This window comes from Perca flavescens, chromosome 22 (assembly GCF_004354835.1).
Source record: "Perca flavescens isolate YP-PL-M2 chromosome 22, PFLA_1.0, whole genome shotgun sequence".
NCBI classification, from domain to species: domain Eukaryota; kingdom Metazoa; phylum Chordata; class Actinopteri; order Perciformes; family Percidae; genus Perca; species Perca flavescens.
Window position 1 is genome coordinate 17,931,243 of NC_041352.1, and position 143,121 is coordinate 18,074,363.

The following is a 143,121-nucleotide window of genomic DNA, read 5'->3' on the forward strand; positions in this document are numbered from 1 at the left end:
TTTGAAGCTGCTTTTAACTTGTAACCAAACTAGCTGTGTTTCCATTTGTTTGCTTTTTTTTATCCTGCCTCTATGCTGCTTTGCCTCACCTTTTTTAATATTTATCTCTAGTTGTTACTATTTCTGTTTTACTGGTCTTGTTATTGTTTTTCTTTGTCTTTACTTTGTAAAGTGCCTTTGAGTACCTTTTAAAGCGCTATATAAAATAAATGTATTATTATTATTATTATTATTATTGTTGGCAGAAGAAGGCATAATTCAAGCATCCCCGTCTCACTCTTACTCCTGTAATCACTTAAATAAAAGGTGACACAGTATATCTTTAATAAATCAAAGAAGAATAGGGCTGATATATTTTTAAGAGGATTTTTATTTTTATTTTTTGGGGGGGGGAGCTTTTCCGCCTTTAATCAATAGGACAGCTAGGTGAGAAAGGGGAGAGAGGGGGAAGACATGCAGGAAATCGTCACAGCTCAGACTCGAACCCTGGACCTCTGCGTCGAGACATAAGTCTCTCAGTATATGTGCGCCTGCTCTACCCACTGAGTCGACCCGGCCACTTAAGAGGCTTTTTTAAGGTTTAAAATATTGCTTTTATTAGAGATTTAGAGCCATGCTAATGCCATCACTCCAGGGATGCTAATGGATAATTGGTCTATCACTTATGGTTTGTCGGTTCATCACTTTAATTCAGACTGAAAACCTCAAAAACTGTTGAATGGATTGTCATGAAATTTTGTATAGATTTGTGGTCCCCAGAGGATGAATCCTACTGACTTTTGTGATCACCTGACTTTTTACTGCTATGTGTTAGCATGCTAACACAGTAAACTAAGATAATGATCATTGTAAACATTAGAACTGCTCACCATCAGCATGTTAGCTTAATGTCATTGTGAGCATGTTAGCATTAGCATTTAGCATAGTGCTAGTACTCATGTCCATTAACATTTTGTGATTGTCACCTTGGTTTCTTTCTTTTCTTATAAAAAGTGTTTCTGTCACTTACAGGTATGTCTTAATGCATATTATCACAGTTGTTGCTCTGTTTTTGGTCTATCAGAAGAAAAAAGTGCAAAAAAGAACAATTCAGTTTAGTTTGTTTCATTTTTTTTTATTGAGCATCTATTTACAATGTCGTAAGTCAGAAATAGGCTGATGAGCAGCCCATGGAGAATAATAACAAGAAACCCAGTTGAGAAAAATCTGATAATTGTGTGAATAATCTTCACCCTCTCTCTTGATTTTTAACTGGAGCTTGCGCTACAAATGTTCAAAATCTTGATCTGATTGGTGGATAAGTAAAACATAAAATCTACACATTTCACAAATCACATAATCATGTAAAATGTGTTATAACATTTTCACTTATATTATCTTCTCCTTAATTCACTTAGTGCAGTGCCAGTGCTATGAATTATTATATAATAATTATGAATCATTATCCTGTCCTCTTTAAATGGTAAAACACTACAGGGTTTGATGGAGATTCAGTCCCAGTTAAGTGATCCAAAATAAAGTATGAAACCATAATCATATCATGTTCACAGTGCTGATTACCACTGATATCGAGTCTTTCTATGCTTGTTCATTCTGCTCTATGTTGGCCACCAGACCCTTGGTGTCTACATGGGCTCGGATTGGATTGTTGAAGTATAACTTGTTGTCAAAGGTGCTTTCTCCCAAGACAGGGGTGGTTATCCGTTTACGGAAAAGGAGGAAGGCACCGAGTCCAACTACGGCGATTACAACTAGCACTACAGCCACAGTGATGCCAGCAGACCCATGAGAAGCTTCTTTAACGACGTGGGCTGAGGAGGCAAACGTATAGAAGTATTAACAGGGACATAACTGGAGTTTGAAACATCATATTTAATATCTTAGTTAAAATAACTTACCAACAGATGGGGGCTTTTCTGTAGGTGTAATAACTGAGAAAAGAGAAATATTCAAATAAGGTGACTGATGGATCAAATTAAAACCACTGTAGGCTACATAACAGCAGATTAAATTTACCTTTGGCTGTTTTGCAGATGTAAGACCTGTATCTGCTGCAGCTGTTTGTACTCCACTGTCCACTGTCAGAATCGATGTCCACACATGATTCAGACTTTGGCATCCCCGTTTTCCAGTTGGCGTAGTCCACAACACTGTTATCAATCCACATCCACTCACCTGAAACAAGGATGCTCATTACCTTTATCCACTTATGCCCAAAGAATATATTTAAGGAAAAATGCCACATTTGTTCTGATTGGTCTTAAGTCTTGAGCAAGAATCTAACAGTTCAACTTTGACATTTTTAGATCACATGAAAACAAATCACAATTTGATCAATAGTCAAAAGTCAGAATTTTTGAAAAATGAGGAAAAACACTAACAATGTGTTTATTAAATGTCTTTCAAATGGTATATTTTTGTACTCTCCATATGTGTGCATGTCTTTGCTATTCAACTTGTTAGGTACCAAATACTTGATTTTGCTCCTTGTAGGTTCTGAGATACAGAAAATGTTTGATCATACTATATTTAGTCTTTCTTTTTTTCCCCCTAAAATATAATTAAACGTAGACAAAAAAAGTAGTCCCAAGTGCCCAAAGAGTCAAAGACTAAATATAGTAAGATAAGAAAAACTCACTGTTTACCGATTTAGAAAATGTATTCAGATTGTGCCCAGAGAACACTTACACCAAAAGGAAACTCACAATTTCAGTTTTTCATACGATGGAAAAAGGAATTGAAAGACATGCTCACCTTCATGAGTCTTGTAAAGGCCGATCCAGAAGGACTTAGCACCGTCCTGCAGAAGCTCCAGGTTCTGATGTATGAACAGGCTCTCCTGAGGGTCCTCAATACTCACCAGAGAAGCACCTGATGAACGACAGCATACTGTTAAGATTTGCATAACATAATTTTATTTAATAATTTATTAGTGAAAAGTCTTCATAACGTACCCATTTTCAGACATTCAACTGAGGCATGGGCCCAGTTGTCGACCACTGAGCTGACGAAGTAATAACAATGGCCTCTGAAAGGTATCCAGGTTCTCCGTTTCTTTGGTTCTGGACAGTTTCCGGGGAGTTGTGGGGGCTCCGTGGGTGCTATGTCTGAAAAAGAGACAGCAGGTTGCATTATTATCCATACTTAGTGTGTGGTTATGTGCAGTATATAGTGCAGGAATAGAGGAATTGTCTGACCTGGTGACCTCTTGCAAAGGGAATAGAAAGTATCGGTGCATGGTGCAGTCTTCCATGTTCTGTCCACGTCCATATACACACAGCCAAAGTTGTTTTTAGGCTCATTTGCGCCCCATTTGGTATAATATAGCAGCCAGTTATCGACCCACTGGAACCGCCCACCAGTCTGTGAAAAAAAACAGTTGCATTAGTGGAAGTTGAAACAGTGCTAAAAGGTCTCAATTTGAAATCCTGGTACAGGTAGATCTCTTTACCACATTGCTGTTGAGGCCAATCCACACAGGCTCATTGTGCTTGGAAATCTGCAAGGTGATGTATGCCTGGGTGACGGGGTTCAGTATACTGGCCAGATCTGCATCGTCTGCTTGGCACTGCCTCCTCGCCTCATCCCATCTCATCTTCTGGGCCACCAGTTTGTAGGAGTCATTGCCAAGTTTGTAGAAAGACTTTGGTAACACAGTTGTGGCTGGGACTACAATCTGAGAATCTGTGTAAACAAGAAGCATCATGAAACAAATCCTTCAGCTGAAAAAACAACATTTTAAAACTGATGTTGTCCCTAGTTATTTTTTACACAACGCTTGACAATTAATTATGTCAGTAGAACTCGTGATAGTGTGGCTTTGCTAAAAATGTTACTCACCAATGTTTCTTTTACAGATGAAGCCATGTTTGGAGTCACAGTCTTCCACCTTCCAGAATCCTTTTATTTTTGTGATGCTGCCCACCATCACCACACAGTCAAATGACTATCAGGCAGAAAGTACAGTACAAGTACATTAGTTAGACATTTTAAATGTCTGAGGTTAGAATACACATGGTAGAGGTGACAGGTTATCTAATGATAGAAGTAGATTTTTCAGGTGTCTTTCATGCTTTTTTACAGTTCTTTGTAAATAGTCTGCAAGAATATGACCATCACATTGTTGAATTAAACTATTGGAGAGAAAAAGTTGGACAGAAATAGCTTTGGATATAGAAGTTGACATTGGAATAACCTCAGACACAAATGAATAACGTCCATTAGGCAATGTTGTTGGATGCCCTTTTGCCCAGTTGGTGTATGAAATGCCTTTGCCATCCGTCCACACAAAGTGCATCTCCCAGTTGACATCATTCATACCGATCCAGAAGTCCTCTTCGTATCTCAGCATCTGCATTGTAAGGAATGCTAGAAAAGAAAACAAAATTATTCTTTAACTCCCTAAAATCCTGGTTTATTTACATCACTGCACAATGACATGTAACCTTTACAGACAACGAAAAAGAAAACGCTCACCTTGCACTCTCTCATTGATGATAGAAACCAGATTTCCTCCCTGGTTTAAGCAGTACGTCCTGGCTTCCTGCCAGTTCTTCTTGTCATCCCCCACAACTATTTTGTAGCACTGTGTAAACAAGATGAATTTGCACTGTGTGTTAGAATAATAAGCAAAGGGACAGGAGGTAACCAGTGTGAAAAAAATGGGAACACATTTTCCCAGAACAGATTTAAGGACAGAGTTTAAATCACATCCTGAAAGTAAGAGGAAGTCTTTGTCTTCATCAACGCATATTATGCAGAGTTTCAGAATTGTAATCTGTGCAGTTATACATCATTACCTTTCCTTGGAAAGCGAGCCACTCTGGTGCGCATCCTCCCTTAGGAATAGTGGTTGGGGCCATTGTTGTATTAATAAAATTACTGCTTCTTTTGCAAATAGAAGGAAGCTCCATACCACAGTTAATATCATTCCAGTACCCTATGTTTGCAAAGTTTACAGATAACAATCATTAAATAATCAAAAGAAATAAATTATTAGGTTGGACAAGCTAATATTTATGAAACAAACGCAGTATGGAATGTTAGACTCACCCATGCTCTTGTATAAAGTCACACAGTTTTCATCATTATTAGCAAAGTTGGGCTCATTCTGTTCCCATGCAGTGTATGATACAGGGGTGCCATCCAGCCAGCTGAAAATGGGAAGAAGATCATGAACATGACGTCACTAATAAAAAGGGAGAAAAAAACATCTGTATTTGTGGTTTGTTTAAAATGTCAGAATTGACTTTGATGGATGGCTAATGGGAAGTACCCAGTATACCTCTTACAGTAGTAATGTGCCTAAGTTTTGTCTGATTTACCTAAATGACTTATCCAAATTTACTGTCAGGCCAATGTAGTACTGTCCTTCTGTGCCTTTCGCTATCTGTTGGAACATAATGGAAAGAGAGACATTACATTGAATCAAAAACAATTGTTACACACAAGGTTTTCAATACTTTTGGCACCGGATGTTTTTTGTTGTTGTTGAGAAAATACATGCTCAATGTTAAACATTTTTATGCTTTGGTAAAAGAAATATATATATATTCTGAATTTCTTGCCTGTTTCCATAGGAACTTTCTCTCACTCTCCCCTGTGATGACCACAAGTTCACCAAAGTTCTTTTTGCAGAAGGCTCTAGCAGCTTCCATGTCTAACTTGTCATTGTTGATGAAATACTGTGTGTCATTGTATATTATCCAGCCATCTTCTGTGGTGTTGTATACTGTAAAGATACAAAATTGTTATCAGATGTCCCACAGACACACTATTAGGAATTAATGGTAAAAAGGCTAAAAGTCTACAGCCATGCTACCAGCTCTGTGAGGCAGTACTTACACACAGCAGTGCTAATGTCAGCATGCTAACAATGTTTAGCAACTATTTATTCATAAAGCAATGTGAAGCATTTTTTATTTTTTTTTATGTCAGGGGATCACCAAAGTCATTAGGCTTTATCTTTCAGGAACCATAAAGGTTTGTACAAAATGAATGGCAATTCGTAATAATCGAGATATTTTAGTCGGTACAAAGTGGTGGACCGACAGACCGGACTGTCATCCCTAGAGCATGATTAAAGAGGGAAATGGTGAAACAGAAAGATTTTTGCTCAGTAAAGGAAGGAAAGGAAGCTGGGGCTGTTTCGGGGAGAGGCCACTGCTGAAACTTACCTGGTGCAAATATGACAGGCTCAGGTTTGGGAGTCACACCTGAATGTACAAGAACAATGAAGAAAGAGTTTGAACATGAGGGCAAAGCTGTACTTTAACATCCCATAACTCTAACTAACGCAACAAAACTTTCTTTTCTTTTTTAAAGATTATTTTTCGGGCGTTTTTTATTTTATTAGATAGTGCAGTTAGACAGGAAAGGGGGGAGAGAGAGAGGGGATGGCACACACCAAAGACATTTTAACCCGGGCCGGTGCCAAGGAGTCTACATGGGGCGCACATTCTACCAGGTGAGCTAGAGGTCGCCCCATCACATAACTTTCTAAACAAATGGCTCTATGTAGACTGCTGCTCTATGATGAGACCGGTTCGTGTTACCTTTGCGTATCTGGCAGATCCAGTCACTGTAGTATTCACAGTGCCTATCATTCCAGTGCCGCCCGTAGTAAAAGTGGACTTCTGCACAGTGTTCGTTGTCATTGTGGTTGTTTGGTTCCCCAAAGCCCCAGTTCTCAAAGCCGAACTTGAAAACAGTTTGGGGAAACACACGTAATTAGGCCAGGGTTGAGAATAACAGTGAGTAAAGCTTTTTGTAACAACAATGCAGTGCTACATACAGGCGACCCATCGGACCATTCGAAACCTGCGTTGGTACCAAGGCTGAGGCCAATCCAGGCTGGTTCAGAGGAATGAAACCTTTATGACAGCAGAAAACACCAATATTGATTACTTGAATGGTTGATTAGCATAATATGAATTCTGACATATACAAGCTGTCAAGCTAACATACGGAGCGTTGTTCAGGTCCTGCATACTGTGTATGCTCATCAGGTCTCCACCAATGGCCTTGCAGAAGTCCTTCGCTTCATGCCAAGTCTTCCTAAGACTCGCTGACTTTTTGTAAATCTTTTTAATGAGTGAAAAAGAACATGTGTTGAGTTTTATGTACTTAAAATTTCACCAACTTCAGAGATTAGTTCAGTTTGTTCTCCTACTTTGTAGCAGACGTTCCTCTTGGCAGCGGGGGTCCACCCAGACTCACAGCTCAGGGCTGGGGTGGTGGGTGGGACTGTTGTCACATGAACACCCTCTGCTCGTTTCTTGCAGATATACTTCTCCTTGTTGCTGCAGCTGACAACGTCCCATAATCCAGCAAAAATCCCAGTTGTCATGGCAACACATCCTTGTTGTCTGTCTTTTATTAAACGCACCAAATGAAATGGGAAAAATTTTGATAAACTGAGCTCAAAGATGTAAAGGTTACGATCAATTATTACGATCAAGAAAGGTGGTATGGAGTAAAAAAAGTAATGGGGAGGAAGAAAAAATAATAACAGAAAAGATATACAACCACAAATGAGAAATAATCTACAGACAATGCTCTGTGATGCTAAACATATAGGCTAAGAGGTTCACTGAGCTAAATGTTAACATTAGCATGCCAACATGAGACATAAACAGTACATAGGCTACTGTATAACCTGCTGCATAATACACTATGAAAATGATAAGGAAGCACACATGCAATGCTGAAGAGAAGTGTGCTGTACCTGGCATGCCCACATTGAAATGAGTGAATGTGACTTTTCTTCTGGTGGTCCACTTAAAAGTGTTTATGTCGTCTGTGTTGGAAAAACCTGTCCAGAAATACTTCTCTGGTCTCATACCCACCAAACTGACCAAGAAGGCATTCTCATATCTGCATGAAAACATATAAAAGCAGAAAGGTGAGCAATAAAATCATTTCAAAATAAAGCCTGAGATTCATTGATTAGATGGTTATTGGAAATTAATCTTCACTTTTAGATGTCACAATGCAAAAAAAAGCATCCAACTTTTGGATGTTTTAAGACTTTTAAAGGTCCAATATGTAATATTTGTACTGTAATAAATCCAAAAATGACACCAATGCCTCATCAGATATTAAGGAAACATGTTAAACTGAAATACTATCTTTTCTGACAACAATGCTAATTTCAGTATTTTTTCTTTTTGAAATTTACATTCCGTGACGGAATTTATGTTTATGTTTTGATCTGTGTGTTGTTATCAACGGCCCAGTTTGACAGCCAGGCCGGGTTGCCAGATATACCTGTAAAAACGTAAACCCAGCGTGCTACAGCTGTAACGGTAGTACAGCCATGAAAGCAGCAAACAAACGAACAGGATCAACGGAGATAGATTCTACATGACATAAAAAAATGAAAACAGCATGTTTCTAACAGTTGCGTGACCAGAGACGTAACAACCCCCTGGTAAATATTGGAGATGTATTTGAAAGATGGAGACAGCTTAGAGCCCAAAAGGACGCAGAGTTGGCTTATTTTCTCCTGAACCGGTAAGCATTAGCTTCAGGCTAATTTATCACAGCTACTAGGGATGGGCATTTTTTGTCATTTCAACATTTGTGTACTCACATTGAATTATATAGCTAGAGTAACCGAGTTGGTTACTCGCAAAAACAATTGAGACATAGCCAGTAAAGTGATCCCGACTGGTCCTGGCTAACGCCGCAATGCAAACCCTGCTAACCCTGCTAACTGTTAACGATACCGGGCAGCCCATGGCTGTTTACAGCGTGTAGCCTCTTCAGCGGCTGGAGCCGACAATGGTGAGTTATTTTAAACCACGAGAGGGGGGCTGTAAATCAGAAAGAGGGGACTATGAGTTTGCAGTGTGTTTAGCGATTGTTGCCGTAATTCTAAGCCAATGAAGTGTGTTCCGTCGGCAAGGTAGTGGTATTTTTAGCGTTTCGTATTGTAATTCTAAGCCGAGGAAGTGTGCCTGACTGGCGTGTGGAGAGGACAGTGAGGTTGTTGTGTTTTTAGCGGTTCATACTGTAATTTTAAGCCGAAAAAGTGTGTCTGTTACAGAGCTTCACGTGAGCACGGGCTTTTATGACTGTCAATATAGCCAGCATCTAACGTTAGCTACTCGGCTGTGCTGTGGAGTAATGTCTGGCTATGTGAGACTAGCGTCTAACGTTAGCTACTCGGCTGTGCTGTGGAGTAATGTCTGGCTATGTGAGACTAGCGTCTAATGTTAGCTACTCCGCTGTGCTGTGGAGTAATGTCTGGCTATGTGAGAAAAGCGTCCAGCTACATTGTTGTGAATGCTGCGGTCTCAGCCTGGCAACCTCCGTGAACTTCGAGTCTGGGCAGGAGGGGGCGGGGGAGACGACTCTCCAGTATTTTGAATTGGTAGTGCAGTAACTATTTTAACCGCTAGCTGCCAGTATTACACACAATATTACATATTGCACCTTTAAGGGACCATAAATACATATATCTTTACTGTTTTAATGGTATATGTATTTATGGTGTGTCAGGAGTAAATTTGACATAAACACGACATAAATAAGAAAATATACCTATCAGCCACATCCACCACGTTAGCGCCAGCCTCTGAGCATGCCAGCTTTGCCTCATCAAAGGTTTTTGTCTCAGATCCAATGTTGTAACAATAAGAACCAAACCTGATTGAGCCCTTGAGATGATAAAGAAATAAACACAGTGAGACAAAATCTGATAAATGCTTTGTTGTATTATTACACTCACTATTTAAACATCACTCACAAGTTTGCATCCTGGGTTGGCTTCCTCTTGGGCGCCTTCAGCTGGTTTAGTGGAGGCCTTCTTCTTACAGATGTATCCATACGTCTTCTCGCACATTTGGTCAGCCCACCTCCCGTCCTGTATGGGCCACATTCAGCAGATGAGAACAGCGCCACTGGTATTATCATTGCATTCGTCACCTTTTGCATTTGTTACCTTTCCTCTGATGAGGACACAGTCTTCCTGGAGATTGGTGGCATGAGATGGCTCACCAGTCTGCCACTGGGTGAAGGTAACGTGGGAGTGATCGGACCATTCAAACAGCATCTGGTTCCTCTGATCATTCAAGCCAATCCAGAGCACATCTGTCGACACTGAGGGTTTCAAATGCACATGTAGATGTTAATGTGGTCAAAGAGTACAGTAACATTTGTTCTCTTCTGTATTTAGTTTTGTTATTCTTTAGATTAATAGTTTAACATTTTGGGAAATATAATTGTTTGCGTTCTTGCAGAGAGATAGATAAGAAAATCGATACCACTCTCCTAAATTCGAAGCTACAGCCAGCCACTGATTAGCTTAGACTGGAAAAAGAGGGAAACAGGCTCTGTCCAAAGGTAAAAAAAATCCACCTACCAGCAGTTCTAAAGCTCACAAATAAACATAGCACTGGTACATTTCATTAGTTTAAACACTACTAAAATTGTAAAAGGGTAAAAACTTCACGCTGGGGTTTTATGGCTAGTGATGTGCCGCATTATTTCCTGTTCCGGAGCAGTTGCTTAAGCTCTCTGAGTCTTGTTGACACTGTGACTTTGCCAAACAACCAACGGAGACTTAAGGAAGTTACTTCACATAACATGTAATTTTTACCCTTCAGTTTGTGTACTGGTTAAACAAACAAGATTTAATGTGTTCATTAGGGAGCTTTAGAGGTATTGGTAGGCGGATTGTGTTACTTTTTGACGGAGCCAGGCTAGCCATTTCCCCCTGTTTCCAGTCTTCATGCTAAACTTCCCTAATTTGCTGCTGGCTGTAGCCCCACATGTACCGTGCAGAAATGATGGTGGTATTGATCTTCTTATCTGACTCTTGGCAAGAAAGCAAATAACCATATTCCCCAAAAATTTCAAACTATTCCTTTAAAATTAAAAAGTTCTCTAATATTTTTTAGCATAGATTAATTTAAAAACCAACAAATCGCTGGAAAAAAATTGCACACTTACAGTATCCAGACTGAGATATTATGAAGCTCTGCTCTTCTATACTGCTTACGCTGGCCAAGTCCGCACCCTCTTTGTGACACGCAGCCAAAGCGTCCTTCCACATCTTTTTACTCCTCTGCAGGTAGTAACAGTTACCTGCATATGGAACCCAGTGACTGGGACAGAAGCTGGGCTGGTCTTTGACTGTGGATAGAGACCAAAAAGATGTGAACATATTTGGTTTGTACTACTAAGACTCACTCTAATAAGCCAGATCATTTGGAATTAGATTACTTGGTGGTGGAGGCAGACTGGTAGAGTTTCCTTTGCGACAAATGTAACCAAGTTTCTTGGTGCATGCGTTGCTCTCCCATTTTGAGGCTTTTGCAGCATTTAGGGTTGCACAGGTGAGCCCGGGCTCTGACGAGGGATGGCCTATTGGAAACATCAATCCATGTATCATTTGTTTTTAATGTAATAATTCATTGATAATTTGAGAAAATGATAGCATTTGTAACACCAACTGTAAATACAGTATGTAATCATTCAAGAAGCTTACTGTTGTTACAGCCGGTCACATTACATACAATAACGTTCTGCTCCTGTCACAGTTTATCATGTCTTCACTAACCTGGGGCCCAGTTTAAATATCTGAACGGGTTTCCGTTGCTCCACTGCCATCCACTCTCAAAATCCAAGCTGTTCAGTCCAATCCACAGAGATGTTCCCAACACATTTGTCAACCCTACGTCAACCCAAACATAATAATGCAGTTAAAGTTCAATGATATAACATTGTTTTGTATAGGTAACTTATACATGGTTGACGTTGTACCTGAAATGTATGACAGCTCATGTAGCTCTACAATGCTGAGAAGGTCGGCTCCCTGCTGCTGGCAGCTCTTCCTGGCCTGATGCCAGGTCAACGCTGACTGTGCGTTCCTCTGATACTGAACCCCTGTGACCGGGTCAGTGTCCCAACCTGAGGATACTGCATTATGGTGGAAACACAAATGATCAAACTGAGACAAATTATTTACAAGTAAAAGTAATCTAAAACCTGTTGACCTGAATGGATTTTAAAGATAATAAGCAGAGATGTGGACTTGAGGCTTTGACTCGAGTCGACTCGAGTCACTTTTTTGATGAACTGTGACTTGACAAAACATTATTGACTTGAGACTCGGCCTGTAAGTTAATGACTCGAGACTTGACTTGAGACATGATGACTTGTGTGTATTCATAAGTTTGAATGTCTATCAATTATGCTATGCAGCCGCAGCAGCGCAAAATGAATTATGATTGGACGACTCAAAAAGCTTCCTGGTATGTCATTGTCATGATTGGATGACAGGCTGTCAGTCAAACTCCTTGCTATGGCAACACCTAACATCAAAGACCCCTGGGAAGCCTTCAGTCGGACCAGACCAGCGTCTGTGCCACGAGTAATCGCTTTTGGATTTAAAAATGTCACGCAAGATGAAAAAGGTGACTTGATTTGGGACTTGACTTACCTTAACTAAGGACTCAACCTTACTTGACTTGACATAACCTGTGACTTGACTTGAATTGCCGAAAAAAAAAAAAAACTCGAGACTTGCTTGAGAGTTATACCAAATGACTTAGGACTTACTTGAGATTTGAGAAAAGATGACTTGGTCACAACACTGACAATAAGTGTCTCAAAACTAAAAAACATAGATGAATGAGGAACATCTTCTACATCCCTGTCTAGGACTGTGTTGTGTTTCTTTAAAAAAACAATGGTAAAAGTGAGCTCCCTTTCTTTTTCTGTGCCTTTCCTGCCCAAGTTTTAGAGCAACGTCAGGGGAAAGACGGGCCTGTGAGAAGAGGAAAACAAGGACAGTGCTGTGTTGACAACTCATGAGAGGAAGTGGTAGTGTTTTGCTGCTGGGTGGAGAAGAGGGGGTCAGAAAGCAGACCTGTCACCACTGACCTCTTTAATGATAGCACTTAGAGAAATAACATAGTTCTGGTTTGATAAACACAATTCTTCATAAAAATGTGCAACACAGTATCTTTGTTGATATATATGGATGTTTCTTACCTCCGGTGGGACAAAAGCCCCACTTTTTCACTTTATTGTAATCTCTCTCTGTTGCACACCACAGTTGTCCATCTGAGCGACCTTCCTTTGTGCATTCAGCGAACCACTTCTCCCCAAATATAAATGGGAACTGACAGGGGCCTCCAAAGGCATTCCCCCCTATCGTGAAAACCTCTGAGGAGACACAGACCATAACGTTAAACATCATAAAAAAAATATATTTTTAGCAAAATAAAACATGCAAAGTCAGCAAATCAACAACCTACTAGATATACATGACAAAAGTATGCGGACATTTGATGAATACATCCAGCTGTGATATATATATATATATATATATATATATATATATATATATATATATATATATATATATATATATATATATGCTATAACAGCCACTGTTTGGGAAGGATTTTTACAAGATTTGGGAACCTGGGCAGGGATTTGCTCTCCTATTCAGGAGTGTCCTTAGACACACACTTAGAAAACTATTTCGTTATGGACCTTACTTTGTGCACAAGGCTGGTGATATGGTGAAAAACAGCCACAAATTTGGGCACACTATTGTCGACTATTAGATACACTACCATTATGTACAGAGTAGATGAGGTGTAGCATGTACAGACAGGGTAGTGCACAGACTTTTGGCTTTTTGCTAATATGCTAATGACTAGTGTACCATTTGTGATGTATTTCTAATCAGTAGCATGCATTTGTTTTACTAATTGGCTCTGTTGGATAGCTCTCATTTACAGACAGGACGGCAGTAGTTTAAGTTGAGTCACAGATGGGTTGAAGTCTGTCAGTCAGACTACAGATTTTGCAGGACATCGTTGCTGCACCTGTCCTGATGAGTCCCCTTGTATCAATCATGCTTGATATTGGCACTCACTCCTCAGTTTAAACACCACCATGTTTTGTGGTTTAAGGATGTTTCAATTAAACTTTGTACTTTTTATGATGCCTGCATTTCATTTTTACATACTGCCTCTTCGGGTAAATAACTATGTCCAGACTCTGAAGAATAGAGTGTAGAGTTTTCCACAACTAAGTGAAATAAGCATCAGCATCATCACTTGAACAGACCTTTTGAAATGACTTTTAATCTACAGCCATAGATTACTTGGTCTACATGGTAGAAATCCCAATTTGCTAAATATAGTATTGCTTGTCAAAAATGTATTTTGTTTTAATCTCCAGCATGGGAAGATTCTACACAACAAACTTTGGCAGGACTTTCTGAAAAACCCTTCCAACCTTTCCAAAGATAAGATTCTACAGTATATACTATTGGGGCTTTGTCTTTTGTTAAAATGGATTGTGTCCCCACAATTCCTACCTTGAAACCCCTTTGAACAAAGGTCACCCCGGGTGCCAAATATCCTCCAGCGACTCCAGAGCCCTACGCCTTTGTAGATCATTATGTTCCTCTCATTGCGGTTGCCCCAGTTTAAGTGCAGGTCCTGGTCTTTTAGGCCAAAGAGGGTCTCATTCTTGCACTGCCAGTGTTGGAGCTCACTATTCTCATCACATTCAAAGAGGAGCACCTTCACCCAGTCTTTAATCTCTGTGGCCCCCAGACAGAGCTTGAGGGACAGACTGAGGATGCGCGATTCGGAGGCCCAACGAAACTGCTGCGCTTTGGCATGAGGATCACAGGGGGCCACCGTGATGGAGGTGGCACTCTCCACCTTAATGCACTTGTTGTGGTTCTCGTTGAAGATCAGGAAGGAGCCACTGTCTGAAGTAGAACAGAACAGCTTCAAACTAATTAATTCACAATCCGATTACTCTCATAATTTTACTCACAGCCAAGTTGAATTGACAGAAAATGTGTCAGGGGTACGTACCTATGTCTGCAGTAATGCAGAGCACTTGCAGGAGACAGAGGACCACAGCGACATTTGAACAGGGTAGCATTATCCTTAGTGTGTAGTTTGCACTCGGTGCTGGATGAGGTTTTAGGAGAGTTTTCCAGTCATGAGAGAAGGAGTCTGCTGTGTGCAAAGGTGTGGGACATGGAGCAACAATGACAGAGACATGGTGCTTTCCCCTCTTAATCACACTGATGGGTATCCTGTCACATGGGTAGCTAAGGTTGGTCAAACAACAGCAATTTCCATGAGCTTCCACAGAATTTTTTTTGACAGAGGAAAGGAAGGCAGGAAGTGGGACGCAAGCAATCTCATCTCACTATTTAACAAGAAAAAAAAGTCACCGGTGATAGCTTCAAGACAACTCAAGATGTCAGCAGGATAGGACACTAATTCTATTTTTAATAAATCAAAGGCAAGCGGGTGATAGATTTTGGGAATTCATTTATCCAAGCAGGCTTTCAGTATATTGCCTTTATCTACGATTTTTGATCTTTTATAAATAGCCCTTCAGTCTGTGCTAAATCTGTGCGAGAGAGCAGATGTCATTCAGCAAGACTGGCTTTGAAAAGGTTTCAGGAGATTCACATCTAATCAGAAATGTGACAGTTTCACAATTACCCGGCCAGAGTAGATGAGGATTAAATGAGGTTTGCAGCACTTTGCTAATGTGAGGGTTTTCGTGGGATAGTAGCCCCCACGAGGTCCACGGGGGCTTCGGGTAAGGACTGCAGTGGTGATACAAGTCAATAGAAAGAGAGGACAGGAGGAAATCCTGCTTCCTATTGGGGGAAATGAGTGGAGATCTGACCAATTTGGCCTCATACTGCAGGGATGCCCAGCAATGGTGCAGACAATTGGGATGCAGATACGTACCTGTGCAATACCTGTGCTTTGTAAGGACAATGCAGAAATAAACAAAAAAATGTAGTAAAATCTAACACTACAAGTTGTATGTTCTAATGAACATCTATTGACTGCAACCTAAATTTGACATGATGTAAATGTTCGCCAAAAATTGAACGTACAAATTATGCAGTCTTAGCAAAAGGTTTGAGCTCTCTAAATGCTTTCTATCTCACTCGTCATGTAAAATTAATCATATTTTCAAAGAGAAATTCTAAGTAATGCATCCATTATGCCTTTCATTTTTTGTAGGGTTGGATTGTATTTTTACTAATCAAAATAGTCCACTTGGAGGCAGAAGAACAAGTTAAAAACACAATATTGACATAATAGGACCTTATAAAGTTGTTGAATGTGTAAGCAAACAAATTTGTCTTTATACATCCAGCAGATACGGAGCATTTGGAGTCGTGTATATCCAATATTCTCTCTCTTTTTAACTCTGTTTCACCCAACTCCTAAAAGGAAATATCTGTCTCTTTAGCTGCTAAATGCTCAACTATTTTCACAAGCTAATTGCAAACGACTTTCTTTTGTGGTTTGGTGCTGAGCAGTAGTTGTTCAGTAGAAGGTTTATCAAATTATTTTCACTGCGCGCTACTGGCTGGAAACTGGGTTGATGAAAGTGGGCCAGAAAACCAAAACAATGATCTAAACCTGACTGAAAAGGGTTAGTAAAACTGAAGGGAACTACAGAATTAGGTAATAATTATCTGCCGGTTCGTCCCTACGAGCGACACCTTTCACATTACAGTCAATTGATCAATTGTTAATATAAAAAAATACTGATTAGAGCAAATAAACAATGATGAGGTGTAGCATGACATGTGCAAAAGAAAAACATGCTTTGCCAAGTTGTTTTCTGAGAGGGTTGAATGTTAAGATGTGAGACAGAAGTACACATTAGCAGAAATTATATCAGTTGGAATACAAATTACACACAATTAAATATAAGTGGGTTCTGGTGGGTTAAGGAACCACAGATTACATTTGAAGTGAATAAATTAAATTGGCAAACTGATCTTCTTACAAGAGGCATAGAACAAGCGTCAGTACAAGAGAACTATCATAATACTGGAAAGTGGACGTAACATTATGAATACACGTACAATTTTATGCAAACAGCCCAGCAATAAATATCTTGTTTAACCTCATCATTGTAATTAATTGCATTCTTTTGTTCATGCCATTTTGACCCACCCTGTAAATGATTACCTTCACAAAAGGTAGTATGTTTCTTGCAGGGCTGTTGTTTTGAATTGCGTCAGATTTAACAGGTGTAATGAATGACAATGTGTCTTCTAGCTGTCAGCGCTATTGTTCTCTTGTGCTCTGGACAATGTAGGATTGCGAGAAGGCATGTGATGAGAATGTTTTGCAGAATAATGACAGGAAACCTGTTCTTATGAGGAGTGATTGGGAAAAAAAAATGGGATGAATTCCTGTGTAAAACATTTGATTTGAGTTCTAAAACTCTGCATACATGATAAATCACACTACTGAAACTTAAAACATATGTTTAAATGGTTGTCTTTATTAATCTTACCAAAATATATGTATCAACGATACAAACTCACACTTTGTTTCTCTTTTGTAAATATAACTTAGCAAAGAAAAACCTAATCTAAACAACATGTATTTATGCTTTTACATATTCACTGCACTTTATGATGGTAGAAAAAGAAATCTGCTATAAACTCTCAAATTACATTACAGGTACATTCCCAAAGTGCCATGCTTGGTGAGGGTAAAAAAAAAAAAAAAAAAAAAAGTATGCTTGAACATTAAAGTAAATAATACATAACACAACAGTCATTTGACACCTTAAATGGGAAAACATTGCCTAAGAGCTCCCTTTTGGCCTGTAAAAAGTACCATCATGCATTTTAACAAAATATCTCTTCTGTGTCGACTAACGTTATTTTTATTAGTTGGTTCAGTTAGCTGTAACGGTTACACCTGGCAGTTACTGGGTGTGAATATTTAGGAACAAATCTCAATATATTAGAGAATCTGCCCTTAGTAAACACTTAAGTTATAACTAAGTTTGAACTTATGAAGTCAGCTCGTGCGACCTCCTCCTGAATCTTTGCATCCTTTGTGCCAACCTTCTGCTTGTAATATATGTTTTAATGTGCTCTGTCTTTGCCTGAAGTGCTGGTCTCAAAAGAACATCCTCTCTGTGTTGAAGATCCTCAGCCTGGTCATGAAGTTGAAATAGACAAAGGCCAGGCAGACCAGCAGGTTCTTCATCAGATAGAGGAGGGGTGTGACAAAGCCAAAGAAGGCAATGAGGCCAACACGCACAAAGAAGAAGGGAAAGTCCTGCACGGCCACTCCTAGTGAGGGAAGCAGGGGGCTGTGGGGCATGACCACCACCCGCAGGCAAGACAGGTAGCTGAAGATGTAGATGGGGAACACCCAGCCTGAGTAGTAGACAAGGGGATGTCCTGCCACCCTCACCATCTCTACTGTGTCCATCCAGAACATAAAGCTGTCCACAAACACATCCGCTCGGGCATCGCTGGCACACAGGAATCTCAGTGGACCCGTGTAGGAGTACGGAGATATGCGGTACGCTGTGGTGCTCGCTGATTGTGAGCTCAATCCAGAGATGCTAAATGGTCTCCCAGGATTACCTGGTATCCCCGGGACTGTGCCGTTGGTCTCTGGTCGAGCCCCTGCTCCATTCTGGTTCCTGTCATTGTGCTGGTTTGCTCCGGGTGGCATAGGATTTGGCCTAGCTTGCCCGGGCACAGCTGGCCCCGATGCAGCTGGAGTGATAGGTGTGACTGGTGTTACCTGTTCCACATGTGTGAGGACAGTGGAGGGGATGTCAGCATCTCTCTCCATGTCATTACCTGGGGAGAGAAAGTCAGAGCAAAGCAAATCTGAAAAGACCTTTTATATGTTGCTTATCTTCATATAGTTTGGTGTCCGTGGGGGTTGTTTTTGAAAATTAGCCAAACAACAATCATAATTTTATTCTGAATATTGTTTGGCCAAAGACCCACCATCAAATCTTGTGATAATAAAAATGCAAACACTATTCTGCTGTGTTGTTGAAGCCCAAACGTCCTGAGACAGATGACGCTGAAAATTCTCAAAAGGATTGGGTTTTCCAAGAAATGTACTCAGACCACGTCAATGCTTCCCTTTAGAAACACACTGCTGAAGTTCTGTCAGTTCAGCACTGTGTTACAAGAAATGGCTAACAAATGTCCTGCTCATTTCCTCAGGTGCATCAATATTTTTCAACTGCGGGCACAGAGCCAAAGAATAAGAAGTTCACATGGTTCTGGATCAATTATTTAAAGAACTGTTAGCTGTATTTGTTGCCTCCAAGCTCCTGTAATGTAAAGCTGGGCTGGTATCACTACAGAAGTTGGCAGGGGAAAGTTCAGGATCTAAAGCACTCAGTTAGTGATTTGTGTAATGGGTTCAGAGAGCGGCGCTCACCCTGGCCGGTCAGTCTGCAGTGGCGTATCCTTTCCACAACGTCAATACAGATGAGAGAGAAGAGCACTAGTGATACAGGGAGCTCCGTGAACGTATCATGTGTCATGTGGTTATTTATCTGAACCTGGGCAAACAGCCAGAAAATCATAAATTGAACATACTAGAACATTTCATCTGATTACTTACTCACTTCCAATCAATATAGAACCCTACAATTGACATCAACAATAAAAGGACCTCTGCACCAGGCCAGGGCTCGACAGTAACGGTTGCCCGGTTGCCCTTGGCAACCACATTGAGTAAAATTGGCAACCGCGTGGCCTCTGGTTGCCCCCTTTGGCAACCACCTATTCAATATTTGTGTTTTTTTTTTATATACAAAAACAAATCAAAATTTACAAACCTGGAAAATCATATTTCAAAAGAAGGCAAGATTTTATTTGGTTGTCTCCGTAAAGTGTAAACGCTACTTTCGTGCAGCAACACAACATTTCAGCTGCTGTGAGACCGTTTTCCACACACGTGCGCATGTTAAAATGTGGTGCTAATATGGCACCGGTGCCTGGTATCTACCAGACGGAATGGCAACGTGGATTTCGGTGCCTCATTGTGGTGGCACTTAAATGTCTGCCCTGTTCTCTGATGCTCCGAAACAGACGTTACAGGCAACAGAAACATCGCTGCATGTCACGCTAGTAAACACTATTAACACGTCACACTTGGCAGCAGGTAACGTTAGCCTACTGTTAGCTACAGTAGTAACTGGATTAAACACGGTTAAAATGCTGACAGCTAAACTAAAAGCGTGACTGTATTTTTTCAACAGCGGGACGTACAACCATCTGCCGCTAAAGCTATGAGCTAAAAGACAAACTAGCACTTGGTCACTGCTGTTGCCGGAGAGAAACAACACAGACAGGACAAAATGTTGTATTTAGTTAAAAACTAGTGAACCTTGTGGTGCATTCAAAGTTATTGAAAAATACCCTTTTCTCATCTGTTTTTGTATTTTAACAGCAATTTTCTGGTGAAATAAGTAATTATTGTTAAACGTTATTGTTATTACATCATTTAAATTCCCCCCTTTTTTGTGCTGATTCGAAAATTGATCCGATCCGTGACTCAAAACCTTGATCCGATCCATGAGTTTTCTATTTGAGAGGGATGGGAAATGATATTGCAACATTATTAAAATGTGTGGTATAGTTACATGACAAATGAATTGCTCCAAATATAGGCAGTTTAAAACATGGCAACCGTATTGTCAATTTCGGCAACCAAAAGCTGATGCCTGGTTGCCAAGCTGGCAACCACTTTAAAAAGTTAGCCTTGAGCCCTGCAAGCATTCACATATACATGTCTGACCTCCTCTAGTACTGGGTCTGTGGTCTAAATCACTTGCAGCGCTGGTATTTGCCTGAGTCAGGACTTCATACCAACAGGACACAGATCAAAGCAGACAAGCTGGTCATCTTAGCAGAATTTATGACTCTTATGTAAAATACACCAGATAAGCAAGGGTCAAAAGGTCAGCTTGGGCTCTAGAAAGGGCCACATAAAACAGCAAATAGGACCTGGGCTGCAGCCAGTGAGGAAGTGAAAATGTGCCTCATGGACAGATGATTTGACAAGGGCAGTTTGGACAGGAAGAGGAACCAAGCTGCTTATCAGTGGCTCCTTATCCATATTCATCCCCTGAGAACCAAAAGGTTCCTCACAAATCATCACCTTTATTCCACTCACATATGTCTTGCACCGTGATTCCACTCACCAACAACATTTAAATAACTTAGGTCCCAAATGTAAAGTTGTGGCGGGTATTTTTTAAGTTCCAAGAAGCTTTGTTTGGATGATAAACGCAATCATCAAAAAGAACTACAAAAGGATCCATTACAAATGTATCAACATAAGGATCAAAGTTCATAATCAGAGACTGATAAAACAAATGAAACAAATGTCAAACACTCCACAACATGTTGTACCTCAGAGCTGGCGATGAGAAAGGCAAAGCAGGGCAATGTGGACAGGATCACATATACGAGAGCCACAGGCCTCCTGATACAAAGACAAAGGAAGGGAAAGAAGTAAGGAAGGAAGACAAAAGGCAGTTGCAGGACTTGCTAACTCATGGTATTCATCAGCCTAGTGCTGTCCAAACCAGCCACAGACAAACCAGCTGGTCAGATCTCAGTCAGTGCTGCACTGCCGTCCTGGCTGCTGACCATACACAGCTAAGAACCTCTGAGGCCCCTGACCTCAGGAGAAACTCACCACTTCTTCCTCCCAATGAGAAACTTCTTCTTTGCAAAGACCATATACTTCATGGGTACCCAGACCAGCAGGGCGGTGGAGGTGACATAGGCAATGGAGGAGGCCACGATCAACCAGTAGGCCGTGCTGCCGTCTCCGGGGGGCCGCGCCGACGTTTTGACCTTTGCTACGATGATGGCAAACCTCTGCATGACGATGAAGAGTGGCACGCACAGGCCTGCAAACTGCAGCACCTCGCACAGGGCGAACTTCAGCGTCCTCCCCGAGCCCATGCTGTGGAGCTCAAAAAAAGAAAAAGAAGGGAGGGAGACGGGGCTGTTGTCGCAGTGAGGCAACCCCTGTCCCTCTGAGGGATGGTCAGGCCTCGGACCAGTGCATTGTCTGCCTCCACTAGCATTTTCCACACACCACAGCCCTGGCTCTCTGCTCACCCAACTGCTTACACTGCACTAGGCATTGTATACCTCGGTGTAACGGTGATGTGACTGGCTCTTTACTCTCTTTATATACAGGATAAAAAACAAAGGCTGTCTCACTCCACACCCTGAAGGATATGTTTGTACTACAGACATCTCAGTGGGATGATTTAGTCAAAAAAAAAAAACTTTAATCAGTGCTTTTAAAGCTAAAATCCCACCTTATCAATCAGCTACACATAATAGATTACCTACATTATTCGGAGCATCTAAAATACATAGCTTTGCATTAGTTATACCGTATATTCTACCTGAACATTCTCCAAAACCAGCAAACATAAATGGACTCACAGTAAAAGCAACATCCAAGGCAATTGTGGCTCTTCTCATATTTAAACATTACCATCTAGTGGCAAAATGTGATAACTGTTAAATATCAGATACTACACAATGAGGTTACAAATACTTGAAACATATCAAAGGCTCAAAAACACTGCTTCAACATGTATTTTCTTTTCAACAAATTAAGATAAATTGATTAATACTTCATGACAAAAAGCCAGCAACATGCCCTCAGGCTAGCCGAACAAAAGCATGAACTGAAAAGATGAATTAAGTTGTTTTATCGTTGGTCTCTTTTAGTCCAAAATCCATGCATCCATGCACACTATCTTTCACGCTGTGACCCTGTTCATACAATTTCAAGGTAATAATTAAGAGAAAGTTTGGTGTTGACTTGTAACATGAATTATTTCTATTCAGAAACTCAACTGTCTTTCTGTTTGAAAATACAAATAAAAAATCATTAAAATCATGAACTCAAGTGATGACGGGAGCCGGCTGCAGCACGACTCAATTAAAAACCACCATGAACAGTTTTTAATGTTCGGACTGAGAGTCTGCTCATGAGACTTTGCTCTAATTTTCAGGACAATTAGGGCACGATTCGGGACAATTGCTTGGATTTCTTTGGGACCCTAGCTATGGTTAACTGCTCCTCAGATCTCTGCAGGGTGAATCCCGACAGCTAGTTAGACTATCTGTCCAATCTGAGTTTTCTGTTGCACAACTAAAACAACAAGTTCCTTCCCGAGGCTATTTTGCAGCAGGCGCTTAGCACCGCCCAAGACAATTGTGATTGGTTTAAAGACATGGCAATAAACCAGAGCACGTTTTTCTCCCATCCCAGAAGTGATTTTTTTTCCCACTATGGCCACGCCAAGACCCTCGCTTCAATAGCATTCACACACTACTAGCCAGGCGTCCATGCTTACATGTACAGGTCCTATCCCCTGACCAAATCCCCAACACTAACCCTAACCACTGGAGGTGAAATGCCTAACCCCAACCAATCGAGCTGCTTCGTAGGGCGGGTCTTGGCGTGGCCCTAGTGGGATTCGTAATTTTGCATCCCGGAATGCTGTGTGGCCTAGCCAGACCCTCCTCCACAGTGCTGTAGAGGAAGGTACAGTACAGGCCTTATTTGATAGAAATCTATGTATTTTCCACTACAAAATGTATGCCTTCTCTATGATGCACTCTAATGTCTCTTTGACATAATGTGCTACTTCAAATTTCCCACAAAGTTTAACACAGGTGAAAATCAGACTGAGCACATACCTGTTCTCCTCAAAGTGCTGTTATACTGTTTGCTCTGCAATGTCCAACTTTACCGCGTTGTCCTGCTACTTTCATGTTTGGTAATCCTCTCAGAAAGATGCCATCTTCTGAATAATTAACACGGGAAGCAAAAAGAGCCTCTTCCCTGACAAGCTAGCAGTTATAGCCATTTTTTGGCTGGAGAACAACTGCACGTGAAATCTGATTTTACCAGAGGTTTGGTTTATAACAAAATCCGACGGCTGGATGGCACCGAGGCGTCTCATCTCAAGTTTTTCTTAAAAAAAAAAAACACATTTTAATAATAATAATAATAATAATAATAATAATAATAATACATAAGTTTTATATAGCGCTTTACATGGACCTCAAAGACGCTTTACAAACAAAAGAAAGAAAGAAAGAAACAAACAAACAAGATAAGTAAATTAAAAAAAAACATCACTAAACACAATTGTAAACAATTAGTAAAAAATACAATATTTGACTCTGAATTATAATGCAGTAAAATAAATTTTAAAGACTGCACAGAAGTGAATAGATAGGATAAGGGTGTGGTGCCTGAAAATAGGTTTTTTTTGCTGTAGAAAATAATCCACGTCGATGGTGATCGCGGAAACTCCAACAACTACCTGAAAATGACGTCCACAGCACTTGGCAATAAGCCTGTTCAAATTGCAGCTGGGTTACAGGTAATTAGCTGTGGGCATGCGCATTGTTGTATTCCACTCTCAGCATGCAGCTATCACCCAAATATCGTCCTCAAGCCACCATAATTAAAACACCATTTTTAAAACTATTCAGTAACACTTTTTTAATAAGGGTACAAATCATATAGGCCTTGAAAGTAATACAGAATAGCTATGATGAATTACTGTTGCTCACCATTAGGCTAACTATGACTTTATACATTAGTTCACACTTAGGACTAATAGATCAATTAAGGAGTGATACTTAGGCCTACTTTTAATACTTTGAGTATTTCCTGATAATACTTAGGCCTACATACTTTTACTTAAATTACATTGTCAATGCACGGCCTTTAATTGTAACATAGTTTTCTTCACTGATGTATTGCTACTTTTAAGTAGGCTATACGATCTGAGTAGCCTATGCAACTTCTTCCACCACTGAACAACACTAATATACAGTTATTTTATTTTTATTTTTTTTTATTTTTATCACTATACTAATAGCTCCTGGCCCACCGGCAGGCCACGCACTTGTTGCACTAGTCCCGCGAGATAGGGGAGCAGGATGGATGACCATACTGCTCCCCTCCCTACCAGCCCCAGCTGTCAGCTCCCTTCCTGACTTCCCCACCCTGCCCCCGGTACCATGGCATACAGCGAGGAGGACGGCACGGTTGAGGAGAAGGAAAACAACAACAAGAAGAAAACGAAAAGCGCCCTCGCTACCGCATGGCTCACTTTCTACAACATCGCCATGACCGCCGGGTACGTGCGTTTATCCGCCCCGCCCGGCTATTAATAAGAAAAGTCTATAAATTAGCCGCTCCCTAAAAAACTGTAAGCGCGTGTTGCTGTTTATAGGACTACAGTGTCTCTGTGGCAAGCCGAAAGTGCCTGTTCAGCTCGCTCAGTTTAGCAGCTCACACGAGTTGGGGAACACTTGAGTAAACCATTTGATATTTTAAAATATATAGAAATATAAGGGGTATCTGTGCGATTGTCAGAAAATGAATGAATGGCGTTTGGTTAAAGTGACAGGCTTGCGCTGCAGCCGTGTCCAAATAGGGCTGACTGGATGGTGTCAGCGTCAAGGCCCACAGTGCGGCAGACAGTTGCAGTGATAAGTATAGCCGGAGTGCGCTGACACTGGAGCTCAGGTCTGGGACACTGAAATGCTCAATGGGCAGATTTGTTAATAACAGCATAACATTTGTGAGTTTCAAACAGAGCATTTCGTATCGTGTTTAGGCTATATGATAAACTGACAGGACAAACATGGGAATCCATACTTGTTTGCTCATGTCACTTCAGCTATGAATAGGCTATAACAGAGCTGTCCAATCAGTGGCACTCACCGGATCAATAATGATTAGACGATAGGGCTGGGCAATATATCAATATTATATCAATATCGTGATATGAGACTAGATATCGTCTTAGATTTTGGATATCGTAATATCGTGATATGACATAGGCGTTGTCTTTTACTGGTTTTAAAGGCTGCATTACAGTAAAGTTATGTACTTTTCTGAACTTACCAGACTGTTCTAGCTGTTCTATTATTTGCCTTTTCACCACTTAGACATTATGTCCACATTACTGATGATTATTTATCTAAAATCTGAGTGTAAAGATATTTTGTTAAAGCACCAATTGTCAACCCTAAAATATTGCCCCAATATCAATCAAGGTATTTGGTCTAGAATATTGTGATATCTGATTTTCTCCCTATCGCCCGGCCCTATTAGACGACGTGCTTAAAGTTTGCAGTGGTGGGAAAAGTACTTTTACTTCAGTAATTGTAACAATACCACAGTCTAGAGATACTCTGTTATAACTAAAAGTCCTGCAATTAAAACGTTACTCATCTAAAAGTATAAGCAGGAAAATGCTAGAAAGTATAGTAAAGTATTAAAAGTTAATGTAGACCTACTCAATGCATTGAAACATGGCCCAGTGTCTGTTATACTACTCTTTATTACATTATTAATAAATAATGCATTACTACAGTAAATGTTCTTAGTTACATTCCAACACTGCAATTAAGGCATTAGGCTAATGTTAAGGTACATCAACACAACATGCAGGGATCAATACTTTCATAGTCATACAAACATGTCATCATTAACTTCTACAATATGCAGTATCATATTGTGAGATTTATTTTAAAATGATTGTTATTTTTATATATATATATATATATATATATATATATATATATATATATATATATATATACATAACGTTTTGTTTGAATATATGCAAAAACAATGCCTGTCTGATTCTGAAGAGATGATTTCAATATGCCAGCTAAAGATGACATTTTTAGTTTGACCTCATGTGTAATGATCACACTGACATCAACTGAACTGGTTTTCACATACTCAAACAAATAACATGATACAGAACACAATTTATCAGAGCAGCCCACATTTTAAGTATCCAATCAGAGCTGATAGGTCATTGTGTTAAGCAAAATAGGAACTTGAAAATGTCGCTCTAAGACAGTATAATAGGCCTTTTTCGTATTGCTTTTTTTTTTGGTAATATTTAGTCAAAACGATTACTTGAGAAAATAATAAGCAGATTAATCAATGAGTTGCAGCCCTGTATCCATTCCTGCCATTAACTCTAGGTTGTTAATTGATCCCGTTAACAGTTAAGTGAGATAATAATTTTGTAGTTTGTTATAAAGAGTCTCCTCCTGTTTAGCTTCACTTTGATTGTGTTTTGTATAAGGGGAGACGACGCAACAATTTTGTTCAAAGGATTTTTGAATGTTACACCTGGATTACATTTTGGTAGTATTTCACGTTCAATTTACATACATCCACATGAGTTCAGGAGCTCCCCTCAGCTGTTTAGCTGCCTTTACTCAGACATTTTCAAGTCTAAGTGAAGGAATATCATTTTTGCATCGTCTCATATGAAGGGTTGGTTACTGTTGACATGTTTGTCATAAAGGAGAATTGTAGAGAAAGTGAAAATAATTACAAATAAGTACAACTCTTTTAAACTTGAAACTGCTGAAATTGGGATGAGGGTTAAGTTTTTGGTAATGTGTTAATATTCTAATATGTTTTACAAAAGTCACAAATGTTGCAAGGACTAATGGGTAGTTAGGTTAACTTTTTATGTATAATACCATGGGCTCATTGTTATGCTTCTACTGTAGTAGATGTGTAATGCCACATCTCTTCTTTTGGTGAAAGTACTAAAATTGAAACACAAAACACTTTTGTCGTCTCAAACTTTAGCCATGATTTTACCAGTGTAATTATGCCATTACGCCTTGTTTTATCAAGTCAATAGTTACCACTAAATATCAATTGTCGCTGTAGGCTAGTAACAAGTTTGCTGCTGCTCGGACTGTGCATAACGTGCACATTTTCTATCTTTCATTGTTGATTTACACTACAAGAAAGTGCAGGAGGAGCCAGATAAAATGTCCTCAGCGGTTGTCAGACGCAGAAAAGTGCATGTAACTGGTATGTGAGAAGTAAATGTAGCTGTGAGAAGATGCAGTAGGTTTAGAATTTGAGTTTAAAAAATAAATAGCATTTGCCATGTCAAAATGTACACTGTGCACAATATATGCAGAGCTCAATAACACGGTTTTCAGTTTCTACCAGGGACATGGGAAACTCTTTCACCATCCATCTTGCACTAAGTGGTGCCATTATGTAATATATTGTTTTGTTTCTGCAGGTGGCTGGTTTTGGCCATGGCAATGATACGCTTCTACATCCAGAAAGGCACACGAAAGGGTTTGTACAGAAGTATAGCAAGGACACTCAAGTTTTTCCAGACCTTTGCATTAGTTGAGGTAAGAATTTGAGTGGAATAGTGTTTGCTGTCGTAGCATGACCTGATAAAATAGTTTGTTGCAGTGAGAAATGACAGTGATTTTAATTAGGTACTGCAGATGAGGGTAATTAATCGATTTTTATGTTTCTTGTCTTACAGGTGGGACATTGTGCCATCGGTATGTGATGATTTTTGTTTATGACTTATCATTTCTGTTAAAATATAAACACATGTATATTATTGTGCCACCATCTCTGCATTTGTTAACGGTTGTTGTTTTCTTTCTCCTGCTCTGCTGCAGGGATTGTGAGGACTTCTGTGATTGTAACCGGGGTGCAAGTGTGTTCACGGATTTTCATGGTTTGGTTCATCACCAACAGCATCAGACAGGTGACAATCACAGCACAGCACAGCACAGCACAGACTCTTCTGCTACTGTGGTTTTATTTAGTTGTACAAGCAAAATAGAATGAAGAATTGCATAATATTTGGTTATTTTCTTTGCTGTCTGTGAAAAAAAACTATTACTATTTTAATCACAAACTTCACTTCAATATTATTAACTTTACACACACAGCATACATATTAATAGCATTCCATAACAAAAGGTCTCATAGGGTTTACTGGACATTTTTTTCTGTGTATATTTTAAGCATCTGTTACATGAAAATGGCAAGAACCCATGTGCTTTATTATAGTTTTATTTGTTTTGTTTTTACAATCATTGCTGTCCCACATTTGCACTTATCTGGTTTGACTCATCTAAACAAGTTACTTTCTCCTTCCTCTGTATATTTGCCATTTTTTTCACGATTTAAATGAAGATCCAGAATGAAGAAAGCGTAATCCTATTCCTGGTTGTGTGGACGATCACAGAGATTACCAGATATTCCTACTACACATTCAACCTGCTCCACCACCTGCCTTACTTCATCAAATGGGCCAGGTGGAGATGCCGTTACCCCGTGGCTGGGATGAGCTTTAACTCTCATTACTGTGTCGGACATTGTTATCTGAGCATGTCGGCACTGATCTGGCGATTTCACCTCTGGCATGCAGCCCTCCCCGGGCCTAGACCGGCTTTACATCAGGAAGTAGTGCAGCCGTGTGTGTGTGTGTGTGTGTGTGTGTGTGTGTGTGTGTGTGTGTGTGTGTGTGTGTGTGTGTGTGTGTGTGTGTGTGTGTGTGTGTGTGTGTGTGCGTGTGTTTTAAGTATCGCCTAACTCACACAGAGGGGAGAAGCATGTGTGTGTTTATTGATTAGCACCTCATTAGCCATTCTCTTGTCAATGGTGGATGAACCAAAGGCTAACATGACTGATGCTGGAGAAAAAGAAAGTTGACATTTAATAATTTTAGCGCTTATTTAGATGTTTTAATTATTATATAAAAAAATAGACTGAAGTATGATTGATAATGGCGTAGATTTTTTAAACTATTTCTGACAAGGACAGCAATCCAAAAATTGTTGTTTTAATGTCAAAGACTTGATTATCAGCACAAAAAAACATAAAACATGAAACCACTGTCATGATTATCAGTGAAATGTGATGACGATCAACACGTTTCTCAGCTCTAGAGTGACATAATGTCTGCCTACTACTGTATGAAGAGCTCTTGTGACGTGGCAGTCTCTCTGCTACAGTAGCTCCGCTGAAACTGGAGCCGTCGGGAGGAACATCAGCTGTACACATTGATAGCTGTCCAACACAGGCTTGGCCTCTCACAGCCAAGAGAGAGACTATCTCACTTCAGAATAGTGACGTGTACAACTCATTCACTAGGTGAGACACTGTTCTGTCTCTGCAGACTTCAGAATGTGAATTTTTCTGCTACTTCAGTGCGTCGTAGGATTATAAGTTCTGTGCCAGTTACTCTTTTGTTTGGGGTTTTGATTCTCATATATCGAATGCCACTCTCCTCCCTGCCCCCACCCTTAACTGCTGTCTTTAAGCATGAAGGAGACCCCCCCTCCGAGAGGGGCTCATGTTCAGCTGCTCATGTTTTTAAGACCATCTGTTTTGGTCATGGAATGTTCACCCAACTTTTCTCTCACATCCGCCGAGACGCTCCCCCGAGCCTTTGCTGTGGTCTCAACTAAATACAGGATTTCTATAGCCCCGAGTCATGCCATATATCGTAATAGAGTCTGTGTGTTGTCACAAAGAGAGCCAGGCACGTCACAATTATGTGTGACAGGCAGTTGTAACAGAAAGCCAAGAAGATTGTGAATGATTTTATGAAGAGCAGCTCTATTCTGAACTTTAGTGATTTTATAACACATTCGGAAACATATTTTTGTATGTTTACCAAGTTATAAAGTAAAGCTAACTTTCTTCAACTGTCTGTGCATGCATTTAAGCGTCTACGTTTAATCAAAAATGTATCCATTGTCACTGTAGTAATCAACCATTTAGCCTAGTGCACTGACAGTTGTTAAAGGCTCAAACTGCAGCCACAACCTGATCCTGCAGCTTTGCCCACTACAACATCTGCCAAATCACATCCCTTTTCACAAGGCATAACCAGCCAGTCCATGTTTTAGTCAGCGCCCATCGTCAGTAGTGGCTTTTTTTAAATACGTAGTATAGAGGCACTCTATATAGATTAGATTTTAGGGAGTTAGTTCCCCTTTTTGGATGACCTGGATATCATTCTACTTTACGTCAACTTATTTGTCTTGGCTCCCCATTGATAGAATGGCTTTCCTTTTCCATTTTTGTGGTGGTGAATCCTCAATATCCATGATTGAAGGCTGGCTCAGCATTGAATACCTGATCAATGTTGGGAATTCAAACCCAAGTAAAATTAACTATAGGCAAACATGGACGTCGATGTGATTTTTGTAGCTTCTTGACTTGTCAGTTGCTGTTTGGCTGCAAACATTTAAGTCTCAAATGTTAAAAGTTGTCAAAAGTGCAGTGCACCAACTCCAGGAAAACAGCACAGTTTAACAAAATATGAAAGGGACTGAATGGATTTTGTCTGATTACCGGTCTAAAGCAGGTTTAAAACATGAAATTAGACTAGGGAGAAAACCAGAAAACTCCTATGAATGGTTGCTTATGCTAACTTTGCGTGAGTGTACTTACAATTTAAAAGAAGATTTTAAGGAGCATGCCTTGATTGTTAAACTCATCCTCTAAAGTTTGCACTGTTACAGTTTGAGTGTAGATTGTGTGTGTAGACATCTAACCATGTGAGTGTTTTAACATTCGCAAACTTATACTGCAGGAGTGTTAGTTGCCCGTGTGTGACCGCAGACATCTTTTCCTTCCCAGATACAACCTCTTCATCGTCTTGTATCCCCTGGGAGTCGCCGGAGAACTGCTGACCATTTATGCTGCTCTGCCGTTCGTACGCAGATCTGGAATGTACTCCATGAGGCTCCCCAACAAGTATAACGTGTCGTTCGACTACTACTACTGCCTAATCATCGCCATGTTGTCCTACATCCCACGTAAGGAGCGTTTTTACTCCCCACACTTTTCCCCTTTTTGATAAAACATATAGAGGAAGATGACCCAGGATAGATGACCCCTCTATTGATGATTCATCTGTGCATCTTCCACTACATGAGACTTTAGAGATGGCTTCTTTTGTGGTATTGTGACAGCAGGGTCTAAAAAGCATGCCAACATTTAGGAGCCAAGTGTGTAGTATCCCACATGTCCTTTTAACCCCAATTTTGTTCTGTGGCAATGAGAGACTGAGGTTGGTTGAAAGGATCAATATCACTCTCATATCTACACGTTAAATATGACGATGGAGCCAGGAGACGGTTTGCTTAGCTTAGCATAAAGACTGGAAACAGGAAAACAGCTAGCCTGGCTCTGTCCAAAGGTAACAAAATACATCTACCAGCACCTCAAAGCTCACTAATTAACACATTATATCTAGTTTGTTTAGAGCAAAAACGAAGAGTTGCTGTGATTTTCTGGAGTCTCATTTTGTTGGGGTGACGACAAGACTCCAGGAAGTCACTGCTAGGCTAACCATCTTCTGGCTCTAGCTTTACATTTAGCCTACAGCCATGAGAGTGGTATTTTATCTATATCTTCTCAATCAACTTGGCAAGAAAAACAAATGAGCGTATTTACCAAAACGTCAAACTATTCCTTTAAATGTTTGCGAGACCAGGGGCCATCTTTGTTTTTCATGCTACAGTATAAAGCAGCAAAACACAATTCCACATCTGCAAATGTAAATGGTATTAACTGATGTTAAAATGCTACATATAGCATCTTTGTGCAGAGTGAAATTGTTATATACAAGGGGATGGAGATCATAACATAACAGTAGGCAATAATCCAATACAGCACAACATCAATGCAGTAAATGGTACTTTTAAGGTGTTGATAACAAACAAATGTTGAGAAAGTTGCTGTAGTTTCAGATGTTGTATTAAATCGCATACATAATACATAAATATTGCACATAACACATTTAATATTAAGTGTTGCGAAACAATACGACCAGGATTGTTTTGTGGTTCGAATCCTATCATCTAGACCTCGGAGAACAAAGCTACACGAAGCAGGCTTCAGTTCACAATGTTCTAAAGGCTTAATGAGACACACAATGATATACATATTTTCTAACAATCGCTACATTCATTTAGATGACGTGTAGTAAGATACACAAGAGTCAGGATGGGCAGAAGGATTGTCCCAAGGTTTGTCCACACAGATAGGAAAACAGTGTTGCAATTTAGGATACAAGTTAAACTGATAAGAACGACTTTCTTCAATGGAATGTAACATTATTCACAACATTAAGTTTTGCATGTCTTGAAAATGCTTCTTGGTGTCCTGCTTTTCATTGGCAATTCAGTCTGGGTTCATTGATCCTGTTTTATTTTCCCCAGTGTTTCCTCAGCTCTTCTTCCACATGCTGCGGCAGAGGAGAAGGGTGCTTCATGGGGAGGTCATAGTGGAGAAGGACGACTAGACCAGCCACCACCTTATGCCTTCGTTTGAGCCAGCCAGCCTGCCTCCACCATCACCCTCACCCCCCCCAACTTCATCTCCACCTCCTCTTCAGCACCATCGGCCTGTTACGTTCTTCATTGTACGGGACGGGAAGAGCCGCACAGATGACGACCTGTCCAACAAGAGCAATAACAATCAGGAAGAAAGGAGTTCACCAGTACTGAGCAATAATAACTGATACTAAGTCTTTACAGGATTAATTCCTATCTGAATGGTAATATTGGAAACATGTTTACAGTCCCAGCGTTGCTGGAGCTTGAGACAGAAGCCTTGAAGTTATGTCTCAGCACACAGTCCTTTATTCGCTCACCAGCCTTACTGCACCTTGTTGCACTGAAAAACATGAGCCACAGCAGAGTCATAACACCTGTGTGAAGGATAAGAGAGGAAGGCTTCCAGGAAAATGTGAAATGAAACATGGGAGGAAGATTGTTAATTGTGTCTCCTGAGTTGTCCAAACTTCATCCCCCAAGCAACCCAATTAGCATTCTAATTTTTTAAGTGTATTCCACAGAAATTATTTTATACAGAAGAAGCGTGGCTGTACAAAACAAGGTTTAAAATGAGAAATTATTCATAGTTCTATCATACCTCAACAATAAATCTACATTTAGACAATATGCTGCTTCTTTTGTGTATGTTTGTAAATGATGCAATGTGAAATGAGCGGTTAATAGCATATTTCTTAATTTATTCACATAATGTATCACTTAGAGCGCAGCTCGAACTTAACATTTTCTCTGCTTGGCTCCTGCTTTATTCTATGTTGCTTTGATGTTTACTATGTCAAATGTTAATTTACAAGAGAACATCTTAAACCGATTTGAGTCTTCGAAAAGTAGCAGCTTTTTCTAGACTGCTGTAGGTGAGACTAAAATTTAGATTTTTGTGAGCACTCGCAGTCTTCAGTCGCTGTTGTTTGTTTTTTAACATAAAGAATCTCATGTCCATGTTAATAGAAAGGTAGTTAGATTCCCTCCTGCTAAAGGTGCTATTGTAAGATCATTTCAGTCTTCTGTGCAGCTGAAGGATTGACTGTGATTGAGTAGGAAAACAGGATGTGAAATGATTGAGAGGAAATGTTGCATAGCCCATGGTTATCTAAGAAAAGCAAAATGTTTGCTTATAATCTGGGTTAGAGAGGAGAGAAACAATAAAAGTAAATATCACAAAAATTGCTGGAAAAAAAGTTATTTTTCAAGAAAAGAACAATAGAAATGTGAAAATACTTTTTTTGTGCAAAATCAATAAACTAAATTCTACAATGGAGAGTTTTGTGATGAACTTCACACTTATGCAGACAGATAAGCCATCTGCTACCAGATCTGTTTATCTGGACCTGCATAAAAATGTAGAAATAAGCCAACAAATACAAACACCTCGTTTAGTTTTTACATATTTATTTGTGAGTGTTTCCTTCATCTTTTGTAGTGTTGTTTAAGTGTTTTTCTTAACAGGAAACAGTACCTGAGTGCAGAAAATGGCACATTTTATATTTGTAGGTAGCATCCACAGATTCATATTCATAAACATATGTACGTCTGTAATAGTGAAAAATAAATCTCATAATCACAAAATACTGTATCATACACTGAGTATTAAACTGTAAACGTTCAGTCTTGAACTAAAACTCAAGCTGATTGTGACATTTTTCTGTATTTATGTGTAAATACTTCCTTTGGTTTCTACTCGTATAAATGAAAATGCTATATAGACATTCATGAGGTTAGATAACAGGTTCCCCAAAGATAGCATATCAGCGACATTTCATGTTTTTTTGCGCATCATTTTGCACCTTTTCATTTTAAGGCAATTACATGTTATAAAAAGCACAACAGTAAGTCCACTTGGCTTCATAGAATTTATAATTTCCTACAAAACTTAATATCTGAATGAAATATACATTCAGATATTCAGTTGCACGTGGAATACAGATTTATAAAATGTATTTCAAATAATCATAAAAAATATATATATCAAATGATTGGTGATTTGGTACTTTAAAAAATAAAAGTCCTCCTTCTGTGATTGCCCTTCTGTATTGCACTTGCTGGTGATGTTGGACTGGGTTTACTTTGGAGGAGAAAGGCGTCTCTTCAGCATTGGAGAGATGTTTGCTGTTGCAGCCCTGGGCTCGTTTCAAAATTGTCCCTTTGCTCTCTCCGTACGGACTCTCCATGCGCCGTGTCGGTGGACCAGTGCCACGTGTCTAGCTGCTCACTGCAAGCTCCCTTTCAAGACATCGCTACGATTCAGGCAATCTTGCTGCAGAAAAATACACAGAATGACATTAGGACACCTCTGAGGAAATCCCCCCCTTGATACAGTGACATTTGGACAGGAAAAAAAAGAAGACAAAAACAGACGTACAGGTCTCCATTTCCTTCTCACAGATGTAGCTTATGAGATCTTCACAGAAGAAATCATTCCACAACCCTTCATGGATGAGTCCCGCACAGTCTTCTCCCATTTCATGTCCATGGCCCCAGTCGTCAGGCTGACCAGGCTTCCACTTCCTGCAGGCAAACAACAGGGGGCGATCACACTTTAGATTTACAGTATTTATTCTAAGAGTCTGGTGGAAAACTACAGCGCTGGAAAAGAGCAGGAATTGAAGTTGGATCATCTGATATGATGTGATATGAAGTATGACCATCTGAAAAGATAGCCTACTCCCTTTGAATAGGGGATTCCATTATCTCCCCTCTGGACGGAGGCTAATGGTCCCTGGTTGTAGAACTACAAGATTTAAAAACAGTTTTGTCCCAGCGGAAATCACTCTGTTACACAAACTGTAGAATTACTTGCACACAACGCACAATCACCTTGGTCATGTACTAGCTGTAGAATTTCTGCATATAACTGCACAAGTCAGTGTGGTCATGTACTGTTTTTTATCCATGTTCCATTGTCTGTTTATATGTTTTGATGTTTTGTGTGTTGCATGTTATGTGGTGGTCTACAAAGTTTTAAGGATGTCTGGCCTCTTAGACTGTAAACCTAGTTTACCTACGGGTACCAATACAGTAACCTGAACCTGATCTGATTTCTTTTGATTTGTCTGTCTGTTTGGAGTGGAGATCTTTGAGGTTAACTAGGCTTTTATGACATATTGCTGTGTTCAGATTCTATTCAATGTTGGTTTGATGAATTTCATTATTGTATCTTTATCCTTTATGTGCAGTTCTGTAAGCTTTAATGTTTGTCTAAATGTTGGATTTTTGCTCTTGTTGCGAGAGAGTGCACTGCTCTGATTGGCTGCTCTGAATGTGAAAGTATTTGTTTTGTTTGAATGGGCAGCTGGAATAGGATAGTTGAGCTTTGCATGCTTTGCATTTCAAAGCAATCAGAAAATATCACAGGACTTTGCATGTTTATTTGGTGTAAGTGAAAACCTACCGCTTCTAATTATTATGATTGGAAGGCAGTGTTTTGCACAGCTCTGAAACAGAATATCCATCAGAGAAACAGCACCTACGTCCATACAGGATAAGATGTTCCCTATGATGGAGGTATTTTCTGATGTAATACTGACGTGAAAGCAGGTTCAGTCCCATCCAGCCAGCGCCAAACGTTTTCCTCCTCTCTGTCGGTCAGACCCATCCAGAAGTAGCCCTTTCCAAAGGTCTGCTTCTTCAGCCATTTCTGAGATCACAAGAGGAAAGAAAAAGTCCCAACTGAGAAGTTACCTCACACATTACAGAGCAAGGGCGACCTTCCCTTCCAGTATATATTGATTTTAATGGATTTCATTCTTTACATGCTAAAGATGGGTTCCGCCATCCATTCCGACATTCCCCCACTCCGACACTGACGTCTAATTGTCGGAGTGGCGGCACTTCCATTGTTTTCAAACATCCCACCACTCTGACAATTTTTGTTTCCATTAGGGTTAGGGGTTAGGGTTAGGGAATAGCAGCATGGCGGAATAGCGGCATGTCTGAATAGAAGCATGTCGGACTGGCAACATGTAACCGCTAATGATACAATCATAAATAGTCACCTGTTCCTCCATATCGTTGATGATCAACAATGAAGCTGACGTTGTTTTGCAGGTTGCCTTTGCGTCATCGAAACTGTGAAGGTCCTTAGAGAAAAAGTAGCACTTGTCTCTGTAGTTCACCCACTCAGTAGGGCATCCTGTAAAACAGTGTCAAAAACTGTACTAAATAGTATTCATTATAAAAAAAATTTGGGAAATTATTTGCTTTCTTGCCAAGAAAATTATACCACTGTCATATTTATACGGATTTTGTTAGCCAGGCTAGCTTTTTCCCCATTTTCAGTCTTTATGCTAAGCTAAGCTAACCAGCTGCTGGCTCTAACCTAACGTTTACCGTACAGACATTAGAGTGGTATCAATCATCTCATCTAACTCTCAGCAAGAAAGTGAATACGCTATTTCACAAAATGTTAAACTATTCTTTTATCGCGCCATTCATTCTGAGTAATATTGTATTCTTTTTTTTTATAAAAAACAAATGCCATCGTGGGAATATTCTAGTTGAGTAATGTGCACTGATGCTAGCTGATTAAGTTCAATACTTCCGGATCTCGTAAATTGATTCTAGCAAAGTGTTGAAATGTAAAACTGCAACAGAAACGTTAAAACTGGTGATAAGACTTAAAGTCGTACCTGGGGCCCAGAGTGTAGGAGCTACTGCCTCATCCTGCAGAGACACAGGGCCCAAAGGAATTAACGGAGCCCGGATTGGAATCCCTGGTTGTCCCGGTGGTCCTGGTGGCCCCGGGGGCCCCACTGGTCCCAGCAGTCCCCTTGGCCCTTGCTCACCAACTGGTCCCATTGCACCTCTGATACCCGGTGGGCCCTGTGCCCCCTGAGGACCAGGCTGTCCGTCTCTTCCAGGCAGACCGGCAGTACCTGGCTCTCCCTTAGCTCCAGGAGGTCCGGCCCTTCCTCCTGACCCTCGGGAGCCCTTGGATCCGGGGCTGCCAGATACGCCTGGCAGGCCTTTTAACCCTGGCAGACCTGATGGTCCGGGGAAACCCTGCTCTCCTCTGGGTCCTCGTATCCCTGGAACACCATTTTCCCCTTTCTCTCCCTTCTGGCCAGGCTGACCAGATGGTCCCTGAGGTCCTTTGTCCCCCCTTGGTCCTCTGGGACCAGGTGGACCTGAAAAATGAGACAAACTGTAAGTTAGTGGACATATTTTAAAAAGAATAGTGCCACATTGACAAAAATGCTTATTTGCTGAGAGTTAGATGAGAAGATTGACACCAAAGCTATATTATAGTATTGATCTTCTCATCTAACTGAAGTCTTTAACTTTAAAACAAACATTTCATGAGTACAACACTGCATCCCTCACCCTGTAAAATAGTGAAATTGGTTATTAGTTGGGAGTGCTTGTTGTCCACCAGCTTCATCTCCTCCATGACAATAGAGAGGCTGGTGACCTCCTTGTCCACCCGTGCTGCCAGCTCTTCCTGCTGGGACCTCAGACCGGCTGCGTCTGTCCTCATGTCGGTCATGCTGCTGTTGAGGTTCAGCAAGAAGTCCGAGTGACGGCCGACGGTCTCGGAGCACGTGCGCAAGTCGTTCAGGTTGAGGTTGATGGCGCCCAGGAGCTGCGTGGTGAAGCTGATGTTGCCGGTCACGCGGTCCATGCTCTGCTCCGACTCATCCAGGCGCACCTCCAGCCGGTCAAACTTGGTGGACGTGAGGTTACCGAAGTCCCTCTGCCGGTCCATGATCTCCCTCAGGGTCTGGTCGTGAGCATCAGCCAGGCTGCTGGTGTTCTGGAGCTGGTTGGCCATGAAAGCCAGCTGCGATCCCACCTCCTCCAGGCTGTCGTTGTTGGATTTTGCTAGAGCCGAGGTGTTACCGGCCATGACCTGCAGGTTTTCCACCTTATTACGAAGCCACTCGGTATCAGAGTGCGCCTGGCGGGCCTTCTGCTCGAGGCTCTGAAAGTCATTGCGCATTTTCTGGATGGCCTGGCTGGTGTCATCCACTGAGCGCTGCAGAACGGCGATGAGGCCTCTCTGCTGGGCCTGTGTGAAGTTGAGGCTGCTGATGCTGAGCAGCGCCTGGTCCTGAAGTTTCACCTGCTGCTGGAGTTCTCTCTGCAGCCGGGCTGTGTCGTCCTGCAGACCCCCAATGGTGCCGCCATAAGACTGCAGGGTGCCATTTACAGAGTGCAAGGTGGCTGTGTTGCTGTCCAGCAGTCCCTGAATGGAGCCCTGGCTTTTCTGAATGTCTGTGCCAATGCTCTGCAGCTGACCCAGCTTAACTTGATCGCTGTGGATGTGTTCCTCCACCGCAGACAGCTGCCTCTGGAGTGTCCAGATATTGTTCTTAAATGCCTGGATCTCTATGGTGGTATTCTCCGACTTCTCCCCTGCTTGATCATCTGATGACGGAGATTTGTACAATAAATTACAAAAATGTTTCAGGCCCTCACTGTAGCTTTCACTTCAATTTAAACCCAGATACTTACCGAGCTTTTTCAAATCAGTCTCAACAGCTTTTATCTTTCCTCCATAGTTTGCAATACCTTCAGACACACTGTCAACTCTTTGCACCACTGGAAGAAAAACAGGACAGGTAGGACAAAGGTCAGTGTCATAGTCTCATCACAGGCTCTGTCCTTTATTAACAGACCAGAATTGCCTGCAACCACAGACATCATATATAAAAGGGATCAGAAAGGAAACCCCTGACAGATACTATAAGAGATGTGTCTACATGTCTTGTAGGCATGTAATAATGCTGGACTCAATTAATGTAATCTCTTGGGATAGGACAGATTTAGAGTGTGACAGAAGGAAGCGAGACATAGAAAAAGCAGAATTTGGAGTTGGACTGGAACTAAATTTCGAGTTAGAGACAAAGAGAAAAAGGTAGGCACTGCGAAAGAGACAGGAGGAGGGAGGAAGAAACATTGATTCAGCAAAGATGGAGTGGGTAGTCAATGACAGACACAGAGGTTGGAGGTACATGGGGAGACACTGGTAAGGGCCCTAGGGGACAGGAAGTGACCTGGAAGGGGGGTCTTCAGTAAACAGGCGGATCAAAGACAGCCCGGAGTAGACAGACGCTGTGGCAGGGAGGCTCTTCACGCCCCCACAGGCGACACCAGCGTTCATTTCCTCTGGAATGTGTCTGGGATTCCAGGGAATCAGCCCACTTCTACCACCAGCTTCGCCAGGGGGACACATCCTCTAACTGGGAACTGCATGGGCTCCTCTGCTGGGAAGCTGCACCCCAGCTGTTTATTCCCAACAGTTAAGACAACAGTCCAGTCACAAGGCTTTCAAATCACCAGAAAGGCAAGATGAGCTTTTTCAAATCCATCCATCCCTCCAAATGAAGACGCAGGCAGAGCCTTTTATTTATGGCCCAATTAGCACTAATATTGGCCTTCCTGGTATAACAGTTAGCCACTAGTTTAAATCCCATCTATATAGAACTTATAGCAAAACAAGACATTTTGGGGAATATGCTTATTTGCTGAGAGTTAGATGAGAAGATTGTTAACTCTCTCATGTCTATCTGTTAAGTTAAGTTAAGTATGAAGCTACCACCAGTCTCCGGCTAGCTTAACTTAGCAAGACTGGAAACCGGGAGAAAGAGCTCTGTCTCTGTCCAAAGGTAACAAAGTCAGCCTACCAGCACTTCTAAAGCTCATTAATTAACACTTTATATCACATCAATTCCTTTAGGTTGAATACTTCAAAAGTAATAGAAAAGTATTCTTTCGTTTGCAGACTGGAAGTAGAAAAGATCTTTTACTGTTTGACAGGAAATGTTCACACATCAAATGAAATGGGACACATTTCCAGACACGGAACGTACAGTTCAGCATTGCAGAGTACAAAGACACTTTGACTTCACGTTCACAGACCAAACCATAGGCTACACCTAGGGCACATTGCTTCTTTCACTGACACTCACACGTGCACTAGCCTGGAAACTGAAACTAACAACAAGCGGACTCCCAAACAGAAATTTCTGGGCCTTTTCCACATGTTCTGTTCATGAACTGGCCTTCTGGAAGATTCATTGCATCATACTGTGGCAAAATGAACCGTAAAACACACATGCAAAGAAGTTGGAATTGCAACAGGGCTGCAGAGGAAAAGCATTATTTTGGCAGAACCCCCATAGGTCCAAGTGTTATAAAACTGAGCTGGTGTGTACCCAGTTTGAACTCTTTCCAGCTCTTGTGTGAGTGGTTCTTAAAACCGCCCGGGTTGTCTTGTAAAATCCAGCTTCCTTATACATATCAAGTCAGAAATAGTAAAAATAGTTATGAAGTTACTGAAATGTAAACTCCATGCTTTGGTTATTTTATACTTTAGCCACAGGGCAATCTCAAAACTCCTGAAAGGTAGCCTGCAGGCAGTACTCAGGACTGGATAGCATCTGCAAACTCCTATTTTTACTAATGCTTAAGCAAAATGTTAGCTCATTAACTGTTATTTAACTTAAAGTCCTTCTAATAGCCAGTGCTGCAGTACATGTGTCTAAGAATATGGATAGTACACCCTAGGGACTCATTTAATGTGTTCAGAAAGACTGCTAAAAGAAATGTTCAGTGAGAGATTACACTGAGTCACAGAAGCTAGTAGAACAGCAGCTGGCCAGAAGGTGAAGTCAGGGCTTCTTTAGGCGTGAGTGTAATGGGACCACAAGCAGGAACAAAAAAAAAAAAGTCTCCCAGTGAGGTACGGTGTGTTTACGTCTTGTTTTTACTTTTGTGATAAAAACCATTTGACTGTTTGACTGTCAAATGCTAAAGCATAGCATAACAGTAGCACAAGTAGAGAAGAGTCACAAAGTCAGAAACTGACTCAGTAACTTACACAGCAACTAAAGTTTGCTAACATTAGCTGCTATAAGCTACTGGTCATACCAGACCAAGAGAGGTTTGAGAATAAAAGGACATTCACACAGGAAGTGAAGTATAATGCACAGGTTATGTCCTCCTCCAGTCTCTTTTCTTACTGTCTTTAGGGAAAACTAACGGGATTAAATCCTCCAGAGTCCAAAGAATGACTTCATCATGCTTTTGGTCGTGTCAATCAAGACAACAGGCTGTAGGAGACAGAGGACACTAAATCCAGGCCAAACCTCTAAGGTTAAATTGCATCAAAACAAAAGAGTCACATAGAGGACGTTTCTGTGGGTCCGTGATGGAGGACAGAGAGAAGCACACATGTTAAGTGCATAGAGCACTCTGGGTCTCACTACATAACCATCTGGAGCTAGGAGTGTGTTTAGCCTGAGCTGTGGTTCCCTTGACAGAGCACTGCTTCAGTGCCAGTAAAAACCCAATTTTAGTGGGTTCTGCTGGAGTTGCTCTGAGTTCACTCACTGCTCATCTGGGATCAATTAGGCCTGCATGAAAACATGCACTATGGAACAAGTAGGGCTAACTGAGCTCAGAGAGTAAGGGGACATCATTGTTTTTGCACTCAAGACGCACAGATAACCCCTGAACATGTTAACTTTCACAAACCTTAACCGTAACATAAGGAGGGGACGTACGCAGTCGCATATTGGAGCGTTTAGCACAATTATGGCAGGAACATGTAGAGTTCAATTCTTCGAAAGACCGTTTCCCAACCTGGAAAAAATGTGAAAAAGCCAAACAGGACGTTCAGCTCCACAAAGCCTGAAGGCCCTTCCCGGAGGAGTGAGCTTTGGAGGTGTTCATAAAATAAACTGAGAGAAGGTTGTGGAGTGGAGACAGAAAGCACAGAGAGAGGGGGTCAGGGTTGAAACTTAAAGGGTCTGTGCACTGAAATTACAACGAAATATGCATTTTCTGTCTCCACCTCAATACAATGGAGTTGAATGAAAATCAGTGTCCCATTTACGGGATGTTGGGAACAGATTTTATTGGATCTACTTTCTACTGAATAAATAGTCCATATAACAATAGTTGACAGTGAGGTCTGTGCAAAGATGCTGTTGATGAATTCAATGAATGAAAATTGAAATCCATTGTATTGAGCTAGCAGCTTAAACCGATAGATAGACGGACATCTCAAAACCTGGACAAATAATACCCAAAAGTATTTGCATTGCTACATACCACTCCCATTCAAAGAATAGTCCAACATTTGGGGAAAAACACTTATTCGCTTTCTTGCCAAGAGTTAGATGAGAAGATTGATACCACTCTCATGTCTGTAAGCTAAATATAAAGCCACAGCCAGTAGCCAGTTGGCTTAGCTTAGCATAAAGACTGGAAACAGGGAGAAACAGGAAGAAACAGCTAGCCAAAGGTAACAAAATCTGCATACCACCACCTCTAAAGTTCACTAATTAACATTTTGAATCTTGTACAAAAAACCGAAGTGTTAATAACAAGTGCTGAACTATTTCCTCAGGGTTCAGGGGTTGTAACTTTCTGGAGCCTTGTCGTCACTATGATGCTGCCAGGCAACCACTGGAGATTAAACAATGTTCAACTTTAGAGGTGCTGGTAGGCGAATCTTGTTACCCTTAGACAGAGCCAGGCTAACTGATTCCCTCTGCTTCCAGTATTTGTGCTAAGCTAAGCTAAGCAGCTGCTGGCTGTTAGCTTCATATTTAAAGGTGCTCTAAGCGATGTTGGGTGACGGCACTTCTTGATGACGTTCAAAGTATTTTCAAACAAAACGAGGCTAGCTCGCCCCTCCCTCCTCCTCATCCCGTCCCCTCTCCCTCCCTTCCGTGCTTCCGCGCACTATCCCCCCAACCCCCACCCCCAAAATCCTTCTTGTCGGTTATTTGCTGGAACGCTGAAACACTGTTTGTTATATTTGGTGGTGCAGGTTGGCGCATGCTTGTTTTTGTTGGCGTTTGTGGAGCCTGGGCTATCTACAGAAACCGCGTTTTTTTTATAGTGTGTTCAGGGGACAGGCAGCTAGCAGATAGTGAGGAGTTGTTTGCTGTAAGTGACATAAAATGTTGCAGCCTTAAAAACGCGTGACATCGCTTAGAGCACCTTTAACATACAGATAAACCACATGAGAGTTGTGTACCCCAAAATGTAGAACTGTTTCTTTAAGTAAGACTGTTTTTGAAATAGTTTGTTGGGTGAACTGACCCCGTATCTGTATGTATGAGTGATTTCAGAGAGAAAGACTGCAGCTTTTTTCTTATAGGTGTGGTGGTCCTCTCCTCATATTTTCCATTACTGATCTATTGCCTTTCAATAATGAAAAGAAAACTTTGCCAAAGAAGATTCATGTCATGCTTGGGCATGCAGAAGACCACTCTGGTAATGATGATCTCTCCCCCCCCACACACACACACACACACACACACACACACAAGCTCTCAGTGTATTTGGACGCCCGCTCTCTCAGCACACTGTAAGCAAATCATTTCAACATTTTAGAAAACAAATTGCATCACCAAAGTGATGTTTTAAAATGTTTGTTATCCTATAATTGTACCCATCAGTTCACAGTGATGGAAGAGAGTGTAGAGTGCAGCTCACTGGGCCATCTTACCTTTATATCCAAGCACAGCAACAGCGATGGTGAGGAGAGTACACAGCACATAGAGCAGAGCTATGGAGGTCTTCAGCGCCCATTCATTCTTACACTTAGTGCACTGGGTGCCCTCCTGGATCCCTGTGTAAAAAGAAAGACCGCATGATCCAATAAATTTTTTTTCTGGAGCAGAGGGGTCTAAAAAAGGACATGTTGGGTAGAGTGTGGTGTTAGCTCGGGACTCTCCATTTCCAGGAGTCCCACATCTGGACAAACAGCCCTGGAGTCTACATTTAAGAGTCCATCAGTTCCCTAAGGGCCCGGGTGGTGAAGGGGCAGGGGACACAAAAACAGTCCCCCCCACTGATTTGTTTACACTCAGCAACATGCTTATTTTCCTTCACTCAGCCTTCACTCAGCAAACTTCCTCTTTTTCAGTTGATGTCTGTTTTGTATGCACAAAGATTCAGACTTCATGAGTTTTACACGAGAAGCACTGAAAGTAAACCACGCGTGTTGTACTTCTGTTTAACGTTAAATGCTGCCTCTGTGTGAATCTGCACTTTTCCAGTTCTCTTCTTGCAGCTTCAGTTGACTTTGGCGTCAAACTAAAAGGCCTTAACTGGTGGGGACACTTGTGAAATATTTCTTTCCGAGGATGTCTTTCATGACAGATGAGTGGCAAGATCCACAGCGCTGACGGGAACACAGCTGCTTTTTATTTTCAATTCAGGAAGTGTGTGGAAAGGTTTGGGGGGGGGTTGGTTTTCATGCACCTGGAATGAAACTCACTTGATATGAAGGTATAGCTCTTATTCAACATGGCAGCACAAAGAACACAAAAAGTGCAATATATGACTATCACCATGTGAAAGCCAGTCAATGACAAGGGCATTATTCATCAACCAGTAAAGGGCCAGGACCATTTAGCGCCAAACATTTCACCACACATCTAGTTTTATACATGAGGTAATACTTCAATAAATTCAAAATGCAGCGTTGATTGGCTCATCAGGGGTCTCGATAGGAGTTTAGATGCCAAAGTTAACAACTTGATTGTTCTTATGGGTATTAAGGGATTGTTAATGATCCCTGAGGGTTAGACCTCAGTTAAACACCAAGTCCAGCTGGAAGGGAGGCCTCCTCAGTGTCCGGCCAACCTGAGAGAACACGAGATTTACAGTAAAAAAGCGTGGGCAAGTTTTAACTGAGTTAAAAAGGGTTTTAAATTTAATCTTTCCATGGTTTTCCAACTCAAATGACACCACCACCAAAATAGAGACCTACTTTACTTCATCTGCCTAAAGCTGCGGTCATGTGCAAACTTAATGCAGGTACAAATGAAGAAATTACAGAAAAGAAAAAATAATCACCATTACATATAATGTTTCCACCAGAATTCTCAGGAATCAGTATTAAGATGGTTTTGTTATTTTTGTTGAAAAAAAACTATCGGCCAATATATGGTCATTTGATATTGAATATTAAAATATTGATTATAGCAGCTTCAGACTTAAAAAAGGGTTTTAATGTAATGCTTCCACAGATTAGACTCTTTGCAAGCACAGATGACACCAGTGCCTCTCAGGCAAAATACTTTCTCCAATTCTTTTTTTTTTTTTTTTGCCTGAAGCTGCACTAAAAAAATGTGTAAATAAATCTTAGGGCATGACATCTTTACATAAACTCTAGCCACTATTCGAGACGTTTGGCCATTTCTTGCCAAGATCTTCCCATTTGCAAAGCAAGAATTATGTGGGACCAACAAAATGTTAACAAAGGTGGAGAGAAATAGGAAATGAGAGTCAGGAGAAAAATATCTTTGTGGTGTGTTGTTGTCTGCTTATATATTGTACCACACACACCTGAGAGTGAACTTAGCTTTTAGAGCCCTAAAACATGGCTGATGCTCATGTCATAATCATGTTAAGAGCCTCAACGGGCTCCTTAAAATGTATTACCAAGTGTGTGTACCTAAAAGACATTTGTCTCAGCTCCAGCTCTGGGTGTGTGGAGCCAGTTACTAAGCACAAAGCGGCTAACACAGCTGTGTATGAGGAATCACCAAAGTCTTCCCTTGACCACTGGTTTAACTGTAAGCAGAGAAGTGCACTCTGGGAATACAGCCACGATAAATGATTGCATTTCTGAATCATTCATGACTGCTGACATGTTTGAAGTGTCAGTCCATGCATGCTTCCACAAAAAAGCAAGCATATCAGTTCATCAGTTCACAGTAATCAAAGCGCTGCTGCCCAAATTTGCTGTTCCAATCCAAACAGGCTGACAGTGTTTACAAATCTGCTGCACTGAAATGATACCAAAACACTTTCCATTTCAGTGCGCATTGACTGGTGATCTCCAGATGCTCAGCGGAGAAGGGGAGAATTTTGCGTTGGCTGTCAAATATGGAGGACACCTGGCATAACACAAAACACATGGCCAACAACACAACAACAAAGAGAGAGATTTCAGTTTCACAGCTCCTCTATGAGCACACAGACATCAGATGGAGCAGCTGTAAGCTCTTCAAACCCCCGAGTGTCGACACACCAGTGGGCTGTCCGAGGCTTTATCAGGGGTTGCGACCTGCTTGCTGTTCATTTCCCAGTGGGCCACTTCCTGGATGAGCAGGACAAATAAGGAGACGAGACAGATGCTGGACTGGAATGCTGAGTGAGGCTTTAGGATAATATTGTTGTGTTCTTGGTTTTACATTATGTGCCGATCATTTGTGTTTCCTATCTCTGTTGTTCCTTGTGATGTCTCTAAATACAGGTACAGCATCAGCATGAAGAAGATATCAAGGCTTATTTGTTCATTTATTTTTCGCAGTCAACTTCAATTTCAAAATAGATTTGAACTGGTGTTGAGTGGGTTAATATTAGAGATGGCCCGATACCATTTTTTGCTTCCCGATACCGATTCCGATACCTGAACTTGTGTATCAGCCGATAGCGAGTACCGATCCGATACCAGTGTGTCATATATTTTATTATGTTTTAACAACTGTATACTACTATCCCTGTATGGATGTGATATTATTTCTATCTTTGTTGTCGGTCTGGCTCAGGTTAAACTCTTGTTGACAATGAATGCCACAGAACTTTCTTTTATTATGCAGTTTGACAGTCAGTTATAACGGAAAAAGAACATAAATAAACTACTTTAACTTAGATTTTCTTTAGGGCTTTATTACGTGGTATCGGATCGGTGCATAAACTCCAGTACTTCCGGATACCAATACCAGTGTTTTAGGCAGTATCAGAGCCATCGGAACATCTCTAGTTAATATCAGTGGCTACATTATTTTGGCAGAGTTTACAAAATTCATTAAAGCTCAATTGATACTGGATTTTTGATATTGATATCTGGGAGTTTACAAAATCCAATAATACTATATCTGTCAACAGTAAACAAAAGAAAACAACATAAACATGGAACAAATCTAGGTAAGGATCCCTCAGATATCATTTTGAAAGAATTTTGACCGAGATACATAGTGAAAGTCAACAGTTACATGACCTCAAACTAAATGTCTTGTTACTTATCGGCCAACATATATACCACTACGACATATCTATAATAATAGTGCGATAGGCCGATCGGTATAGCTCTACTACTAATCAAACAATACAAGTTTCAGTACTGAAATTCTGGTATTTTCACCTCACTTTACTTTGAGTAGCGTAAATGTCTTTTCATTTAACGTTTACAACCATACATGCACTTTGAAACTGTTTGATCAAAGAAAGTTTGAATAAGAGAATGACTCATATCAACCATATGATGCCAGCTTTCTGTACTTGAAAAAGTCTGGAAACATTTTGGTCGGTACCAATAAAGTACTGAGGTTTAATAACTAGCATTAGTTAGTTAGTTATGCTAGATTCTGCCACATACTTACAGTGGGAGAGATAAAAGGCATCCAGTTGTCACGGTTATAATGGGCTAAATTGGGTTGAAAAGTAACTGTTTAGTTTACGTGTTTCAACAGCATTTAAATGACGACATTTCAATAAGAAGCAATAATAATAAAAAAAATAACGCATTAAAGGATAATCATTGAATTCCTGTTAAAACAATGTTTATATGTAAGTATAGACATCTATAAAGCTCACTTTTTCACCAAATTTAGCTCAGTTTGAACTTGGTCTATTTTTTACCTGCAAATAACCACAGCCATGCTTACATGGGATGTGGCTTTGTAAACTATATTGTCACATTCATGTCCTCTTACTCTGGCTGTTTTTGTTTAATATGATTTGATTCGACACAGTTTGCATAAAGAAATTAAAACCGAAATCCAAGATATTATGCATTACTAAAGTGTTATAGGGGACTATACCATAGACATAGTGTTAATTTTGTCACCTATTTTTAATTTAGTCTTAGTCTTGTGCTGTCAAGTTAGTCTAGTTTTAGTCAAAAGAGAACTCAAGGTATCTTAGTCAAGTTTTAGTCGACTAAAAGTATCGCCATTTTAGTCAAGTTTTAGTCAAAACATTTTAGTCTTTTTTGAAATAAATTATTTCTGATAACCATTTCAGACAAATAGTTATAAAAATAAATAAATGCTATAAAGTTATATAAATATTGAGCCTCTTCCTTATTTCACCAGTAAACGACAAAAACAACCACTGCATGAGGAAAGGATAATTTACAATAAAATAAATGCAGCACGAAACTGGCGAGGCGTATTTCAAGTGATCGCAACATCTGTGTTGTTTTTCAGACAACGGCAGCTGCAGACTGTCGTACGTCTCGTGTTGGAAATAGAGACAAACCTTTACACCGTTTAGCTGTCAGCATTTTAACTGTGTTAAATCCAACTGCTAGCTAAAGGTAGGCTAACGTTACCTGCTGCCAAGTGTAGTGTTAACTAGCGTCCCGTGCAGCGATGTTTCGGTTGACTCTAACGTCCATATAGGAGCATCAGAGAGAAGCGCAGGCTATTCGGTCCGGTAGATAACGGTCGTTAGGGCACCTGTCGGTGCCGTAGCACCAGGTCCCGGTAACAGCTGAATATTCTCATGATGAAAAAGTATAGACGATTGGAGACGAAAATGAAGAGAGATTTTATCTTAGTTTTTATTTTATGCAAAACATTTTAGTCTCGTCTTTTTATAATAATGCATTTTAATTTAGTCTTAGTCAGCGTTTTTGGACCTTGGCGCAGTCTCGTCATCGTCACGTCTTAGTCATGGAAAAAAAGGTTGTTGACGAACATATTTAGTCTCGTCTCGTCTGACGAAATTAACACTACATAGACAAAGCAAATCAAGTTTTGACTCCATATAAAACTAGGACTGCACAATATATCAATTCTTTATATTTTATTTTTTGTGTTGGTTGAAAGAAAATATCAGCAGAAAACTGCACATTAAAATGTAATTGTCACTTTTTTTTAGTGGTGCCTTTTATATTCAATTTCATGTTCAATGTGTTAAATTAAAGAACATTAGAAATGATTTCCTTTCATTTGTTTTAAATTCAACAAGCAATTTGTTATATTTTAGCAGAAAACTGAAAGCAGCAGAAATGCAACATTTCAATATATGTTTATCTATTGCAAGTAATATCGTTATCGCAATATTCAACGTTATATATCACATATTGGGCAGTCCTATATAATACACAATCCGAAAAACCAAACATAGAGACACCTAGGGTATGGCCTGTTTACATGACAAATGGCCAGATGGTTATGAGACAGTCAGGACAAACGTCTTTCACACATTCTCAAATATCTGTTACACTAACACGACCCAGAAGCACAAATCCTCACACATGGATAAAATATCTTGAGGTTTGTAGCACATGAAGTTTGGCTACGTGTGGAGTTACTATATGTAATCAAGTTAAAGAAGAAGCTTCTAGTGTGACACACTTTTTATTAAATATTCAAAATTAGGAAGAAGAGAACTTGCAACAGACTGTGGAAAAACACAAGTGAACACTGACCTCCTTGTTCACAGTTTAACATCAGAGACTCGTCCTTTAGTTTGGCTGCTCGTCATTAAATCAGACTCTGATTCGTCATCTTTCCCTTCGCCTGCGCAGTCAGACACAGTCGGATTTGACCGACCACAACCACAAAAATAACCATCGTCCAGGATGCTCAGACCACAAGCTGACAACAACACTTTTACTGCTCATAGCAAAACAAAACTGATGCTCCAAAGACAAAGAGCCTTTCCCAAAACAACAACAACACACCAGCGGCTTTTCAAATGTGAATGTCTTTGTGTGCTTTGGCTGGATGAAGTCACCCATTGTTCCTGCAAAACCTTTATGCTGAAATAATATCCAGACAGTGTCCACCTTAGTGGTAATTAAGTGTCTTCATTCATTTCCTGAAACAAAGGATTACCCAAACATCATCTTTTTCATCTCAACATGGCCGGTCATTTGCCCCAGAAATGCCAAAGTAATTTCCACAGCAAAGCATGGCCGGTGTGTGGGCCCTGCTCATTAAAAGACAATGTTTATTTACTGTAAATAGCAGAAGGGACGCTATAGTAACGGATGGGAACACAAAGCTGTGAGCTGAGGTCACAAAAACTGTGATTTGGATCCCTGCCTCGCCTAACAAACACTCAACCCCTTTCCAGGAACCAAAGTGCACATTACTCCAAGAGGGCAATCAGTGAATTATACCTGGCACCAAAGACAAAGAGAGGAGTTCAAGACAAACTACAGCAGTGGAAGAAGTCCTCTAAGCCTCGAACTAAGTCAAAGCATATCAGAACGGGATAATACTCTGTTACAAGTAAAAATCCTGTATTTAAAATTATACAATGCCATATGAAAAACAATCATTGTGAAGAAGGAGAGGTCACTTAATATCCTCACTTTTTACTATTTTGGGCATTGGAAGAAAGAAAGAAACAAAGAAAGGCAGAAAGGAAGGACAGAGGAACATTTGAGAGAAAGAAGGAAATGGATATAAGAGAAAAAGGGACAGAAAATAACTGAATGAAGAGGGACAGAAAGAACGAGTCATCCAAATTAAATAACAAAATATGTCCATGCTCTCCAGAATTACATGCAAGTGCTTTCTGATATTCACCACTATTGAAAGGACTCGGTACTGTTTCAAAAATAAATCCATTTAATGATATGACAACGCTATGGTTACATTTTGGTTTCTTTTAGGCACAAAAACCACTTAGGTTTAGGGAAACTGTAGGTTAGGGAAGCTTAGTCGTCGTGGATACAATACAAATCGTAAAGCTGCCTCGTGTGTTAAAGTTTTCTGCCAGATAAAACAGAGAGGCAAAAATTCAAAGCCACTATTTGTTGCTTTAAAGTAGTGCTGTCAAACGATTAAAATATTTAATCACGATTAATCGCATTAATGTCATAGTTAACTCGCAATTAATCACACATTTTTATCTATTCTAAATGTCCCTTGATTTTTTTTTGGCCCATTATTTTTTTTCTCATTTTAATGCTCTTAACATGGAAAAGTGGATCAGCTTGCTTTGTGCAAATGTCTTTTTTTTTACTGAAAACAACATTGGCATATACTGTAGTGTTCAATTTCACACTAACATTCTCATGTCATCAAGTGTATTTCAGACTGGACGTGCTGCGATGATAGCTCAGTTCACAACAACAAAACACACAGATCACTTTGGTCTTGTCAATGGAACCATTTGTCAACTTTTTAAAAGTAAACTTTCCATTCACAATCTTATTGGCATCCATTTTGGCGTCTCACGCTCGTCATCCACTCGTAACGTAACGTTAGCCTACTCTTTGGCCGGCTCGCAAGCCCAAACAAGTATGTGCGGCATGCCTGTTGTGATGTTTCCGGTCTAGCTAGATCCGGTGTGGTGTTGTAGTTTTTCTAACGTTACTAGTTGTTGAAACAGCATGTGAAAAAAACGACAAAGTTTGCTAGGCCGAAAAGAACGTTAATCTCGCCATAAAAAAATGGACGCCGTTAAAATGGGTTTGCGTTAATGCTGTTAATAACGCGTTTAACTGACAGCACTACTTTAAAGATTTGGGACGGTGGTGCCCCCTAGTGGTAGTATCTAAACATTCCCATCATCCCACAGGTTCAAGCGACACAAAGTGACACAAACTTCTCCAGTTTTCACCATAATTGTCTAATTTCTCTGCAGACAAAAATTATGCCCTCAGAATCATTTAAAATATACTTCAATCACATAAACATTTTACACATGGCTTAAAGTGCCTCAAAATTGCACTCAAGTCCACAACTTGATTAAATGAATCTTCATTACATTACAGAGTGGACAGCTGTTATCTACCAACAGTGTCTCTGCTGTTTGTGAAATGATTTTTTGTTTTACTGAATACCAAAACTGTAGTTGTTTGTTTCCAATTGTTTTCTTAAACAGTCATCCTTTATGCCATATGTCCTTCATTACTCAAGCAGAATTATTTTTCAGTTTTACAAGATCTCTGATACACTGTAATCTTAGCCAAGCTGTTTTACAGTCAGGAGGGAGATGATGGCTCAATGAATGAGTCATACACCGCTCAGCTTTCTCAATGACATGGTGAGGTGGCCTGCACTAAATCATGTGCTGCAATGGCGTGTGTGCACAAGTGTGTGTGTGTGTGTGTGTGTGTGTGTATGTGTGTGTGTGTGTGTGTGTTTGTACCGGTGCACGATTTTAAAGAAATAGTCCCCTTTTGGATCTTTTCAAACTTCCATTACTTGCAATGTGGCCCAATGTGTTTTGTGATGTTTCAATGCACCTCCTTGGTGTACCTACTTTAGCTAAGCCTGCCTTGGTGACATTTATCGCAATTGGAAAAACTTTAGAATGTTAGGAGCATCAGAAGTAAACTTGTTGTGTTCAACTTTGCAGCCATACAGAAGGTATATAGATAAAGGAGACTTTCTGGCAGAGAAAATGTGATTTGGATTTCTTTTATACATAACTCTGGAACCACAAAACAAAAACATGGACATAAAAATGAAAATAAAATCACTAGCTCTTTCAGTTATACTTTTGGAAGCATTTTCCTTTTAAAAGGAACATGTGAAGAGAGTACACGCTGAACACGATCCATGGCCAATGCAGAAAGCTCTCTCGCAGCGGAGGTCCTGGCTTCATGGTTACCTCGCCTAATAACTGACTGTTTAACAGCTTGGAGAATATTCCCTGTCCTGCAGCATGCCCACTGCACTCACTTCAAGGCCGTACCTGCCAATGACGCAATCAGAGGAAGTGCAGAATTAGGGCCAAAGGGTTCTGAGTTCATGGGATGGCTTTGGGGCCTTGCAGGAAACTGGCACCATCTCGGCTCCATGTGTGGCCTGATTCAGGCTCCATCTCGTTTATTTCATATGATTGAAACCATACGCCTCCATCACATGAGACAGGCGGGCATGATGTTCGTGGCTATATGTATAATGAATTCAGAGAGAAAAAACGAAATGTGAGAAAACAAGAGGGAGAGTGAAAAAAGCTAAATCATTTAAAGATTTGAGAGGTGGAGAGAAAGCAATGACGGATGAACTGTAAAAGCCAGTAACCCCTGTCACATCATCCACAGAGAGCCAGGAACCTCTCAGGGACTGTGACATGGGCCAGATCATCCACGTAAAAATGGGAAGGAAAGAAAAAAGGAATATTTCTGACATAGCTTTTTATCACATCCAACAAAAGGCATTGTCAAATTATGAGGCAACCAAGATTGCAGCATCCAGCAGCTCAGGCTCCAACTGTCTGCCGCCTCGCTGTGGGGGAGTGAGGCAGAACTTTTATTTTCTACACAAAGATCAAATTCATCTTTCAGATCCGCTTTGATCCAATGACAGGTTTATGAGTTTCCATTAGACACATTAAAAAAGCAAAGAAGTAGAAAATATGGGTTTCTGTTGTTGTATTTTAGCTTACTAAGTGCAAAAATATCAGCTGGTCTCCACTGAATGTGCAAGTTGGAAAGATGCAAAGAACCTTTGTAGTTGTTCACTTTCTTGAAACAGAAAGTGGTCTGTCAGCTTTGCAAATAATTTTGGAACAGACACAGAGAGCATGGCCAAACTGCCCACTCCTCATGCTTGCTACCATAATGACATCTCACCGACAGATAGTAAAGGTAGAGAAATAAACACTTCCAAAATGGTTTTCAGATGAGCTGAGGTCAGACAGGCACGCAGCCTGCAGCAGCATCGCCCCGCCCTGCAGCCCTGCCCCCTCCCGTGAGCCCGGAGGCCCCGCTCGGCTCTGCACAGACTCAGCGCTCGCTGCAGTTACACAAACAGGTCGTATTTCCAGAAAACTACATCAACAATGAGAGATGGGGAGCGGGAATGGACTTACTCAGTTTAGGGATTTGGGGCCCAACGGAGTGACTTGGGCTTTGGTTACAAAGCAAAACATCAGAGCTTAAGCACCCCAAAACGTTGCATCTTTCTAGTAAGTGTGTGTGTGTGTGTGTGTGTGTGTGTGTGTGTGTGTGTGTGTGTGTGTGTGTGTGGCCCACTGTTTAATAACCCTCACATTAGCATCCAGAATTTGATAGTCTGACTACGCTCAACTTTGAAGGAAAAACAACACCATCAGCAAAAAGAAGTAGTTCAAAGAGAGAATGAAGGAGAGCAGGACAAGAAAAACAAAAGAAATGCTTTATCCAATGAAAGACATGATTCAACGGCGGTTTGTCTTCAGTCAGCTGCCATTCAACTGGAAGACATGATTACAAAGTGCAGCACTTCACAATATAACCACACAGTATTTGAATCTTATTTTCTTTTTAACAATGTTGCACCACAAGAAGTCTCTTTCGTTCAGCATTTTTAATATTGAAGTCGACTCTCAGCTGCAAGTCTGGATCTGAGTTGCTGTTTTCCGAAACCACATCTGATCGATGTCTAGAGATCTTCCGCTGGTTGCTTCAGGTGGCAGTCAAAATGTGAAAACCACTACAAAGACCCCCCAGTGCCGAAGGAGCACTGGCAAGTACTTCAAAGAAAAACAAACAGCTGAGTGTCGCCAGTCAGGGAAAACCAGAAATAAAATAAATAAGGTGACATTTTCCCTTTGATAAGAAGCTGTGATAATAAACCAAGAAAAATAAGGTATTGGAGGCAATAAAATCTACCATTTTTGGTTTTGTTTGCATCCGGTTTACAAAACTTTTTATTTACTTGCTAGTACAGCATAAACAGCATCGTGGTTATAGTAAAGAAAGTGGTGTACTGTATACTCCTGCATGCAAAATGACACACATATTAGGGTTGAGGTCATTCCCCTTAAAAAGGGGATTTAGGCTTCAGAGCTGCAACCACCACGGCTGAGTGCTAATGCAAAATCACCTAAACATGCAGAACCGATAAAGGCCACTAGAAGCATGTTCCAAGATAACCCAAATTGTAGTTAAATGACCACAAAAACCCCCTCATTTTTCAGCTGTCGTAACAGTCTACTGTCACGCTTCATGTCCTGCTAAAACAGTGTCTGAAATGTAAATGTACTGAACTACAGTTCCTGTTCTGCTGCCAGACAATACCAGGTAGGCTTTAAAGAGCTGTGCAGATTTTTTGGATACTTGACAGAAAGCCGGTTGGGGAAAATCTCAATGGGACAGTTCTTTTACAGGCCATGCGCACATTAGCCAAACACATCACCATGTTGGCCACATCCACCACTCACTGCGCCATATGGACGGAGGACAGGTCTACACCGAAGCACCTCTTGTGTTCTCTGAATGTGTTTCTTCAACTGTGGACTGACATTTTCTTCCTGAGCCGGTGGTTTCTGCTCTGGTGTCGCTTGTGGGTAATGTCGGTATAACATTATGGTCATTGTGGAGAAAGCCGCTCTGTGATTTAGGGTTGCTTGTAATAAGAAGCTCTATCATTCCACGGTGGATTTGAGAGAACATGGAGGGCTGTAAAATATGAATATTGTGACTGTGTGTTGTGTGTTGTTAGAAGGTTAGACTGCCTAAAGCCCAGTTCGGACCAAAGATTCGTGACAAGACGATTTTAGAACGTCGCAAGGAAAAGTTTCAGCGTTCTGAGCTCGACTCAAACCAGCTCATGGTCTCGCTGCGACTCAGCTGTTTAAGTCGCAGAGGCTGGTTTTAGAACGTAAGGGACGTCACCTGTTTCAACAGCCAATACAGAGGTCTGCTGGTAAAGTCAGTTATGAACTATAAAAATAAAATGATCCATAATCCATTTTATTTTTATGTTACAAACAGCTGGTCGAAATGGCAGAGTCTTAGACGGAGCGTCAACGTCTGAAAAGCACAGTAACATGGGCTATATTGGGATATGACATATGCCTTTGGTGTGGGAGATCTGGGTTCGATTCCCACTGCGGTACATTAACCAATGTGTCCCTGAGCAAGACACTTAACCCTTAGTTGCTCCAGAGGCGTGCAACCTCTGATATACAGCAATTGTAAGTCGCTTTGGATAAAAGCGTCAGATAATTGACATGTAATGTAATGTAAGTACAAAGAGGCGTTGTTATGGAGATGATACACCGTCTCGTCGCATTGGTGTCAACTGGCAGGTTTTAGAATGCTGCAAACTGGCTCGTTGCGAGAAGTTGCAAATTTCAACTTGTCTTGTCGTGAATCTTTGGTCTAAACTGGGCTTTAAAGAGGCTTCGAATTAATTCAGTTACAGATGAAAATACAAGCAAATTTGAAAAATACGGTTATATAATCTAATCTTGTAGTTGAGCTTTTTTGTAACTTCACAGGTGATTTTTCAACCTGATTATTTCTTACAGTGTACAAGTAGTATTTAAAAAAAAATAATCTTTTGAACAAAATATGCACTGCTCAGAAAGTGGAAAATTCTGAATGGAAACCTAAAAAATATGATCACTTGTATGAACTGCTCAGAACAATAATTCATATCCAAGGGTGAGCGCAAACCGCAAGCAGAATGTTCAATTACAAAATGATACACTTTTGCTCCAAAGTCAGCAAGACCAAATACAAAAACAGGTCTAAAAACCGACGGGTTGCTCTCTGAGGTAGGTAACAATGGAAATGCCGTCTGTTATGAAGCATCGTGAGTGTTGGAGTTCCTTCTGGGTGGCCCGCCACATCTGCGGTCGGATGCGGGGGCGTGGTCTGTCAGTCAATGACAACACGCCAGCCTGGTCAGGAAGAAGAGGACGTTTTTCTGCCAAAATCTGTCCAGACACACACACTCCAGACATGAGGATGGCACGCTCTTCTACCTCAGAGCAGCCTGAAGTCAAGACGCAGCATCAAGAGGAGCTGTCTGACATCTGGCTCGTGAATCACACCACTTACCCAAAGCAGTAATCAACACCAGACAATGGCTTTAAATTACTACACAAACAGTTGTGTTTAGGGTAATCTAGAGGAAGTGCTGGAAAGGGAAACTGATTCTGGAAGAATCTGCGGTGCACACGAGTTATCGGGGACCAAAGAGATGGTTTTGTTACTCCAAACAGCAAAAAGGTTTTTGTTATCAAACTGCTGTGTGCTCTGAAGAGACGGGTAACAGAAAACTGTTGTGATGACGTATTCTTTCATCCTGTACTTTATTCTTAACAAAACTAAACAAAATACACATACTCAAAGTAAGTTGTAGGATTCACTTTTTTGACAATTTGACTGTGACATCTACACACAGGACCTCTACACCAAAAGATGCATCAAAAAAAGCTGGCTGCATCATAAAAGACCCCACGCATCCCTCCCACAGATTGACCCCCCCAGCATCCGGACCAACACCACCAGACTGCTAGACTCCGCAGATTATAAATTACCTACTTTATGCGTGAAGACACACGTGCTTTAAGGCTAAAAAGTGTCTTTTACTACTGCTTTTTAAGATATAAAATTGCTTCTATTCCTTTTAACATACTGAATGTCTATTGTAATACGGCCCTGTATTCGTACTTTTCTTTACATGCCTGTAAGAAAAGCATTGTCATCACTGCCATACATGGGAAGTATGGCATATGGAGAAAACATATGGAGTCACTGAATACAGACCATAGAAATAAAATGGATACAAAGGCTATTCCCATTCAAATCAACGTAGCAGAATGGACAGTGGCAGCTGTTTGTAGGTGTACCATTGCCACGGCAACATATAAACTTCCATATAAACCGACTTGCGGTAAGCACGGTGGTAAGTCGCAGAAGTGGAGTAGTCACATTACAAGGCAGAGAGCCAGCCGCTAAATCAGTCAGATTTCACAAGTGAATGCTTTATCCACACAAAGCACATTGCTATCACCAGATGATTGACAGGTTTGTGCGGCTAATTTTCTGCAACAGGTGGGGCACAGAGTCAGCAAGCTAACGTTAGCCAACCAACAAGACGTCCGCTGGATGGTTGGCCGGCTGCTTGCTGGCTGGCAGGCTTGTTCCGCCGTGCTTTCATGTTGCATTGGTTACAAAGAATGAGCCAAACAGCGGGCTGGATCTAACGGTCTGCTGACAGTCCCTGTCAGGGTCCCTCTTCCTCACTCGCCACACAATTTACGGCCCCACTGACATGTGTTGTCATCCTGACAACTACTGTTGTACATTTTATTTTTACGATACAGACTTTTGTGAATGTGGGCTACATTAACACAAACTCTGCATGTTCAGAGTAGCTTTGACTCAAAGTGGAGCACCAACATTTTCTGACGTATGTGAACAGAAATACACTTTATCTTATTCCTTTTTAATTTAATTAACCATATGCATGCACGGCAAACATTGTGAAGAGCTCTGCAAGGTGCCAGAAAATGAATTTAGTGAATTCCCTCTGTCTGCAGTTTTTGCTACACACGGAAAATGTGATAGTCATTATGAGTCTGACAGAGTTTTGGAGCAGCCCCTCACTGTTCCTCTCCGCTTCAACTCCCTTTTGAAAACCAGGAAGCTGTGAGTTGATCTTGGCAACATTCACAGTCATTTTCCCCCCCTTTCATTAACATTTTGGACTGTGAATAACAAGATTTAGGAGGTTTCTTACTGATACTAAAAGAGAGGGAATTAGAATCCCCAAATTTATTGTTAAATAGCCCCTCTGTGTTCTGCTGCCGGAGGTGTTCGTTGAAACAAGAGCCTCACATATAAAAGTCATCAGTTTGTATTATAAGAGTGTGATGTTGTGTTTGTAAGGCTGAACACACACACACACACACACACACACACACACACACACACACACACAGGAGAGAATGCAAATGTAAGATCTAATAGAGAAGCATGTTCCCTGCGGAACAGAGAACTGCAGCTCGCCAAATGGACGCGGGCCTTAAAGGATTAAAGGAACGCAGGTGTCTTGGAGCGCCTTCTCTGTGCTCTGCAATTCTTTTATTTAATTACCAAATCAATGACTCAGACCCTCTGTTTAAACACCCCCTCTAAGGCTCTTAAATAGAGGCCTTACTCCAGAAACTTTTTATTATGGTGTGTGAGAGCTGGAGGGGGACTTTGCTGCTTTTCCTCACTCTAAAACTCTAACACTCTAAACAAGACAAGTCACTGACACTCGGATGATCACAGGCCAGGTTGAAAATAGCAGCTAACTACCAGCACGTGTTGTCCTGGCAAAAACATCACCGATTGATGCATGCTCTTCATATCTTGTGCCCAAAATCATGTTTTAAAATGTTTACAGGATCCCTCTGAACTGACTGTGATGCTAAAATCATCTATTTTGCTATAATTTCTCTACAGTGTCCAGTGTTGTAACATGTATTCAGCTCATTCAAATAAAGTTGCAGTTCAGTGATTTTACATGTCAGTCAATTCATTATTAACTTTCTAAAGTCAATGAGAAACTTGCATCATCCGGGTATCACAGTTTCGGTTTTAACGCCGTTTTGCCACTCACTCTTTTTTTGTTTTACCATAACAAATGCTGTAGATACTAGTACCTGGTACTGTTTTTGGTACCACCTCGGTTGAGGTTCCATGCGAGCTCAGCCAGTACATAGTGGAAAACGAAAATAGAAAACTACAGGTAACAAAAAAGTGAGTCAAGTCATGGTAAAAGACTGCATTACAACCTGGGGGTGTCAAGTTGCATTATGGGTCCGAGGTCTTTGGATCTTGACTAATATTAGGAACTAAAAGTCAGAATATCTCAGCCGTTGCTGCTTCAACTGATTATCAATGACCACTCACTATTTCTCCCAAGTTCAGATTGCAACGTCACATTTGATTGTTGCAAGTTACAAATAAATGTGCTAGAAGAACAGGGCTTTTGAATCTCATGCATGGGTTGCAAGTACTGTATGGCATTTGTAGCGATTACTGAAATGTGTTGAAATTAATGCAAGGGCAACTAATCTTGTGTTGCAAATTTGATGAAATAGGCCCTTGCATTAAAATTTTACTTTTTTGACAAATAAATATATTAGTAGTCAAATGTATTATATCACGATAAACCTCCTGAGATGCATCATCTCATTTTCAAAGGGTCCCAAATACAAACAGAAAATATGTGAATATATGTTAAAATCACAATATGCAAGTATACCTGCAAACTCAAAAGGGCTGAAAAAGGTGACACATTTTATATATATATATATATATATATTAAAAAAGAGCAAAAAAACGGGCCACAAAAATGTAATAACTATAACTTATAACAATAACTTATTTCACCAGTCAATTCCTGTTAAACAACAAAAACAACCGCTGGATGGGAAAAGGGTATTTTAAAATAACTTTGAATGCAGGGGGGCTGCGTGGCAAGTTTCAAGTGAACACAACATCGGTGTTGTTTTTCAGACAACAGCTGCTGCAGTCTGTTTAACGTCCCGCTGTTGGAATCCTCTACAGTGAAATACAGTCACACTGTACACCGCATAGCTGTCAGCATTTTAACCGTGTTTACTCCAGCTGCAAGCTAACGGTAGGCTAACGTTACCTGCTGCCAAGTGTAGTGTTAACTAGCGTGACATGCAGCGATGTTGGATTCGGTCCAGTAGTTAACGGTTGTGAAGGCACCGATGGGTCCGGTGCCGTAGCCTATTAGCACCGGGTCTCGGTACCCAACCCTACTCATTAACATTAAACCAGACACCAATGGGTCTTGTTTCATTACGTGTTCGTTTTCATTTTGCTCATATCTTACGACAAGATGTACATTAAAAATCAGATACGGCATACAATACTAATGCAGTGGAGGAGATAGCCTTGCCTAAATCCTTCACATTGAACTAACAACACAATTTGCTGATCTTACGTTAGCTGACAAGCCGACTAGCCGACAAGCTTGCTTTCCATTATAACGTTAATGTTAAACATGTTAACAACAACGTTAGAGAAAACAATTATATTGTTGGTGGATAACAGCTCTTACCTCAAAACTAATGTCAGTGATTGTTTGTGATTGAGCCAAGTGACGTATCACCAAAGATGTTTTATTGTGAAGAAGACCGCAGTAGGTTTTTGAAAATCCCGTTTATGGGAACTTACCCCCCAAATAAAAACTCTAGCTCATGGAAGAACAGCATGTGTGTAAAAGTAATTTCCACCACTGGCTCTGTCATGCAAGGCTATACTATTGTAAACTGAGAGAAAAAAGAAAAAAGATGGGTTCATAAAATTCCTCTGTGATCGGCTGCCATTTCCCCTTTTGGCTGCAGTTTTTCGCCTTCAAGAGTTCTATGGGATCCCTGGTTGAAAGGATTGAGTTATAACAGAGATAAGAGTGTGTCAAAACGTCTGAGAGCGTGAGTAATGATGTCTGAAAAACAGCGCTGAACTAATGACTTTCTAATTGTATCTGTGAGTGCAAATGCTCTTATGTCATAAAGGTGTGTAGATAAACAGTTCCAGCTGGATCTTATACCGTTAAAACTTCCTCCTCTTTTCTTTATCCACTACCATCACACACACACACTCACATACCCTTATCTCCTCACAAAGAACTCCTCTCATGCACCTCTAAAGCCATCAATCCACTTCCTGCTCTCTCTCACAAACGGCTGCCTCTCCTCCACCTTTTCCCACTTCCTTTTCACTCCCTTCCCCATCTCTTGGGATAAAATATACCCTCTCACCCAGCAACCCCTGCTCTTTTAGCTCACTCAGCATCTTGGTGTTATCTCTCCTCCTGTCTGTCCGGCAGTGTGAGATTCTCCCAAAACCAGATACAAGGAAATCCCTCATCCCTGGTCTGTACATCTTCTTTTTGTTTACACCCAGAGGCTTAACAGCCTGCTCCACATTCTCTGGGTGAACTTTCCTTTCCCTACACAAAGAAAATAAGACTTCAGTCTGACATGTGAAACCGAGACATGGAGCTGGTTTCTGTAAGCCACTGGCTGACATCTGACTTTATTTCAATTATTTCAATCACATTATACTTCATTGTTTTTGGGTGTCTTCTTGGGAAATATAAATTCTGCCTACATTTTTCTCTCTCTCTCTCACACAAACAAACACTCACACTTACAGTATTTCACCTCGTTCTCCTTCTGTCACCACTTTAATTTCTCTATTTCTCTATTTATAATTGCTTTGAGGTGTTTGTGGGGCTCCCCACAGCTTTTAAAATACTTAAAAAGCATGGGGGTGTGAAGGTTATGAGACAATTCAAACATAAAAATCAAAGTGCCTGCTATTGCAATTGAATTAGTGCATATGAGCAAAAGCACATTTGGGAATCTCCTGCACATGACTGTATGAAATAAAAAAAAACTCTTTTTTTTATTATAGTTGCAGTGCGGCAGACATTTTGACTCTCCAGGATCATCATCAGAGCCAAACAGAGCAACAGCATTGCAGGTTAATTAATCAACAAGCAACAGGCGTGGGGCAGTGAATCACAAATAATCAGAAACAGCTATTAAAGATGCATGCTACCTTTTATTGGAGGAAAACACGTACAGTATAAAGAATAAAACGTGAATGGATGAAAGTGAATGAATTTAATAACCACTTTCTTTTTTTATAGAAATAGCACCCAATTGCATCACTATACCAAAAGCCGATTTTTAGTTTTTTGACAGTCACAGAGAAACGCTGTGTTTTATTGCTGGTCTGCCCCATTTTAGCAGGTGACTTCAGTAAGTGTTTTTCCATTTACGTTTGCTCTCTACAACAGTTGTTTAACCCGCTGCAGGTCAATATGTCCACGTCTAGACCTTCTGCAAAAGCTCCTCTCAACAACGAAGTTCACTATGAAACACGTAAATGTGGAGTCTGCGATTTAATCCAAAACACTTTTTTTTTGTCAAAATCAGCGAATATCTCTTCACGGTCCTTTCTGTGCGTGTGCTGAAATGAAAAACGGTGTTCATATACAGCCCTGGGGTCTCATTTATAAACGTGGCGTACACACAAAACGAGGCTGAAAATGTGCGTACGCCACTTCCCACGCAAAGGTTGTGCGATTTATAAAAAACAAACTTGACGGGAGAATGTGCGGTCCTCCACGCAAACACTAACCCATGCGTACGCACATTTTGGAGACAAAATAGGAATTGGCGACGCAGATGGTGAGGTGGTGAACTGAAGTCAGACTGCAGAGAGTAAATGGGAATAAGATTACTCGTAATATTTTCTAGTATTGATGCCTCACGCACATTGTTTCACTCCATATCATCCACGTTACCATGAAGATGAAATCCAGCAGTGTTATTTGCGCTTGTACTGAGATAATTGTTCCATAAACACCTCCAACTCAAATCTTAAATACATTTTTTTATCAATATTTAATCGGCGCTGTCTCGCCGTCACAGTGTCCACTACGGAGCGCAGGAGGAGGAGATGACCTGACTGCATGGAATACAGGATAGCATCAATACCCTACCATTAGATAACAGAACACAGTGTAAATAACTAAATATCTGTCTTTAAAACTGTGCATATATCATCAATTGTCAAAGTCTGAAAATACAGCAGTTAAGCTCTCGCGCAATCGTTACCCTTAATGTCCTCGTTATCAGTCCGAACTTTAATACTGTTTGTGACAAAACCTGCATGAAGAAAAGTGTGTTTGCCTATAACACTTTATTTCGTCTTCAAATTGTATCTCGGGGTGGGAGATACCACTGGTTGATGCTGTGATGGCAAGGTGTCTACAATCACAAATTGTTGTAAACATATAAATACTGCGATGAACCCGTGCGTAATGCTGCATGATGGCACTGCTGGCCCTGCAGGAGGACTACGCTAATGGAAGAATCAGGAGAAAAAGAGACTTCAGGGACCATCACGATGACTGGCTAATAAGCCGATTTAGATTTTACAAAGCTGAGCTCTTGGATCTATGTACTGAATTGGGTCCAGTAGAGAGGGCAACGTGCCGGAACCGTGCCATCCCGGTCCAAATACATGTCCTCGCCACTTCTGCGGGAAACCGGCTGTATCCAGAGGGAAATGTCAGACAGCAAACAAAGTGTTTTTAAAAAATAAATATTATATATAATCTTCAACTTTATCACCACTGCTTGTTTGGATATAATATATAGTTCTGTTAAATCTTATCATATACGTCTGATATATCGAAGCTGTCCCCGAGTTTCGTAATGCCTGCCATTTTGGACGTATTATTAATATATGTAGTCTATAAATCAGGGTTCCATACACTGTGCAAGAACAGGCAGAAATTATAATTCAATTTGCAGCAATTCCTGAACGTCTGAGAAGTGTTTTGCTTTTTCTCCGCCAGTCATCATGATTCGGTGTAACAACTGACAGTGTCATTCATGTACTGATCAGCATTCACGAGGTGCTTTGCATTAAGAGGCTGATCCACGTACGCACGCTTGTAGGTAATCTCTGATTTATAAAGGGAACATTGCTTACAGGTGTGCGTACACACGGTTTTATAAATCAGACTGTAACTGTCTGAGGGACAGTGTTATAAAGATTTGCTCGTTTGGTCTATATTTCTGATAATTTCATATTTAAAAAACATTAAAAATCTAATAAATAAGAGTTTAAAAAGGGGATGTTCAATTTAAAATTGTACAAAAATATTTTACTTTAAAATAAGTGGGTTTGAATGTTGTTCTGTAGTACAAATGTCATTTTTGTATGTGGAGGTCAAATGACCAGAGTTTAATGAAGGCCACACCTGTTGCATTGTGGGTCGAAGACAGATAGAGAGCAAACGTGGCCGCAGAGACACATGTACGGCTTCAAATTAAGATTATGCACGGTTCAAGAGGCGCACACGGTAATTTTGCCCTTGTATTTCAGCCTTGTCACATTTATGTTTAATATTGTTGTACTTTCTTTACATTTACTGTATTGTTGTGAAGCTAACATTGTGGGCCCGTCTAGTTGGTGAAACGTGTTTCAGAGACTGTGAAATGATTGGTGGAATTGCATTTGACTTATTGTATTTTATGTGTTTATTTTTCTTTTAGTTTTCACGGTGTCTTACGATAAAACGTGGAAATAAATGAACAAGGACATCTGTATGATGCGTGGCCTTACTCAATTGGACCAGTGTATTTATAGTGAAAACGTAACGCCAGCATGGCCAAGAGTCTAAAGTGAGAGTCTTACTAAAGAGCAGCGGTGTCCGGGAGAGAGAGAGAGAGAGAGAGAGAGAGAGAGAGACAAGCATCGTTGAGGCAGCGTGTGACCGGACAAGAAGCGAGAGAAGTGGCGAGCTGATCCACGGAAGAAGGAAGGAGAGTCGTTCCTGAGACACAGGCGGAGAGTGCCGCGATTTCGCCAATAGAGGCCCCCCACAGCGAGGACTAGCTCCGCAAATACCCTCTACTGGCCAGAGTGCAGAAACTGTTTCGTCCAGTGCTGTCAACACAAAACGGGCGGCTCCACAGACAGCGCCAGGTTTGATTGTGCTACTCTGTGCTTCTTTATGGACCTTTGTACAGTTTGAAAGAAGGGACTTGATAAACAAACTACTGGTTCATTAAGAGAGATTCGCTCATTAATCCTTATAAGCAAAAAAAAAAAAAAAAAAAAAAAAAAATGTTAAAGGAAACTTGTTAAAAAAAAAAAAAAACTGGTTTATTAACGATAGGGTACTTTATTTGTTTTTATAGCCCAACTGTTGTTCCTGAGTTATCAGTGTAGGCCTAATTGTTATTAATGTTTTAATGTTATTGGTAATAGCTTTCATCTGAGAGTTCAAATACTCTTAACGAGTTGAGTGAATAGAAATAGTAGTCGATCGCAATGATAACTACATAGTTGTAAAGGGTTTACCTGTACAGTTAGTAATAATTTGATGTATACAGCGCATTTTCCAAAATCTGTGAAATGTCAGTTCAGGATGAAAAATCACCAAGTGCCAAATTAAGTGAAAAAATAGAGTCCCTGCAAAAGGAGTTAAGCAGTTTGAGAGTACAGTTAAAGGCACAAACAGAGGAAGCTGAAAGGGAGAGACTAGAAATATGTATAGGTGAAATTCTTGCTAAAATAGAGATACTAAAAATATCAACAGTTGAGCCTAGCTCTAACACCTCCCAGACAGACAACCTCAGGAGATCTTCACGAGAGAAAAGTTAACCCCAAAAATGCTGGAGCTGAAGCAACAAGAGACCTCTCAAAATGAGGGTAAATTCATAACACTGTATGAAAAATGGAAAGAGCAGGTTAAAGCTGCACGCATCAATCTTAAAGATGAGTGCTCTGATGAAGACTTGAGTGAAATGATGGATGCCGTGGAAGGGCTAGAGAAACAAGTTAAAGATGCGTACGTAAATGTACGATCTCAATCAACACCCTCTACTGAGATTAGAAGGAAGGTGGATTCCTGCTCAGCGGTATCAAGAGACTTGATGGAGCTAATGAAGGTACGCATGAGTGAAGTAGGGCAAGAGGAATTTGATGCTAAAGCAGAAAACGCAAGACTTCATGTGATACTGGATAGAGAGTATGCCCAGTCAATATTTGGGTCTTCAAAGACCAAATCTACTGTTCGTAGCCACCACTCAAACCGTTCTTCACAGTCATCAGAACAGCAAAGCATAACAGCAAAAAGGCGGAGTCTTGAGCGCAGCTGGCCGCAAAGAAGGTTGAAATAAATATGGAGGAGGCAATTGCTGCACAAAAGCAAGAACTTAAAAGACTGGAAAACCAGAGAGATCTTAATGTGATAGCTGCTAAGCTTAGGGCATACTCTGAAGCGGACTCAAATGAGATTTGCAGCGAAGACCAAGCAACACCTCCAGTACCACGTAAAGAAATTAAAAAAGAAAAAACGCATAAGAATGATGATGAACAAACAACCAATACTAGCAAGGAATCATCATTAGTACAAGCCCTGCATGATGCAATGTTTCTTACAAGACTTCCTACACCTGAACCCTCAGTCTTTTTAGGAGACCCACTTAAGTTCTTAGAGTGGAGAACAAATTTCAAAGCACTAATAGAACGTCGATGTATAAATCCAGTGGACAGGTTGTTTTACCTGCAGAAGTACATCGGTGGTGAGGCAAGATCCGTAGTAGAAGGAGCCTTCTACAGAAAGGATGATGAAGCTTACAATCAAGCATGGGAAGCATTGAATGCTCGATACGGCCATCCCTTTGTGATCCAGTGTGCATACAGAGAAAAATTGAACAACTGGCCTAAGATTGGCTCAAGAGAGTCAGTGAAATTAAGACAATTTAGTGATTTCCTGACAGCATGCAGCAACGCCATGCCTCACATCAAGGGACTCCAGGTATTGAATGACTGAGGAAAACCGAAAGATCCTCCAGAAACTCCCAGATTGGTTGACCTCTCGCTGGAATCGCCATGTCACAAAGCAGCTGCGACAAACAGAGGAATATCCCAATTTCAAGGAGTTTGCAGACTTTTTAGCAAAGGAAGCAGATATAGCCTGCAATCCTGTGACATCCTTTCAAGCTTTAAAGTCTCCTGAAGAAAGGCCACTAAGAGATGTAAAACGTCCAAAGGCTAGTGCATTCAGTACAAATGTGAAAGCAGATACATCTGATAAATCAATGTCAAGTTTGAAAACAAACAGTGCTGTAGAGAACAGCTCAAAAGATTCAAATGGATCAAGGAAAGTGAGCATATCAGCATTCTCTTCTAACCCAGTAACATGCCTATGCTGTGGAGAGAGCCACTCCATCCACAAATGCCAGAAGCTCTCCGGTAAGCCTGCAGAGGAAAAGAAAAGGTTCAGATAGACAATAACCTGTGTTTTGGTTGTCTTAGGAGGGGACACAATGCAAAGAACTGCAAGAATAAAGCAGCTTGTGGCATATGTAAGAAACCTCATCCAACACCACTTCACGAGGACCGATCTGCTACAGCAGACGCATCTTCTTCTCATGCTATGCAAGCAGAAGAAAACACATCTTCCCTTTCCTGCTGCGTGGATAGAGGTGAAGGTGGGAGCACATCCATGATAGTGCCTGTTTGGATTTCTTCAGTCACCACCCCTGAAACAGAGACCTTAGTGTATGCCCTACTAGATACGCAGAGTAGCAACACCTTTGTAGACCAAGGGGTAAGTGAGAAGATGGGGGCGGGTTCAGAGCCAGTCAAGTTGAAGCTTACCACTATGATGGGAAAAGATTCCATTGTTCAGAGTGAAAGAGTCAGTGGGCTTAGAATTAGAGGGTTTACCTCAAAAAGCTTTGTCAACTTGCCACCTGCTTACACCAGAGACTTCATTCCACTTGAACGTTCTCACATTCCTACCCCTGAAACTGCCAAAAAGTGGAAACATTTGACCCAAATAGCACAGGAAATACCAGAGCTGATGGAGTGTGAGGTTGGACTCCTCATAGGCTATGATTGCCCCAGAGCCTTGGCTCCACGACGAGTCATAACAGGAGGTGACTGTGAGCCGTATGGTATCAAAACTGACCTGGGTTGGAGCATTGTTGGCAATTCATCTCAGGTTGCAAAGTCAACAGAAGTGACCGGTCTGTGCCATCGGGTATCTGTCAAGGAACTTCCACCATTGACACCAGCCAATGTCATCAGAGCCCTTGAAGCTGACTTCAAAGATACTAACCCAGGGGAAAAGAGCATATCACAATATGACATTCAGTTCATGCATTTACTGAATGAAAAAATACACCAGAATGCAGATGGACACCTTGAGATGCCTCTTCCTTTTAAGACACGCCCACAACTGTCAGAAAATAAGCGTCTGGCTTTGGTGCGGCTGAAGAGAAAATTTGAGAGAAATCCAAGATTCAAAGATGACTACATTAAGTTCATGGACAGTGTATTTAAAGATGGGGATGCAGAGAAAGCTGAGAACCAACCCAGGGCAGGAGATGTCTGGTATATTCCTCACCAGGGAGTATACCACCCTAGAAAACCAGAAAAAATTAGGGTTGTGTTTGATTGCTCAGCCAAGTATGAGGGCACAGCTCTGAATGATCACTTGTTAACCGGACCCGACCTCACAAACGGATTGACAGGAGTACTCTGCAGGTTCCGCAAACACCCAATCGCACTGATCTGTGATGTTGAAAAAATGTTCCATAGGTTCCATGTAAGCCCAGAGGATAGAGACTACTTACGATTCCTGTGGTGGGAAAACGGTGATACAAAGACAGAGCCAAAAGAATATCGAATGCGGGTCCATCTGTTTGGAGCAGCATCTTCTCCAGGCTGCGCAAAATTATGGAATGAAGTACCTCGCAAAGCAAAAAACGAGAAGGAGTATCCCGCAGCAGCCAACTTCATAAGAAAGAATTTTTATGTTGATGACGGGTTGATCAGCGTAGACTCTGTGGACACAGCCATCAAACTAGTCAGAGAAGCGCAAAATGTATGTGCGAAAGGAGATTACATCTTCACAAGTTCATCTCAAACAACAGAGAAGTCTTGGAGTCTATCCCTGACAGGGAACTAGCCAGTGGAGTACAGGATGTGGATCTCAATCATGAGGAACTCCCAGTTCAGACTGTGTTGGGAGTGAAGTGGAGTGCGAACAGTGACACATTCTCCTTTAATGTTGCCCTGGATGAGAAGCCAGTGTCACGGCGGGGAATTCTCTCTACAGTCGCTTCTGTGTTTGACCCGCTAGGCTTCCTGGCTCCTTTCCTTCTGCTGGGAAAGAAAATACTGCAGGAGATGTGCCAAAAGGGCATTGGATGGGACGAACAACTGCCTGCAGAATTAAAGCCTCGATGGGAGAATTGGCTGAACGATCTACAGAATCTGCAGAAACTCCAGATCCCAAGATGCTTTGTTCCTGAAAACCTAGGGATGGTACAGAGGATTGAACTGCATCACTTCTCGGATGCAAGTAGTTATGGGTACGGTCAGTGTTCATATATCCGAGTTGTGACAGAAGATAAAGTGCATTGCTCCTTAGTCATAGGTAAAGCTAGGGTTGCACCCACCAAAGTTGTAACTATAACTAGACTGGAGTTAACAGCTGCAGTGGTCTCCTCAGCAGTTGGCAGTATGTTAAAGGAGGAGCTGGAGCTCAAGATCGACCAAGAATACTTTTGGACAGACTCACAGGTAGTCTTAGGCTACATTAACAACGAGTCACGCAGGTTTCATGTTTTCGTTGCTAATCGAGTCCAACGAATCAGAGAAACATTTGAGTTGATGAATTCATCGTGGTTCACTGGACCAAAATTCCTGTGGGAAAGAGAAATTGTCACCCAAAAGTCAACTCCACAGCTTATGGTGGGAGATCCAGAAGTCAAAGTAATACAAGCACTACAGACAGAAGTCGAGGAGGAAAACTTTCTGGAAAGACTTGGGCGCTTCTCAAAATGGCATACAACGTTGAATGTTGTTGCTCGAATCCAGAAACTGGCAAAAAGAGCAAAAACAGCAGAACCCATAAGTGTAGAAGACAGAAGGAAAGCCAGTCTTGTACTTGTGAAGTTAGCTCAAAAGAATGCCTTCAAAGAGGAAATACAAATGCTGAATCATGGTAAACTGCCACAAAACCATCAGTTGTTCCAGCTTGATCCGGTAATGCAAGACGGTGTTCTCAGAGTGGGAGGGCGATTAAAGAAGGCCTCCTTACCTCATGACTTGAAGCATCCGGTAATCTTACCAAGAGATGGGGTTATTACACCTCTGATCATAGGTTACTGTCATGAAAAAGTCAGCATCAAGGCAGAGGACAGACTCTTAATGAGCTCAGAGCACATGGTTACTGGGTAGTGGGTGGCAGCAAAATTGTGGCAAGCTACATCAAACAATGTGTCACATGCAGAAGAGCTCGCAGACCTACAGAAACACAAAAGATGGCAGATCTACCTCCTAACCGTGTCGATCCCTCACCACCATTCTCCTTCTGTGGGATGGATTGTTTTGGGCCCTTTCTGACTAAACAGGGTCGTAAAGAGCATAAGAGATATGGTCTGATATTCACCTGTCTGTCCTCAAGAGCAATCCACATTGAAATATTAGAAGATCTAACAACTGATGCCTTCATAAACGCACTGCGATGTTTTATAGCTATTCGTGGAGCTGTAAGACAAATCAGGTCAGATCGAGGGACAAATTTTGTTGGGGCTAAAAATGAACTCACAAAGGCCTTTAAAGAAGTTGATAAAGACAGGCTGACGTCTTACCTGGCTGAGAAACATTGTGACTTTATCATGAACGTACCTGATGCTAGTCACATGGGAGGGGTTTGGGAACGGCAGATAAGGACAGTTAGGAGCGTCCTCAGCTGTGTCCTCTCCAAGAGTGCTGGAAGATTAGATGATGCTTCTTTAAGAACATTTTTCTATGAAGCGATGTCAATAGTAAACAGTCGTCCCCTCACTACTGACAGCATCAATGATCCCAAAAGTCTAGAACCACTTACTCCAAACCATTTGCTGACCATGAAAAGCTCTGTTCCGCTTCCTCCTCCAGGAAAATTTGTGGCAGAAGATGTGTATGCCAAGAAAAGGTGGCGCAGGGTACAGTACCTGACAGAACAATTCTGGAGTAGATGGAAGAAAGAGTATCTGACAAACATTATCCTCAGACAACGCTGGCACTCTGCAAGGCGTAATGTGCAGATTGGCGATATAGTCATTGTCAAAGAAGATGAGGTGCCCCGTAATGAGTGGAGAATTGGCAGGGTACTAGATGTGTGTAAAGATGAAGATGGGTCATGCGTAAAGTTACAATACAAATGGGAAACAGAAAGCTCAAGAAAGAGGGTCAAAGACTTACTAGCTCATCCATTTTTGAGCGACCTATTCATAAGTTAGTTGTACTTGTAGAAAACAATTAAAATTGTTGTAATGGAACTAATATCTAAGAACCTACAAGTAAGGAGAGTTTAAAGTGGCAATGTTGACCTGCGAGGTATAAAATACCAGTTGTTTATTTCTGGAAATTACTAGATTTATTCAAATGCTTCCATAAATGTGTCATAAATCATAGTAATTTGATGGGAGTGTAACTGTCTGAGGGACAGTGTTATAAAGATTTGCTCGTTTGGTCTATATTTCTGATAATTTCATATTTAAAAAACATTAAAAATCTAATAAATAAGAGTTTAAAAAGGGGATGTTCAATTTAAAATTGTACAAAAATATTTTACTTTAAAATAAGTGGGTTTGAATGTTGTTCTGTAGTACAAATGTCATTTTTGTATGTGGAGGTCAAATGACCAGAGTTTAATGAAGGCCACACCTGTTGCATTGTGGGTCGAAGACAGATAGAGAGCAAACGTGGCCGCAGAGACACATGTACGGCTTCAAATTAAGATTATGCACGGTTCAAGAGGCGCACACGGTAATTTTGCCCTTGTATTTCAGCCTTGTCACATTTATGTTTAATATTGTTGTACTTTCTTTACATTTACTGTATTGTTGTGAAGCTAACATTGTGGGCCCGTCTAGTTGGTGAAACGTGTTTCAGAGACTGTGAAATGATTGGTGGAATTGCATTTGACTTATTGTATTTTATGTGTTTATTTTTCTTTTAGTTTTCACGGTGTCTTACGATAAAACGTGGAAATAAATGAACAAGGACATCTGTATGATGCGTGGCCTTACTCAATTGGACCAGTGTATTTACACAGACTTTTTTTCGGCGTACGCCATTTTGGGCTTTTGGGCGTACGTACACTCATAGTAAGGATCCTACGCACAGTTTTATAAATGAGACCCCTGGCTCTGTAAATGGGGAACAAACAAAGTATCTCGGGCTGAGCCACACAAGACTATTCCGTTCATGCTCGTGGACAGAACAAGGAAGAGGCCATGGATGTATAAAGAGAACGGCAGTGAGAGAGACAGTCGATAAGTAACAGTTGCATTCATCCAGCAGACACAGAGGAACTTAAGCATTCATTTGAGTCGCGTTTGAGTCCTTCTGATGTATGTGAGAATATTATTCACTCTCCTTTTAACTCTCTTTTGGTCTCCACCAACTCCTGAGGGATGTACTGCAGCTCTTTAGAGGCTAAATGCTCCACTATGTTCACCAGCTAGTCGCTAACTGGTCGCATACAGTGGGTTTCTGGAGCTTTTTTATTTTCTGGAGACTGAAACAGTAAAGTTAAGAGCTGTAAAACCAAAAACAAGGAGCTGAAATATGCTATAAAAGCTCCACAAAAGTGAGGTGTCCTGCAGAATCAAGTAATAATCTTCTGGTTTTTCACCATGAGTAACACCTTTAAAGTTACAAATGGTCACTTGATCCATTGTTAATATAAAAATATTGATTACAGCAGTTGTAACAATAAGTTGCAATTCAGGAAAAGATTTGTGACTTTATGGACTATGAGAATCACGTGAGAGAAAATGTAATCATTAGCAGCAAAAAGAGATGAGAATAAATACATTTGCGAAGCCAAGCTGACTGTGAAGTCTCAAGGCCAAAGGAACATTTTTAACAGTGGTATGGCAGACAGTGAAGAAGGCTTTGTATGCTTTACCAAATAATAAGTGATCAAAACCTGCCATGCAATTTTAAGAAAGAACGAAGAGGCAGAATTTGAGAAACCACAACACAACTCTGTAAAAAAGTGTAAGAAACCACAGCAAAGTGCATAAAAATCCTCATCAGACATTCTGACACACACAACAAAGTATCGCATGACAGTATGTATTAAATGTGTCAGGGTCTGACAAAAGTTGGCTAGTAGTGTTAACATAACCATGTTTGATTCCATGTTAACCAAGATGGATGAGGTGGTGGGTGAGGTGTCATTATGACTACAGCTGAAGGTGGTTGTGAAGTGGTGGAATGCTCTTTGCCAGAGAAATCCACCGGACCGAACCGATCCCTGGCTGTGCTGACACAGCTGGTTCCAGGCACAGACACCCCAACGCCATGCTCGGCTCCAGGAATGTTCCGGGCCTCGCTGGAGAAACCATAACAAGTGCAGGAAATAGATTAGTGCACTCTAGGTTCCACGCCGGCCGCAAACCTCCTGAGCCCAACCTCTCCAAACCCACATGTGTGGGAACAGAAGACACAGCAGCGGAGGGAGAAAGACCCCCATCCAGACGTGAGTGCAGATTCCAGGAGGACCTGCTGCTTATTATCATGATTGGCCCTGACTCCTACCTGCTGACCAACATGCCTCCAGTAAAAATCACTACAGTAGTACCACCCAGGAATGCACGGCAGGAGAGCCAGTGCAGGATGGTGGTAAATGTCATTTATATAAAATATGGTGTCACTTGTAAATGTAAACTCACTGAATTGTGAGAAATACATATTCTAATATACCTTGATAATCTCGCAGTTATTTATTGTCAATATGTGATGTACAGAGCTTCATCTTCCTTTACAGAGTACCCTTTGGGAAAACTCATTCTGCCACACTGTTCTGCATTAGCATTTCCTACGAAAGACAATTTAATTCAGCCTTTGAAATGTTTCTAATGGCTATAACATAAGATATACTGTATGCCTCAATCCTTTCAAGTTTGACTTGCTTGCTAACTTGCTGTGCTAGCTCAAACTGCTTTCATTCAAGGGCTACTGACTGCCAATGACCGATGATTATACCAGCTCTAAGGGAGTTCAGCCAAAGCTCAGGTAAATTTCAATTTTATTCTGATGGCCTTCTTTTGTCAACCCCCCACTGAAAAAATAAATATGTTTAAAGCTTGAGCACTGTAAAAGCAATTCCGGCATGGCTTTAACTTGGCAGTGAGAGAGATGGGAATGGGATTACCAGATGAATTCACTCAGTGAATGTACGTGTGTGTGTGTGTGTGTGTGTGTGTGTGTGTGTGTGTGTGTGTGTGTGTGTGTGTGTGTGTGTGTGTGTGTGTGTGTGTGTGTGTGTGTGTGTGTGTGTGTGTGTGTGTGTTTTGAGCATTTCCACTTGTAAACAAAGAGTGGAAAATGCGTGCATTCGTGTAAAGATACATGATGTATGCATGCCTTCTGGATGACGTTTGTGTAAGATAGAGGATCAGAAAACAGTTCACTCCATTTAAAATTGGTGTAGATGAATTTCTGCCAAATCAGTGAAGAAACTAAATGAAAGCTGTGTCAGATGTTTATCACAACAGCATTACAGCATTTTATTACAAAAGTGAGATGGGTTCATCAAATCTTGGAATTCAAGGAATTGGAGGAGAGTTTTATAAGAGTTTTGGAAGATGAAGCCAACCATCAGACTGATTCATTGCTCCTTTATCTTTCCCAATGCACTGTTATAAGAAAAAATTCCAAGCCCACTCTTTATCCCACAACGCTGAAGCGTATTGCTTTAAAGACCACAGTGTTTTTGCACATTTTTGCCAATTAACTACAAGCCATGTATTCTTTACAATGCTGGAGTCCATTTTCCAAGGCATATCAAGAGTTTTAAGACTGATTTCTTTATTGGCAACCATTGACTTCTAATCATTTCAGTAAGCTGCAAAAATCAACTTGCGGAGATTGCTAATTCATCACAGTGAACATATAGTTACCTTCATATTTTTCTGTGGTCATTCTGCTGCAAATAGGCACTTTATTTGTGATAACTTCAAGTGCTTGTGTGCTACAAGATCTGAAACTGCCTAATAATCCAGAAAAATACAAACTTCTTTTGTCCTCATCATGACATCTTGTTTGTTGTTCATATTTGATTTCTTATATACTGTATTAATGTGATGCTTTTACCCAAAATGCTTCACAATTTGTAACATGTCTCCACGTTTCAAACACCTGAGAGGTGATTTTCATTGTGTACTAGAATTGGTGGGAGTCAATGGCTTCCTGGGAAAACTTCTGGAGCACTTTAGAAAATGGTCAGCAGTATTAGCAAAGTGTTTGAAATGTGTATGTAAATAGGCTAAGAAAAACCCAAACCCATGTCTCTTACATATGTTCATTTGTTAAAAGTGTTCTCAGTCGTGACTTTATAACAGTCCGAGCTTTGACACATCACAGCAATTTAAACACTATCAGTCTCCTGGGAGAATGCAATGAACTAAAGCAAAACATGCAGAAAGGAAATAACTGCTTGTTTTCCCTTGAGTACTATGTTAATAGTGGAAGAATGAGGGATTGTGATGGTTTGCATGAATGCAGCTCTATTGCACAACAAAGCCTCTTGAGTGGTGAGGCAGAACCTCGGAGTCGGCTCCTCCAAACAGCTGCCGTGTCCCTGAGAGGGCCAACAGCACTCAGCTCAGAGTTCAGCAGCTCACTCTTCCTACTCCTCCGAATGTCAAAAGTTCATTTGGATATAGTTAAAAGTGAGCAGGATTTGGCTCCCACCCCGCTGCTCTCTAATCTACTCCATGAGCGGGACTTGCACGCGCTCACAGAGAAAGACAAACAGGATGCTTCTACTCGGGTGACTTGGATAAAAGAGATTGTGTTTTAACACGGTCTGAATTTTTCTCTCAGCTGGTGCTGTAGTCCACTGCCTCACATCCACTCTCATGGACCTCAGCCGAACTTTGTGTGAATGAGTCACACTGCAGCAACACCCTAAATACAGAGACACAGAGGCTCCTGATTCCAAATCAGTGTTGAATCTAACAGTGATGGAGCACGTGCTCCGTCTCCAAAGGAAAGTAATAACAATGTGTTTGAGGGCGTGTGTGACACAGGGTTTGCCCCTTGCTGCCAGTTTTTTCTTCTTTATCCAAAAGCATGAATGCATGCACTTGATGGCAAACATATGCCTCACAAACCCAACGGCAGCAACTGCAGGAGCGGTGAAACTAACAGATCCTTTATACACATAAGTATTTGTGATTAACTATCGTTAATGCAGCATGAGAGGAACAAATGTGTATAAAATACAAATGCAAAGTTTGTGAGCTTATTGCATTGAAGAAGAAAGGACCATATTGTAGTTGCCACAGGGAAAAAAAACATTAAAATTTGAAAGGGTTAGTTTGCCAAATTTACGAAAAGATATTTTTTTCTACTTTACAGGAGGTATTAGTCATACGAACTATTTGTTTGGCAGAAAATAAAACCTGTTGACAGTGAGGTCTGTGGATTACACAGTGTAATGGGGACACTATTGGATTGGATTTATTGGAAGCAAACATGTCAGGGGCAGATATCTCAAAACCCAGAACGATACAAGCAACACTAGCTTCATGGCTTGATACCACTAGAGGTAAGTGCTTGTAATTTGGGTGAACTGACCCTTTAAGCATTTTTAAAGCTTATCATTCTGGTCTTGTCTGGTTCACTACCAGTGTACAAGTCCCCTGGGAAAACCTCTGAAAATGGGGTCCGCCTGCTACTTTTTAGCTACATAGTGCATGAGTATTAGTACACTTGTATGCAAACCAAGTGCATGTGAACTCTGTCTGCACCACTACATAAAGATATATGTTCACTACAATTTCAGTTTGAGTAACTACACATTTTTTGAAGTCTGTGTGTGAGTCAACGTGTTTAAGTGACTTAATTTAAGTGGATGAAAGAGAGAAGAGAGTTTCTGAAACTTCTTGAACTGGTGAGCTCTGTCAGCAGTTGTTGGGCCTGTGGTGAGGTAGACCTCACATACCGTCAGCCACATTAATGTTAAACCTAAACCCCGCAGAACCATTAGGGGCCGAGCCACATATCAGGACAGATGAGGCTTTGGCAGCCTGCTGTCTGTGCTGACATGAAAAACGTGCCTTTTGTTTTAACTAGAAGATTCAGTTAGACCGACACGCCCATAAATATCAAGGTAATTTAAGGTACATAACAGCAGTAAAGAAAAAAAGAGCCCACACATTTTGGCTTTAATTCATAACATTTGATTCTGAAAACAATAAAACCTTTTATGAAGAGAGCTCCAAGTGTGTCAGCTTTTCGCTCTTCCACCATATGAAAAAGGACTTTTCACTCACCGAACCTCTTGTATCCAAAAGACTGAACTTCCTCCTCGTCTGCAAAGTCGTCTGTGTGACATAATCAGAAACATGACATGAGTAGGTTATATAATAATAATACATTTTATTTAAAGGCGCCTTTCTCGGCACTCAAGGACACCGTACAGGGATACATAAGACATTTAAAAGCAGCAAAAAAAATTATATATGCAAGCTACTGGCAGTACGTTGAAGCAATTGGTAGGATTCTACAAACAAAATAAAACAGAAAGATGCACTCCAGGGCAGCTGCACAGAGCCAATAATTCATAATATTAACCTTGAGTACAATGATCTTTGTTGAGCAGAGGGGAGGCAGCCAACAAGGCATTAGGTTGGAGATAGTAGAGTATCAGCTCTAGTCTGTAAGAGTGTATGTGGCGATAGGAGGTCCAGAGAACTGTAAAAGCCACAGGCTGCGGTTTCTTTGGGTTGTTGACAGTAAACCCTAATTACACTCTGCTGCACTACACTGAAGACTGGAGCAGAGCAGAGAGGACATCACTGGTAATGGTAAACAGATGGGACTGAGGGGGGAGACATGTAGGGAGGGATAGACTGAGTGTGTGTTTGTTGGTGGGGGGTCAGAGGAGGTTCCTGTGCTATTTCGCCTTAGTTTAACTTGGTAAAATGAATATATTGTAGTTGTTGATGGAACAAATACAGTATGCTGCTTTAAGAGGCTACTGTTTGGAGTGTTAGCACAAATACAGCAGTTAACCAAGTCTGAAAACCACATGCACTACAAGGTTTTTTCACTGATCATCAGCTATGCAGGATCTTTTCTTTACAATGATAAAGTTTTTTTGGAAGCAGATCTTGTTTCTCAAATATCACAAATTCAACAAGTTTAAAAAAAATAAAAAATCTTTCCCGGATACACAGCCTACTTGTTCAAACATTATTTTGTCTTCTATATCCGTCAATAAGATGTAAATAAGTGGTGTAAAGAAAAAAAACACTCCCAAGTATTTCACAACTTCTGCACCGCAGTACCGTAATGTCATCCAGATGTGAATCGCGCACCACAAAGAAATAGGCACAACAACCTGTAAAGAGTGTAATCCGTTTGTTTGAATTAAAACACTTTAAAAGCGGTTACACGTAAAGCAAACAAACCTTTCATGGCGTTTTGTAACTCGTTGAGGACTGTAGAAGAGATGTCACCGCTGTCACTTTCTGCGCATCTCAGCATCCAGTGCAAAGGTGGAAACTTGTTTCACGAAGAACGACACACACTAATAAAAGAAATAATACAACTAGAAGTATGTCTTCATGTTGGGTCTTCAGTTTAAAATCCCATTGTCTCTTGCTATCTTAGTTTCAGAGGAGTTTTTGCAGGAGTGATGTGATGTTCCCGGAGCCTGAAGGAGGAAGAAGTGATGTCTGTTACTACCAGTGGTAAACAGAAAGACGGGCTGCACTTCCGGTGTCGCTTTCAGAATTAAATCGTTTTTGTTGTTGCGTAGAGAGAGCAAAGATACAGTATAACATAAGAATGTCTGTTCTATAAAAATACTCTTAACTCTTAATATTTAGCTTCTATGTTGATGCCTCCAAACACAAGATCTCAATTAAAGAAATAATTTGACATTTTGGGAAATGTTGCTATGGCCAGCTGTTATCTTTAGCATAAGACTGGAAATGTGAGGGAAACTAGTCTAGCCATGTTCTCAAAGAAAGGTAACAAAAGTCACTTACCATTAACGTAACATTTAAAGCGCACTGTTAAACACGGTTGTTTGTTTAATTCCTACAAAACTGCAAACACACAATGTTATGGGATTAACATTAGCTATCCTTCCTTGAGTTTCTGCTAATGTTAGTTGCCTAATGCAAGTTGTAGACTGCTAAATAAATAGTAACTGGTCTGCAAAAGTAAGAAAAATTTTACATTTTTGTTTTTTTATTGATTAAACAAATAAGATAATGTGTTTCAGATGGGCTTACATAGCATAGCGGTGCTGTATCCTAGGCATAGTACCACGTGCTCTAGCAGGCAGTCAGGATTCATGGTTTTCACCGTGAATGTAGGCCTACATGTAAAATGTATGTAAAATGTAATTTAACAATAAAATGATTATAATCATGAGTCTCAAAGGGACTTAAATGTGCTTTTAACTTGTGACTCTCATTAACACAGTGCTGCTTTAACTCTCTACTGATGTTCAACCCAGTCAAAAAAAGGACCCACATAACTCTTATTTTGAAGGAGCGTACCTCATTTCCGGTTTCCCCTAACTTTCTCTTTTTAACTTTACATCGTCATCACTTTCATCTGGACAACCACTGTCCAACTCTTCTGTTTTCTTAATACATCCATGGTCCAACTCAGGTTTTTGAAGCCATACCAGGGACCCGTCCTCTCCTGCTGACTCTCCCCGTGTCGGGATAGAGGAGGTGCGGACAGGCCCCGGGACGTCGTGCGGTGCTGCAGTAATCCAGCCGGAGATGAGATTAAGTTACTGGGGGGTTGATGGCAATCGCGTCCCCGGGTAAAATCTGGTACCCATTATAGATAATTTCAAAGGTTTGTGGAGGTGGAACGACACCGAAACGGCGACATTTCAGTGCAGTTCCTGTGTTTTTACATATTCACATCTCATTTCCTTCAAGGATGAAAAATCACTTTCACATGATATTCCTTTAGGGAAACTTGGCCTCTCTGTGTGATTTAAAAATAGCCTATGTTACTCATGTGGTTTGGGTTATTTTATCAACTGATTTATCACAATAACTCTACATTCCTGTGTTACTATTACAAAAAACATTACATATTTTAAAAAGACATGTTTCTATTATTTCCATAAAACAAGAGAAAAGTAAACTAAGTAAATTATTTCAACCTGGTCTAGTACAAATAGGCTAATTTAGCCTATGTCAGTAGGATAGCTTCACAAAAATCAAGAAACAAATTCTAGAAAATGTTTGTAGTAATGTGATTTAATAAATTAGGTTGTCTTTTTAATTAATTTGTTTGACGAAAACAACATTTCTTGGACTTCATTAAATCACCTGATAAAGATGTAGATTTTTGCGTTTTATATGTATCAGGCATAATAGTTTTAGTTTTTAGTTGTACCATGTGCTTTATAATTTAGTACTTTTATCTTCCTTGGTATGTCTGTTTGATATGAAACTAGATTGATTTGATTTGCTGTGATACAAAATATCCTTCCTAACTTTTTTATTAGATCATATAGGCTAGATACGTGCATGTTTACTTTTGCCTTTACAATTATTTCTGTTGCACAAAGTAATTCCCAAATGGCAGCCAATACTGACCACAATCCATCAAAAATTAGACTGTAAGGTTCACCAGTGGCCATTACCATTTCACTCCTCCAGGTGCAGTGATAATTATAACAGTTCCTGTGTCTATAATCTCTCCGACCTGCAGATGCAGATCACTGATCAAAGGCAGAAAACAGCTGAATCAAAGAAATTAGACAGATTTACTCTCATATCTTCACAGTGCAGGTTAGTGTCCCTGCCTATACATTGCACTGATGTGGCCTTGATGCTTATCTTTTGACACTCGCTCAGTTCAAACCAATTGATTTACACGGAAAAGATACAGATAACACCAAGTGTCCCAGCTCTAAAATCCTCTGAGCTTTAAAAAAAAAAAAGAAAAAAGTGACACAGACATCAGACTCGGATCTGTTTTTCTTCTTTCTTTGGATAACAGAGCCTTCAAACCCAGGCTTGGTGCTAATAGCTGGGGTTTGTCCTAGCACGTCTTAGATTCCAGACCAGCCTGAGATGATAAACCGACTAATTACTTGTTTTCCTAAAGGCTTCAAAACTGTTATTTTACTGTCGGCTATAATTGGAGCAGCAGGCTGGTATTAGGGCCCAGATAGGGATTGTGGCGAGCTGATAAAAAGCAGCTGAAGGTCAGGTATCCAACAGCCCCGCTGCTGCTGGTCCTCATACAGAGGTTGGGACCTCATTTGCTGGGTTGAGGCTTTTTAGCAGTGGGCTCAGATTAACAGAGAGCTGAGAAAGCATACAGGAATTCCACATTTACCACGCAGCTGCCATGCTTAGATATCATGATAAGAACAGCTCACGTTGTCTTGTATGCAGCAGGAGAAAGTTGCTGCTGGTAGACCCTGACAGACAGGAAGCTAGAAGTCTTTTTCTCATGCAGTGCTGCTGACACAGTATGATGGATGCTGAATTTGAACGCACATGATTTGTAGTTAAAGTAACACTGGTTTCCCCTTTGATCTTTTTGTATTAGCGTGCATACTTGCACATGCAGTCCTTCTGCTCCTCTTGAGACCTACAATACAGAGCTTAACCAAGAATATGCCAGTGTGTGCCAGGTCTCTGCAGGAAGCTCAGGCTTATTACTGTCAGCCGGATGGAGATTTGAGGAGAACATTTGACCTGAGGAGGGCTCTGGAGTATGCTGGGTGACAATTAAGTGAGAGAGACCTGCAAACAGTTGAGCAAGTAATGTTACCCGTGCATTAAAACCCATCCCAAACGGATCTGTAGTTATGCTGTGCGCATAAGGCTTAATCATGCACACTAATAGGATCTGTGCTGCTGAGTAGATCCATAAAAATAGAACAATCCTTCGAGGAAGCAGGCGCCTCGCTCTCATCTCTCCACAACACAGCACAACCTGCTGCTTCTGTTCTGGAGTCTGATGTGTTCATAGTCGTCAAGGTAAATACACTATTTAAAACTATTTTGCAATTTCTTTTGTTTCTGTTTCGCATATAGGATCGCCACAAAGCGATTTGGACAAGGTGTTTCTTTACAGGTACAGCATCAAATGCCATGATAACTTTCTATTAAGATTGATTTTATGACACATGCATGGTCAGTGGGATGTCACACATGCAACCTGAGAGATATATAGAGTTAATGCTCTGTGTTTTCAGTGAAAGTTAATTAAAGGAATTAGCATTAGCATTGAGAAGTCATTACAATATGACATATTTATTTGATGTGGGCAGATTCAGTGCCAGTTTGATACATGTTATCATTCTGTTTTTGTTTATTTCTTTTAATTATGTTGATTGATACATGCACACAGAGATGTAATACATAGAATCAACAGTTGCACACTGTTGTTAAAGGTCCACAGTCCACCCTACATGGGCTAGAACATGAGTACTCTATGTGTAATAAATAATTCAATTGCAGTGTTATTATCCTTGTTATGTAATGTGATTGGATCCGTTGACTGCAGTAGTTTTGGGGATCTCTTTTGGTAATCATGTTTATTTAGCTTTACACTGATGTGATATTCAATGCTAATGGACCACCATTGGGACAATTAGTTACTTTTTGTGTTGTATTCATTTTTAAATGTCCTCTATGTTAAAAATGCTTGAGAAATAGCACCACCTTGTGGCAGGTTACATGGCAGGTCGATATTGGTAGTATATAAAGATATGGTGCTGTGTGGTACCTGTAGCAGAACAATGAGTAAGTTCTGCACTTTTTTTTACAGAGCTCAGGTCAGGATGAGAAGGCTGCTTGTTCAAATTATTTGCATCACTGAAGTGCTGCTTTGTGCGGCTGACTCTCCTCCGCTGAGTGAGGAGGACACACTGAAAGGTAAGGCCTTTATCTATAGAAAACAATTAGATGTACATTTTCTTACAGAATAAATACATTGTATTTGGTGTGTGTAGAGCTGTCTGCAGCAGGAGAGCAGTGTGTTGATGAGGAGATAAAGCGAGCGTTACTGGGGGTGAAGCAGGTGATGGAAACCATGGAGAAAAAAGAGGAGAAGCACAGACATCTCATGGACGCCCTGAGACACAGCAGTGACAAGAAGATGGTATAAAACGAGTTTCTGTTAAATCCAGCCTCTGCAGACCTATTCTATTCACAGTACCATGAAGCCAGACTGTATTTAAACACAATAACTTCTCACAGAACATGACCAGTGTAGTTGAGCAGTTACATGCCTCGTCTTTGTGCGTTATTCTGAAGCCCATGACATATTTTCTGCCTCATAAAGGCAAAGCCTCACAGAGAAACCTCAAAGCAGACAGTGAATAATGAATGGGGGAGTGGGGCTAGTTTAGGGAGTTGAAAGTGTAGTTTTACAGCAGTCAGGATAAATGAACTGTCTGTAGATGAATCTGTTTTTTTTTTTTAAAGTCATTTCAAAATAAAAGGCTTTGTGCCAAGGCCCCAAACCACATTGTATACACTCTGGCTTATTACGAGGTAATGTATCTGAGACAGAACTTTCTGTTTTGGGGTTCCTTCAGGGGGCGATGCAGCTGGTCTGGGAAACCGAGCAAAAACTGAAGGAGGCTGATCAGCAATGTCAAGATTTAACCAAGTCTTCCTTCGATGAATGTCGACCTTGTCTTGAAGATACTTGTAAGGCCTTCTTTACCTCTAAGTGTCGCCGTGGCTTCGCCTCTTTCTCATTTAAGGTTTGACTTATATGTTAGCCTATTATAACTGTCTGTCTCCAAAATGATAACAGTTAAGACTGATTTGTAACAGGCTCCTAACATGATGGTTCTCAGCCAATCTCTCTCTGCAGGTGGAAGAGTTTTTCAGGAAAATGGCAGCCCAACTGGAAGTCACGGATCTTGTTTACAATCAGAACGAGGAGAATGTGGATCGCACCAACTCACCTGAGAACCAGGTCACAGAAGATGGAGCAGATCTGGATCTTCTGCAGGCAGATGCATCCTTCAGCCAGGTGCTGTCAAACATCAGCCTCCTGTACAACCAGAGCATCATACTGGTGAAAAGGATGCAACAGGTGTTGGGGCATTCCTTTCTGGCGGCCTTCACCACAGAGGCCCGACCTAGCCCGCTGTCGGCAATGCAGGGCGACAGGAGCGCTGGCTTCTTCAGTCTGGATCACATCCTCGATTCAGTGTCTGACTTTGGGAGGAACGTGCTGGAAGAATTCAGCTCCACGATGGCTGATGTGTTTGAAGAGATACAAGAAGCAGAGGAGTACTTTCAGCAATCAAGCACAGGTATCTGATGTCATTTGTAGAACTACATTTGTATTAGATATTAGATAATGATATCCACTGCTGTTATTGTATGTTTATCTACACAGATTTAGGATCCCTTTCTGCTTTGGGACTGTCCCAGAGCAGATATCTGTGCAGACCACTCCGCAGACAAGCATCAGAGTGCTGGCAGCTCCAAAGTTTGTGCGAGGCATGTGAAGTTTATCTGTTAAAAGGTAAATAACTGACACAACATTTTTTTTTTGAGTGAGCATCATTGGTTCCAAATGTGTTTATCAGTCACATATAGTATGCACATAAAGTAGTTGTGCAAAAATGTTCCAATCTGTCTTATCTTAGCCTATCTTAAATACAAATTCTGTCCCCTTTTTACCTAGAGGGACAACTAAAACGCTATTTCATACATTGCAGAGTTCACATTGAAGTTGTTGCAAACTAGTCTTTCAACTGAAAGGGTAGAATAGGCATCACAAGTGAAAACATTCACCATGACAGTAATATTTTGATGATTTCTGTTATCAATTATTTTGGCTGATTGTCACTTGGACTGTTAGATTAATCATTTGTTTAATGCCATCTTCAGGTTTTTTGTTTTATATGTAATTTAACACTGATAGAAAATAACTAAGACATTTAATTGATTGTCAAAATTGTTGATTGATGAAGAGGTTGAGAAAATAAAGGTCTATACTGACATGGCACGCTTCTGTACATGTGATCATTTGTACTTACAGAGTGTCCCGCCGTCCAGCAGTTACACTCTGAGATGGAGGAGATGCACATGCTGCTCAACGCCTCCCGTCTGCAGTACGACGACAGGCTGCAGCTGGTCCAGAGACACACAGCGGACACACAGAGATGGTACAGAAACATGGATGACAAGTACGGCTGGGTCAGCCAGCTGTCCAACAGCACAGATGGCCCACACAACATCTTCAGTGTGATCACAGTATGTTTGGAGTAATGCTGGATTTGTCAGACTTTATTTTATAGTAATTAAATTGGGATGTTACAAGGGTTGCTAAGTGCCAAATGCATTTTTATTACTTATTTTATAGTTAATTCTACCTGCAACATGTTATTTTAATTCTGTCATAGATAAAAGACTTGATACCTGAAATGCATTAACAAGGTTTACATTTAAACTCCAAAGCCAAGCCAAAGAAAGGTTACCTGACTGTATATAAATGTAGCCTAAAAATCTGTATGATTAGTTTTGGTGGGCAAGAATATTGTCAGTTATTATTTTTGTTTCTATGGCAGAATATTATTTGTTGTATTGCCATCACTGATGCAGTTTCACTCAATTTCATTTTTCAGGTGAATCCACAGCAACAGATGAAGAGCATCAGACCTAAAGCTGACAGCAGTGTGGTTGTAACCATACTGGACTCTGCCCCAATAACCATCTCAGTCCCAGGAGAGCTGGAGGTGGATGATAATGCGTTTATCCAATATGTAGCTCAGGAGGCTCTGACACTCCATAAACAGAAGATAAGAGGTATTGATCCCCGCAGCGTTGTGGCTTAGTTCATTATTTGGCTCCCAGCTTCACCTGGCAGAGCTCCAAACTGCATTTGAGTCAAATTAAATTTGATTTGAAATTTGAAACCACCAACTTAATACCATGAATCCCTGTGTATTTCTTCAATCTGAGACCCACAATGCAAATTATATGTTTTAATCCAAAATGATAACTTATACTAGGTAACTAAGAAACAATCATAAATTGAATCTTTCGTTGACTTTGTATTCAAAGATTAAAATGCAACCATGTGCAATATGTAGCATTGATATTGGAGCCATGGGAATATTTACACTTAAATTGATTAATGTGTAGGTATATTCCAGCATTCACACATGATCTTCAGATGCTGAATAAAAAATCTAGGTTTTGAACAATTAGGTATTGTAAATTAAATTTTTTTAATTGAAAATGTACATGCACATTTGTGTATTTTGTCAAGCTGATATTTAAATAATTAGAACATATTTTCTGCAACCTTTTTTTTGGAACAATATTTGCAAAGACAAAACTTTACTCGTTTATTTATGTATTACTATAATTTAATTCTTATTTCTGGTTAACGTTTGAAAATTAAGAAAGGTTCCTATTTGAGTTTTTTTTTTTTTTTTTTTTTTTTTACATGGGTTTTTAAAGAAGAAAAAAAGCAAGGCGCGCTTTTTTTCAGTACTCTCGCGAGTTTTCTTCGTCAATACGGAAGTCTTCTTTATATTTACCCGGGAAATATTCACTGGCGTTCAAACAACACAACAGAGTTGTCTGTGTAAAATCGTCTACTCGAATGTCCACAAAAATGCCCGCAACTTCAGAAATACACACAGCAAACGGTTGTAAAATGGAGGAGCAGAAGCAGCCCGCGGCGACGGCGGAAGAAAAGAAGAACTTCGGGGTTTTCTGTGATGAACGCGGGTATCTGGATCAGATCGAGTACATCATGCAGCACGGCCGCAGGAAGGGAGACCGAACCGGGACAGGAGTCATCTCGGTGTTCGGTGCTCAGGCCAGATACAGTCTGCGAGGTCTGTAAGGTTCCACTTTGTTTGTTTGGTAATTATCTATTTACTGCAAATGTTGAGGATGCTGGTAAACAGTGGTGGAGGAAGTAACGTTATACAGGTCCTTCCTTTACTGAAGTAACGTTAAAAGTATTACTACTATACTATGTAATAAAAAGACAATACTCCTACATAACAGTCCTGCATTCAAAATTCAAAAGTATCTGCAAAATAAACTCAAGTATCAAAAGTAAATTATGCAGAACGGCCCTCAGAGTGTCCTATAACGTTATAAATAATAATCATGAGATGTATAAAATATTTGGTAGTTTAATTAATCAACAGTGCATCCTTTTTTTATGAAGTAAGTAACCACGTTTTGTTTGTTAAATCTCAATTTGCAAAGTAACTAATAAATAAAGGTGTCAAACGTAGTAGAGTAAGAAATTCAATAGTTCTCCATTTTAGTGGAGTAACAGTTTAAAATAGCATGAAATTAAAGTACTCAAGTAAAGTAAACGTTATTCAGTATATGAGTTTAAATCTACAGTACATGAACTCTGCTGAAATTAGTTTATCACAGATCTATTGCTACAGGAAGGCCAGATACATGAATATTCGTGATCGTTCAGAAAACAGTGTCAGCAGTACATGGTTTGTCCACCAGGGAGCACTGACAGGTTTATTTGTAATCCATTTCCCATACATGGCTTAGTCATAGTTTTTTAATAATCATGTTTGTTTATATCGTAATATGAAATAACCTGTTCCTGTTTACTTGTAGATCAGTTTCCCCTGCTGACAACCAAGAGAGTATTTTGGAAAGGGATCCTTGAAGAACTGCTGTGGTTTATTAAGGTGAGGAGGGGTGTGTGTGTGAAATATTTTTCCTCTAGTGGTATAAAGGCATGCACAATAAATTGTTATAAAATTGCGATCTCGATTCACGATTTAATTTTTAAATGACTTTCTTCCATTCATTTATTGAAAGCATTTGACATTAACATGTTTTAATGATGTAAAGACATGATAGAGCCTGTATCAGGGCCATATTTAGTTCAATGTGTTATGTCAGTATTTTTGGTAGCCTACTGTACTTAAATGGCCAGTATGTACTTTATTTTCTTTATTCATTGAAGCCTCTATATCTATAGGCTTGTGGGGTTGCGCAATGTGCTATAGGTGCCACAAAAAAAAAAATCTGTTTCGTACTGCAGTTTTGTTTTGTCATGGTTTGTGTGTGCAATAAACATTACACTTTGTGAGAAAAAAATCGTGGCAAAGAATCGTGAGATCACTTCTAAGCTTAAAAAAAAATCGTGATTCATATTTTTCCACGAATTGTGCAGGCCTAGTATAAAGCCATGCAGATAGTTATGGGTTTGATGGCTTCTATCCTTGAAAATAAATAAAAATAAATAAATGCATTTGGAAAAAGGACTACCATGGCTTTCTCGATTACATCAGATGCAGACACCTCAGATTAAAATCCACCAGAAAAATATCTACATCATGGCTACATGCCTGAAAAGATGGCTCAGAAAATATTTCTTTTTCAATTTGTTTTAGTTTTTTTTTCTTTAGGTTCACATTTAGGATTTGTGTCAAAAACACTGAATTGCACTCTAATATTTCTTTTACTGAGGCCACAGGGATCAACAAATGCCAAGGAGCTCTCAGAGAAAGGGGTAAAGATTTGGGAAGCCAATGGGTCCCGGAACTTCCTGGACAACCTTGGGTTCACAGAGAGAGAGGAAGGCGACCTGGGGCCTGTGTATGGTTTCCAGTGGAGACACTTTGGTGCAGAGTACACAAACATGCATGCAGGTACAGTTACAGTACAGCTGCACCCAGTTTAATGTGCAGTGACAAAGGCTTTTTTGGTTTATCGGTTGCTACACTGATTAAGTGTGTAGCATCTACTCAAGTTCATATTTACAAATCACATATTCCCCTTTTTGAAGGCTAAAACACATCTTGTTTTTTTAATTTTGTTTTTAAATCAAGTCACCACAAATGGACTTGTTTTAAGTAGAATTTGAAGTAACCAAATGTGGATTTGGTTTGAATGATCATCGTAATTTGGAGATGCTGCTGGCTGAGGCACCATCCAGGCAATTATTCACACAAATTATTAATGGACATTTTAATTGGGTATCTTTTGTAAAGACTTTGCAACTGGTTGTGGGATCTACATTGGGAACTGCAGTTAGGCTTCTATTTCTAAAAGCAGGATCATCTCTGACAAAAATATAAGATTTATGCACAATAGAAACATAGCTATATTTCTGTCTGTACAGTAAATATGAAGCTGCAGACAGTTAGCTTAGCATAAAGACTGGAAGGGGGGGGGTAAGCATGATTCTCTAAATGTAGAACTATTTCTTTTTAAATAGATCATATTTGGTAGGCATATTGCACAATAGTGGCTACACATACATAACCGTAGTACTGTGCCTCAGATCTTAAAAGGATAATTTTTATAAATTTCTTCAACAGATTACACGGGACAAGGTGTTGACCAGCTGCAGAAGGTCATTGATACTATCAATAAGAATCCAGAGGACAGACGGATCATCATGTGTGCGTGGAACCCCAAAGGTGCGGCATGTACACATTTTAAACTTCTTGAGAATGAATCCTAAACTGCTCTAAAGCTCTAGTTACACCTGATTGTAGTGATGTTGTATCATTTTAAATTTGTTGCAGACCTACCCCTCATGGCTCTGCCCCCCTGCCACGCCCTGTGTCAGTTCTACGTGTGTGATGGCGAGCTGTCGTGTCAGCTGTACCAGCGTTCAGGTGATATGGGTCTGGGGGTGCCTTTCAATATTGCCAGCTATGCACTTCTTACCTACATGATTGCACACATCACAGGACTCAAGGTAAGAGCACTGTGCTTTTGTCACAACTAATTTTTAGCGTATTGTCATGCTCACCTCACCGGTCGTGTTTTTTTCCCCACTCTGTCCCTCCAGCCCGGTGACTTTGTTCACACTCTGGGAGACGCTCACATCTACGTCAACCACATCGAACCTCTCAAAGTACAGGTGGGTTAGTTAAAGACTGCTTTCTGTCCCCCCCCCCGCTCTCCACGTGATTTCAAACTTACACATCCGTCTAAATTCGCAGCTTCAGAGGGAGATCCGCCCCTTCCCCAAGCTGAAGATCCTGAGAAAAGTGGAGAGCATCAATGATTTCCGTGCAGAGGACTTTGAGATCTGCGACTACAACCCTCATCCAACCATTAAGATGCAGATGGCTGTCTAAGTGTGTGTAAGTGTGTGTGTGTGTGTGTGTGTGTGTGTGTGTGTGTGTGTGTGTGCGCGTTTGTTTAACTGTGTCATGTTCAGTTTATCCAAAACAAAAAGGTTAAGAGTTAATTCTTTTCTGATTTTGGTGAAATTATGCTTTTAAACCACAAAGTTATTGCAGGAAAGTGTTTTCTCCTATTACTGAAAGTATACAAATGCCAGTTAGATAAGTTTAATTTGTAAATAAAGAATTTACATTTGTGTCAGCTTGTAGATGATTGTTATTGACCCAACATGAGTCTAGCAGTAAAACACCCTTAATATTACAGAAGTCTAGAATTTAAAAGTGTCTGCTACACTTCTACTCTTGCAGTTTATAAGTGCAATCCATTTTCACCCCACTTAACCCTTGTGTTGATTTAGGGTCAAATTGACCCGTTTTCAATTTTTGTTTTATATCAGAAGAAAAGAAAAATTTTACAAATTTAAAACGTTGGAAAAAGCAAAAACAAACTGAAAAAAGGCGTCAAACATCGAAAAAAGGTTGACGGGAAGACCACACAAAAGGTTAACCCAGAAAAAAAAAAAAGCCTTGGGTTAAATGTTTGACATAAAGTCCTCATTTGTTTATGATCAGCTTCCATACATCTCCGTCAGGGTACTGGTGTCTCTGCACTGTTGATTCCAGCATCTCACAAGAGTAGCCCGGCTCCTGAGAACAATAAGCACAGTGTACATTTACTCAAGTAATGTACTATAGTACTTGTACTTGAGTATTTTTCATTTTTTGCTACTTTTGACTTCTGCATATAAATAGTACTTGTTAACGTACATACATCCATCCATCCATCCATCAATAGCCCGGGCTTCTATTTACCCAAATCGCCGAAATGCACCGGCTTGTATTTGAGACAGGCCTTTAATTAATAGGAGGTTACCACATTATATTAATATTTTTAAATTCGTATTATTCGTATTTAATTAATATTTATAATTAATTCGTTACGCAGTAAATCTCTCCTCCTGCATACACTTCTTTTGCCTTGGCCCTGATCATTTTACGTGAGACTCTGAGATGCTTTGCCCGCATGCTGTGGATCCACTCACACACGCTCACCTCCAGCTCTTCACTGACCTTCCTCCTCCCTCCACCTCGCAGTCTGGCCCTTTTGTCGTCTTCCTCGGACAGACCTTGCAGTTCTGCTTTATGTTTACGCCATTCTCGCACTCTCTTAGGATCAATCGAGAAATGTCTTGCCGCTGCTTTTCCCGAATTTTGTTCGGCAAATTTGACAACTGTCGGCTTAAATGTCAAATCATACTTTTTTTCTTTTTGTCTCCATGGTGGTATTGAGAGAATTAAGAAAAGCTGAAGACCAAAAGAAAGTTCGTTAACCTGTTTGTTATGTTGCCATAATGAGTCGTTTATGAACGGTTGCGTCTGTCACGTGAAATCAAATCAAAACTTAGAACAAACAATCCGACGGGTTTTAAAAGATCAAATACAACCCGACACGAAAAAAAAAAAAAAAAGCAGGCCTCTATTTGAGACCGGCCTTTATTTACCCAAATCTGTTGTCACACCAGGCGTTTAAAAGAGACAGGCGTCTATTTGGGACTCGGCTATTATTTGAAGTTTTACGGTATATACATCTATATATAGATAGATAGATAGATAGATAGATAGATAGATAGATACTTTGCAGATTTTGATTAATATAAAATAAATTATGATGTACTGTCAGTTGAGGTAAGACTTTGATTCCTTGGTGAAATTCACAAGCTACCTGACAGTAAACACGCCCGCACGCATGAATACAGGACTGCAGAAGTTAATTTTATAAGATAGCTGGCTTATGTCCTTATCTTACCTTGGGAGGCATGTAGTGGGCGTCCTGAATTACCACAGGACTGGTGAAGTGTTCATGTAGGTGATCAACATATTCACACATTCTGAAAGAAAAAGTGATGCCAATATCATTTGCTCATCAGTTACAGTGAGGAGCTCTTAACTGGTGACAAAAACAAATCTTGCTCTTACCGGTCGCTGAGACTTCCAGACACCCCGATGTAGTCGAACAGAATCAGATGCTGGACGAGCTCACAGAGACCGACTCCTCCAGCATGAGGACAAACGGGCACTAAAAGAAGAGCCATCGTAGTGTGTGTCTGAAACCAGACTGAACTGAATACATCATTTAGAAACACTATTAGTTTAATAGCGAAAATTTAGTTTTTCATTTGACCTCCAATCAGTTGGTACAATAAGTTACACATTTTGATTGGTCCATTAACCTTTTACTCCCTTTTGTTGCTTTCAAGGCTCCAAAAAAAGATTTAGCTTTATATTATTGCTTTTAAGGCTTCATATATGACTTGTGTGATTGTTTTCATGTCTTGAGTTTTACCCTGGAACTTGTGGGCCATCAGAAGCACAGCCAGGTTCTCATTGACACTGCCCAGCCGACAGCTGTCTATCTGGACAAACTGCAGAGCCGAGGCCTGGAGGAACTGCTTAAACATCACCCTGCTGTGACACTGGAAAGGAAACAGGTACCGAACTAGAAACTATTGATTCATCAGCCACTGATATGTATGCGAGAACAAACACGGAGCTCTGACCTGCTCTCCTGTTGCCACCCCAATCCCGAGAGGAGCCAAAGCCTGCAGCAACAAAGTCAAATATCTTTTATCAGTCTTCAACCACGGATGGATTACTGAAGCGGCCTACTAGGTACAGACCCAGGGGACCGGCAGGCAAAGAAAAATTACCACAAAGATGTGAAATGACCACAAAAAGGATGCAAAAAAAAGAAATTAAAAAAAACCTATCCAGAAAGAGACACAAAACAACTACAAAGAATAACATAATTACCACAAAGAGATGCAAAATGACAACAAAAAGAGACACACAATGACTTGCGTTGTGTGTCTCTTTCCATCTTGCAACTATTTTGAAGGGGTGGGGGGCCTTTTACATGTCGTGCTCAGGGTGCCGCTTGTCTCATGGTCCGTCCACGTCTTCAACACAAAAACATGTGAGCAAGCTGGAAACTAACAGCGTTATTTTTTTCAGTAACGGAGTAATCAAATGAATTACTTTTCCCATTGTTGCGACACCGTTATCGTTACTGAGAATGTAAAGTGGCGCGTTACTACAATTTGGTTGAATGAAGCGCGAGGTGTCGGGCTTTGGCTACACACCAGCTGCCTGGAGAGAACAGGGGGGGGAGGGGGGATGATGACACCGTTGCAAATGCGATGATGATTGGCTGGGTGGGTGGATGTCCTGCTCACAATGTCTCACTGCAAGCTCCGACTACCACTAAACACAGCACAGCGACAATGGCGACGAGCCAGGGAATTTCAAAAGGTAGTGTTTTCGAACTGGAAGTACCGGCATTACTTCTCCCTCATTAAAATTAAAGGCAAGAATGTTTATGTAACATGCGCGCTATGCCCAGGAAAAAAAAAAAAGTTCCTCAAGCAACTCTAATCATATGAAGCACCTCACATCAACACATGCTAACACGACACTTGTTGCTGCTTAATTTTGCACTTGAATTTTATTTTCAATATTTATTTTTTATGTTATTTCTATGCATATCATATAGCAGGCTGCAATCGATTGAGTTCAAATAAATACCTAAAATAGCCTACTGTATATAGTGTTTTTATGTAATGAGTTAATATAAACATCTTTGACGTTAAAGATGTTATAGAACGTAATAGCGTTATAGAACATAAAAAAATAACGTCAGTTACTTTGCTGAGTAATTACTTTTACAATGTGGTAACTGAGTTACTAACAATTACTTTTTGGGAGAAGTAATTTGTAATTTGTAACTGTAACTAATTACTTTTTTAAAGTAAGATGACCAACACTGTTCCTTACCTTGGAAATAGCAGCGTGACCCAGGATGTCGTCTGGAGACGTGGGCTCCTCGATCCAAAGAGGTTTGAACTCAGCCAGGCTGGACACCCAGCTGATGGCCTCGGCTACGCCCCATCTCTGGTTGGCATCCATCATCTAAACACAAAAACACTTTAGTATACAGTTATGTCCCGATGTCTTTTATTGCTCTCAAAAGCTGTGCCTTGTCTAATCTTTGTAGTTTTACCTTGTACCCTGTTCTGCTTTGTTGCCAATCTTTTTACTTCTGTGCTGTGTCTTATTTTGTGCTAAGTTCTGCTATGCTTGTGTTGACTTTTTTATATATATTTAAAAAGGCTTTTTTAACATTGAGGCCAGTGGCCTACAGATGATTTTTAACCCATGTTTAATCATGCGTTTTAATTAATTTGCACTGTGCACTTTCTAAATAAACTGAACTTAATTGAAATGAAATCAATGAATGTAAATACAATAGTTAGGGGGGAAACAACGTTACCAAAGTGTTACTGGGTCCAATCATTTGCCTTATGAGGCGGCACCTGCGTATGTCGTCTTCTAGATCAGCACCGACTTTCACCTTGAACTTGGTCCAACCACTTTTAAGTGCATCCGTGCAGAGCTTTAGAAACACACAACTGACATTTTTATCTGAATACTATTGGTCCAACCTGAGAAATGACACACACTTTATAGCACAGAGACCTGTTTGAGCCGCTGGTCTGAGTATCCAAGCCATGCACAGGAGGTGGTGTAGGCAGGATAACCCTCTTTCAGCATGCGATCCTCTGGGAGGCGAGAGAAGCAGTCCACACAGGTAATAAACACTCAAAGAGAAGGGTGTTTTAATAGAGCAATAGTGGAGTGCTGGGGACTAATATGCCTGCTAAAAGCAGTTAGTTTCTAAAGAGGCAATTTCGTTTTGCTAAATTCCTTTCAGCCATTAATGAATCTTTTTTTAGTGTGCTCACCTCTGTGCTGCTTGCCATCCTGTGCTTTCATGAGTATGTCTGAATAAGAAAAGAAAAGCAGAAAAAGAGTATTGGCTTTGACTTCACTGCATTCAAACTGCTGGACATACCGATATACTGCACATCATAAACCAGTCTCACCTAGAGCCTCCTCCTCTGTAAGCGCATCAGTGATGTATCTGAAGTCAATGCATGAGACAATCTGCTTGGGATCCTGAATTGATACACATAAGACACATTCTAATCACATCCTGGACATAAATAAATAAAAAAAAAAAAACACCTAAATTTCCTGTGACTCACCATGTCAACAAGCAGCTTCCACAGCGGCTGCAGGAAAATGATGATGAACTCATGAGTCATAAAGTGTCATGCTTGTGAAGGAAATTGTGTTTTTCTCATAATGCCTCAAACAGTCCCCACCTTGCCCTCTGCCCTCGCCCACAGATCCCACACAGCATTCAGGACTGCAGCCGTGGCCAGGTGGATCACTCCTTTCTCTGGGCCCAACTGGTTCAGACGAGTTTAAAAAAAAAAGACACCTTGACATTCCCTTTATGGAGTTTAACATTGCATAGGCAGGTAGCACTAAAAAACACTTAAGTGTAGTGTCCATTAAAAGTGTGTGTTACAAAAAGAGGCAGAATGTGAAAAACTAACAGCAAAATGAAGACCTGATGGAAATAAAGATGTAGTTACAGACAGTTAAAAAAGTGTGCAAGCATAGCACTATGGGAAATTGATTAATTAAATTTATTTTACACATAAATAGCTTTTCTTTGTATCTGAAGAGCTTCTTTTATTTTATTATTGGCTGCATGCACACAACTTCTTGAAAAGAGTGCAAAGTACCATTATACATTTATTTGTCTTGGCCCATTGGGACCTTAAAAAACTAGAGATTGTTTTTCACATTATGATACCTTTTGCACACATAAATTTCTTTCCTTGGTACTGAAGAGCCTCTTTTGCACGGACCTGACACTACTACTTAAAAAACCTGCATTGGCCCATCAGTCTTCACCAGAATTTTAATCAGGGCCCTTTAAAAAACTAGATTAGAGGACCTGTGGATCCTTGCAATATTATGAGAAAACAACTCAGTAGTAGCAGTAACCAAACAGGATTAATGTATCTCATAGACCTTTTTCACAGCAGACCTGTCATAGTAGGAACACAGGTGTATTCAAAACCATTAATGATGGCTGCATTTCACTTAGGAGAGGCCCTGGTATTGTGCATGCTGACTCACTGAAATAGCTTACTGGGACACTTGATGGAACTGAACCTTCATTAAGGTTATCCATTTCCTACTATGACAAGTCAAAATGTCTGCTGTGAAAAAAGTCCATAGTGGATGAGGAGAACGATGCCACATATCTTCTTGATATCTTAGTAAACTAAGAATAAATGTAGTTAAATGAATCCATGGCAAGATAAGAGGATGTGAATCACTCTCTCCATGTTGGGAAATGTACAGCAAGGTAAGAAGGATTTTTGAGGCGCAGGCTGCATTGTTCAGAGTTCTCTATATCTGTAGTATACTGTTGACAGTGCTTGTGTGCCTGTTCTTACCCATCTCATCTGACTATCACTAGTCAGGAGGCGGTAAAATCCACGGAAGTCGCTCACAATGTCCTGCAAGAATTTTCCGACAACGAGACCAGCCAGGGCCTCCACAGCACACACCACTGCGGGTTACATTTAACACACACATCCACCTCTAAAAAGCATGAACGCTCGAGGCAACCAAACCTCATATGTAACATATGTTTTACTGCATTTGTCTTTGAACACATGAAATCGTTTGTATTGTGTTTAATAAACTTTGCCACTAGATGGCGGTGTACGGTTCAACCATTGGACCAACCATGGGTTCAACTCGTATTAAGAGAACGAACGGTTCAACTTGCACACAAGCCAAGAAGAGAAAGTGGAAAAGAAATGTTGCCTTCATGTACAGACTGTACGAAATCTTACCGATACCTACATTTAACATTTGATTATTAAGAAGCAATGTCATATTTACCATTTTAGTCTTTTGTGTGCCTGTTTTGTAAATGTTTTTACTTTGGTTACGATACTACGATAATTATTTATGTTGGATATTATGTATTTAATCAAAGCTTATTAATGAAACAACAGCATTTCGGCATTTAATGTAATCAGCTGATATATAGGCTGTATAATTTCATCCAACTTAGTTCAATTCACAAATAGGCTACAATGATTGGAACTTGCAAAAGTTGTATTTACACTCCAGAGAATCGTAATTCGGAGTTTATTTGGAGCACAAGAACGTATTCGCAACATTGTAGGCCAACCTGTTTAACAGGCATTCCGAAGCCTAGTGTTGGTCGTGTTCTGAGACTAAGTGCGTTGTTTAATTGTTCGTATTTTGTGCATTGTGTAAACTTTACCAATCTCAGTGCCTTTCCCCAGAGTGAATGTGAAGCCGAAGCCTTTCAACCCGTAGTCCGTGTCGATTACCACATATGCGGTTGAATAATCCGGGTCGGTGTGCTGCAGGGTGGGAAGTTAATAAAAGTCTTGGCAAATTTACAATACATGCACACAGCACAGTGTTGCTACAGCTGCACAAACGTCCTTACCATCGCATCAGAGCCGTGCTGCTCCAAAGACGTCGGGAATCTCACATCCCTGACTGTCACATTAATAATTTTATGCGACATTTTGTCACCGGGTTTACATCTACTGTCTATGATTTACATCCGCCTTGTGACCATACCCTGTGACTCAAGAGTAGTTTATGCTTCATACGTCACTTGTCAAAGTTGATCCCACCCACCCCAGCCTGTCATTGGTTTAAACTTTAGGCCTACAAAACATTTAATTTAAAAGACCACTGGACTTAAAATCACGTCTTTATTGTACAAATTCCTCAGATGAGTCTTCGCCCACTTTCTCCCTCCCAAATATATTTTTCAATCTTGTCCAATTTATTAATAATCTTATAAAATGATGATTTTATAATATACAAAGCCCTTTATAACAAGCCCAGTCGTCAATTAGTGTTCCCATCATTCCCATCATAATACTGTCCCGATGAGCCCATACAGGAGAAAAAATGCAAAGATAAAATCACTGTAAAAAAAACTGTCATCATTGCTATACAAATAGTTTCTGTAGAGCCACCTTAGATACATGAACATGAAAGAGTCCCAAGTGCTTCAGTTAGTCACATTGTAGAAGATAACATGTTGTTTTTTCCAAATTATTTGGTGGCTTTGTTCATACTTTCAACTTTTAGAAAGACTATCCGTTAAGTGTCATGATTTCCATGAGTCCACAAGTTTCATCACTTTTTAACTCACTGACACTGTGAACAGTTTTTATGTAAGCATGTCTCTGTAGTGATTGCAGTGAGATTATACAACCCCGGCATGGCGGGACAGAAAAAGTTATGGCATTGTTATAAAAAGTCCTAGCAGAGATTTCTGGATGATCATGGACAGTTTGGTCTTCAAGTCTTCAAATGAAGCTATAAAACCATGTCCATGTGATATGAATAAAATATGATATAGTCTTGTGATAACAAAGGAACAGAAGAAATTAATATCAAAAGACAAACAAAATGCATTGTTAAATATTACAAAAGGCATAAAAGACCATGTCACAGTTGCACTCTAGTCACCCATTTGTAACAAGTATAAGACATTGCACTGTAGCTGATGAAATGTAACTAAAGTTAAGCTGTGTGGAATTTACTTTTAAATAATCACTGTGAAATGGACTGTGGTGATGATCATCAGTCCCCTGAGAGCTTTTCCCTATTAGTTTAATATATTATCTCTGTTAATTATTCATGGTTTTGATGCATAATTTACCAATTTATCACAAAAGAATATAATTTGGAGACAAATAGAGTGTGAGAGCTCCCTATTAAACCACATAAAGCCCAACAGTTGGAACGCCATTCACAACAATAGGTTTTTCTATTGTGAGGCATTATCACAGCTTATTTTTACAGCAATATACTGTGTTCATGAGAATGTAGTGTATTTAAAATATAACTGAAATGTATTTGTTTCTTTCTACCACAGTCATTATTGTACATGGTGATAAAATACACATTAAAAAAATCAAACATTTCACACAGCTAAGACTTGCGTAGTACCATGAATGAAAACAAAAAAATATGAAAGTAAAATGAAATGATGGCGGACACTGAAAGCAAAAAATCTAAATCAAGAATGGGTAGAGTAAGTAGTGGTTTATGCAACTGGTTAACCTCCAGTCGACTTTTTACGGAGTCGAATGAGAGCTTATGGCTACGTAGTGTGCTCCCAGGCGTAGGGATACGCAGCAGAGGCCAGGCAGGCTATAGGTTCTCTCCAGGTTGGTACTGTGGCTCTGTGGCGGTGAAATAGTCCTCCAGGAAGGACTGGAGGTACTCGAAAGTGGGCCTCTCATCCGGGTCCTTCTTCCAGCAGAGCTTCATCATCTCATGCAGGGACTCGGGGCACCCCTGGGGGCAGGGCATGCGGTAGCCTCGCTCCACCTGCTCCAGTACCTCGCGGTTCACCATGCCTGAGGAGGAGACAGGAGGCAGAAAAGACTGTCAGAGCTTTTAATCGCTTTTTAGGCTTAGGTTTCTGGAGATTCTTTTTTTCAACAATTCATTTTTTAGTATATAAAATGTAAAAAGTGAAAAATGCTTGTCATAAATTCTTGGATCAGATTAGATATACAGCAGAGAAAAGAGGTTCAAATAAGCAAATTAGTGACTTTTTTTTCTTGATAAATTACGTAATTAGTAAAAATAAATTTAATAGATTGATATTTTGGGACATATGCTTGTTTTCTTTCTTGCCAAGAGTTAGATAAGAAGATGGATGCCACTCCCATATCTGTTCAATAAATTGAAACAACAGGAGACCAGCAGACAGTTGGCTTAGCTTAGCATAAAGACTGGAAACGGGGAAGCGGCTAGGCAGGCACTGTCTGAAGGTAACAAAATCTACCTACTAGCATCTCTGAAGCTCATTAATTATCATGTTATATCTTGTTTGTTAAATCCGTACAAAAACGTCCAAGAAAGTCACCCTAAAACTTGAGTTAATGGGCTGCTAGCTGTAGCTTCCTATTTAGCGTACAGACACAAGAGTGTATTGATACTGTCCTCTAACTTGCACTAAGCAAATATGTATATTTCTCAAGATGTCAAACTATTCCTTAAATCAATTATCAGAATAGTTTTTTTTTATTCATTTTCCATCAGTGGACTAATCTATTAATTATTTTAGTGCTACGTCTGGTAAAAAGTGGAGCTGTGTGAAGGTGGTGCAGAACACTGAAGGCACCGCTCCCCAGGGCAGTGTCAGCCTGGCAGATGGTTATAAACAAGAGTGGTGTTCAATCTCCTGATCGTCCTCCGCCAGATGGTCTCATCTAATCTCAAATGTGTGTGTGTGTGTGTGTGTGTGTGTGTGTGTGTGAGAGAGAGGGGTGTGTGTGTGTGTGTGTGTGTGTGTGTGTGTCAGTGTTCCCCCTGCAGAGGCATAAACAACCAGCGCAGACAATGTCAGACGGCTTCACTTCATCCTCAGACATTAAGAAGCACACCAGCTTGACGTCTACTGACAGACTGAAAGCTGATAACTCCGGCCGTTAATCACCGTCCCTCCGACGGCAAGCTGCACCATTTTTTTTTCACACCCGGTGTGTGTATGAGTGTGTGTGTGTCACTGTCACTTACCTGGGTAGGGCACTCTGCCTTTGGTGACAAGCTCGGTGAGTAAGATCCCAAAGGACCAGACGTCTGATTTGATGGTGAAGCGGCCGTACAGGGCAGCCTCTGGGGCCGTCCATTTAATTGGGAATTTGGCTCCTGTATGTGATTAGGCAGAGATGGGTGAGGTGATTCCACTAGAGGGTGTATGCCTTCATGTCTGGCTTTATTTCCAGTGAATCACAATGGCCATAGTGACCCACAATTACATCATTAAGACAACATCATTTTTTGTTATTAAAGTGCTCATATTCAGGTTCATAATTGTATTTAGAGGTTATATCAGAATAGGTTTACATGGTTTAATTTTCAAAAAACACCATATTTTTGTTGTACTGCAGCTCCTCTTTTCACCCTGTGTGTTGAGCTCTCTGTTTTAGCTACAGAGTGAGTCATCTCACTTCTGTACCATCTTTGTTGGGAGTCACACATGCGCAGTACCTAGGTCGGCACTACAAGCCAGTCAGAAGCAGAGTATGAGGGAGTGCCACGCTAGCATTATAACGTGTGTTACAAAGTGACGCACGCTCATCACGGAAGTAAAGGCTGGACTACAATAGAGCTGTTTGGAGCAGTTTGTGAACAGTGTTTTCTGTTGGAGATGGTAAGTCCCTTTGGGGTGGACTTTGGGCTTTTTCACTTTGTAAACCTATTATATGCACAAAAAAGATATATAACACAATAAAGGAAAGAGAAAAAGCCAAAAAGCACAATATGAGCACTTTCATGCAGGCTGGTAAATGCCCCTCAGAGAAAAAGGTTTAAGGAATAAGAATGAGTATAAAGGACATTATTCAGGCTCTTATGTGTAAAAGATCAGTTCATCCAAATTAAAACATGCTTTCTGCATGCCCAAGCATGACATTATGTTCTTTGTCATTATTTAAGGCAAGACCCTACAGGTGAATAGGGTAAAAGGGTTAACAAAAATATATCACGTAGAGCAGTAGTGGTAGTGTGCATATCGCCACTGGTGAGGTGAAGGGCAAAAACGTATGGGAGAATTAGCAGAGTGTGGGCATCTCATTCTTTTTAATTAAAATATATCACCATGAAACTTCCCCAGTTGACTGTGTCCATTCAGACAAAACATTTTGTATTACAAGTTTTTTGAAATTGTATAATTGTATGTTTAAATATGCAAATTAGCTATTATCTAAATATGCAAATTAAGTATTATCTACTTAAATATACACTAATGTGCATACATTTCCAGAACAGAAATGTCAGTGTTCACAGTTCTGTTCTGGAAATGTATGCACATTAGTGTATATTTCCTTAGATGATAATAAAGCCAGGTTCAAAATTCATGTTGTTGATATATTAGAGTCAAAGGTTTTACAGAGGGAATTTATTTATTATTTATACTTTATATAGAAAGATATATCATTTTAAGTAAAAAATACTGTCAACAGCCATAAAATTAATTTGTTGCTGTTTTTTGAAAAAAAGTGTTATATAAATCTGGCTATGAATGATTAATGAACAAATCCCTCTATGAAAAGCTTCAGAATATAGTTAGGAATGAAACTGGAAGGTCTGTAAGTACTGCAGTGCTACTGAAGTGGAGATTTCTGGCTCAGAGTATGAGAACAAACTCACTTTGAGTAACGGCCTCTACAGCTATGTTTTGTAAAATTACATAAATTTTGATTCAAATTTACAGGGACAATATCTAATCAAATCCTTAGCATCCCATACCTTGTCCTTGTATCCTATACCCTTAGGAGAAATCTACACAAACAAATATTGCCTTTCTTCTAAGTAATCCACAACTCTCACTGTGAACAGTTTTCATTGGAGCTACTTCCTACTAAAGATATAGCCCTTATATAATTCCCTAACATCTGATAATTAATCAAAGTAACACTGGGACTGGAAAGAGATGCTGAATTTTTTAAGAATTATTAAAATATAAATGCAACTTTTTTCAAAGCTGTGAGCATCACAAACAAAATCCCATTCATCTTCTCTGCCAGCAGCAGCTAGTTTCAGTTAAACATCCTGTCGCTATGAGCAACCACTGCTGCCACAGCTCTTTAGCAGTTACGCTAACATTGAAGAAAAATACATCGACGAAATACCGACAGGCATATTTTATGTACTCTCCGGGCGCCTGTGTTGGCAGCTGCTTTGTATTTGCTAACCACGTTAGCCTCTAAATACTAGCCAAATAAAGCTAACGTGTAACATTAGTCTGAGTAACTGTGGATTCCTGTTGAGCTATGTGTTGCATTGTATTATTATGTATTTTACTCTTTGTTCTCTTACTCTTGTTGACTCCACATGTATGTACTTCCTATGGGGACTCTGACCGCCCACCCAGGTGTTTTCTGTGGACTATGTGTGCGTTTATAGACTGTGAATGATTGACATCTCCTGTTAGCTTTGTTGCACCTGTTAGGGCGGGACAACAGGGTAGCTTTCCTGCCGTCACAACACTAATCTGGGTATAGTGACGGCAGGAGATTTCCCCTGTATTAAGTTGGAGGCAGAAATATCAGAGAGGGAACTTGGGCAACTAAAACCAAAATGATCCACAGCTAGATACCACTACAGGTAGTAATATGGGTGAACCAGCCCTTTAAGGAGCAGAACATTGCAGTGAGATAAATTATCCCAGCGTGTGAAAGCGCAACTAATCAGAGGGAACAGAAGCATCTGGTTTCTACTATTATCCTAATTCACCATGATAGGAGACAACAGGGAGTCGTCCTTGCTGTGAGGTGACTGCTGTATCCTGACACCTCATTCACCTGTGAGTCAGACAGTCTGTGTTTGTTTATGTACCCACCTTGCCTCGCCGTGTACTCATTGTCCTCTATCAACCTGGCCAGACCAAAGTCTGCGATCTTGCACACCAGGTTGTCGGCCACGAGAATGTTGGCGGCGCGCAGGTCCCTGTGGATGTAGTTCATCCTCTCGATGAAGGCCATGCCGTCAGCGATCTAAAAAAAAAAATTTGATAGATAATAAGACAAATAATTTTTAGCTCCTCAGACTCAGAACATCAAGCCCTCTGTCAGGTATAAAGTGGATGCAAATTATCAAAGACATGTTTGCCTGAGGCTGATGTTTCTTCCTTTTTTTTAAACAGAGGCTTAAAATAGAAAGCTAAACTTAACATTCACTGACAAATTCTGCACTCAAGAACCACTTTGTGGTTTGTCTTACCTGTGCAGCCATGTCTACCAACAAGGGAAGCTTCAGGAATTTTCCGTCACCCTCTTTGATGAAGTCGAGCAAGCTTCCTATAAAGGCAGCAACATTGAGAAGTCGTAAATGCAGGACCGACATGATATACTGTAGGGGCAATAAAAGGGCCGTGATACCAGCTGCATATCAATGTGCTGCTATATGAAATGTTAAACAGTTGAATTAAACCCTCCATACTCACTATACCTGGGTAGGAAATTAAACTGAATATCAAAATAAGCTTGACTGTAAATTGGTATGAGATTTAAAGTATTTTCTGCATGAAGAGAAGAACTGTGGAAACTACAACAGCAGTTAATCTGTGAGGTGAAAATATGAAATGTACAGTGTTAATTGCACTATTTGCACATTAACACTGTACATTTCATATTTTATATATTATTACTGTATATTTGTTTTTATTATATATGTTAAAAGTCTTGATAATATATGTTGTTTTTATTTGTTGTTTGTATACCTGGAGTGGTAACAAAAATAATTTCCCCCTGGGATTATTAAAGTATTTCTGATTCTGATACTGATGACAACACACAGTAGATCAACAAACTGAAGGCATTTAGACACAGATGCACACACAGATGCATAGAGTTAACATTTACACACACATCTAATTACTCGTAAAAGCCTTAAAAAAAACTGCATTGCAGCTGAAGCTACCTCCCACAAAACTACTGCAGTTTTCAATTAAAGATCCCAGTATCAGGCCTCAGGGAACCACAATGAACTTTCAAGGACTTTCAATCTGTGCAGCACATTAATTAAAACATCCATAAAATTTACATTTTCCCTTTAAGGAACATTGCACATATCTGACATCAGTGCAGTGCCTGATAAACCAAGGCAGCGTGATCACAGGCTAACATGCTTTGCTTTTCTTTAAAAATGGATCTCATCGGTGTCACGTAACAGGAAACAGCTGAGTCTTGTTATTCTCCAGGGTCGAGAGTTCTTAGAAATACAGTTTAATTGCTTATTAAATATACCAGCCTGGAGCTTTTAAAAGGTTTCCAGGTATGTTTCAGGTATCTGTGTGTACCTTTGGCCATGTACTCTGTGACAATATAAATGGGTTCTTCAGACACCACAGCATAAAGAGGCACCAGTTTGTCGTGCCTGAGCTTCTTCATGATCTGAGCCTCTTGGAGGAAGGCCTCAGGTGACATGGTGCCCGGCTTCAGCGTCTTTATGGCCACCTTAGTGGTGCCGTTCCACGTGCCTGCAGAGACAAAGATAGGGAGGGAGAGAAACACCCACAGGCCACAGGGGTAATCAGTGTTGTTAATGGGCTGGGAGCACGACAATATCATTAATTAGGTCTTGTAATTGCTTAGACATGTGCTGTCATGCATGCACTCCTCGCAGAAATATGTCTGGGATGAGCGGATACAAGCCCGCGGTTCAAAAGGCTACAAATAAGTTTGGCTTGAGCTGAGTGAGACGACCCCTGGGGATAAAGAGAATACAACAAATAGCGGAAGCAACTGCAGGAAGTGGATAGTTCCCCAGTTTGGACAAAAATAGACACAATAAATATAGGCATTGGGGTGTTTGATTTTAATGATTTATGCGCATGTTTGCATTTCCTACATCATTCTGGGTCGATTTTGTGTTTCTCCAACTAGATTACGACTGAATACTAAACAAACAAAGCATTTTCCTGAACGTGTTCCAGCGTGCCTCGTCTGTCTTGCTCTTACCCATCCAGACCTCTCCAAAGCAGCCCTGGCCCAGTTTGAGCTCCAGTCGCAAGGATTCCCGGGGGATCTCCCAGGCATCTTTAGCAAGCCCCTGAGTCTGAGGCTTGACTGTGGGGCAAACTGTGGTCAGCCTGTGGCAAAGCCCGTCGGCATGCTCTGTGATAAAAGGACACGCAGAGATCAAAACACTACATTACACCCAGCAGTGTCACAGGCACACACAGGATACAGACTTTTAAAGGCTGTTTCATGCATTAATCCATTTGATTTGATGTGGATGAATTGCATGCTCTTATACTAACTGTGATGAAATATAAATGAGATGATTTTTTTTAACACCCCGAAACTCTCTCCAGAGTTGGACTGAAATGAAGTGGGATCACAGAGCTTTAACCTCGACTCTCCTCAGGCTGAAGACGAGGCTGAAAATCCTAACTGCTCTATCAATTGTTATTAAAATAAAAGACTATTCATCTCGGGGGCCTTTCGTAGCTGGCACAGAAAACTGCATGGTGGCACAAAGCAGCAGGTGTGACTGAGAGTAATTTCCACGTGAGATGAATAATAAATGAGAGGAGACAGAAAAATAGAGTAAGCGGGAAGCATTGCATACTACACAAAATACCTGTGTAGTGTTTGACAAGCTTCTGTAAAGTGTCAAACTGTGCCCGGGTAGTGATGTAGTATCCCCCACTGTCAAGCTTGCGGATCTTGTAGTGTTTCACATTGTCTCCTTTGGTTTCATCCCAGTCTCGTATGGACAGAGAATAAGCCCCTAGAGGAGACAAGGGAAATGTTCTTCATCCATCAAAACAAAAGTGTTAGTGTGCGGTGCCTATAAAAGATGAAACGCTGGTTCCATGAGTATTTTTTGTTTACTACTGTAAATTCCCAGTTCTCTTGTAATGATGTTTTCTCCTCAACATAGAAACACAGAAACTCCTTTGTTTGTAAGAAAGTGATTTTTCTCCATCAGTTTGGTATGGCTTATGGCTTTAAATACTCAGAACACACAAATCTGAATCAACTTTACAGGTGCTGGATCAAGAAACAAACTGAAATCAGAGGTCAGACAAATCTAATTTCTTTGTCAGGCACTGACAATTGATGATGATAGAGTTAGATTGAAACATTGCTCAATTAAATCAAATATATTGGGAGCTAAAAGTACAGGTTTTAAAAGTCCCATGACATGGTGCTCTTTGGATGCTTTTATATAGGCCTTATTGGTGGTCCCCTAATACTGTATCTGAAGTCTCTTTCCCAAAATTCAGCCTTGGTGCAGAATTACAGCCACTAGAGCCAGTCCCACAATGAGCTTTCCTTAGGATGTGCGATTTCTGTGTCTGTAGCTATTGAGGAGGAGAGAGAGGCCACTTTGCTCGTTTGAAGGCCACTTTGCTCGTTTGAAAGACATGATGTCTCTCTCTCATGGGTGGGCCAAATTCTCTGGGCAGGGAAAGCAGAGAAAGGGGAGGTAACCTTGCTCCTTATGACCTCATAAGGAGAAGATTCCAGATCGGCCCATCTGAGCTTTCATTTTCTCAAAGGCAGAGCAGGATACCCAGGGCTCAGTTTACACCTAGCGTCATTTCTAGCCACTGGGGGACCATAGACAGGCTGCGGGAACGCATATTAATGTTAAAAAACCTCATAAAGTGAAATTTTCATGCCATGGGACCTTTAAGTACTTTTAATTCTTTGTTTATTTGTTTGTTTGTCACATTAGAAAATATGCATCACACCTGCAAAACATCAACATATTAGCATGCTGACAATAGCATTTTGTACAGCTTCACAGAGCTGCTAGTATGGCTGTAGACTCTTGATATACACTATCATGTTTTTGTTTTTTTATCTCCCTCTTTCCACTTTTCTTCAACCTGGAATGCTTCCATCTTGAAAAGTGCCAAATGAATACAGTCTGCTTGCTTATCTGTCTTGTGCTCTAAATACTAAGACACCCGTGATCATCAGCTGACGTTGCTGTGTAGAAAAAGCCAGTCAAGAGGGCCTTTGTTTTTGCCTTTTGGAGAGAGAAAAAACACAGCACCATAGTTGCAAAATTCATTACTGACCCAGAATCTGAAAGTGAACAGATTTAAAGTGGTGAATGTATTACCAGGTTCCTATCAAGCATAATCTGTAGCAACACCGTTTTTGAGTTCTGTGATTGGATGCTTCATAACAAAATGCACATTGGGAGTTTTAAACTTTGGACATTTTCTGATGCAGTTGCTCCATCTTATAGTAGGCTAGCATCATTTAGCTACTACTACACTTCATAAAGAAGCAATCCTCACCTTTAGTAGTTTCACTTTCTCGCACCAGGAAAGTTCCTCGATGGTTTCCTGGATTCAGCAGCAACCTTTCAGCATCTTTACGTCCCATCTTACCAAAATACCACCTGTCAAGAGAAATCATTTACATAAGAAAAGCTGCCAAACTCATAATTTAAGGGGTGACTGAGAAAGCTGAGTGTGACTGTTGAAAATCATATGATGAAGCTTCATCCGGGTTGTGAAGCTGTTAGTATTGGGATTGTGCTGCAAGCCACATGAGATGGGATCATGCTAGTGTTATTATTCTCCTGGAGCAGTCGCCGTAGATGGAGTAATGAGGTTATAACAAGGGCTTACTCTTCAGCCTGGATGGAGTCAGCAGGGGCCACATAATTGCTCGGGATGTAGCCATTCCTCCCCGTGTTGATGGAGCGAGCCTCCCACCAGTCTCCCTCTCTGCAGTAGGACAATGAAACAGGAGAGATGATTATAATTTTTCTGAGAGACGTTCATTTAACAGTCAACCAAAGCCTTGTATATCCTGCTATGACTGATACTGATGAAAACTGGTCAATAATGGTTCATGGTTAATAATTTTAGCCTCAGCCTTGTATAAGCTCACTTTAGCCGAAATAGCGGCTTATGGAAATATTTAAAAATTGACATAGCTTTTTAAGTAATTTGTTCTGCAGTCATTTCAACTTCCTGATTGTCTGATTGTCTTTAAAATGCGAGGTACGACTGAAAACCCTTGTCACAATGGGGAATGAATGAGACTAATCTCCTTTACATTAAAATGCTATAACCTCAGGCGACATTTCTGCCACAGCAAGAATCGATTAAAAGAACCACAGCACTGAGCAGAAAGCCAGGAAACAAGTGGTAATCAAACTCATTCATGAATACACTTACACAAAGAACAGGTGCAGTATACGGAATACTGCTCGAGAGGCATTTCATAGTTACTGAAAACACATCTAAATTAAAGCCCCCATACATTGAGAGGGAAACTGGGAAGATGCTTACGTATTGTTAATGATCTGGAATCGGTCTCCTTTTTTAAATGAAAGATCGTCAGATGTTCTGGCTTCATAGTCATACAAAGCCACAAAGAACGTAACACCACCTAAAAACACAAAAAACAGACCCACATGTAATGAATAGGGAGTACTGTGAACACATAACAGGACATTATGATGCTGTAGAGGGAACAGCAGGTTTGTTTGTCGTGTGTGTGTGTTTCAAATTAAGGTAGGCCAATAGATATGTCTTACCAAGGTCTGAGAGCTCATACTGTATTGATTTTCTTTGGCTTAAAATTCTATAGAAAGAGTGCTTCCCCTGCTTGGAAATATGACTAGACTGAACACACTCAGACACAAGCTAAAGGACAGTCAATACATTAAACCGGTTTTTAATAGGATTGTCTCTCTAACAGTCATAATCTACCCAATTAGCCATTCTTAAGTATTAAAAATATTATTGGCACAACATGTTTTACGAGACATAGTTCAGTAAATTATGGTATGACACAAGTCGTCTTTCCGTCCCATGCCAGCATCCTGTAAAACACTACTGTACCGCCACACCCCCAGCCAGATGGCATTCATATACCCACCACCGACAACAATGCTCTGTCAACAGTAATTCCATTATCTCCTGCAGAAAGCAAATACCATGGCACTGCCACCTTCCCCCGCCCCCCCCCCCCCAGCCCCTCTGAGGGCAGATAACCCAACATGGAAGAGGATTACAACCTAAATCCCACCTAAACAGGAGGGTTCAATCTCATCTCTTTGCTCTCAGGATCGCTGTAAGCTGCTCGGACACATAAGGGTGATCACACATGCTAACAAGACCGGTGTTAAATCTAACAAGGAAAAGCTAGTTAAAATAACAATGGCTGGGGCATTAGCTGGGAAACCGACATGTCAGATCAGCATACTGACCACGTTAAGCTCTGTGGTAAGTATGTTTGCAAGCTTTAGCCCATTTACTGTAATACAAATCATGCATACTTCACATTACTGCTGACCATTCTCCTCAGCATACTGCGTTTATATTTGTATCACAGTTATTATTATGTCTCTGTTTACTTTTGACATGGTTGTCCTCTTCATAGTGTAACCATGCATTTGTACGTACAAATTAGTTACTGTTAACATTTAGATAAAAAAAGAGTTTAGTTTAGCATGCTAACATGCCAACATTTTCTAATTAGCACTAAACATAAAGTAAGTTATATAATTTTTGCAGCTGTTTGTAACCAAGTTTGGACTAAGTCATGGTGGTGTCATCCGTCGCATCTTTTCCTACATAGATGAAAAGGTAAGGGATCACCAAAATTATTAAAATTAATTCTGAGGAGGACACGGAAGTTGTCAAGACATTTCACTCAAAACCAAAAATGTCAACCTCATGGTGGCGCTAGAGGAAAGGTCAGGGAATCATTAAAGTCATTAGGATGCATCGCCTGGGCACCGTGGATATTAGTAGCAATCCATCCAACATTTGTCGAGATATCGAGAAAGGATCACCAAAGTCAATCAGTTCATTTTGTGCCATCACTAGAGTCACGCTGCTAGCATGACTGAAAATGATGAAAAACATGATGGATTACACATCTACAGTAAGTCAAGTCTCTACAACTTGAATTAAATACCATATTAAAAAAAGATGGTATTAAAGATTGAATACCATACGGTATTATAATACTACAACAGAAAGCTGATTGAAGGATACAAAGATTACAAGTGGCTGCCCAGTCAGCAGTAAAGGAAATGGCCTACAACACAAAAAAAAACAGTGGTATGGTCCTTTATGATATAGAAGTATGATATTAAGAGGGCAATGCTCTCCATTAAGACCATTATCAGTATTATAATGACATCTTACAATCAAACACTACTCACTTGAGACAGCTCCAGAAAACGAGTTGGACACAGGACCGGAGAAGGAGGATGACGCCCCTCCAAAGGGAGTCATGGCAGACGAGCCGCCAAACGGCGTGAGGGTGTGGTTGAAGTTTGCAGCCCCAGAGCCTGAGGAGGAGGAGGGAGGTTGGTTCTGCTGCAGCTGGGTGGGATCCGGTCCGTAGTGACCTATGTGAGGTGTGGTTATGGTGGAGTTGGGGTCCGACACTGTTGAATTCTCTGGCCGATACTTCATCGTAGGGCCTTTGTCCTCTTTGCTCTTAATGCAGCCCATTGTATCGCCCTGCCTGGACAGACACGACACAAAACCGTCAATTTAATGCCAGCAGATTGAAGAGTACGGCATCCAATTCATCACTGATAATATATAAATAAAGTGAAGGGCCAAGAGATGTGCAGGATTAATGATTGCAACACAAGGCCTGTAGGCGCAGGAAAATGAGTTATGAAACGAAAATCTAATGACCTGATATTTTCATGTGAATCATTTTGTTGTTGCGACCCACTAAGACTATAAGCCATGTGGTAACTGGGACATACTGTATGGGTAAATGGTACTGTAAATCCGCTTTGAACCGTGCCGATTCAATTGTGCATGCTTGTTTTGAGGTACAGTATGACAACTGCAAAACGGAGGGATAAAAAGGTGATTATCATTTTATATTGTTGTGACCCATTACAGGTCCTTGTTGTTCCACCACTTAATGTTAACTTAAATAATGACAGAACCATTCTGCCTTGAAATGAAGAAAAATAAGAACCATTTGCAGTATCAGTTCAGGTCAAAAAGGTCAAAGGTCAAAGGTACTTTATTTGTCACATACACGTACATGTAGCGAAATTCATTCTCTGCATTTAACTCATCCCTCAAGGGAGCAGTGGGCAGCCAATGACAGCGCCCGGGGACCAACTCCAGATCTGAGCCAGTGCCTTGATCAAGGGTACTGACTGGAGAACCTAGTACATGTCCTGTTGTGATTCAAAGAGCCCTCTCTGGGGCCCTCAGCCCACGTAGGAATTACTAAACCTGCCAAGGAGCCCAAGGGTTTAGGGGTCCTTGGGCCAGAACAGTACGAAGCTGTTATTTGTTGGTGGAAAGTAAATCAAATGAGATGCAAAATGACCACAAGGGGACTAAAAACAACAAAGAGATGCAAAAGGGACACAAAGAGACCCAATAAAAACTACAAAGAGACTAACAAAGACTACAAACATCATCTAAGTTGAGTTTGTGTCTCTGAGTCTGAGACTTCTTGGTCACCCGCAAAATATTACAGAAACAGTCCATGCCTCAGTCAGACCATGCTACAAGATTTAAAACATCGGTGTATCTCCATTTGCGTGGTTTTCATTCCTTGTCCTAACGTAATTTGGCCTGAGCTACACTGAGGCATTCTTTTGTGACGTGAAGGCCTGGAAAATGTGGAGACAATCAGACACGCTCATAAAGAAGTCTAAACTCGGGGAGATCAGAATGTTTTCATTCTCCAAGAACAACAGCTGCTCGAGGAGTTGGACTCGGATAATTGGCGCCGACACATTACAAGACAGTAAAACAATAGAGGATTGAAGTGAAGCTTTCTTCGGTGATGTGGAGCATGAAAGCAGACTAAACAAACATGGTGCTACTGAACAGCCTTGTGGCACAGTTGGTGACATAAGTAACAAGATTACAGGGTCAAAATCATGCATCGGTGAAACAGAAGAGGATCTGCTGGTGCAGTGGAACACCTTTCACTGATTTTGTAACATTGGCCTTGATTTTGGGAGTTGGGAGGGATTTTTCCTCATCAGAGAAGGTGGGGCGCATTCAAGAGTTCATTGAGTTCTCCAGCTGAACTGCCAAGGAAATCAACAAAATGGGGACAAACCACAGAAATCTTCCAAAGATTCAGAACACTTTGCTCAAATAAAACCATACAACTGTTTAAATTGCAGGTTACAGCTCGTGCTGAGCACTGGCCGTCCTCTATAAAACCATGTTATGAGTGGTCAGTCACTGAAGACGTGTCAAAATGAAACAGATTTCTTCTTTAAAAATGTCTTCAAAAGGACCAATAAATCTAATCTCAGATGTTAGATCTAGAGCCAATAAGTTGAGAATGTTGGCATGGAAAAAAGACTTGAGTTTTTGAGCCAAGCTTTCCTTTAACCTCGAGACCAAACCAGTGTCATGGAAAGCAGAGGGCTTCACGCAGTGGCTCATTCAACTATGGTGGGCTTGTGTTTCATCATCAGACAGATGAGAGTCTGGCTCGTTGGGTCAGTAGTGAACTTACCACGCAATAAAACACCGGACAGTGTCCCGGGAATATTCACACTTTAAAGTTTGCACATCCAAAAATAAGACTGTTTCATAAAAGCAAAACCCCTCTTCCAAAATTATCATTAATGTATCATTAATGAGCTGAACATAGATGTCAAAATAAAACACACATTAGAAGCTTGCTTAATAATTATGCATAATACTTTAAGTAATTTACAGTGTAAAAATTACAAAGATTTGCTGGTTTTAGCTTTAAAAAAGAGCATTTAGCATAGTGATGTTAGCGCTTAGCTCAAATCCCCACTCTGCCTAAATACAGCCTCAAGGGTCCACAAGCTGTAGTCTTTTATCATTAAAAACAGAACACTTTGAGTTCTTTAGCTTTTGGTCCACGTCATTTATTTTAAGCAATTTTATAGAAACAAATAGCAAAACGATCAATAAATTATTGTTAGCAGTAACCCTAATATGGACTTCCACAGTAAGTACTAACTAAGAAACATTTTTCTTTAGATTTGGCGTTTTAAGCAGTGTTACAAATACAGAAATTCCCACCGGAGAGAAGAGCGGTCAGCAGACAGTCCGTGTAGTATACATACACACATGTTCCCTAGTTATATGATATATGGTCCACCATCTTTAAGAGCTGAACTAAAATTGCACTACACACAGAACAAGATGAATTCTTCTGGAGAAATGTCTTATAAAAATGGTAAATCGTTGCCTTTTGTGCACATAAAAACACAATATCCAAACAAGATGATTCCCACCGAATCCAGGGTGAAAAGCAACAGAATAACTCATTTAAAATTCCTATTAGTGGCTGTGTGGGCATAAAAAAAGATTCAGATCTAGTCTAGGAAAGAAACAGAGAGGGGGAACAGCAGGTTGAATGAGGTCAGGGGGCAACCAGGCAGACAGTGCCAGCTCTACCAGCTTGAACTACTAGGAGGATTATGAGGATGGGGATTTTACCCTAAGAGGATAATAACAGAAAACAAAAAGGAGTGACCACCAAGGCCTGGAGCTGAAACAGTGCCAACCCCAGACTCCACCTGCACATGTTCATTTTGGCCTGTGTTGACCTTCAATATTTTCAACAGTGAGATGTGTTTCAGAGCTGAGAGGGATCTCTGTTGGAGGGCTCTTATGGACTCTTGGCTGTGATGATATAATGCAAACCGGCTTCGCCCCCAAATCAGCTCAGCTAGCCCTCTAATCAGTGCCATGTTGGACAAACCAGCCAGCCATCACATAATGACACCATGGGCTTTGTCCACACTTTAGAATGCAACACCAAAGTCAGAATGCAGCAACTTTGGATGAGGTAAATAATGTGGGTGGCATTTAAGTCCACAACGAGCAAAAAGTCATAATGGAAAATGTCTGAGAAAGATCACAGGAAAGATCACACCTCATTTTGTAAGTAATATAAGTCTAAAACTTTGCAGACACACTGGATCTCAAATGTCACACCGCACTGACTTTTACATCCAAGTCTATTCACTAAAACACAAGCTCATTCCTGAACAGCAGAGCCATGAAATCACAGGGAAAATCTGGCTGACTGCTAATTATAGTAACTTATTCTTATTGCTGACAACATCCCACTGCCCCCAGGATGATAACATGACCTACAACAGTACATCACATGCAAACACGAGAGAGCCACACAGAAAACAATGAGAGAGGAAGGTGAAGAGTTTACATGTAATCAAATACAAACATGTACATGCAAAGGCTCCAACCTCTATCTGGTTGGAAAGGCGTGGTGCGATTATAGTCCGTTCTAACAGATACGGAGAAAATAAGGACAAAGTCAGCTTGACTTTTCACTCAGCTTCATCAAAGCACCGAGATTTTGTGCAAACTGTTAAAAAATAATCTGCTAAAGGCAGAAATGTCTTGTCAGGTCTTCAGCCAACTTGACTGTAATATCAAAGTGTATTCTTCTATGCAATGCCAGCAGACGAAATGACGAATGAAAAATAAATTATAAATAATAATTAAAAAACCTTGAATAACTTGTCCTTCCGGTGTTTATCTACATATAAATACAAATAAATACTCCTTGTCTTGACTACAGCCCTGCTTAATACACTTTAATATCTGTTTATTTATTATTATTAAGTAACATCGTTATCGCGATATTCCACAACGTTATCGTATTTCGCATCTTTTCAACATCGTGTCGGACAGCTGTTAGCGGCTGCAGACGGGAGGGTCTCTGGAGCTTTACTGGGCTTCAGATCTGCAACAGATGCTAGTGGCCACCATCTACCACATTCCTCTGATGCCAAAGGGTTCCAACTAGAGAAATGTTGTGATGTTACTAGGGATGCACCAAATCCAGATTTTTGGGATTCGGCCGAATACCGAATCCACTGGTTAAGATCCTGCCGAACCCAAAGCCGAACCGAATCCTACTCCCATCCTCAGTCCATTAACACAGTAAACACAGTAATGAAGTAAACAACGTCCACAGCAGTGCATTTTTATTATAATTTTATTTTAACTGTAAAAAAAAAAAAAAAAGAATAGGCAACATTATGCCAGTAAGACAAGTGGGAAAAACTATTTTGACAAGGCCAATGTTTACCCTATCTCAACATCAAATCTAATATCCAAAATATTACCCTTTTAATATTTGGTTCGGTTCGGTGGAAAAAAATGTTTAAGGTTCTGCCGAAACCGAACCCCGTCAAAAAGCCCAATATTCGGCGGAATCTGAACCCGAACCCTGGATTCAGTGCATCCCTAGATGTTACGGATGTAAAGCTTCAAAAGAGCGTCTACAGAAACATAAACAAGTGATTCAAAATTAGATCTACACCGTACTGGCTGCAGAGTTCTTTTGCAAGCCCGCTCAAAGTAAACCTCTTCTGAGGCTTACAACAGTTTGAAAAGAAACTACCTTGGAAATGTATAGAAAGACTTGAGTGTGCTCGTCTGTTTTACTTTGAAATATAGCAGCTTGATTGCTCAGCTGTCTTTAAACCAATAATTCAGTCGTGAGTAAAAAGCTGTCTTTGAAATGGAAGTTAATATTATTACTAAATGTACTTAACTCAACAAATCAGTCCACAAGTCCTCATAGAAAGCTTTTATTGTGCTCATGTGAGTTAGTGTGCTGCCAGAGAACAGACATCACACATTTCTAGAATAAACAGGTCTTATGGGAATATCTGAATACTGGCACCTGAGTCTAGGGTATAAGTGTTAGCTATTTTGGGAATCTGAGTGTCTCTACAATCATCCATTTGTCAGCACAGAACAGGGCCGGTTGTTTGAACTGTCAACATCTAATAGAGTGACTGAACTGTTTTCTCTGGAGAAATATATCCAGACCCACTATCACATATTGACTACTGACAAGATGTTTGCACACAAAACATCATGTTTTTCAATCAAAGTTTCACATAGAAGTATGAGGCGAGCTTTCACACATTTTTGGGCTCTGCCTTTCTCAAATGCTGGAACATTTAGTCAGTAGCTATTGACTGCAACACTCTTTCCTAAAGCTAGAAAAACTGAAAAATCGGAATTTGGGTTGAATAATCAGCTGCTCCATACGGATTAAATAGCATAGTAACTTTGCACCGATCTCATTCACCGGATTGGGATCAGCTTGATACTGACCTTATTAAGTGGCTTAGGGATCTGCAATTACGTAAGCGTTTTTTTTTTGTCAATGTCATTTTAAAAGGTCAGTGTTTCCACTATCAGCAGGCCAGCCATTAGGAATTACAGACAGGAGGACAACATTTTCCAAATTGGGCCCCTCATCCACTCCACCACCATCACCCTCAGCACTAATACCAACACGGGTAATTTCAAATAAGCTTTTGGCCATTAGCCTTTAGAGGCCAGAGATGGAGTCTCTAACAGTATGCAGAAATATTCACAGACACCATTTTTGAAAAACGGCAATGCTGCTTTTTCCCCTCGCCAAAATTTAGTCTGAGTATAGAGCGTTATTCAGCTCATTCCGGACAAGATGGCATGCATGGTTGGAACCAATGGATGCATTAGGTTGTCTTGTTTTATAGGATACTAGTATCTTCACTCTAGCTTTAAACCCCTGCTACAGCGAGTCTGAGTAGCTCCTCATCTTTGCCACGATCACAATTCTTTTTTTTTGGCCATTGCCTCTCTGGTTTTTTCATTTTCTTGTTCTCTCTGTACCCTTGCTTTTCTTCTTGGAGCTCCTGAGTTTTGACTTAGCTAGTCAGGCTGCAGTTCGCTTTACATCTTTACATTTATTACTTGTGTTTGTTTCAACCGCACCGCTTTCACAATAACTGTGGAGGGGTGGGGTATCAGATAGTCTCGCTTTGCCAGACCTTCCTCCACAGCGCTGCAAATGAGGGTCTGGCTTGTCCACACAGCATTCCGGAATGGGAGAAAAATGTGCTCTGGTTCATTGGCATTTCTTTAAACCAATCACAATTGTCTTGGGCGGCGCTAAGCTCCCGCAGGACCCCCGGTGGCGTTGCAAAATAGCCTCGGGAAGGAACTTGTATTGGTGGAACATGTGTACGTTCAAAGGTTGTTTTAGTCATGCAACAGAGAACTCAGAATGGACAGATAGTCTAGCTAGATGTCTGGATTTACCCTGCAGAGTTCTGAGGAGCAGTTAACCATAGTCCTCACAAAGAAAGTGGAAGGTAACGGACGTCCGGCCGTAAGGAGTGACATCCGGCGGAATTTCCAGAGGCAACAGACCAATCCCAGAAGTGGAACGTTGTGGCTATAGACTAGGTATCAGATGACAAGTTGAAATGTGTTTATTGATAACAATAAATGTATTTATCATGTAAATACATATAACTTGTATTGCCAGTGATATAAGTCAGTACGCAAATTGTTGTATTTGATCCCATGTAAGGGTCAACCATGGACCTTTGCATGGGCCCCCCTGGGCCTTGAGCCAGGGACATATCTGTACTCTTTGACCCCCTCTGATGGCAGGGAACCATCTCTGGCTATATCAATAGGTTTCACACAGCGAGGTACACTGATTTTAAATGTGTTATTAAAACAATGCTGGTACCAGATCGATACTCAGTATTGGCGGATATCCTGAGTTGAGTTTCAACAATCTGTACCGCGAGAAAAAAAGTTGGATCCCTGTTTGTTGAGTCATAACATCCTGAGTTGAGCTGTCACATTTTAATAAAAGATATGACTTTGCACTGGTACTGGTGATCGATATGCACAGGAATTCAAATCTTTCTTTTCAGATATGAGACTATAAAGTATATGAACAGGAATTTCAACACTTCCTGAGCAAAAACTCATGCAGAAGTCATTTGGTTAAACAAAGTCGATGTCCATTCATTGTCAATGGTGCCACTTATTAATCACCTTTATCTTAGAAATCACGGCATTCCCCTTTACCTTCCTTCACTCCATGTTCACCAAAAAAGGATTCTTACTAGCAACAATTCAGCCACTGTTGCGCAAAGCAGTTCAGGATGAGCTGTATCTTTTACATGACATGTTCTCGAGTCACCTCAAGCGTGACAGTCATTTCAATTTGAGTGGCACACACTGTGCAGGTAATGAGGGAAATTTCCCAGTCCCTGTCCTCAAAGTGGACGTGAAAAAGTAGAAGAAGAATAAAAGCAACAGTACAGACTTGGGAAGACACAACTGTTGTGACTCAGCTGTTTGATCAGGAAGTTTGAATTCAGACTGACAGCAACACCAAAAAGGGCCTGAACCTTCTCATCCTCCTCATCCTCCTCCTTAACCTGCTACTGATTTAACAATAATCTGACTCAGCATGATTCAAAGATTGGGTTAAATATTTGAAATGATGAGGTGGCACGTTTGCCTCTTGTGTCCGGAAGCCAACATGACTTTAAAATAATACAATAAGTGGGAAACATCTTCATGACAGTGGTCAGAACAGATCTGAGAACATTTTTGTACACAAGTTAATAAAACAAACAGATAACATCAATTAAACCCATTTTCTAAATAGGAGTTTTAACTTTCAACAATTTGCTTTACTACCATATAACTACACATATAAACATACATACATTAAACTACTTAACACATTGAAATGTTATTATAGTGTCAAATATCTGTGGCATACTGACCTTGTCCTACTTTAAAGTATGTACTGTATCTGCTATCATATATGGTTGCAGTAATATTCCTTTGGGACTTTAAGCACATGCTGTATCGTCACTGATACGTTTTGCCTATTTAAAAAATGATTTCATGATTAATTTATAGCTCTTGGTTTGCAGGGTGAATTACAGCACATGCTACAACCTACAGACAGGTATATATGTGTATTATCACAAGACAGTTTCATTCCTTTGTTGACAGGCGAGCAGCCTGCGTCTCGGCCCATCCTTATCTAATGCTGCTGACAAAGACCACTTTAATTTGGGATTTTACCTTCAAAAATCCGCGTTCTTCTTCTTGCGTTTTCTCCTTGTTTCCCCCTTCCCCTACTGAATCAGATCCGGGACACAAAACAAAATCCGAGTTATTCCAACCGGGACCGAACCGCCTTCATCCATCCAGCAGAGAGACTGTGGTCGGATTTAATGTTGAAGTTAAATCAAAGCAGCGTTACAGTCTGTGAGGATGGAGGAGACAGTCATTGTCCCCAGAGCGGATTAATCCAGCTGCAGCGTTAAAAAAAAAAGTGAGATCCTAAAGTGTCCCAGCTCTTTGTAGCCTCTACTTCCTACTACTAAACTTGCATCAACCCCCACACAACAACATGGCCGACCCTGCCTGCGGTACTGGAGCAGCTACACACAGCTGGAGATATCCGTCCCGGTTCAGCTGATCCGAGAACAGCGGGGGGACACGAGATGACCACACGAAGGAGAACCGGCAGAATTAATACATTATAAAGAGATAAAGATATAAAGATAATGTGAGAGACGAGAGAAGAGAGGACCGGCGGAATGCAGTACGGTTTCATGGAGAAAAAGGGAGGACTCAAAGCGTCCTCAATTCGTACCATTTTCAGTCACAAGTACAGATCTCTAACGCCCCCTGCTGGCTGTGCTGCTGATACTGCAGCTGCACATCTGCAGCTCAGGGAAACAGAATGAGGATCAGCTTTATTCGCCAAGTATGTGAACACATACAGAGAATTTGACTCTGGTTTTAAATTGCTCTCAGTGTTACAAGCAGAACAATGTACAGCAAAATAGAAAAAGATATACAGCTGTATATATACACTACTGGTAAAAAGTTTTAGAACATCCCAAGTGTTTTAGTTTTTTATTGAAATTTTAGCAGTTCAAGTCCAATGAATAGCTTGAAATGGTACAAAGGTAAGTGGTGAACTGACTGAGGTTAAAAAAAAAAGTAAGTTTACCCAAAACTGAAAAATAATGTACATTTCAGAATTTTACAAAAATACCTTTTTCAGGGAACAAGAAATGGGTAAACAATGTAAAGCTGTTCTGCAGCAATGGAGGTTGATCAAGCTTTGAAAGTTGGTGCTACCAATTCCCACAGGTGTTCCAACTTGTCTGGATTACTTACAACCCCCTCTGTTTGTATAAGAGTATTGTTGGAACACACTGGTACCGTACCCTTGTGAGCATTATTTGAACAGTATTGTACTGCAGAAAGTAGTGTGTTGCTATAAAAATGGCGGGAAAAAGGCAATTAACAATGGAAGAGAGACTAAATACAGAGAAATTGCGAAGAAAGTCAAGGTGTCAGTGAGTACAGTATTCTTCACCATCAAAAGGCACTTAGAAACTGGGGGAAACTCTGACAGGAAGAGGTCTGGCAGACCCAAAGCCAAAACAAAATCAGAAGACAAGTTTCTGAGAGTCAACAGCTTGCGTGATAGGCGGCTCACAGGACAACAGCTTCAAGCGCAGCTTAATAGTGGTCGTAATAAGCAAGTCTCAGTTTCAACTGTAAAGAGAAAACTTTGAGCTTCAGGTTTGATAGGTCGAGTTGCAGCAAGAAAGCCATTGCTAAGACGTCAGAATAAGAAAAAGAGGCTTGCCTGGGCCAAGAAACATCGTCAGTGGACTACTGAAAACTGGAAGAAGGTGCTATGGACTGATGAATCAAAATTTGAAATCTTTGGTTCATCACGCAGGATTTTTGTATGCCGTCGAGTAGGCGAAAGGATGGTTCCTCAGTGTGTGACATCAACTGTCAAACATGTAGGAGGAAGCGTGATGGTCTGGGGCTGTTTTGCTGGATCCAGGGTTGGTGATTTGTACAGAGTGAAAGGCACCCTGAACCAAAATGGCTACCACAGCATTTTGCAGCGCCATGCAGTACCCTCTGGTATGCGCCTAGTTGGTCAGGGGTTCATCCTACAGCAAGATAATGACCCAAAACAAGTCCAAGCTATGCCAGAACTACCTTAGCAAAAAAGAACAAGATGGTAAGCTTAAAAACATGGAATGGCCAGCACAGTCACCAGACTTAAACCCCATTGAGCTGGTTTGGGATGAACTGGACAGAAAAGTGAAAGCAAAGCAAGCTACAAGTGCCACACATTTATGGGAACTTCTGCAACAGAGTTGGGAAGAACGTTCTGAAAAATATTTGATTTCCATTGTAGAAAGAATGCCACGAGTGTGTTCAGCTGTTATATCTGCCAAAGGGGGCTACTTTGATGAGTCAAAAATGTTGAATACATTTTGGTTTATAAATTGATTCCATGATTTCTTTTTTAACTTAAATTGTTAATTTGTTCTATTCTTTCATTTCAGAGTACAATAAGACATTGAACTGTATGAATTTCAATAAAAACCTGGAAAAATTGGGCTGTTCTAAAACTTTTGACCAGTACTGTATGTATGTATGTATATATATATATATACTTTATATATGTATATATATACTTTATATATAAAGTGTTGAGACATGTCTACAAGTGTTACATTGTAAACATATACAATAGTGCAAAGGAATAAGCAATAAACGGAATGATATGTACATATTGAAGCACAATGTGTATTTAAAACTGTAAATATATAATTTATAATTTGTAGGTAAGTGGATGTTTTAGTGTCACAGGATTATTAACACTATATGACTTGACATTTGACATTGATGGACGTGCAGAGGACAGACTGGATGATTGCAGAGTAGAATTGGAGCAGCACTTCATGAGACAGGTTCCTTCCTTCCTTCCTGAGCTGGCGCTGAAAGTTCATCCTCTTCTGGGCCATTTTGAGGTACTGTGGATCCCAGAAACCTGAAGGTTTAATGAGGCATTGATCAAAGTATTTTTTCTCCATTGTATACACGCACAAAATGGAACTACGCACACAATTCTGAAAACTTGGAACACATGTATGCACATGTATCAACCACAAAAAAGCTCTGACAAAATGAAATACATGATACATTACATTAACTTGTACATTTTATTTTGTTTATATCCACGTTTCCAATTTTCATCTTTTTGCATCACAAGCCACTCTCATGACACATGTCTCACTCGCATGTTGTAAAAGCTGAATGGTAAAATACTTGAATCATGAGACTGTAACCTCAATAAAACTCTTTAAACACAACATGTCAACACTGGTATCCGCTATAAAAAGCTAACAGTGCTAAAATTAGAATGAGTCATATGTTCTTTATTGGGGTGATAAAGCTCACAATACACACACGCGTGCGCACACACACACACACACACACACACACACACACATCTGGTATGATTACTCAGCTCTCTTTCCAAGTGAAAGAAATTAAACAGTGTGAATTGAAGGAAGCTGCTGCTGTTTGCAGACCCATCTGACCAAACAGTAGTGCATTTGCTTTTACAGTGACAATATTATTGATGAGTTACTGTAAGGAGCAATTTGTAAACTTACCGTATATTGATTTTATGTTAGATTTATCTGATTGTTTATCATTTTCATTAGATAATCCACATGTTATATCAACACTTGCTTTTATTATACAGTGTGGCTACAAAAGCAACAAACATTTAACTTACAACAGGAGATTAAAATGTTCAGGGCAGCAAGTTTATTACAGTGTTTTTTCACTGTGATTCTTACTTACTGTATATGGTGAGGTGAGTCAATCATTAGGAAATTACTGGATCAGAATTCTTATCTACTTTATGTTCTCAGCTCCGCACGTAAAATTGGAGTGTGGAGAAGTGATATCCTGGCAATACGAGCTCACATATTGATTGATTGATAAAAACATAATTAGATAATGATCAAAACCAGTTGAGTAATCAGCATTTTACTGTGATAACCAATTCAACAAAAAACAATCCTGATTCACGAATCCTGACAATTTTGCTCTCTTTACATGTCCATTTTGAATTGATACAGTTTCCTCCTGTCTGGAGGTCTGTGGCATTAAAAACCTTGATACACTGCAGTGAAATTTCTTTTCATAACCACTTGGGTGCAGTGCTCTCTCAGAGTAAAGAAAGTGCTCTACTTCAGTAGACATTTTCTGAGATTTTACCCCCTCTTCATCTTGAGAATTCAGCATTTCTTACACTTAGCAAACTGTTGCATGACGTCAGAGCCGGACGAGTATCGACCGGTCTGAATCACCCACTAAAGATTCAACACATGGTCATAATACCTGTGTGGACAAAGAATGGTGACTAACAGGGACAGTCATGAGTCCTTTTAGTCCTTGTACTTTATCTTGTGGCCTTCTGGATGGGCCCAACCCCTATGTTTGGGAAGCAGTGGACTAAACTACCTAACAGTAAATAAAAATAAAATTAGTCTTAATAACAATCTGACAACAGCTGTTCTCCTATAGAATGAGTCCTTTTACTTTTGATACATTTTACTGATGATAATGGAGTTTGAATACACACCTTTTACTTGTAATGTGTGTTTACATTGTTGTATTGATACTTTTACTGAAATAAAGGATCTGAGTACTTTTCCACCACTGGATTCAGGTTATTCATTGAATATTTGAATTGTGTGTTATACATCACTTACATTTACGAAAACGGAAAGTGGTTCAAGAGATGACTAGATGACTCAGGTGACAGGTTTCTGGTTGTATAACTGAACTTGACAGAGGTGGAGTATATGTAGAAAAATAGAATATACTCATGAATCAGTCAGCTACCTCAGAGAAATCTCTTTAGTGCTTTAGTTAAAGAAACGTTTTGTAGAAGAAAGACTGTCAGTCATGTTTCAGCACCGGGCAGCTCCGCAAGACAATAACGCATGTTAATTATATAAATAGGCTAATACGAAATATTTTTGTCACCGTCCAATAAAAATCATGCATTTCCAAATTTGGTGATTTTGAATTCTTCAGATAAACTGTGTTATCACATTAATGGTTCCTTTATGGGTCTTTCTTCTAACGCTAAATAAACCATTTAAAAACCCACTGGATTATCTGGAAAATGCCTGATCACAAAGCTGAAGTTTGTTTTAACTCAAAGTTGATGTTTTGGAGATACATGGTCTTCACAGGATAGTGACGTTTCTTTTATTACTGCAAATGAGGAATACAACAAGAAGCCTAAAACAAGAAAAGAAAAACATCAGAATGTAAAAGTGCATTAATACAAATGCTTTAATCAGATGACTCAGATTCAACCTCAACAGAGACAACATTATAAATATACTTAGAATGTAAGTCAGTCTGCCTCAGAGACACCTTTTTGGTGCATTCGTTATAAGAAAGACTGTCAGTCATATTTCAGCACTGGACAGCTCCACAAGACAATTGCTAATGTTAGATAGTTAAATATATAAGTATGTTAACACCACAAATTTGCATCAGTGTCCATTAAAAATAATGCATTATCAAATTCAGTGATTTTGAGTGTTTTAGATAAACTGTGTTAGATTAACAGTTCCTTTACTTACGACCTCTGAACAACACTTATGTAAGTGGTTGTGTAACTGAGTCTGGCCTCTGACTTAACAGAGGTGGAAAGGTGAAACATGTGAAATATGGTCAAAAATATACTTATAAATGAAGTCAGCTGCCTCAGAGACATCTCTTTAATGCCTGAAAGCTTAGAAGCTGTCAGACATATTTCAGTGCTGGACAGCTCCCCTGCACATTTCGGCACTGGACAGCTCCCTCCCAGCCAACCAGGCCTCTTGTGACGTCAAATGTTGACATTAATTCACTGTTTAATTAATGATAATGTTTGAATTCACAGGATCCATTTCTTTTTTTAAGACTTGGCTCGGGGTCTTTCATTGACGCGGAAGAAGGATGCACTCCAATGGGACGGGGGAGGGGGGGCTATGACGCAGCCGCCCACCTCCCCTCTCCAACTCCCCCACCTACGTGACAAGTGAAAAAGGCATGTCTCTCGGATATATGAATAAAAAACCAAGGGGAGTTAAGTTCATAGGACGCAGGAAAGTTCTCCGCAGACAAATGTTAGGCGCTCTCCATGACCGAGTGCACGTAGAAATCCCACAGAACTGAGCTGCGGGCGCACGGAGGGCTGCACACTCGGAACAAGCACAAGGAGACCGAAGAGGCGCTTCACTGAGGGTATAGAGGAAGAGAGGAAGGGAGAGAGAGTGACTGAGATCCAATCTCACTCTCCCAGTTGAGATCCTCAACGGATCGCGTCCCACAACTGGTAAGAGGAGGCACTTTTCTGGGGATTTTACGCAGCGTAAAAGTAGGCAAAAAAAAAGTCAGGCGTGGTTGATTTTGTGCTTTTACAAACTCACAGGTTTGGTGTGAAAGTAACAGGAAACAATACAATTCGCCAAAATGCATCAAAGAATTGTTCTCATGAGTAGATTGATTATAGGCTTGATTATACACTTGTTAACTCACTTTATGTTTTTTTCTTTTGCAGCAGGACAATGTCAAGTAAAGCGACTTTAGCCTTACTCATCTATGGAATCATAATGCATTACAGCGTCAACTGCTCACCTGTGGGGCTTAGCTTTCCCAGTGTTAGGTATGTACACTCCTACTGTCACTTTTCAGGTGTTGATTTATTTGTTCTTTTGGCTTGGCATTGTTGCATTCAGCAGCAGGATGCAGGCTGAAGACCATATCTGCTTCACAGTTAGTTATGTCTGTGGCTATAATAGTCTATTAGATTACTGGATTACATCATTTGACTACGGATCCATGGGGCTGCTCACACAGCAATAATTGCGGAGAAACATTCACCAGGGAACGGCGGTAATGTGATTTAGGTTGCTGGGGCAGTGAAGTACAGTGTCTCCATCTGTCCTGCAGCCATTAATCGATCAATTCATGTGATTAGATAATGAATGGGAAACGGTTTTTTGTAAGAACGTGGATTCTGATCTTGAACAATCAACAACAATTGAATATATGTTATATATCAATATAAACTGTTGTATTTCTGGTGGACAATTAAACAGAATAATTCTTCTGACATAAAATATCACTAAGCGAGTTCATAAAACATGTTTACTTATGTATATTTGAATGCATTCCTCAGCAGCCGCAGAGTTACTGAAGCAGATTATGAAACCGTGTCTAATCTTTTCAGACTTGACAGTGAGGTTTATGATGAAGATGGAAACTCCTTACCGTCCCTGGATTACGACAGAGACCAAATGGATGTGAGAAGCCCTCCGTCTGTCGCTGACGACGTCTACACTTTGTATTACCCTCCAGAGAAAAGGTGACTATTTATTAACATTTTACCCAAACTTATTTTTGTCTCAACGTTAGCGACATCTATGTTGAACGTCTCATTGCCGTAGTCCTATTTCTGTCCTCGTATGTTGTACGTTTTGTGTGAATAACGTATCGTCGAAATGTTGTTATTTATTATTTCGAGACACGCCTTCACCAGATTAGTCCTGTTTTAAGTGAATCCCCAGGGAAACTTAGTCGACTGAAATCATGCTTTCATTAAAACGATCAAAGTCTTCAAACTGCAAGAAAAGAGTTAACATTCTTTGTGAAATCTGGCTGCATACAGAAGCGCTGAAAACTTCTTTATCAGAGTCTAACATTTAGTTTTACTTAACTAAAATAAGAGAATTGGGCGGTTTCAGCAGAAGTGTTGATTAAATGCAAAATAGCCTACTCTGGGTAATTTAAGAAAGCACCTCAAAAAAGGCACGTGGAAATAATTTAAAAACAACTTGTATTTTTCGGAATTAATAGAGCACAAGGCCCAATATTATACTAATAATCGACTTGTTAAGATGTTCTTTTTTTTTTTTTTTTTAAGTGCAGCTACTTGAAATTATTGCCTCTCTTGCGCTGGGTGTGTGGTGATTTTACTGTGTGGCTATCTATCATCCCAGAACGGAAAGGCATGCAGACGGCATGTTTAATAAAGCCTACAGGGAAGCGCTGGGTCAGTTATCAGCAAGGAAATATCTGCAGTCTCTGATGGCAAAACGTGTAGGGTAAGAGCATCTTCTTGGTTGTCACCTCTTCTTTTATTATGTTTTCTGTCCTATGTGCGTTTTTGTTTCTTTGGTCTGCTCCTTTAAATGCTCATACTTCACGCTGTTACACGTACTGTACATGTCTGTGGTCCCATTATCTCCCAGCATGCATCTAACATCCTCTGAATCAGCCTGTATAATGCTATAAGAGCACAATTAGGAGCTTGATTGATTTGGTAAGTGTGGTTTTCTGAGCCTGCTGCTGCGTTGTTAAGGTGCAGAGAGAAGAATTAACCCGCACAGGTTTACATTTATTTCCATATGAATAATTTATAGGCTAGAGTCCCAGTGGATCCCAATGAAAGAGGGGGGGGGAGGGCGGCAATTACTCAAGCCTTATGAGCAGGCCTATCACATCTTATTACAGATCGAAATATATGGCAGATTGTATGATTGATGGGCTTAAAGTTAAACAAAGAGAGAATATGTCTCCTAAATCAAAGACCATTTTGCAAAGCTTCTTTATGCAAGCATTTTAACAATGCAAGTACAGGCTCCCTGCTTTGTCCTAAAGAAAAAAACAAAAAACTAAATGGTCTGAAAATCTGATTATTTTCCCTAAAATGCTCTAAGGACACAGCGTGTATCTCTGCAAGCTGCATTGTTGTGAACAAAATGGGAAATCTGATTATCTAATTATTTCCCCTCTAAGATGATGACACAAAGATAATTGAAGTGTCGCTTCACCTCAGCCCCACATGCTGTCCATACAGAGGGGATCATGTGAATATAAATGCATCAATGTGATGATAGTGAAACCTTTTGTCTCTCACACAGCGGGGGGAAAATGATGGACGACAGCTCAGAGCCTCTGTCCAAGCGACACTCAGACGGGATCTTCACAGACAGCTACAGCCGCTACCGAAAGCAAATGGCAGTCAAGAAATACCTGGCAGCAGTCCTTGGGAAAAGGTATAGACAGAGAATTAGAAACAAAGGACGCCGGCTGGCATATTTGTAGCATCTTCCTCCTCCCCTCCTGAAAACAAAAACAAAAAACTTAAGTGTGTGCAGCCCCACATGAAGTCATTTTGAGATCTGAACAATCAGTGGATCGCTTTTGTGTTCTTAAACATGTATTTATGTATGAAGTAAGCCATTAAAATGAATATTTTGATAATAATATTGTTTTTTATTTTGTACTTAAAACACTTGAGGACACACATGTCTACTTTGTGGACCAATTTTTGTTCATTCTAAAAAAAGAATAGCCTCTATTTATGTATTCATTGATTTATTTTTTTTAGACCTATTTATTGAGGGGAGACAATTGTTGACATGACGATATGCTCCAAACAGCCCTGTCTTTTAAACGTTTAGTGAAGAGATATGATTGTGAGGAAAATAAATAGTTTAAAAGACAATCAATGTACTGAATGCTGCTTTTTGTAAAGTGACATTAAGAGTTTAGTTGTCTTTATTCACAACAGCCTTGAAGACATAGGTTTTCACCATATCCTACAAGACATAGACTTTGATGCCCTCCCGGACGGGGATGAGTTTGAGGCATTTTTGGGAGACTGGCTGAAACAGTTCTCTCCCGAATTTCCGGTGAGTTTCAGGCTCTTTCCTGAGGCCGTTATCCTCGCAGCGGCGTCTCATGTCCCTCCCTTTTCTTCTCACCTTTAACACTCAAACACTCAACTCTTCTTCCACCTCATTTGTGCTCCTGTCTCTCTTAGAGTCTCACAGATGTTTACCTTTATTCCTCCTAATCCCACAGTGTGGAGAGACCTTTGCTTAGACCGATATGTTATACATATCATTGCTGATTGATTTGACAGATTTATCCTCTTTATGGATGCAAGGATGATAAGATAATTATTTAAGTAGATCTGGGTTAGACCAGATGAGAGCCCTGTTGGCTTTAAACAATGCCAGTTATCCATTTTCAACTCAAAAGGAGATTCTTGACCAAAAAAAAAACGCAACCAAATCTGAGATGAGGACCAGAGTACTTTTGAGGTTTTTCTTGTCCTTTTCTTCCGCAGTGTTTACACCTTTGATTCATGTAAATTGCCAATCTTGTGTTTCTATCAACTGGTTTCTGCTGAAGGGTTTCTCATGTATCTTTGCCCATTTAATAAGTATCACTAACATCTAAAGCATCAGGTAAATTATTAAAAAAAAGCATAAAAAAAGAAGAAATGAAACTTGTTACATGGTGATTTATCCATCTAATTTGTTCTTTGTGAGAGACACGAGGCATTTTAAACTTTTGTGTTTCAACCTTCTGGGTCTATTGTGCTTCCCTTTTCTGTCATGTGAACCAATGTAAAAAAAAAAAAAAAAAACTTCAATAGATTGCATGATTAAAGTAATTGCACTAGCCACCGCATCTGTGCAGACGACTCCAACTAGATGGTTTTGCTTGCTTTCTGACTACTGCAAACATACATACCTGTCATTTCTGGATGTTGTTTTGTGTTCTGTTCTTACATTTCAACACAAACTGTATGTTGAAACTGTGTCCTTCTCTGAAGAATTATCTGAATGTACTTTACTGCTGGCAAGAATCTCTAAGTCTAATGTCATGCTTTATCATTTAGGCTCTGTTACTAAACTAATTGATTTTGTAACCAAGTGTTAAAATGTATATGAAGAAAAAGCTGTGATTGGACATTTAAAGTGGTCTCTTTCTGTAGTATGGCACAAAATCTGCCCTAATTAACATCATTTGATTTAAAGAAGAGAAAGGATGAGATGCACATACACAATAAGTTAGAGAGACAGCAAGAGAAAGCAAATAGAGGAAAAAAGATGACAAATAACATGCTGATTTTGAAAAGTTGAGGGATCAAAGTTTGCAAAAATCTACAAGATAAAACAAAAAGTTGACTGTAAACAAATTATATCCCCCCGTCTGCACACTTCTTACCATATTTGTGAGAGAGAAATATATATTTTGCATAAGAAGCAAGTTGAGAACAAGTATAAAACAGCAGGGTAAGAAGTTCTTCGATCTGTGTTTACTGTATCAATCTTTCTTTAATTTTGCATTCTCCTCTAGGCTTTGTGACGCAGGAAGCAGTTTGCGGCTGTGGTGCCTTGCATCGACTTTAAAATCGCCATGAATCACAGATGGCTATTTAGTAGCCCTACAATGCTGCACATCATCAGCTTACATTTCACCCTTTTGTTGTTGTTTTTTGTGTTGCACAGACGTTTGATAGGATCTTTAGAAGCATCCAGCTTTAAGACGCCAAGCGTACTCGCTTGCAAATGCTTTCTTTTGCACTTTGTTTTTAGAGCATAGACGTAGCTTTTTGTGAAAATAGAGGGAAGGATCAGTTTTCCGCTCTCCATGAAACATTATATGTATGATAATGAAAGCGCCAATAGCCTTACTAAAATGAAATAATCTTCAAAGATATATATATATATATTTACTGTGTAGAAAATGAATATTAGATTACTACTTCAAATGGCGATCTGCAAGGGTCAAGTCAATAAATGTTTAAAAAAAAAGTGTTGTAAGATTTGTATGAATAAATTTTTGTAAACAACAAAAATTTCGTCTAATCTTTGAAGCCAATATCACCATAAGTCTTTCAGTTAAGACGTATTTGAGAGGATGAAAACGAGTAATAAAGACCAAACTCATTATGTTATTAAAATGGAGATGGACCCTCCCTCGACAGGTTTAACAGAATGTTACATATGAAAGGAGAGATGAAAGAAATTAGGAGAAAAATCAGCTCGTGGACATCACAGAGGTAAACAATTAGCAGTATTTAAAACATCGAAAAGACCACACACCATTAGACAAGACAAAGCAACATACTGCAACTTCCAATCAAACACACACACACACATTCAAACACTGGGGAAAAAAATATTAAATTCACGCTAAAATAACAAAAATAGGAAGTGTCAATCACTTTTCTCTTTGCATCAGTGCGGGAGTTGTATGTTGTAGCTGTGTGGACGGTCAATAATACAAGATGTTGCAATATAAATAAGAAACAAAGGCTAAGCCGGTTAGAAGGAGACTAAAAGATCCAAATCTCTGCCCCCATTTTCATGGTGACTCAGTGGCTTTTGGCAGACAAACGGTGACACCAGTTGGCTGGGTGTCTACCTCCCCTCGGGACAGCATGAGTAAAGAGACGTGGGAGGGATCACCCAGTCCGCTCCACACGCTGCCTTGCTGCACTTTACACCTCTCCAGGACTTCAGCAGTAGCCACCAAAGGCCTGCAGTACTGGTGGAACAGTTGGCAGGTCTCAACACTGGTACATTCACTTTGTTGCCAAAACCAACAATGTCAACATGTGAAGCAAAAGAGCTTAAACATCCACAGAAATGTTAGAATGTATCCACATGTATTACGAGAGAAATCTACCTCTTTATGTGAAGTCTTACATAAAATAATGTGGTGGTGCAGCTGCTGTTGCTATGAGAGAAGCCATCTTTCCCCAGCACACCCCACATCACAAAGTAGACTGAATGCAGTTTTATGCTGTGGCTTTCCTGGTTATATAAGTTTAAAGTTATATGAATACGTTTTCATATAGATGGTTCAAGATAGGCTCCTAATATGTGCAGGCTGCGGTGCAGCAGTGCTCTTATACCATTGTTTTAGAGAACAATTAGTCAATTAATTGACAGAAATCTAATCAGCAACTATTATGATAATAAACTAATCATCCATTTATTTTTGGGGGATTTTCAGCCTTTATTTTGATAGGACAGCTGAAGACATGAAAGGGGAGAGAGAGGGGGGAACGACATGCAGCAAAGGGCTGCAGGTCGGAGTCGAACCCCAACCTGCTGCATTGAGGAGTAAACCTCTACATATGGGCGCCTGCTGTACCAACTGAGCTATCCGGGCACCCATAATCATCTATTTGTAAGCAAAAACGCAAAAAAATATGAATGGTCATTGGAGTTATTGGTTATTGTGATATTAAACTAGATATCTTCAGATTTGGATTCAAATTTCTGGGATTTAAATTGGAATATGTTGATTTGTAAAGAGCATTTTCACTATTTATGTGAACGATTAATTGGTTCATAGAATAAATATTCAACAGATGAATCGATAGTAAAAAATAATTGCTAGTTGCAGTCCTACATTATTGTCATACAAAATTACTGCAACAGTAGGAGACAAAACGACATACGAAATACCCCCTTTTGGCTTGTATTTTTGCACTTTGCCAGTATACCAGTAGGCACGTCTTTTACTGGGTGTGTTTGCAAGCAGGGAGCGGCAGAATGGGACTTTAACCTTCAAAGGGTTTCCCTCTACGGTCCCTGTGGTGCAGGAGTACACCTAATGAGATGCAAATGATGCTATGACAAGGTTTAAAAAGCAAGCAGCCATTAACGCTTCAACAGTAAAGAAATTATACAAAATATGCAGCTATTCAGCCTGGCTATGCTTATGGGTATGCTCAATCACTAACATTTCATAGCTAGATACGTAAGCTAACATTTTGAGGTACCTTTAAAATCTTCGTCCTTATCCATATCTATTTATTTCACTACATACACAACAAATCATAAGATAAATGCCTGTTCCCTGTAAGAAAACTAGCAAACATGAACTTAGAGTTGGAGCAGGATTGACACAATGCTAAGTTAGCTAACTGTAAAGTCTGCTTATTATAATGCATTAGCCTCAGAACCCACATTGAAGCTCATATTGATTTTCCTCCAAAGGAAGAAGCAGGATGTCAAATATACACATTGCAATGGAATAATGCTATAATCGTTATAATATAATGATAAAATGTGATGTAACCTATCAGTCCAGTGTGTCTCCCTCCTGTTGAGAACCCAGGGGGCTTCCACACTGTGAGTGCAGCAGGTGGCATTTGGAATTCCACCACCCACCCTCTAGCCCTCCACCCTCTTCCTTATCTCCACTGTATACTTACAAATCACAGCGAATGACCTTAAATAGATGCCTGCATCTTATAATATCTGATAATACTGTAGGTCACCACGGAGCATTGAAGGCTAATCTCTGAAGACCTGCCCTAAAATCTCTTTAAAAGGCTTCAGTTGCAATCACATCGCTTGTGACTGTGAGTAGTCACAGAATCACACCACAGTATCAGACTGAGCCCCCACACAAAGCCTGTCGTGTCTTTCCCTGTTCCCCCGTGTGTGCAATAACCCCCCTCTCAGACATGATGGCAGGGCTTTGATTTTGTGGCCGTTGCCTCAACTCTCAGAGGAGTGCAGAGAGAAGATGATCAATGGTAGTGATCTGATTCCTCCGGCCCATGCCAGACCCTTTCTTAACCAGGCTAACCCAATCAGACAGTGTTGCCAGGCAACCAGTCCCAGGAGGATGCGTTGGGAGTGGGCGGGGCACTGGTGGCGTTCCTGGGCACCCAAAGATCACTGATATACTGATATATTTCACTCAAATGGCTTCAGTCTCTCAGCTATGTTGTCTTTTGCTGGCTGGGCTGATAAAGAGGAAAACAGAGGTGGAGTAATGTGTAGGGATTCATAAAAGTGCACAAACATAAAGAAAGACGCAAACACACACACACTGTAACCAATGCTTTCACAATTTAATCACAACGCACAGCAGTCAAGACGTGCAAAAATGTGCTAAAAGTAAAGGCAATGTGAATTGCACATTTGAGCAAGTAATTGAAAGTGGATTTTTTACATCTGAATTTATTTCACTTGAAGGATTTTGAGGCCCAAAGAGATCAAAGTATCCAAGGTTTTACAAGAAAAAAAGTACCAACACTACAGTAAGAGTCTACAGTCTTAAGTCAGCATGCTATCATGCTCACAATGACAATGCTAACATTTAGATTTTTAGCAGATTTGATATTTACAATGTTCACCATCTTAGTTCAGTATGCTATATACTATTGCGAATTAGCACTAAACACAAAGTGCAGCTAAGGCTAATGAAAATGTTGTGCAGGTGTTGGGCAAAGTGACATTTTGACCTGATGAAAAGTTTAGTGATCACTCAAGTCATTAGGATTCGTGATTTGGGAAACATGAATGGATGTATTACTTTTTGTGCCAATCCGTCTGGTAGAATGTAAGATATTTCACTGGATATGTAGTGAAAACTTTGACCTTCTGATGGTGCTAGATAAAAGTCATGGGATCACCAAAGTCAGCAGGATTCATCCTCAGGGGACCATGAATATGTGTACTAAATTTCATAGCAATCCATTCGATAGTTGTTGAGATATTTTAGTCTGTGGGTGGATAGACCGACATTGACATCCATAGAGCCATGCTGCTACGCTGCAAAAAAAGTTTGAAGCTAAATCTCTCATCTGAACTCCAAAAATAGAATTTTTTTACATTTTAACAATGTATGAGGAGAACAAATCAAACTCAAAATCCTTGTATTTCCTAAGCTGCCTTTAGATAAAAGATACGTTTCAAGCACTATTATCAAAAAGCAAATATATTCAAATATACGTATGTGGTGCCATTTTTTTACATTGTGTCTATTTCATATCCAACTTTGCTGTTGGCAAACTGCAGCCTGATATACTCAGACTCTCTCTCTTACACGTTCAACTCCTACTCCAAAACCCAAACTCCGAGCTTCAACCCAGGATCCCCCCTGCTCCTCTGGGTGCCATGTGAGTGACAGCTTTCTGGAGGGGGAATCCACATGAAACCCTTTCATCAGTGCCGCCCCCTGGGTCCTTACTTGACTGACTGCAGCACGGTGCAAAAGTTCAGCCATTATGGAAAGCTATTGCTGTATTCATGGTGAAATGTGTTGTTTTTTTAATGTCAGACCTTTAGCAAAAGATACATTTGTTATGTGAGTGGACATAATCAGTCATCTTATACTTTGAACTTTTCACGAGGATAAACAGGGTCTGAGGTGTTTGGAGCAGTGCTGGGTTGGGACTTGTTTTTCAGGACCAATTACGGTGCTAATATTTTTGTGTTGAAGCTGTGAGACATCAGACTTTTCTCTATGTATGCTACTGTTACACTATATATTCAATCATATAACAAGGATATTGGACCTTTTCCGCAAAACCCTGGACAATTCATTTGATTAGATTGTGGTTATGGCAAATAAACTATAATTAAGATATGATTAAAATATCAGCATTATGGTGCTAATACTGTTGTATTGTAGCTTTGTATTGCCAACATGTTGTGTTTTGTGTTTTGTGTTTTGTGTTCTTTAATCACTTTAAATTCCACCATAATGTCATTCATATTGAGTTGGAAAAACCTTGACATTTTAGATATCAAACTGGGAGGCTGTAACTTTTGAATCACAAACTTACAAATTCTTCCTCTTACAAAAGTTAAACCCCGCAATAAAATGCAACCTTCCTCAATTCACTACACTCCTGACTCCTGATTTCTCTTTACTTGAGCTACTGTTAAATGCAACCACAAGTTGCGTTACTCACGTCAATGATGATGCCCGTAGCACACGTAAGGCACAACCTTGAGACAGAAGGAGTTGCAAGCATATAGCTGGGAAAGCAGTGGCATATCACATTGAAACATATCGTATGAATGTGGGTGTTTTGATCCATGTCATATGCAAGCAGCATGTTGAAGTTTTCAATAAGTGGCTGTAACTTGTTGCCACAATACAGAGGCTCGCTTTTTTAGTCATTCATTTACAGAAAATCAGTGAACAATTAAATAAAAAATCTTCTTCTGTAGGTTCAACATATTATATCTGGTTTGTATTTATAAGGGAGCAGTGGATGTGTGACATTTAATAAAGGCCAAGCAGCTGGCGATTTGCAATAGTCTCAGTTACAGAATGCATATACAGTATATATATATATATATATATATATATATATATATATATATATATATATATATATATATATATAGATATATATATATATATATATACATATATATATATATATATATATGTGTGTGTGTGTGTGTGTGTGTGTGTGTGTGTGTGTGTGTGTTTTGTGTCTCCACTCTGTGAGTGTTCAGGGAATAGAGAGAGCTGACAGCAGTTCACAGAATACCTTGTTAAGTGGTTAGAATTTCTGCTTTTCAACCCACCTTTCTAGCTGAGGCTGCTGAAGGCACGTTGCTTTTATTATCAACAATATCAATGAGAAGCCGTCTGAACAAAGACCCATCTAAATAATGAATTCACAATGTTTTATTTTCATATTCTTTTTAAACCTGTTCTTTTGCAGCACCCACCAATCTCTCATGTTTCTCCTCCAGCTTCCCTCTCTCTGTGGACACCGTACACTACTTCAGAGCCCAATTAGCATTATCCTGGCTCAGACGTCATGGCAGTCTGGGTTCAGAGGCCAAAGGTAGGGGAGCATGTACCTGGATTTGGACTGAACGCTGTACTCATTATTGGGCTGTCAGCTAACCCCTGATGTCATTTTCCTTACACCATTAGAGATACTGTAGGTCTCAAGGCTACACTGAGCACACACATACACCGGCCACAGCGCCATTAATATGCATCTACTGACGTCACGCTATCGATCCATCCATTAGCACACCATATTACCTCATGAAATCATCACTGAGAAAGGACAGTGGCTGTAACTTTGCAAGCATACGGCATGAAGAAGGTCACAGACACTTTGGGAGATCTGACAGATATGTACACAATTAAATCACACACCTCTCTGCACATTACAGAATGCTCTAGCCCACTGTTTTAGGAGGTCATAGAAAAAGAGAGAACAAGGCGATAAAATGTATTGTTGTGGTAGTTTTCATATCTAGACATTCATCATTCATCTGAGAACAATGAGACGAGACGGTGGTGATAAATCAGCTCAGCTGCTTGCTCTAAATCCTGCTAAAGATAGAGGTGGAGTTAATTCATCTCACTTGTGCTGACGTGGATATACCTGTCGTCTGTTGTTGCGGGAGGCACACCGCAAGCAGAGATAAATCATATGCTACTACCAGAATAGAGCATTCAGTCATCTCTTAAAAGAGAGCATCACACTTTTCCAGCCTTATTCTTTTGTTCCTTTGCAGCCCATTGAAACAAATAATTCTTTATTTCAGCCAAGGTACAGTATTGCATAAGAAAAGGAAATAAGACAAAAAGTGTAGTTTTTTTGTGGGAAACGCTTTGATTATGCACATATGCTAACTCTACTAAGGCTAACATTAATTTTCTAATGTTCATAATGTATATTAACCCAAAAAGGCAACTTAAATATCAACTTAAAATAGCAAACAATAAGAAAAATGACCAATTATTAGCCTCTGACACACTTTGTGTGTTTTAATCGACTTGTTTGCCTTAAATTGGCTATTCAGTGCAAAACTCAGAGACAAGCTACAGAGCTAAATTTGTTGGCTGATAGGACCAGAAAAAGTTTGTATTTTGACAAAATGAATCTAATCTTAAGGTCCACTTTTTTAGCTGTTTTAGGAGCTTTCAACAACATTTCAGCAGCAAACTTTTACACCAACAACAAGTCCTAAAACTGCTTTGAAAAACGGGGCAAAAAAACTGAGCAAACAACTGACACGGATAAAAGTTGTCAAAAAAACTAAAGGAAGACACTGAGACTTTAAAAAGAAAAAAAGTCTCAGTTTTTAAGATTTTGTTTGTTTTACGGTTAAGATGCTTTAACTTCTTTAAATGGGCCAGATGACATATAAAGGTAAATTAAGGTAGAGAACTTGAGTGACACCTGATGAAGTGATATGACAGTTCATCATTTCATTTTTTAAAGTTGCAAAAGGTAGCCAGGTTGAGAATGCTAAGCCCAACATCCCACAATGTTAATGTTAGCCAGATACTAGTCTCACATTGCCAGACATTACTCCACAGCGCAGCAGAGTTGCTAGATGCTGCTATGTTGACTGTCATAAAAGCCCGTGCTCTCACGGAGCTCTGTACCCAGCTGACTGTCACCTTTTATCGGCTAAACGTAGCTACAACAACTGCCGAAAGGTCGGGTAGAATCAATCTGTTAATCCAGTTTGTTTGGTTGCTGCTACCATGGCTGCAGGCAGCACGTTGTTTTTGCGTGTTTGCGTTTCATATCTGACAACCTTGGTGTCAAAATGGGCAACAACACACAGACCAAAACAAAATCTACACCAATTCTATAGAGTCCATTCATTCTTCTCGCTCCATATCAGTACAAATGTTGCTTCAGGCTGACATTTCAAGAAAGGCTCCTGTTATTCATCTTCATTTGGAGATTTCCTCCATCAGTTTTCCCAGTCGCCAAAGTGAATGGCGACCTAATACCAAAGTTTATGGCGACCTAATAAGATTTCATGGATTCTTTTAACCCTTTTACCTTCGTAATGGCATGTAGACAAACAGGTGATGAATAAGAAAGGTAATTAGATGTGACTCGAGCTCAAACATATTTCTAAATTAGCTGCATGACCAATGCGATCTGCTTTGTTGAAGAAATTAATTTCCTGTCATACATGATTAGACAGCTGAATATTATTCTGTTAAGTCAATGAGTCATTCATTCCTCTTTGGATTTACATGTCATTAACATCTCTTTGCAATGTAGTCAAACATTAAACAGTCCTTGGTGTAGATTTTCTTGATGATGCTGAATATAGTATGCAAATGTTCTTGTTTTTATGTTGCCCCTGAAATACCAACATTCACTGGATTCTTTTTTTTAATGAGTCAGCTGGGTTAATGACCAAAAATAGCAGCAGGTTTGTTCCTCAAATGTCGGGCTGATTTGCAGCTTGACCGCTAATCAGCAACTAACTAACCTTTATCAATTAAACATCCATAATAACACTGGTGGATATCCTTTGGGTGCTTCATAAAAGCAGCTTTTTAGTCAGCCACAGATCTGAATGAGAGTACCATCATTCATCTTCTCCTCTGCCTGTTTCATATGTATCTTTAATATCTTCAGTTACTAAAATAGAGCTTCTATCTTTAGCTGTTCACAGTTCATCTTAGCAGACAGTGACTGCTCCTGAAATAAAGCCTCTTGTCTTCTCAGATTCCTCCTGAGGTAATGCTGCCGGGCGGAAGTGTTGATGAAAACGTGAACACTTTTCAGTGACTGAAAAGCATTGACATCATCATTTTGTAGCTGTTAAATAATGCCAACAAAGATATCACAGATGTGATAGAAACATGGACAACCACAAGCAACTCAGCAACCCAGCAGCTGCAGACTTTGAAAATGTGAGGACGGGAAAAAGTTCTATTCCGTACATATAATCTATGGTTTCCTTGAAGCTTGAAGTCTTGAAAAATGCATTATGCTCATTTATTTGTCCCCTGCACATGCTGAAAAATCACCGCTGAGCAACCAACAACGCTTTATGTCAGAATCAGCACCATTACTGTCTGACAGGGAGTCCCACTGTTAAGCTCTGAGCTTATTAAAAAAGACTGAGCACGCCATATCTGCCAACATTCCCGAATCCTTCAGTAAAGCCTTTTTTTTGTGTTTGGGAACATGTGGAGGGGCAATACTCCTAGGTGTCATCCTATGTACTTTTTGTTCTTCCTGATGTCCTGCTGCTCCATTTGAACATATCTAATGATGTCACATATTTGTTCCACCGCATCACAAAGTGCCACTGTGACATAGAGAGACTCACCAAAGAGCCGTTTTTCAGACAGATCATCACATTGTAAGAGATGTGAAATAACATATGTTGTAAAGAGAAAGTGGTAATAATATAGCATTTGATTGCACCTAACTCTTGCTCTCACTTGTCAAGCTTAAATTTCAAAGGTTGTTACTGAGGATGCAACATAGTCTGTAATTATGAGGCCTTTCCTACAGTACAGACACAGGACTAATGGTTCCATTATAATACACAATGATTTGTCTCTGGAGCAGAAGCTGTTGTTTGAGCTAATTCACAAAATTGAATATTGTTATAATTACACTTTGACTGAACTGCAATGAGCTGATTTGTTACCAATTCAGCATGTTTTAGAGACATACACAACACTGGTATCTGCTGAGACACACTGTGGAGATTCACAATTGCTCCTGATCATTAAATCTAATTTCTGCATCCGTTTTTAAATGTGTCAGTTAATGAGACTACTTTGTGGGATCCGTCTATCTGTTCTAACAATTGCACCCTTCATATGAATGCTTTTGATATTGGTGTTTCATTTTACGGTGCCTGAAAAACAATCACAGCATACACTGAGTGAAGAAGTGCTTTAAGAGGTTCATTGTCAATCATCTACGACATACTCTGCATGTTTGTTTGTCATCATACATAGCTCCTCTCTACATATACAGATTTGAATCCATTGTTTAGCCAAGGTATAAAGGTGTGGCTCTGTGGATAGTAATGTTGGTCAGTTGACATGAAATGTTGGACAGTCATGGTCTCAAGACGGTGAATTCTGAATTTGGTGATCCCCTGATTTTCCTCGAGCGCCACCATGATGTTCAAATTTACAGCTTTAGTGAAATTTCCAATACTTACAAAATACTTACAAAAATTTCTGACCAAATACCTGTAAATATATTCCCATCAGCCTCAGCTATACTTTGTGTTTGGTGCTAATTAGCACATGTTAGCATGCTAACAGGCTAAACTAAGATTGTAAAGATTAGAACTGCTAAACATCATCATGTTAACATTGCCATTATGAGCATATTAGCATTCTGATGTCAGCATTTAGCAGAAAGCACACAGAGCTGCTAGCATGAACTCAGCCTTGATTAAAAAAAGCAACCTTTGGCTGACCAACAAAAAGGGTGAGAAAAGGCTTCACATAAGGAAAATATATAAAAAACAAACTGAAGGGGAAGCCACTCGAAAGCTAAAGTTGATGCAGTCCCAGGAGATACAAGCTTCCTCAGGCAGCTGGAATACACACACACACACATACACACACACACACATAGTTAATAAGAGGAATATGAGACATTGTTAAATCTCGAACCAAAACTGTGTTGTAATTTTCAACAAATAATTAACTCATACAGTTAAAGTTCAAACCAGGATGTGACCCTGAGGTGGTTCTCCATGATCGGAGAGGTGGATGTGTTATTAATAGTACTCGTTAAGGCCTGTGTGTTCTTGGGGAGACATTTTCATTTGTGCACAGTAGTGCCCCTCTAGTGACAGTGAGGGCACAGCACCCTCACCTCACCCTGAATTTCATCAGCCCATATGACCCAAGGGTATCCGGTCAAACTAAAATCTACCTGGAGGAGAAAAGCGTTGTACCACAAGAGCTGTCAGTTTGACCTGTAGTGTAAATTACACTGTATTATAATAGTTCAAAAGGGAAAAGGCTGTAATAGTGTCAGTGTAATTATGTCAGAAACCTTTTTTTCATGTTTAATTGAGAGGATGCATCACCAGGATGAGTGTTTTCCTCTTCTTTCTCTCCCCTCTGTTTTG

General features: G+C 40.2%; 10 protein-coding genes across 10 annotated transcripts; 5 read left to right on the forward strand and 5 right to left on the reverse strand.

The window, feature by feature from the left end:
- Positions 1–1,124: 1,124 nt before the first annotated feature.
- On the reverse strand, positions 1,125–15,017 carry mrc1a (mannose receptor, C type 1a). Its single transcript, XM_028569204.1, has 30 exons — positions 14,856–15,017; positions 14,345–14,746; positions 13,003–13,176; positions 11,770–11,925; positions 11,567–11,680; positions 11,230–11,370; positions 10,957–11,139; positions 9,947–10,104; positions 9,752–9,868; positions 9,547–9,662; positions 7,727–7,875; positions 7,172–7,371; positions 6,967–7,082; positions 6,794–6,872; positions 6,555–6,699; positions 6,177–6,215; positions 5,568–5,731; positions 5,325–5,389; positions 5,053–5,153; positions 4,800–4,939; positions 4,477–4,585; positions 4,196–4,368; positions 3,841–3,946; positions 3,452–3,684; positions 3,198–3,363; positions 2,955–3,107; positions 2,755–2,871; positions 2,017–2,175; positions 1,899–1,931; positions 1,125–1,811 (listed from the first exon to the last, which is right to left on the reverse strand). Exons 1-30 carry the CDS (start codon positions 14,923–14,925, stop codon positions 1,579–1,581), a joined length of 4,311 nt encoding a protein of 1,436 aa, XP_028425005.1. The 5' UTR covers positions 14,926–15,017; the 3' UTR covers positions 1,125–1,578.
- Positions 15,018–17,299: 2,282 nt separating this feature from the next.
- LOC114549654 (transmembrane protein 236) lies at positions 17,300–21,936 on the reverse strand. The gene is made up of 4 exons (XM_028570048.1): positions 21,516–21,936; positions 21,227–21,299; positions 19,245–19,368; positions 17,300–18,646 (listed from the first exon to the last, which is right to left on the reverse strand). The coding sequence occupies exons 1-4, from the start codon at positions 21,785–21,787 to the stop codon at positions 17,949–17,951; spliced, it is 1,167 nt and encodes a 388-aa protein (XP_028425849.1). The 5' UTR covers positions 21,788–21,936; the 3' UTR covers positions 17,300–17,948.
- A 2,845-nt stretch (positions 21,937–24,781) lies between these two features.
- hacd1 (3-hydroxyacyl-CoA dehydratase 1) lies at positions 24,782–34,310 on the forward strand. The gene is made up of 7 exons (XM_028570047.1): positions 24,782–25,008; positions 27,952–28,069; positions 28,210–28,228; positions 28,352–28,440; positions 28,875–28,996; positions 31,332–31,510; positions 32,918–34,310. Exons 1-7 carry the CDS (start codon positions 24,890–24,892, stop codon positions 32,998–33,000), a joined length of 729 nt encoding a protein of 242 aa, XP_028425848.1. The 5' UTR covers positions 24,782–24,889; the 3' UTR covers positions 33,001–34,310.
- Positions 34,311–34,424: 114 nt separating this feature from the next.
- LOC114549651 (collectin-12) lies at positions 34,425–80,003 on the reverse strand. The gene is made up of 10 exons (XM_028570044.1): positions 79,769–80,003; positions 78,629–78,679; positions 44,514–44,636; positions 39,503–39,589; positions 38,372–39,415; positions 37,678–38,175; positions 37,045–37,181; positions 36,577–36,686; positions 35,412–35,557; positions 34,425–35,306 (listed from the first exon to the last, which is right to left on the reverse strand). The coding sequence occupies exons 1-10, from the start codon at positions 79,842–79,844 to the stop codon at positions 35,287–35,289; spliced, it is 2,292 nt and encodes a 763-aa protein (XP_028425845.1). The 5' UTR covers positions 79,845–80,003; the 3' UTR covers positions 34,425–35,286.
- On the forward strand, positions 70,213–75,050 carry LOC114549652 (uncharacterized). Its single transcript, XM_028570046.1, has 2 exons — positions 70,213–73,103; positions 73,297–75,050. Exon 1 carries the CDS (start codon positions 71,612–71,614, stop codon positions 72,572–72,574), a length of 963 nt encoding a protein of 320 aa, XP_028425847.1. The 5' UTR covers positions 70,213–71,611; the 3' UTR covers positions 72,575–73,103; positions 73,297–75,050.
- Positions 80,004–84,138: 4,135 nt separating the features above from the next.
- LOC114549566 (clusterin-like protein 1) lies at positions 84,139–87,159 on the forward strand. Its single transcript, XM_028569925.1, has 7 exons — positions 84,139–84,232; positions 84,310–84,458; positions 84,898–85,068; positions 85,182–85,629; positions 85,716–85,844; positions 86,364–86,578; positions 86,950–87,159. The coding sequence occupies exons 1-7, from the start codon at positions 84,139–84,141 to the stop codon at positions 87,157–87,159; spliced, it is 1,416 nt and encodes a 471-aa protein (XP_028425726.1).
- A 649-nt stretch (positions 87,160–87,808) lies between these two features.
- Positions 87,809–91,669, forward strand: tyms (thymidylate synthetase). Its single transcript, XM_028569923.1, has 7 exons — positions 87,809–88,173; positions 88,934–89,007; positions 89,802–89,976; positions 90,649–90,750; positions 90,859–91,034; positions 91,128–91,199; positions 91,282–91,669. The coding sequence occupies exons 1-7, from the start codon at positions 87,936–87,938 to the stop codon at positions 91,417–91,419; spliced, it is 975 nt and encodes a 324-aa protein (XP_028425724.1). The 5' UTR covers positions 87,809–87,935; the 3' UTR covers positions 91,420–91,669.
- Positions 91,670–92,000: 331 nt separating this feature from the next.
- On the reverse strand, positions 92,001–99,027 carry enosf1 (enolase superfamily member 1). Its single transcript, XM_028569869.1, has 15 exons — positions 98,879–99,027; positions 98,687–98,789; positions 97,842–97,957; positions 96,690–96,776; positions 96,570–96,596; positions 96,408–96,480; positions 96,267–96,305; positions 96,001–96,083; positions 95,795–95,917; positions 95,299–95,433; positions 94,026–94,067; positions 93,812–93,941; positions 93,445–93,544; positions 93,275–93,356; positions 92,001–92,115 (listed from the first exon to the last, which is right to left on the reverse strand). The coding sequence occupies exons 1-15, from the start codon at positions 98,957–98,959 to the stop codon at positions 92,023–92,025; spliced, it is 1,314 nt and encodes a 437-aa protein (XP_028425670.1). The 5' UTR covers positions 98,960–99,027; the 3' UTR covers positions 92,001–92,022.
- A 106-nt stretch (positions 99,028–99,133) lies between these two features.
- On the reverse strand, positions 99,134–121,373 carry LOC114549006 (tyrosine-protein kinase yes). Its single transcript, XM_028569093.1, has 12 exons — positions 120,830–121,373; positions 112,126–112,433; positions 110,240–110,339; positions 109,571–109,669; positions 109,235–109,338; positions 107,557–107,706; positions 106,932–107,087; positions 106,271–106,450; positions 105,193–105,269; positions 104,813–104,966; positions 101,986–102,117; positions 99,134–100,817 (listed from the first exon to the last, which is right to left on the reverse strand). Exons 2-12 carry the CDS (start codon positions 112,418–112,420, stop codon positions 100,609–100,611), a joined length of 1,656 nt encoding a protein of 551 aa, XP_028424894.1. The 5' UTR covers positions 112,421–112,433; positions 120,830–121,373; the 3' UTR covers positions 99,134–100,608.
- Positions 121,374–126,750: 5,377 nt separating this feature from the next.
- On the forward strand, positions 126,751–132,140 carry adcyap1a (adenylate cyclase activating polypeptide 1a). The gene is made up of 7 exons (XM_028569549.1): positions 126,751–126,989; positions 127,215–127,319; positions 127,887–128,021; positions 128,656–128,760; positions 129,580–129,714; positions 130,233–130,353; positions 131,813–132,140. The coding sequence occupies exons 2-7, from the start codon at positions 127,222–127,224 to the stop codon at positions 131,819–131,821; spliced, it is 603 nt and encodes a 200-aa protein (XP_028425350.1). The 5' UTR covers positions 126,751–126,989; positions 127,215–127,221; the 3' UTR covers positions 131,822–132,140.
- The last annotated feature ends 10,981 nt before the right edge of the window (positions 132,141–143,121 follow it).

Coding starts and splice junctions, on each gene's coding strand:
- tyms (XM_028569923.1), top strand. CDS start 87,936: ATGTCCACAAAAATGCCCGCAACTTCAGAAATACACACAGCAAACGGT. Junction 90,751..90,858: donor GTGTGCGTGGAACCCCAAAG/GTGCGGCATGTA, acceptor AATTTGTTGCAG/ACCTACCCCTCATGGCTCTG. Junction 91,035..91,127: donor CACACATCACAGGACTCAAG/GTAAGAGCACTG, acceptor CTGTCCCTCCAG/CCCGGTGACTTTGTTCACAC.
- enosf1 (XM_028569869.1), bottom strand. CDS start 98,959: ATGTCGCATAAAATTATTAATGTGACAGTCAGGGATGTGAGATTCCCG. Junction 96,306..96,407: donor TACAGAGGAGGAGGCTCTAG/GTGAGACTGGTT, acceptor TTTCTTATTCAG/ACATACTCATGAAAGCACAG. Junction 95,434..95,794: donor TTGGACCCAGTAACACTTTG/GTAACGTTGTTT, acceptor TTTTGTGTTTAG/ATGATGGATGCCAACCAGAG.
- adcyap1a (XM_028569549.1), top strand. CDS start 127,222: ATGTCAAGTAAAGCGACTTTAGCCTTACTCATCTATGGAATCATAATG. Junction 127,320..127,886: donor CTTAGCTTTCCCAGTGTTAG/GTATGTACACTC, acceptor TAATCTTTTCAG/ACTTGACAGTGAGGTTTATG. Junction 128,761..129,579: donor CTGATGGCAAAACGTGTAGG/GTAAGAGCATCT, acceptor TCTCTCACACAG/CGGGGGGAAAATGATGGACG.
- mrc1a (XM_028569204.1), bottom strand. CDS start 14,925: ATGCTACCCTGTTCAAATGTCGCTGTGGTCCTCTGTCTCCTGCAAGTG. Junction 9,869..9,946: donor GTGTCCTCATCAGAGGAAAG/GTAACAAATGCA, acceptor TGGCCCATACAG/GACGGGAGGTGGGCTGACCA. Junction 3,364..3,451: donor TTGGCCTCAACAGCAATGTG/GTAAAGAGATCT, acceptor TTTTTTTCACAG/ACTGGTGGGCGGTTCCAGTG.
- LOC114549566 (XM_028569925.1), top strand. CDS start 84,139: ATGAGAAGGCTGCTTGTTCAAATTATTTGCATCACTGAAGTGCTGCTT. Junction 84,459..84,897: donor ACAGCAGTGACAAGAAGATG/GTATAAAACGAG, acceptor GGGTTCCTTCAG/GGGGCGATGCAGCTGGTCTG. Junction 86,579..86,949: donor ACATCTTCAGTGTGATCACA/GTATGTTTGGAG, acceptor TTCATTTTTCAG/GTGAATCCACAGCAACAGAT.
- LOC114549652 (XM_028570046.1), top strand. CDS start 71,612: ATGGCAGATCTACCTCCTAACCGTGTCGATCCCTCACCACCATTCTCC.
- LOC114549006 (XM_028569093.1), bottom strand. CDS start 112,420: ATGGGCTGCATTAAGAGCAAAGAGGACAAAGGCCCTACGATGAAGTAT. Junction 102,118..104,812: donor TGAGTACACGGCGAGGCAAG/GTGGGTACATAA, acceptor AATCACATACAG/GAGCCAAATTCCCAATTAAA. Junction 100,818..101,985: donor AGGCAGAGTGCCCTACCCAG/GTAAGTGACAGT, acceptor TCTCCTCCTCAG/GCATGGTGAACCGCGAGGTA.
- hacd1 (XM_028570047.1), top strand. CDS start 24,890: ATGGCATACAGCGAGGAGGACGGCACGGTTGAGGAGAAGGAAAACAAC. Junction 28,441..28,874: donor TCACCAACAGCATCAGACAG/GTGACAATCACA, acceptor ATTTAAATGAAG/ATCCAGAATGAAGAAAGCGT. Junction 28,997..31,331: donor TACTTCATCAAATGGGCCAG/GTGGAGATGCCG, acceptor TTTCCTTCCCAG/ATACAACCTCTTCATCGTCT.
- LOC114549651 (XM_028570044.1), bottom strand. CDS start 79,844: ATGCTGAGATGCGCAGAAAGTGACAGCGGTGACATCTCTTCTACAGTC. Junction 44,637..78,628: donor TTTTGGATACAAGAGGTTCG/GTGAGTGAAAAG, acceptor CTTTTTACACAG/GGATCCAGGAGGGCACCCAG. Junction 35,307..35,411: donor TGAGAAGGAAATGGAGACCT/GTACGTCTGTTT, acceptor ATTTTTCTGCAG/CAAGATTGCCTGAATCGTAG.
- LOC114549654 (XM_028570048.1), bottom strand. CDS start 21,787: ATGGGCTCGGGGAGGACGCTGAAGTTCGCCCTGTGCGAGGTGCTGCAG. Junction 21,300..21,515: donor CTCATTGGGAGGAAGAAGTG/GTGAGTTTCTCC, acceptor TCTTTGTATCAG/GAGGCCTGTGGCTCTCGTAT. Junction 18,647..19,244: donor CTGCAGACTGACCGGCCAGG/GTGAGCGCCGCT, acceptor TTCTCTCCCCAG/GTAATGACATGGAGAGAGAT.